This window comes from Euphorbia lathyris, chromosome 4 (assembly GCF_963576675.1).
Source record: "Euphorbia lathyris chromosome 4, ddEupLath1.1, whole genome shotgun sequence".
NCBI classification, from domain to species: domain Eukaryota; kingdom Viridiplantae; phylum Streptophyta; class Magnoliopsida; order Malpighiales; family Euphorbiaceae; genus Euphorbia; species Euphorbia lathyris.
The window spans coordinates 35,543,158-35,683,707 of NC_088913.1; the positions used below are offsets into that span (position 1 = coordinate 35,543,158).

At 38.0% G+C, this 140,550-nt stretch overlaps 4 protein-coding genes, 1 non-coding gene and 1 pseudogene across 6 annotated transcripts; 1 reads left to right on the forward strand and 5 right to left on the reverse strand.

Annotated features, from left to right (window-relative positions):
* Window positions 1–5,873: 5,873 nt before the first annotated feature.
* On the reverse strand, window positions 5,874–21,524 carry LOC136226218 (mitotic spindle checkpoint protein MAD1). The gene is made up of 16 exons (XM_066014568.1): window positions 21,226–21,524; window positions 20,800–20,899; window positions 20,149–20,309; window positions 16,212–16,409; window positions 16,040–16,132; window positions 15,560–15,676; window positions 13,735–13,982; window positions 13,139–13,310; window positions 11,612–11,719; window positions 11,330–11,533; window positions 10,027–10,189; window positions 8,170–8,260; window positions 8,003–8,072; window positions 7,523–7,651; window positions 7,396–7,434; window positions 5,874–6,939 (listed from the first exon to the last, which is right to left on the reverse strand). Exons 1-16 carry the CDS (start codon window positions 21,415–21,417, stop codon window positions 6,850–6,852), a joined length of 2,175 nt encoding a protein of 724 aa, XP_065870640.1. The 5' UTR covers window positions 21,418–21,524; the 3' UTR covers window positions 5,874–6,849.
* Window positions 21,525–21,582: 58 nt separating this feature from the next.
* Window positions 21,583–21,658, forward strand: TRNAV-AAC (transfer RNA valine (anticodon AAC)). Its single transcript has one exon. It is a non-coding gene; the product is annotated as a tRNA-Val (tRNA).
* A 13,889-nt stretch (window positions 21,659–35,547) lies between these two features.
* LOC136225740 (malonyl-CoA:anthocyanidin 5-O-glucoside-6''-O-malonyltransferase-like) lies at window positions 35,548–39,174 on the reverse strand (annotated as a pseudogene).
* Window positions 39,175–44,407: 5,233 nt separating this feature from the next.
* Window positions 44,408–46,588, reverse strand: LOC136227642 (malonyl-CoA:anthocyanidin 5-O-glucoside-6''-O-malonyltransferase-like). The gene is made up of 2 exons (XM_066016356.1): window positions 45,846–46,588; window positions 44,408–45,310 (listed from the first exon to the last, which is right to left on the reverse strand). Exons 1-2 carry the CDS (start codon window positions 46,534–46,536, stop codon window positions 44,589–44,591), a joined length of 1,413 nt encoding a protein of 470 aa, XP_065872428.1. The 5' UTR covers window positions 46,537–46,588; the 3' UTR covers window positions 44,408–44,588.
* Window positions 46,589–56,562: 9,974 nt separating this feature from the next.
* On the reverse strand, window positions 56,563–59,769 carry LOC136227740 (malonyl-CoA:anthocyanidin 5-O-glucoside-6''-O-malonyltransferase-like). The gene is made up of 2 exons (XM_066016480.1): window positions 58,963–59,769; window positions 56,563–57,406 (listed from the first exon to the last, which is right to left on the reverse strand). Exons 1-2 carry the CDS (start codon window positions 59,657–59,659, stop codon window positions 56,685–56,687), a joined length of 1,419 nt encoding a protein of 472 aa, XP_065872552.1. The 5' UTR covers window positions 59,660–59,769; the 3' UTR covers window positions 56,563–56,684.
* A 22,433-nt stretch (window positions 59,770–82,202) lies between these two features.
* On the reverse strand, window positions 82,203–86,815 carry LOC136227462 (malonyl-CoA:anthocyanidin 5-O-glucoside-6''-O-malonyltransferase-like). Of its 2 annotated transcripts, XM_066016143.1 has the most exons (3): window positions 86,075–86,815; window positions 83,399–83,973; window positions 82,203–82,594 (listed from the first exon to the last, which is right to left on the reverse strand). In XM_066016143.1, the coding sequence occupies exons 1-3, from the start codon at window positions 86,769–86,771 to the stop codon at window positions 82,547–82,549; spliced, it is 1,320 nt and encodes a 439-aa protein (XP_065872215.1). In that variant the 5' UTR covers window positions 86,772–86,815; the 3' UTR covers window positions 82,203–82,546. The 2 variants fall into 2 exon arrangements, with proteins under 2 accessions (XP_065872215.1, XP_065872214.1); XM_066016142.1 differs by lacking the exon at window positions 82,203–82,594 and having other exon boundaries at window positions 83,134–83,973.
* Between the last annotated feature and the right edge of the window lie 53,735 nt (window positions 86,816–140,550).

Genomic DNA, 140,550 nt, shown 5'->3' on the forward strand with positions numbered 1-140,550 from the left:
CATCCTCCCCCACTTTAGAGGATCAACATCCTTGTTAATTAAGTTTGCCTCCTCTAAAGGGAGCTTCACTTCCTCGTCAAACATCACTAAGGTTCCGCCAAGTTGTCCGCACTCTTCTTTCCTAGATGATCTATGTTTGCACTTGAATTCTGCTTGAATTTTCCCGTTGTTCACTTGTCTTTGAAAATGGATCACTTCACCCATCATGTCGTTGTTCTCATTCCATTGTTCTTACACTCTACCACATGAACGTCTTCAACCGAAGATCTTTTCTCGCGTTGCAAATGCCGACACATTCCCTTAAAATAGTAAAAGTAATCTTCCAAAGTTTTCGAACTTTTGAAAAATACTTTTCTATTATCAAGGGTCTTCATCCCAGTACTCTTTCTTTCTTGAGGACCTTTATCCGAGTCTTCTTCCTTTATCCAGGGTCTTTCATCTCATTCTTCTTCTATCTTTCATCTTCATTTAACCCACCCTTCAATATATTGTAATATACCATAAAAGGGTCCATACGGGTCCAATCCTCCTTAGTGTATGCTCCCCCACTTAAGGATCAACATCCCCATTGATCGTTGCTTGGGAGATCAAGGATTTGGTAAGTCGGCGAAGACCATGACGTCAACTGACCAAACAAGTCTTCTCAAACTTTGCACCTCACAAAAAGAACCAAAGGAAATACCACAGCATTCGCATTTTTTTTTTGTGAATGTTGGTATTCAAAGTACATTGTAATGCAACCATACCAACATTCACAACCGAAATCAACATCAAGAAAATAATATGGCAATAATTAATCATAATTCAAGGGTAAGCCCACTTACACGATCAATCAAGTATTTAAATAATTTATTTTACTAAAATTAGGCAAAACTCGCTACACATGTTGTTTGATGGATATCTTGTTGTTGTCGTTCGCAAACTTCGTTTTTTGCTTGTTTCCTGCTTCTGTCAAATTCCAATTTCTGCATTGGGTCGCTTCTCCTTCTCCCTCAAACTGAGTTTGAAGTTGAAGTTTAACCGCAACATTTGAAATCTCGAGGGTTTTCCATCGATTACTTTGAATCTTCCTCCTTCAACTTGATCATGCTCTTGTTTCGCCGATCTTTGCCTTCGTGGGTTCTGATAGGATCTCCTTATTGTTGTATGTTTTAGCTCACTAGTAGAATGCCTCCTAATGGGATGGAAATGCCCACGGTTTGCCAAAACCTTTGCTCCCTGACTTGTTAACCATCATTCCCATTTGCTTACGCCACCATTTCGATTTATCTTGGTTTTGCTTGGTCAGACTTTAAGCTCCTTAGAGTTTGCCGCCAAGTTTGAATGTTTTTACATGATTCATTCCTCTTAGTGGGATCCTCACTCTTTTACTACCGAAACTCCTCAATTTTCTCAAGCTTCTTGGAGTACCTACACAAAAAGTACATCATTCCGGTACATGAGTTGTTTTGGGCGTCCCCTCTATAGAACTCATTACAAGCAAGGCTTATCAATTATTTCGGGTGTCCCCTAAATACATTCATAGCAATCAGAACTTTTCATCTCTACTCGAGGAGGTCTTCAAAGGTATCTACGACCCTGGGTTACCGCAACCCAACTCTTATTATTTTCACAATGGCCACTACCAATAATTTCATAAAATAGCCTTCGCCAATAATTTTCTCGAGTGATCGGGGCCTTTTCTTTTTAAACGCATCGGTCATCCTCATGAATCGGACCCTAGGGTCACCCAAATATCAAAACACTACTCATTGGCCCACGGCCTCGGAGTTTTCATTATCATCTCGTGACCAACTCTAGGTCAAATGAGTCTTCCGCAGTATTTATCACACGACCTTCTTTATTCAGATACATCTTCCGTAATTTTCCACCCAAGGCCAATCGTGGCCACTAAATTTCTCAATCAGATGTTTCCCACCCGATATTCGCAATTACTTCTGATGTCTACCTTTGCCATAATAGACTAGGCCAACATGCCTAAGAGTCCCCATAATCTTTCCGAACAATGGTCTGTTTCCATCCGATGGACAAAGTCCATATAGTCCAAGGGTAACTCGATAATAAGTTCTCCTCGACTCCTAAGAAAGCACATGCAATTTTCTATTGAATCTTGATAGGATGGAATTTGGATTATACTTTGGTAGTCCTACATCGCCATCAGAATTCAATAGTCCATTCATGTGATCCTTCACCCAAGCCTCGATTTTTCGCCTTAATTTTCTCGGAAGAGACCAAGCAATGTCTAACTGAATTAGAAAGATTCAAGCACAAATTACGCCTCAATAATTTGGCTATGACAACCATCAATTTGATAGATCATCTCTATGCTACTTCACATGAGCGTCAAATTCCGAATGTCACCTACGAATTCTCCTTCTTTAAAGGGATTGAATCACGTAGAATTCCATTGCCTACAACCGTAGGGGAGTATACATTCACTTTCTAGCATTTGTATACATTACCAATCTTCGTTCCTTTTTGCTATTTCCCCACTCCCACACACTGGGTAAAAGTATCGCAACAATGGCCCTAGTAAACCACGAGCATTAATCGAACCGAAAGGCATCACCAAATATTTTTGGGAAAATCATCGTAAATTTCCATCAGTCAATTCCTTGCGGAAATTTAAGATCTTTAGTATCTCTAGCCCACATCTCGAAGGGCTTGCTTAGTTAAAGCAATGTTCGCTCACACCATGACGAACCCGATTAGCTAAAGAAACATTGGCTCACACCACGAAGAACTCGCGTAGTTAAAGCACTGTTGGTTTACACTACGAAGAACTCGCTTAGTCAAAGTTGGCACGCTCACACCACGAAGAGCTTATTTAGTTAAAGCTTACTCGTCCACCTCATAAAGGTCTTGCTTAGTTAAGAGACTACCACATACTTCACAAGGCCTTTGCTTGGTTTAGGCTTTGATACCAAGTGCCACGGGGCCAGGTCTGAGCCAGGCCAAAACCCTACGGGCGCCTCGACCAACTAACTCTTACAAAAGGGGTCTATCCCTTTTTACCGTCCCGTCAATATGTCTGTCGGTATTTCATCCCAGAGGGTCTCCCAGTGGTTAAGCCTCACCCTAGAATGGGCATGCACTATGGCCTCTCGTTGGCCCCATAGTGTCCATAGAGTTCCTCTCTATGGAGACATCCGCGTCCCTTCACGAAAGAGGAATGCCCGACTCTCATATCCCTAGTGGAAGAGGGTGGATAGCTTAAGCCAGTTTTGACTATTGGCCCAGGGGGTGGCGGAGATCCAACGCCAGAATAGTCCCTGTTCCCTATAGTGTTGCTTATACCAACTCGGCCTCAACCGTATGTTGATATGTCCCATTCGCCACTCAATGCTGAAGCCTTCTCATAGCTTTGCCAATGCTTGGGGTTGAGTTTGCTTATAGTCATACCCCCCCCCCCCCCCTTTACACACTTCACATCACATCATATGGGATCACGAGCTAGAATTTCAGCCAAGTCATGGGTTGCAAATCATTTTTTTCTTTAAGCTATCACTGATCGACTATAGTCAATTGCTGATCGACAACTGGTCTTTTACTTCCGAAACTCTATCATTTTATAAATGGTTAAAACTGCCCCTTTGACAAGATAGTAGCTAACATGCTACAGGTGTCGCCAATCGATTTGTTTTCGAATTGAACAGTTTTCTAGCCTAAAATCATATAAAAAAAAAGGCAGAAAACTGCCATACACATAGTCATAAACTTGTATAGAAGCGAGAAAAGAAAGAAAAGAGAGAAGAAAAAGGATTTTGAGGGTAATTTTGATATCCACAGAGAATCATCGTTCGTCCTCTAGAAGAAAGATCTAGAACTAAGAGGGTTTAAAGTTTTTATTGCTGGAAGACTTGTTATGCATAAATGACTTTCGATTTCAGGGTAATTTTGATATCCACAGAGAATCATCGTTCAACCTCATGGCATGAGTCCATATATGGAGAAACAAGGACCCGATCAACTCGATGCCTAGATCCCCATATATATTCGTCAGCCCCAGCACATCTATCCAGCCATTCGGGGAGAGCTAGGTAGGACATGTCAAACTCGTTCAGCACATTAAGAATGTCGGAGGAAAAGCAAGACGAACTCCATTCTCCATAAATATCTTGTAAAACCCCAAGTACCCTTCAAGAGCCTTGGTTATTACTTGGTGAGAAAATAATATTCGAGAAAGCATTCATGTCACGTACTAACGATGAAACTGGCATCCATATAAATTAAACAAAAGAATATGGTCAAAGCCAAACAACATTTTTCTTGTTCCCTTTTGCCAAACCATGTAAGAGTTCGGAAAATAAGGTGGCATATGATATCGTACATAACGATTCAGAATACATGTCACGTTAGGGGCCCTCAGGTTAGGTGCCACGTGTAGTAATCTAAGCCTTTGGATCTACCAAAGACTTCCATGGAACGTTCCCTAGTAAGGAAAACCGCCATGCGGTTAGAATAAGGATTTCTCCCCAAAGAAGACTTCTCATAAAGCAAGACTTCTAAAGGAAGAAGGGTTCCTAATACAAATAGTGTTCCTAGAAGAAGAATGACTCAGCATAAACCCTATAAATAGACATATAGAATCATACTCAAGGATATGTTAACACTATTATCTCAGAACTAGTCTTTACGCTTCAACCCTTCTAAACATCTACTGACTTAGGCATCAGAGTGGGTTCACCGGACTCCGGCTCCTCTCTGAGCTTCTGTTTTGTTTTACAAGTCAAACCTCAGAAGACTCGGTAGAAGCTTCAAACTCTCAATAGCAAGTTAAGATACACGGTTATCACTAACTAAGATTATTGTTTTTTATAGATTAATTTTTCTCTTAAAGTCTATACTAACTGGACTATAATCGGAAATCCGAATTATACATATATGGCTGAAGTAGAAAAGTATTACAATAAATATGACGATCTTAATGAAACTGGCCAGAAATGATAGTGAAATTAAAAGTTCGTCAAAGGGGCCATTCTATTCCATGGTCTCTCTTTGGCACAATGATGTGTGACTAATGTTCCTTCCTTTCTACACATCATTGGATCAAGATATGAAATATTCATTCATGAGTCATTCAAACAGTACAAAAGAATTATTGAAAGATACACATCTCAATAAATAAAGTCAGATTACATTTAAATAACATTTGTAATATTTAGTTAACAGGTACATATTGGATAAATGAAAAATTTGTGTTGGAAATATTTTCCGGTGTTTGGATGTAACACCGGGAAAAAATTGTAGGTGATTATTATTTTCAAAATTGTAAGAGGAATGGAGTAGGATTTCAAAAGATTAAATTAGTTATCCTTTTCAAAAAAAAAAAATATATATATATATATATATATATACATATAAACAAATAGAAGTGGGGGTAAGAGATTGCCTTTGGTGAAGTGATAAAAATAATAGACCCAATGCAATGTATAAATAAAAGGTCCAATCGTGGTACAAAAAAGTCCTCCCCTATAAATCTAGGGATGATCAGATAGCCATGCACATATACACCACACATTAACAAATGCGGCTCAACCGCTAATAACAACGGGTTCTTAAAAGACAATCCAAAATGGAAGAAAGGGATTGGATCACCCACTAAACATAATGCTTACAAGAAGCCCCAAAAAAGAAAAATTAAGGCTATGATGTTTGTTTCATCTGTAGATAAATTGTAAAAAAAAAAAAACTTATTTTCATACTCATAACTAATTAGATAAATAGAAACGGATCAAATACATTCCTACCTCCATATACTTGTCCAGCAAAAAAGGTGAGATATTGGAAATTTTGAAATGCATATATTTTAAGCGAATTCAATCAGTAAATTACACATTTCTGAAATATAAGGAATAATTAACTTTTCTAGATAAATACAACAAGCTAAAAATATATATATATAAAAAATAATCAAATTTTAATATGTTGAAACCAGATTCACTAAAATTGGATCTGTATGGTCCTTGCCCAAAAAAAAAAAAAAGACAATGAAAGACATACCAATTAAATCACAAGCCATTCAACTTGACTGAAAGTGACACCTGAGAGATGATGACCAATCCACTCAATCAAATCAACTCACATTAAGTAGTCAAATTAAACGATTAAGGTCCGTAGAGTAGAGTAGAGGGATTAAAATCCATCACCATTACGAAGAAATCGGCACTATATAAGGCTCTTTAACCACCTTCTAAGGCTTTCCTTCTTTCTTGCAGATTATCCACCACTTTATACTAGGGCCTTCTCGATTTCCACTATTGCTATTCTCACTTATTGATGCCTCTACACCATTCATCTTTCATTGTCATATGATGTTCAATGCAGTAGATAATAAATTTTTCCAATATGCATACTTTATGGAAATCATCTCAATTTGACAGCTTTTGATTACATGGAAAAGAGGTCTATAACTTCCAATTATATTAGTTAATAGTAGGCACCTTTCTCAATATCTCGAGTGTCTCCCACTTCTATGATCTTTCTTCACCACTTGTTCAAAGGTGCAAGATAATTTGACACAACTGAGATCATTCTAATGACTCGTAAAGCAATAGTACGTCAGGTCACCAGATGTGAATTATCTCAACCACAGAATCCATAGTCTTATGGCATGCTACATAAAAATTATTACTACACAGATTGTAATCAAGAGCACATACATCCAGAGCTACGCCACCATCAAACAAAAATGCCAGTAAATCAACTTTTGTCCGTCATATATAAGGAATATATACAGCATATCAACAGTAAAACTGAATAACTAAAGTAGAAAAATGTACAAAATTTGGAAGCAATTTGCCTGGAAGATCGGGAATTTCTAGAGCGAGTTTTCTTTTTTAATCCATATCAAGAGAGAGTTCTTCTGTTGAAAGATTCCACAGTTAAGTTGGCAGTGAAAGCTGGGATAGAATTCATCTTACGGATAAATATATCGACCTGCAAAATGCAGGCTTAGGATTATTAGTATTTGGCCTGCCACGGGCCACCAATCATGATAGTTCCGGGTCTTGAAAAACATTAAAATAACAAATAACCAGAACTTCTGATGTAAATTTCATCAAAATAAATTATTGGCTATCAGCATCACCACACAAGAAATTAAATGGCTTCCAAAACAAAATGATCATCAGAATCTTACATCCTACTCTGATGTCTAGTTGTGAAAGAGGACAAGAAGTTTGACTATTTTCTAACATGATTATGGTAAATTTTAATGGGGACAATTATTGCCTGAAATCTCACTAGATCCGTATATGCTATCCCAAACACCTGAATGAGCAAAAATTTCAAGGAAGAAGCGTCTGGACATGTAACTTAGAGGAATAAATGTTGTATCCTTATAGATACGGATCCACATGCAAACACAGATCTGTAGAGCAAATTGCCACATACCTGACGAGATATCTCAGCCTGAGAAGTATAAGCATTTGCCTGTTGCAATAAGAAAATAACTTTTAGATATCCATTGTATGACAACTACTAATGAAGAATTGATATGACCATATTTCACTTATCTCACCAAAATGTTTGTATTTCCTGATTCATATTCAAATTCAAGCTTCTCATCATCACTTTGGGCATATATTGATTGAAGGGTAAAACGAGTGACTGGGATTCCATTAGAACGCTGGTGTTCATCCATTATAATCTACCAAATTAATGATAAAAACAAAAGAATTAAGAACTTTTCTGTGCTCCATCTTAAGAAAAATATAAATAATAAATAAACACCTTGCCCTGAGAACAGGCTGGATGACATTCAAACATAAAATATTTAAGTGCATTAGCATGTATTGAAACACTGAGGTGAAAAATTAATAGCTTGGTTCGTGAACAAAGTAGAAAAGATGAAAACAGTGTTAATAGTTAGCTTAAAACCACAAAAAAAGAACGGCATTTGTCACCTCCTTGACCACAGTTTAATAGATCAATGAAATCTCACACAGCTAATAGGTACCAAACCCTACAAAATGCCGGAAGAAAAATATATATATAATACCTTGTAACCAAACAGTTCGCAACATGCCCTCCTAAATACTGAAATTCTATCAGCAAAAACTGTCTTGTATCTGTTCGTTGGATAAACTCAAAGGGCTTAGTCGTAAAAAAAAAATTCATCACAGGAGAGATATCCAACTTTTGAAATATATTCTCAACACCAGTCACCTTTCTTCACGTTTTTCAAGAGTTGCGATTTGTTCTTTTAACTGTGTCAACTTCCCAGATATATAGACGTCTACAAGCTTTCCAGCATCACCTGTTCAATCAAGTCAATCACATAAACGGTGAACCAATTAAAACATGAAAGCATTGTGAAATTTTTAGTGATTAACTAGATTAGTGTTCACCACAAATTTTATTTTCATTTTAGAAAAGTCACTCGGAATGTAGAAACAAAATGGTGAACTGTTTGGGAAACATCCTACAGCCCATTGCACATGTTAGAGTTGGAGTTATTGTTTATCTAGTATTCTAGAGCACTGATTAGTTACCACCTGTAAAATCCTTCTTTAGAGATCTCCAAGTAATAAAACAAAAAGAATAATTTTGATCAACTAATCTTGAGATCGTATCCTAGATTTCTTTCTTAATGAGCTCTAGCCAGGTCTAGTAGCATAGGTAAGCAACGCCAAAAGACATCTAGGCAGGGATTACTTCCTGATTTCAAGTACAAGTCCTGTAACTAGATCCAAAGCTGCGGACTTCACAAATTGGTAACAAATCAAGGAATTAAGGGGGAACTTAGAATGGGGCCAGCCACCTATCGCATCAAGATTTTCAAATCTTGCTGCAGAAAACAGTTTGGACCTTGAAATGTGGAGGAAACAAACTGGAAAGGTTGACAAGCTCCGACAAACAGGCACCTGTCTCGAGCCTCTCAGAACCACCAAAAGGATCAACTCCAGTAGATGCTTCTTGGGAACTACCTCGACTATAATTCAGCATTATATGCATGAGAACACAAACTTTCATGATGGGGAGGGCAATGTTACAAAACCAGTAGTAACTAAGGTCTACCAACAATTCATACATGGTAAGAAGAGGAAGTTAGTTTAGATTTAATTACTTTATGATTCTTATTTATCTTGTTGCTAGAGCTTGCTTTAGATAGGAATTTTAGTTAGCAATTTATTTTGCAGTTATTGTTATCTAGTACACTAGTGTTTTGATCAGTTATCAACTGTACAATCCTTTAATAGTGATAAAGTGGAGGTAATATTTTCCAACCGACTAATCTATTAGATCGTAAATATCTCCTTAATAAGCTCTAATAAGGTCTAGCAAGAGAGGTAAGCAAGGCACAAAGCCATCTAGAGGGAGATTACCTCTTGATTTTCAGCTACAAGGTCCTATGACTAGATGTAAAGCACAGGCACTTGACAAAATCCTATCCAGGGAATCAGCAGATGGCAATGAGGGGAGATATAAAGCTGACTCAAACACAGCATAATTCACCTATTTCATCTACTTCGCCAATGATACATGACTTGTTGCCAAAAAAATAAAAACCAATACCCTAGGCTAAATTAACTTTAAGAGAGCATTAAAAAATGTTGACTCGATCAGATGTCAAAAACAGTCCAATTCCAAACAATCTGCGATGCTGAGGGCATTAAATTCCTACATAATGAAATGCAATCATATATGGTAAGCCAAGGGAAGGGACACAGCAATATGTGATGCTTATCAGAGTAAAAAGCCATAGCTCATAGGTAAAGATAATAAATGAGCAGGTTCAGGCATAAAAAAACAAGTTGCAATTGAAGAAGATTTTGAGATGCCAAAAATATTAGCATTGAATAGATTCTTTTAGTACAGACAAGACAAATGAGAGAACCAATTAAACCAAAGGCATCATAGCACACAGGCCTTTGTAGAACAATTCTTTTCTCCAAACCAAACAGGCAAATTACATATTTTGCAACAACAGTCATAAGAAATTAAAAACATGGAAGAAAGAACCAAATGTGTGAGTGGGAAAAAAGATGACAACATAGTTGTTCAAACGACACTTCCTTGTACCTGATTGACTCTTTAATTCCTCGATGGCTTGTAATTTCTCATTTTTCTTCTGTAACTCAGTACACAAAGCATCAATAGTTTGTTTGGCATCATTATCCACTGTAAGGGTATTTACCATTCTCAAAACTTTTGTACTCGCAGCAGAATAGTCACCATGTCCTAGCTATGAAGGAAACAATAAATAAATTAATCATCTTAAACAAATGATTAATCTGTCTTGTGAAATCTATTAAATCTTAAGAACAAAATACAAAATAGTGAAGTATGCAATAAAAGAAGCCAGAAAAGGCAAAAATGTTGTCAATTAATCTGTTTCAGAATCTTTCATTTAACCTTGATCACATTATTGTAGGAAATTTGCAATTCTGAAAGTACAGAGATAAAGAGAGAGAAGAATTAGAAAGGAAATGTATCATCTACGAAAGAGTTCTTATGTTTCACCTATGAAGCACCGACTCTTCTAGGGGGTCGCCGTGGCGGTGCCGGACCTGCCGGACACAGGGACACGCCGGATTCGCACCCGACATGGCAAAAACATGTCCCCTGCGTTTTTTTTTTTCGGAAATCGGACACGGCTGGACTCTTCTGGTTGATGTAATAAGGTAAGTTTAGGGGTTTCTCTAAAAAAACTAAAAGAAAAGGGATTTAATTGAAACAAAAACATTAATACACAAACCTTTTCGATCTGGTGCAATTCATACCCAAACCTAGTTTCCTTCTTTTCCTTCGATACCCAAACTCTTTCTTTCTCTGTGCGGTTTCGACTGCTGCTAAGTTTCTTTTGTTATTCTGGTGCGGTTCCATCTTTTCTTGTTTTCGTTTCCATTCCGTCTGTTTTTGTTTTCTTTTCGTTGCACCTTGTTTTGGTTTGTGCTGTTTTAGTAATTGTTTTTCATTTTACTGGAATTCTGCTTGGTCTGTGATGTTTTAGTAATTGTGATTTATCATGTTTTTTAAATGTTATTTTATATGTAATATATATGATTAATTATATAGAAAAAATTCCGTGTCCCGCTGCACCCGTGTCATATATTTTTTAAAAATGCCGTTTGCCACACCGCACCCGTGTCCGCACCCAAGTCGGTGCTTCATAGTGTTTCACAAATATGCTAAAAACTCAAAATGTTCTCAACTATGAACAGGATAAGAGCAATTCCCAACTGAATTGGGAAAACAAAAATTTTAAGCCTAAAAACGTCTAAAAAATGACCATTCAGACACACAGACAGTTAGAAAGAACCACTTGTAAGAATGCTAAAAGTCGATGTGCAAGTTATTCTCAGAAAGGATACTGTCGACTTACCTTGGACTCCAGCAGAGAAATCTCAGATCGAAGCCTATCACCCTCCCTTTCAAGTGATTTGATTCTTCTAGCTTCATTAATAAGCTTTTCATTCAGTAACTTCATTTCGTCAAGTTGACGATTATTAACTTCTTTTTGTTCACGCAAATTACTCTCTAATTCTTGAATATAATTTTCCTTCTTTGCAAGAGATGATTCAAGTTCCTATACATGAAAAAAAAAATTACTAAGGCCATGAAGATATTTGAGAAGACTTTTGAAGAAGAGGAGGTTAGGTAAGACCTGAAGAGTTCCACCAGCTGTTTCATCCCCTGCTTGTTCATTCTTTGACCCCCTCAATTCACTAACTATAATTTTCAACCTCTCTCTCTCTTCAGTAGCGGTAGAAAGCTGCAATTAACCATCACGTATATAAAAAACCATTAGCATAAACAAGAAATGAAGAATGAAAAAAGAACAAAGGAAATGATTAAAGATTGTTAGGAGAAAAAAAGAAAAAAAAGAAAGAGGACACATTCATAAAGTCTCATGCAGACACCTGTTTTACAAGGTGCAAATGGATAAGATTTACAAAATTTCAATGAAGACATTGATATTAACTGAAAATATCAACTGAAATAGGAAAACTAACAATGGAAAGAGAGTCGAGAAAAAGAAAATAAATAAATAAAGATGCAGAGAGGAAAGCAACAAGCCAACAAGAAAATCCAAATCAAGGAGAACGATCAGTGGCGAATGCTTGTCAGAAATGGATAAATTGGGTTCAAGCAACATAGGAGGTGGTCATCCAGACACGCTGGCAATTTTCCAACAATTATAGGAGCATTGTTGGCTATGTTCCAGCATATGAATGCTGGACTGCAACAGATTTGGAGGTTCCAAGACAAATACTGGTGGTGTGAAAAGATTCTGACTACTTTCATGTGACAGAAACATCATTTTCATGACCAATGAATGGTAGATCAAGTAGGTTCATATGGGGTGCATTGTGCCTGGAGGAACGCACATGGCTGTAGGAGATCAACCAGCCTTTACCCTGTCCTTCAGAGGAAATTGGGCGAGTTCTTTGTGCCTCAGAAGCACCTTTAACAACTATAATAACAGTCAACAGTGATGTTTTCACATGCACATATTTCATACTGTACAAATCTGCATCCTAGAATAATGACCACGAATTACTTTAAGATTTAACATATCGCTACTGCCTTGGTAACACAACAAACACTTCTACATAAAATAAAATAAAATACAAAATGATTAACTCTATCAGATCATGCAAGTTCACAACTGTATTTAGATGATCTCATTTACCCCAATAAATAATGGACAGCAACCCTAAAACCATATCATTGTGCTTCATAAACTCTTTCTGCAAACCTCCAGTTACTGCTCAACAGACAGCAATTAGCTAAGTTTTACCTCGAATAATAAATAATTATTATCAATTTTTAAACTACAGAAATAAGGGGTGCCAAGGATTCTTCATCCAAAACTACATTGAGATATGTGACACCGAGCATAAATGATTTCTTCCTCTTAGTTAACTGCGAACAAAGATATTTTCGACAACTACTCAAATAGTTAAATCCATTTGGAAAAAACACCAACATCAGAACCACTTCTCAATTTATAACATAAGATTTTCCCACATTGCAACTGAATAAAGCATCTAGAGAGAAGAAAACAAGCAACCAAAAGAGTTCAATTAACAGAGAAACCGCTTAAGTCAAGATAAAAAAAAAAATTAAAACAAAAGTGAAGGAATGTAAAATATTTAGATAGCAAGAAGCTACCCATCCCAACACTTGCCATTAACTCAATCCGATTGACCTCCGATTTCAATCCTTCTGCCTTCTCTTTAAGCAATGCAGCCTCAGTTTCAGCATTTTGTTTACCAAGTTGGGAAGCATCCAGAGCCACCTCCATTTGTTTCAAACGTGCATTTGCCTCGCCTGCTTTCATCATGTTCTCGATCATTTCTCTGCATTTGAGAATAATATCTCAGCGTTTGATAGCAAGAACTTAAATTAAAAATTAAAATAAAGAAATCAACTTGATTAACATCACATCCCAGAAAATGCAACATCATTATAATAAAGCCAGTGATGGAAGAATTGAAATTTCAAGATATTTACTGAATTTCTAATACTGAAATTGTAAACTTCTTCTTTCAATCTCTGAGTGACTTCCCAGAATGGATTCACCTATCTCATACTCAACGCTTCTTATGCTGTACAGAGACATATTTGCTATGCCAGATTTATCAATAACTGGTCTAGCTAATAGCTAGCCTTTCTTGCACCACCAACATATGTTAAAGAAGCAAGTCTCTTTTATTCAGAGTCTTATCATCCTTTCTATCTTCTGAACCCAATAGTACTTCAATATTCAAGCCATATGCATACCTCTGTAATGCTGCAAACTTGATAGGTATATCATCACAACATGACACATCAGGGATTTCTTTAATCATCAGCTTCCAAGAAGACAACTCGTCCTCCAACTTTCCCATATTAATCTCCAGTTCTTGCAACTTGGATAACTCTGACTCTGCCCTTTCTCTGCGGGTCTTCTCTTCCAATAATTTCTCGTTCAGCAACTCAACATTTTCATAGGATGACTTCAATTTTCTAGCTTCCCTAACTTCAGACTCCTGATCAAACAACAGATATACATAATCATATAACTAAAAGAGGAAGGAAGGATTCATGTGACTAACAACAAGAAGCAAATACCAGAAATACAAAGTGAGGCCAACCACATCCCAAATTGCGGATGATTGGCTCATACAAAAATAATGACATTCGATCTACTGACTAGTGGACTACATTCTACATCTCAAACAATATGATAGCCAAATTAATGGGTATCAGCCTATACCTAATTTTGTTATTAGTTTACTACAAACACAGGCTGCGTCCAACATTGTTAGTTTTGTGAGCAAAAGGATTGCCTAAAGTCTGCCTTTGCATCAACAAGATTAGTTTATGATATATATGTATCTTGAATGCATTTCTGTAGACCATCTACAATAAGAATCCTCTTAGCACCAAAACCTGAACCTAATTTCAGATTTCAAACACTTTATTCTTTTCCATATATATTTTAGAAAAAGTTGGCTGCAATATTTTCTGCTCAGTGGGCAATCATGACGGCTTTGACATTGCAGTAAACCACAGAATAACTGTAAAAGGCCATTGTGTTAGATGGTATATGTATAATAGGAGCTTGTGTCCACCATCTAAAAATTTAAAAGCAAAAGAAGATACCAAAAAACTTAGCATCGGTACAAAAGCTTAGCATTTCTAAATATGTATCACAAGTGTGTTTCCAAAAGCAGTGTACATCCAACTTCCAAATGGGTCATGCCGTCTCGCTTTAAAAATTCTAACTGCATAAATTGCAAAATATAACATTTTTTGTCATCTTTTCGTTATTAGGAGTTTTTTTTGTGCTAAACCTCCTTTTATGAAGACATGTCGCTACCAACTAGACCAACCTGCATCAGTTACTTGTCACTTTGATTAAAGTTACCCTTGACATCAATTATTCCTTAACATCACAATTTGCAACTGAACTGAAAAAAAAATGAAGCAAATAAATAATCCTAAAATGCATCTTATAACTTACCACTAACAACAAAGGTTGAGACAATGCTAACCCTTCTTTTACAAACATAGGAAGGAAAATAATTCTTTTTTTCATTATCCAACCAAAACATCTTCATTATCCTAAACCAGAATATATATGCAATGCACCTACCAGAGCCTGAGGTAAAGGTTAAAGTAAAAGGCATCTAGAGACCAAAGGTTGAGACAACGCTACAAGTAAATGAGCATTGTCAGATTTACAGTTCTGAGTAACCTTTCTTTTATAGGATTGAAGAAAACATAGGAAGGAATAGTATAGTTTCTTTTCTAATATCTAACCACAACAACTTCATTATCATCATATTACATCCTAAACCAAATTATATACCTACCAGAGGTACAGGGAAACATAAACAGGCATCTTGAGCTTAGGCAGTTTTCAAATATTATCGGTCATATTAACTCTAGAACCACTACAATAAGTGGTAAGAATAAACAGTAAGGTTTAGAATCTGTGTCCACATATTTAACGTTATGTACCTTTGCAGAAACTGGAAGAGGGAAAGTTAGACCATAAAATGTACAATAAATAAGAATAAAAATAAGAAAAAAAAGGTTTAACAGTGGCCACCAGACATACGTAATTCCTGAGCTCTTCTTGTAGATGTTTAACCAAGATATTGCTCTCAGTAGAAGAACCTTCTTGAATAGTGAAATTTGATAGTTTCCTCTCCAGTTCAATTTTCTGGTGCGCGCACTGAGGATAAAAAATCAGAAGCATTTAATAAATTCTTATCAAGTCTAGCATTCTGTATATTAAAAGGTCAAAAACATAATTAGGCTTATTACAGTAACATATTACAAAATACAAATCCATGTCTTTTGCCATGCAGAAATCGATAGGTGCCTTGGTAATGTCAACTCCAATAAAGAAAAGAAAGAGCTGTAAGTATTATAGTATTATACGAGGGTATGCAACTTACACAGGTTTTAAATATTAACTTATCTAGAAATGCCACTCAGTAAGTGCAGTTGAAAACACAGAAGGGGACAAAGAACCAAGATTTGAAATACAGTGGAGAAATTCGAGAGAACGAGAGAGATAATACAAAAAACGTACCTCATTTAATTGCAATTTTAGACCTTCCAGTTGCTCCTTCAATAGCTCTGATTCTTGCTCAGCATTTTTAGCTCTGCATTCCATTTTTTCAAGCTATGCAGAAGAGATGATTAAGTTAACAAAGTAGAATCTCAAACATAAATAATTGCAAGAATTCCACAAATCAACTTACATCTGCAGTTATCCTGGATAGAGAAAGCTTTGAATCTCTTTGGATATGTGCAAGCTCATTGTTAAGACGTTTTTTCTCTCTTTCAATGGTTTCAGATAGGTAGGCAAGTTTTCCTTCCAATTCACTTGCTTTCTCTTCAGCAGAAACAGCTGAGGATTCAGCTTTTCTGCGGAGATTCTTCTCATTTGTGAGATTTGCCTAAAAATAAATGAAGGAAAGTAAAGTCAAACAGCTCCACATATGAGAGCAGAATGAAAAGAAAGAACCAGGTAAATAGAAAATTAATATAAAACAGTTTATTCATAGTTAGAATATATATTAGTGCAGAAGAACACAAAATTTACTTGCCATTTGTACTACTTGATAATAGTAACAATTAACACCTGAAAATTCAATTTAGTTCAACTCAACTTAAATATCCATTTAATTTTTATCACATGCATTCTTTGGTACGAAATAAGGACATCAATAGCAGCAACAGCGCTGGAGATGCTACTTGTCAAAAATCTATTAAACCCAAAAGTTGAACCTAATCGTTAAGATTTCAAGAATAGTTGTTATTATCTTTGACACACCCCAGCATGTCAATGCCCTTGCGCTTTAAAAGGTTGTAATTGTAAAAGAACAAGTCTGTTCTACCTTGTATTGAAAATTCATTAGTAAATGGCATTGACATGATTTGCTCTAGACTTCTTGATCTAAAAGGCTCTTATATCCTGTCAAAGAACCACTTGAACCAAAAGCTTCGTGGGTTGGCACATGGCGCCGGCATGCACCTGAGCGACACAAGGCCACAGCGCACTTTCAAAAACAATTCTCTGTGTTGCTTATCTGTTCTATTTCCCTCTGTTTCTTTCTCTCCTCTTTTTTTATGTTATGCAATTGTGTCTCTTCAAATTCAAGTGTATCTTCTTATTCATGTTCTGTTTTTTATTTATTTTGGACCCTAGATGTGTCTAATCCGACTGTGAATATTAAACTCTTTAAAAACCCTAAAAAAGCACATATGCCACCATGGCACGCCTCTAATCACCGTATCTAGGAGCACAAAGATGCACCTGGGTTGCGCCACAGTTACAGCGTCTGCCATAGGGGGTGCTGAGGCACCAAGCTTGGCGCCTTGTGTGCCATTAACAACTATGGCATAGTTATTAAAGGCGCAAAGGGATCATGGAGCCTAGGCACAAGGCTTAGGCGCGCGCCTAAGCGACACAAGTTTTACTAAAGAAAAATAATATGTAAAATCATAAATAACAACAATTAACATTTCTAAAATACAACATATAGTCAAATACTAAATACTATCTAATTATCCATAATCTTAATCATAAAATACATGAAATACATTCCAAATTAACTACTAACTCTATCATAATAAAAATTGTAAATTTAAAGACTAAAGTTCAGCCAAATCTTACATTAATTAACTAATAGTCTAATAACTACTTTTCATCAAGAATAAAGTCTCCGTTCGCAATATTTTAAACTCCTAAAAAATGGAGCAGTGTTTTTTGTGTTGTTATTTGCAATATTACTGCCATCCAAATCTTCTTTCCTCTTTTATTTACTTATTTATTTTTATTCTAATTTAATTTCAGCCATAGATCATATAGATAGGAAAGGGGTAAGATTAAAGCATCCTATTTTTTAACTGGGAACCCTCAAAGACAACGTGTAGCTTCAAGATTTGTGCCTAAGCGCTTCAACAGAACTCATCATGTGGCTTCTCAGGCAACATGCCTAGAGCCTAGCGTCTTTTGAGTCGAAGGCACGCCTTTGATAACTATGGTCAATAGATGGATTTGAAAATGATTCCAAAGGAAATCCCGGGGCATGTGTTCAACACCCAGCACCTCCCTCCAAAAATATAAAAGAAAACAGCATTTTCATATTATCACTTTTTATGCATTTCTTATAAAAGTTACTCTTATAATTCATATATTTGAAAAGAATTTTGCATCTTTATATTTAGTACTTTATTGGCTTAAAGCACTATTGGACACTTGACTTATACAAAATGTTGGTCTTTGACACCTGATCTATTATTTGGTAACGTTTGACCCTGACCTAACCAAAATGTTGGTCTTTGCCCTGACCTATTATTTGGTCGCATTTGCCCCCACAACCTATCAAAATAGGTGAAATTTCAACCAATGTGGATGGTAAGTTAACAGTGCTTGTAAAACCTTAACCTATCTAACAGAAACCTGATCCATAAAAATTTAATGGAACTGCTAAAAATTTAATAAAACTGTTAACTTACTACCATCCACATTGGATGATATTTCACCAATTTTAATAGGTCAGGGAGCAAATGTTGCCAAATAATAGGTCGGGGAGCAAAGACCAACATTTTGGATAGAACATGAGGCAAATGTTACCAAATAATAGGTGAAGGGGCAAAGCCCAGCATTTTGGATAGGTCAGGAGGCTAATAGTGCTTTAAGCCTACGTTATTTCAGCACTTACCAAATAAGTTTATCATTTAACAATTACAGTATTAAAATATTTAGCACTTAAAATTCAATATTTCATTTTTCAGCATTTAATTTCCTTTTTTACCTACACCTAAATCCAATGCCATAGGATAACAAAAAAAATGAAGTTCCTCTATCTAACTTATAATAGTCTTTTCCAGGGACTTGACTTTCCTACCAAAGGTTAGACAATAGAACTGTTTATATCAGCCCAACTGCCATGTTATGTTCTAATCTTTCATATCAAGGACAACCAATTAGTCAAAAGGAAGTTCTATCAAAATCCTCATAATGCTTGATTACTAAGAAATTAGGTTAATAGACAAGCCCAATTCTCCAACACAAAGAACTAAAATCCAATAAATATAAAATTCCAGTGCATCAAATTCTATCTTTTGCAAAATAGCTATGGTGGTTGCATAATTTTGGATTTGAAACTGCTAAACTCAACAAGTTGATGGTTCTTCTCAAGGACTCTTCTTTTTCCAAATGTCCAAGTGAAACCTTCATCACTATGAAGCCATTAAAATGAACATGTGAAAGTACTTTTGAAGTAGCAACCTACATTGACAAGGAGAAGAAAGAAAGAAGATGGTGAGAAAACCGACTTAGTTTTTCTAACTTCTATAATTACCTGAATATCAATAGAGGTTCATAGAATTTGGTGGACCCATTACTTCCGACATGTTGGTGAATACGTAATTGTTATGTGTCATATCACATCTTATTGAGTGTTTGGTATGTTATTGTGCATGTATGTGATAATTGTCTTAGTTTGCGGTGATAATGTCATATGTGAGTTAATTTGCTGTTATAACTGGTAGTTATCTCAAAAAAGAAGGCAGTCCTGTGCTAGTTTTCTAGACAAGAGTGTTTAGGCAGTTATTTGTATATCTGGTACTGAAGCAATAAAGAATCTGCAGATGCAGCGTGTATTCTTACCTCAAGCATTTCCAGCAGTTAATTTCAAGAGATGGAAAGGTTCTCTCAAAATGAGCCCTTGCTCTGTTAGTAATCACAGGTTCTAAAGGAACAAAAACTCAACAACAAGAAATCATCCACAGACCCATACCGAGATCCTTGTACTGTATCAGTAATTTAGTAGTATTGTTGTTTTTCCTAAAGAAAAACTATTGTCTTCATGCAATTTAAGCTCATGAATGGTATCAGCATTTTCGTTATGAAACAATGCTAGACAATTGTATGCACTCAATTTGAAAACAACAATTAGGATATATGACTTACTATCATGTATTGTGAAATCTCAAGAAAAAAGTGAGTCTCAATTCAAATATAAGCGAATGATTGATATGGAACCGAAAAAAATTGAATATTCAAGTGTGTACTAGCAATCAGTTCCAGAGATGCCTCACAGTCCATGAATTTGATATCTAAATTAAAACAGGGGTATAAGAGAAGATCAGGTAATCTAACTGGGTAGACAGGTCAAAAAGGTATACCTCAAGTTTACTGCACAATTCTAATTGTTTCTTCAACCTCTCCTGGGAATCATCTATCTCCTTCAAAAGTTGTTTTTGCAACGCCTGTTCACGTCCTTTGGCAGCAGCAAGTTCTTGTTCAATGTGTAGAAATTGATCTCTATATTTCTTTCTCTCAACATCTACAGGTATTATAATAATTGACATCAACAAACCTCAGCGAATCCAAATAGAACAAAAATAAATTTAAAGATAATACTCAAAAGGAGAGATATGCAATCCAGTTGAAAAATAAATAATAATAAACAAATTATCACTCGTATGAATATTCACAAGATTGGAGACATTATGACATATCCAAAAAGCTTAAAGACAATTAATTTGAACTATCTTGGATGGTCACACTACTGGAGAACTGTGCAACATAATTAGAATCATCTCAATAAATGATGTAAAAAGGATTGAGGTGACAGAATTTCAACTCAATCTCCCTTTCCCATCTTTCTCTTCAAGTACCATTGACAAAATCAATTCGGTAAGTTTACATGAAGGACAAATTATGAAACCACATACTGACCTAAAGCCCAACAGCCAAAAGATACATACAGTTATATTAAAAATATGCAGGGTAAGTATATTCTGAATCAACAAAATGTTGTCCGTGTAACCCACCAGCTGTACAGAAGTTCTCATTCAAAGTCTCCAATTTAGATTGATAATCACCAACTTGCTTCTCAGCATTACTCAAGGCATCCAGGAAATCCGCTTTAACCTACAGTGATATTCAATAAGGCTAAGATTTGCTTGTCTCATTACAAAATGTTATAAATAAATAAAAGAAAATGAAAACTTTCATCATCAGTGTTTAAATTTTACAAACAGAACTGACGAGCTCTATAAATAAATACATGTTGGCTACAGAAATAAGTAAGAAAAGAGCTCTACTCAATACAATTTTCTCAATTACAACATCGACCAGTTACTATGGATAGCATTAATATAAAGACAATATAGGGAAAAGAAATCTGAGGGTTAAAGTCGTGAAATACAAATTTATATAATACACACTTCAATAGACAGTTAAAAAAAGAGGTGTACCATTTGGCGGCATTGATAGGTGCAGAGCATGTGCTCTGAAGGTTTCTCAGGTTCCTGTGAAGACTCCGGAGGTTGGACGACAAGAGGAGAGTCTTGGTAGATGACTAGGTGGCGATCGGAACCGACGGGAGGACTCTCGATCGCTTTCCCATCGGCTCTAGGCCTCTTCGGTGGTGGAGTTCTCAGTATCATCCCTTCTATCTCTCGGAATTCTAGGGTTCGATTTCAGAATTCGTATGATGAGCTTAATTTGAAAGGTAAAGGCGCCATTTCTCCTCCTCCCGGTTTTGCAAATTAACTTATTTAAGAACGTGTTTATTTACAATAAATATTTTGTGCAAAGAACAAAAAATATGTGGTTTCGTGGTGTAGTTGGTTATCACGTCAGTCTAACACACTGTGAAGGTCTCCGGTTCGAGTCCGGGCGAAGCCATTATTAATTACGTTTTTTTTTTTACTTTTATCTTAAAACAGAAAATTGAACAATTAATAATTACTTTATAATGTTATTGGACTAAAATACGTAAGATAAATTGCAATTATGATCATTGAATTTTTTTTTTTTGACAACATTATGATCATTGAATTGATCTTAAAGAAAAGAGATTGCAAAAACGTATTAAATTAACAATTATTTTTTTCTTAAAAAAACAATTATTTTATAATCCTATTAGAATAAAATTTATTCCCAACTTAAAAAATAAATTTATTTTATAAATGTAAACGATCTTAAAATTACTGTTAATAACCTTAAAATAGAAAACTTTAAGAATCAAAATTATTTAAAATCATAATTTTATAAAATTATGTTTTCGATTTTCCAAAATCGTCGTATATTTAATTTTTACTATAATTAAAATATTTAGTGCAAATAATAAAGATACAAATGGTTTTATGGTGTAGTTGGTTATCATGTCAGGCTAACACACTGCGGGGGCATTTGGTTTAAACTTCGGAATTGGAATCGGAATCGAAATCGAAATGCTGCGGAATTAGAATCGGGATGCTTATTTATTTCTTTTGTTTGGTTTAATCCGGAATCGAAATTCAATTAGTTTTACCAGTGTTTGGTTTAAATTTTGGAATCGGAATCAATATACATTAGGAAAGGAATGAGTCTTTCCCTTGTCTATACATTAGGGAAGGAATGAGTCTTTCCCTTGTCTATGGAAATCACATTTCCATTCCATAATTAAATTTGGTTAACCATACACTTTAAATATTCACATTTTCATTCTTTAATGTTTTTTAACTCAACCAAACACCTTTAAAAGTTTCCGATTCAAATTCGGACGAAGTCATTTTAAATTTCTTTTTGTTTTTCTTTTATCTAAAAATAATAGAAAATGAAACAACTTATTATTTTATTAAATTAATTATCTTATAAATCCTATTAAAGTAAAATGTAGTTCAAACTTTTAAAAAAAAGTATAATGATGGCTATTCAACTATTCTTACTGTCTCTCTCGATAGAAACCCTCGTGTTGCCGCCGCCGCCTGTGCTACCTTGGCTGCGTCGTCGCCGATCGTTTGCCGCCGGTGAGAGTTGTCCTTCCGTCCTCGGTGAAGGTTAGTCTCCGTTTTTGGGAGAGTTGTGTTGTCTGTGGTTCTTGTTACGGTCTAGTTACGATCTACTCCTAACCTAGACACGGTGTCTTAATCTTGGGTCAGTCGAGGGTGGTGAAGGAGTCGTGGTGTGGCGGGGACGAAGGTGAAGCAGGGCCGACCGTCGCGGCTGTCTTACATTGTGTGAGGTTCTGAGGCGTCGATTTTTCCGTCTCGTTAGCTTTGGCCAAACTAAGTCCGATTCTGTTTGATTTGAGTGCCGCGGTTTTACCAGAGGGGTGCATGGACTCGGTATCTGTGTGTAATGGACAGGGAAATGGAGAGGCTTCGAATTGAAGGAGAGGAAGGGGGCATCTTGATTTGATTGCTCCGCCTGTAGCAGAGGTGGTGGTGGATGCGGGGCTCCGTTTTTTGGGACGGTTTGTTGCGGATAGACTGCTCAACTTCTTGAGCATGAAAAACAGAATGGCAGTTTTGTGGAGACCGGTTAGAGGAGTCGAAATTCAAGAGGTAAGTCCTAATCTCTACTATTTTGAATTTTTTCACCCAATTGATAAGGATATGGTGTTAGCTGGAGGTCCTTGGTCTTTTGACAATTATGTGTTGATTATGAATGTCTGGAATTTTGGTGTCCATGTGGACGATGTGAATTTACTGAACTACTCTATCTGGGTGCAAATTTATGGGTTACCTGTGGGGACTATGTCTGAGATAGTAGGTAAACAGCTAGGCAACTTCCTTGGGTCTTTTGAGGAATATGATATGAATAATAACACTGGTATTCATAGACAATTTATGCGTATCAGAGTCAGTCTAGACAGTGAGCGTCCGTTGAAGAGATTTAAAAAACTAAAGAGCACAAGAAATGTCTGGTCTTTAGCAACATTCAAGTATGAATAGTTAGGGATTTTCTGCTATGTGTGTGGCTGCCTGGGCCATACGGAACGCTTTTGTGAAAAAAAAATTAACCTGCAGGGGGGAAATTCAAAGAGAATGGGGGGAATGGCTTAAGGCCCCAATAAGAAGAGGAGGGGACCAAAGTGGGGCGAAATGGTTAAGAGAGAGCATTGGGGGCAGTATAGTAGGAGGGAACCAAAGGGGGTTGGAGGGGGTAGGGGAGGAGGAATGGGCGTCATGAGGGATATAACTAACACAAGGAGAGGGAGAGGGGACCGACCAGACATGTTGGGGAAGGGGAGAGGGAGGTTCTGATTTGCCCAATTTTAGGGCCATTTTTTAAGGTTCTACTAGAAAACGAGGGAAGTGAGAAGAAGGGAGAGGAAGGGGGAGATAAGGGTGAGGACACTAGATGGAATTAAACGATATTAGAAAGAGAAGAAGGGAAGGTCAGGGGGAGGGGGAGGGGAGGGAGAAGGAAGGAGAGAGTAGACAGGAGGGGGGAATCTCTATTCTTGGAAAGGATAAGGGGATTCTTACAGAAAAGGTTTCGACGAGCCCTAAGGATCAGGGTCGCCGGGGAGAATGAGTTGCTTAAGCTGGAACTGTCGTGGCTTGGAAAACCACCGGGCAGTTCGCTCCTTAAAGGAGCTTGTTTCTTCCCAAAGTCCCAGTATTGTATTTTTAATGGAAACATTGGTGGATGATCAGAGGTTAAGTTTAATAAAACAACAGTTGAAGTTTGAGGGAGCATTCCCTGTGTGTAGAAGAGGTCGTAGTGGTGAATTAGCATTGTTATGGAAGGCAGGAGTTCAGGTGGCGGTCAAAAGTTTTTCTGATCATCATATTGAGGCAATTACTTCTGATTCGACCCAGGGAGATTGGAGATTAGTAGGCTTTTACGGGTTTGCTGACCGTAGTAGACATGGAGAGTCGTGGGAGTTACTGAGGAGACTGGCTAGAGATGCTTCCCTTCCGTGGGTAGTGATAGGAGATTTCAATTGCATTCTCAACACCTCTGAAAAGGATGGGGGAGCTAGCTACCCTTACCTGTTAATGCAGGAGTTTGCCAAAGCAATTGAGGAGTGTGGTTTGTGTGAGCTGGAGCTGAATGGTGATCCGTTTACTTGGGAAAGAGGTAGGGGCACTGAGATGTGGGTGAGAGAAAAGCTTGACATGGGTTTTGCTTCAGTAGATTGGCTGAACAGGTTTGCAAATTACCATCTCAAATCTTGCATGACAGGGTATTCGGATCATCTTCCACTTTCACTTCAACTGAAGAGGGAGAGGAGAAGAGGTAGAGGAAATAGATTCTTCTTCGAGGAATCTTGGCTTAAAGAGCAGGAGTTTTAAATTTTGGTCAGAAGGCACTGGAGAGGGCAGGGAGGTAAACCAGTGCAAGATAAATTGGAGTCGTGTGTACAGAAAATGGCAGTGTAGGGGAAGGGTTTCAATATGTGATTTAAAAGCTAGATCAGAAAATGGAGGACCCAAATGGAAAGATTACATGGTAGCAGTGATAGGGAAGCTATTGCCTCATATTTCCTTGCCAAAAGGAAACTTAATGACATTATGGAAACTGAGGAGATTTACTGGAAACAAAGGGCTAAGGTGTTTTGGTTGACTGAAGGAGACAGAAACACACACTTCTTCCATGCTAATGTCAAAGCAAGAAGACAACAGAACCAGATTGCCTCGCTAATTGATGAGAATGGGGATGTGATCGAAAACCAGGCTGATTTAATGGATCTTCCAGAATGTCTTCTCCGCTTCGAATCTGTCAAGGGTAGATACGGTCCAGGTAATTGACACACTTATTGATTCCCCTACAAATGAGCTACTTATTGCACCTTTTGAACTGGAGGAATTTAAACAGGCCCTTTTTTCTATGAGTCCCAACAAGTCCCCTGGCCCTAATGGGTTTAACCCTAGATTTTATCAAGCCTTTTGGGATACATTGGGAGCAGATGTGGGTGCAGCATGCGCAAAATGGCTTCAAGAGGGTGAATTCCCTATTGGGGTAAATGATACTACAATTGCCCTTATACCCAAGATTGATAATCCTCAAATGCTAAAGGATTTTCGCCCTATCTCTCTATGCAATGTCATCTACAAAATAATTGCAAAGGCATTAGCCAATCGATTGAAAAAGATTCTCCCTCAGATTATTGGTGAAACTCAATCTGCTTTTGTTCCAAGCAGGTCTATAATTGATAATGTGCAGATGGCTTTTGAGAGTATACACTTTATGAAAAGACTGAACAGAGGGAGAAATGATCAGGTTGCCTTAAAAATTGACATCAGCAAGGCCTATGATAGAGTTGATTGGGATTTTCTGAAAGCAGTTATGATTCGGATGGGATTTCATGAGACCTGGATCAGTTGGATGATGTTATGTATCACAACAGTGAAATATAAGGTGGCAGTGAATGGGGACTGCTCTGATCGAGTAATACCAGGAAGAGGCTTGAGACAAGGGGGCCCTCTATCACCCTATCTTTTTATCCTGTGCGTTGAAGTCTTATCTAAATTAATAAGGAAAGCTGAAGTTGAAGGGCTTATCTCTAGTTGTAGGATCTGCAGTAGGGCACCGGCTGTAACACATCTCTTTTTTTACTGATGACAGCTTTTTGTTCTTTGGGGCAACTACAGATGAGGCTAGAAAGGTAATGGAGATCTTATCTGATTATGAAGTGGCTTCAGGGCAAGCAGTAAATTTGAATAAATCAGGGATCTTCTTCAGTTTAAATACGTCAGAGGAAGTGAGAAATGAGATTAAAACGATTTTGGGAGTGTGTACCCCGCTTGATACTGGTCGGTACCTGGGGTTACCTTCCCTTATCGGTCGCTCGAAACGTCGAATTTTCACCTTCCTAGTTGACAGATTGCGGAAGAAGTTTGGTGCATGGGGTCTTAAATTCCTTTCCCAGGTAGGGAAACAAGTACTTCTCAAGTCTGTGGCCCAGGCCTTGCAAATATTCTGTATGAGTACGTTCCTTTTACCCTTATCTATCTGTGATGAACTGCAAAAATTAATGAATTCTTTTTGGTGGGGAATGAAACCTGAAGGGAGAAAAAACATACACTGGTTTGATTGGGGTAAATTATGTAGGCCAAAAGATTCAGGAGGGATGGGCTTTAAAGATTTGCATATGTTTAACCTGGCAATGTTAGGTAAACAGGGATGGAAATTGCTAAAATTCCCAAATACTCTAGTAAGTAGAATGTTCAAAGCTAAATATTTTCCTAGGGATGACTTACTTCTCTCTAAATTAGGCAATAATCCTAGCATGGTTTGGAGAAGTATATGGGAAGGCCTTAGCATATTGAGAAAAGGAATTAGATGGAGAGTGGAAAATGGCAAGTCCATTAGAATCTGGGAGGATGCATGGGTACCAAATTTAGAGGGTTTTTGCATAAATTCCTTTGTGGTCCCTGGTTTGGAGAATTTGACAGTGGCTGATTTACTACTTGAGAATGGGAGAGGGTGGGACATGCAGAGACTATAGGGGTGCTTTAGTGAAACTGAGGTGCAGGCTATTAGCGACATTATTCTGCCATATCATGTAGGGGAGGATATGAGAATCTGGCATTGGTCAAGGGATGGTCAATATAATGTTCATTCAGGCTACTTGACTGGCATGGGTGTTGTTGAAGGTAGTAGAGTTCAGGAAGGTTGGAGGAGGTTATGGAAGTTGATGATTCCACCTAAACTTAAGCAGTTTATTTGGCGCCTTTGCTCGAGATGCTTACCCACTAGAGCTCGTCTGGCCCAAAGAAGAGTCCCTATTACTACCGAATGCCTAGTGTGCGTGGAGCAGGAGGAAACGGATAACCACTTATTTATCAATTGATGTTTTGCAGGTGACATTTGCCGAATTGTAGGGGTTCCTACTCCGAATGTGGACAATGTGAATTTTACGGATTGGCTCTTACAAACATTATGTGGCCCAAATCAGGATATGATTGTTAGATTATGCTGTGCAGTTAAAGCAATTTGGGATCACCGAAACAGAGTCCTTTGGCACATGAGATGGTGGCCGGCAGACACTAGTTGGCGAAGCAGTTTGGAAGCGACCCAGGACTGGAGAGCTTATCATAATAAGGCCGCATCCGCAAGTACCAGGACGAAGGAGTTAAGCAAGTACCAGGACGAAGGAGTTAAGCACTATGCATCAAGGCTCGATAACTGCTGCTGCCAATGGGGCGACATTTCCGCACATTGAGGAGGGGCAGCAGCACCGCAGCGTCCGCAACAGTCTGCAGGAGTCAGCGTCGATCCATAATAATCGACCAAGGACCGCGGAAAGCAACGTTGCGCAAAGGACCATCGGGACCGTTGACAGTAACGGCTTGAGACAGCGTGCGACGGAGCAGAGATGAAGCACACCTAATCCAGGCTTTTGTCAAATGCAATATTGACGGAGCAATTTTTAAAGAACTAAGAAGCAGCGGGATGGGAGCGGTTATCAGAGACGAAAAGGGAGCCTTTTTACTATGTAGCAGTAGTTTCATTCTAGGTATCAAAGAACCTAGGGTCATTGAAGCTCTTGCAATTCGCACAAGTTTGATTTGGCTATCTAATATGGGATATATAGCTGTTGAATTTGAATATGAAGCTAAACTTGTGGTAGATTCTATTCACTCTGGAAAACAGGATATCTCTGAGTTTGGAATGATATTAGAAGACTGTCGAATAGTTCTAAGATCCAATCCATCGTTTAAATTAGTTTTTATTCCTCGCTTAGCGAACAGTGCAGCTCATTTGGTAGCTAGGCTTGCCTGTTCCAATGCTAGCGATTTCTTTTCAACTGTTGTGCCGGAATGGCTTGTGAACACTATTGCTATGGATGCAAGTCCATCATTTATTTGATTATCTTTTCTGGTTCAAAAAATAAAAAAAAAACTATTCTTACTAACTTTAAAAAAAACTACTCTTAATAACATTATGGCAGTTAAATTTTAAAAAATAATATAAAAATTACTCAATTTTGCGTTTATTAACATTATGACACTTTATAAAAACAAACGACATTAAAATAACCTTTGAATACCTAAAAATGAAAAATTCCAAAAATTAAAATTATTTAGAAAGACTAGACAAGGCTTGTTATCACTGGAATAAAATTCATGAATCTGAAATAACCATGTTGGCCGAATTACCCTTTGAGGGGTAACGACACCTTTTGCTCTCTCTCTCAATGTTATACTCTTCTTCAATATGATATAAAGGCTTAATCTAAGCTTAGTCCAACTTAATTTTATATAGTCATTAGAAGAATTAATTAATTATAAAATAAAATAATATCTATTTTATTCTTAGTCCAAATTATATAGATATTAGAAGAATTAATTAATTATAAAATAAGGTTTATGTAACGGAGAGAGTTTGGTTATAGGCAAACTCAACCTTAAGCATTGGCATTGACATTGGCATTGGCTACGATGAGGCATTGGCAGTCAGCGTGAATAGAACATATCAACCTACGTTAGCCGTGGAGTTTGAGTTGGTATAAGAAACATTATAAAGGACAGTGACTACTTCTGGCATCGGATCTCTGCCACCCTCGGGCCAGTTGTCGTACTGATTTAAGCAATCCACCTTAGTCTACTAGGCACTAGGAGGGTCAGACATTCGAACTTCGTGAAGGGATGCGAGTGTCTCTAGGTGGGACCCTATGAACACCTTGGGCTTTAGAGTTATCCCATATTGTGTGTACCGTATATGACGAGGTTTAAACATAAGGACACCCTCCAAGACGGAATACCAACAGACGAATTGACGGGACGCTTAAAAGGGATAGACTCATTCGACATCGGTTAACTGGTCGATGATTCAGGGAGTAGATATGTTTTATTATGGTAGAAAATTCAATTTTCTTTTAAGGAAAATTCTATTTCCATATATATATATATATATATATATATATATATATATATAAAGAGAGAGAGACAGAGAGAGAAGAGATCCGGTGTGACAGATTTATTTTGGTGTGACAAGGCTTATTGTGTGATAATGACCAATTTTGTAATTAACCAGAGGGAGGTGGCAAATTTGTAAATAAAAGAAAAGAGAAAATTGTTTTATTTCTTTTCTTTAAAATGCATTTTTCCGACTTTCCCAACCTCGTTTTTCTTGGATCCATAAAATAGAAAAGTGCCCAGAAAATTCTCAAAAAAACCCATAAAATGTAAAACATTATTCTAAGAAACTTTAATTCTTGGATCAAGGCATGATTTCTTACGGTTTAGTCCCAATAAAAAAAATTCCTTAATTTTATCTATTTTACATGTTTCAACAATTTATTGGGTCAAGAATTAAAGTTTCTTAAAATGATATTTTACATGTTTTGGAGTTTTTTTGATAATTTTCTGGGCACTTTTTGGTCATACCTTTCAGCACTATGTGTTGGAATATTTTGTTAGAACAATATAACAATTATGTTGGAACAATATAACTATTCTGTTGGAAAATTGGTACACTGATTTGAAACAATTGGTACACAGATTTATTCTGTTGGAAGAATATAAGAATTATAATTATTTTCTAAATAATATAACTAATATAAATTTGAAGATATTATATTAAATACTAAAAAACAAAAATGAAATTGAAGACATAGATAATAAAATTGATTTGGAACAATTGGTAAACTGATTTATTATGTTGGAACAATATAAGTATTATGCTGGAATAATATAACTATTTTGTTGGAAAAATTTATACGCTGATTTATTCTATTGGAACAATATAAGTATTATGTTGGAACAAATGGTACACTAATTTGGAACAATTTCGTACACTGTCGGAAAAATGTAAGTAGCACAAAAAATATGTCCAGAAAATTATCAAAAAATTCCAAAACATGTAAAACATCATTTTAAGAAACTTTAATTCTTGGCTCAAAGCGATATTCCTTACGGTTTTGACTCAACAAATTGTTGAACCATGTAAAATAGATAAAATTAAGGAAAATATTTTATTAGGACTAAACCGTAAGAAATCGTACTTCGACCCAAGAATTAAAGTTTCTCAGAATAATGTTTTACATTTTCTTGAATTTTTTGAAAATTTTCTGGGCACTTTGTTTCTCGCCGGAAAACGCCCACCCGGATTCCGTTCACCGAAATTTTTTTTACCTGAGCTTCATGGATCTCAAAATGACCGTCTAATTTAGACGAGTCTAATATTATAAAAAAATTCGAAAACGAGGTTAAAAAGGTCAGGAAAATGTATTTTAAAGAAAAGAAATAAAACAATTTTCTCTATTAATTATCTCTTTCATTTTATTTACAAATTTGTCACCTTGCCTGTTTTAATTATCATCAAAACTACATAGTTTTGTTATGTCACACAATAAGCTCCCTGCCACATCAGAACCCCTTGCTGGATCTCACCTATATATATATATATATATATATATATATATATAATGACCATGTAGTACTTAGTCATTAACCGTTAGATCCAAACTTATTATAGGATGGAGATTCAAAACATCATAAGGTTTAGATTTAATAAGCCTAGATCTGACGATGAATGGTTAAATTCATTTGGTCATAAAGGTCTGGCTCTGTTCTTTATGACTGAAAAAAACTGAACTGAACTGAACTGAATTGTACTGAAACTGAAATAATAATATAATCCTTTAAAAATAGCAATAATTAAAATAAAAATCTGAAAAAAATAATAACGGTTCTAATAATAATGATAATAGTAATAATGAAAAAAAATAATTATAAAAAATAATTATGATTATAATAAGTAGTGATAAATTATTGAACTGAACTGAATTAATTACTGAACTGAACTGATTGATACTGAAATTAAGTAATAAAGAACAGATGTGAATGTTGTTATATATATAATTTTTTTTTTATCTCAAATCAATTTTCAAATTAATCTAATTATAATGAAATTTTCACTTAGATAATTTTGCCCTTTTGTTTGTTTATTTGGGTCAGACTGAACTTGATTTCAATCCAATTAAATTCCCCTATTCACCTAGGCTCACATAACACTGATTTAATTTTCTTAGATTCATTTAATCATTTACATGTATCCTAAGACATTCTAAGAAACCTTTTAGACCATCTGGTCTCTTTTGCGAGCGATCCTGATAGGTATGTCTAGAGATTGTGGATAAATCGAACCTCTGATTCGTCTTACCAGTCATAAATAGGCTTTAGCTGGTTTTTATGATTATCCAACTCAAATAGTAATCTCATGTGTAACTTTCGAGAACCTGATAGTAACCTCTCAACTAATCTTTTGCTCTATGATATCAAGTCTAGCACAATGCACAGTTAAGCCACCCTTATTTGTTGCTCGAACATTCATTGATCTCTAGTGAACTGATAAGTTCGAATGAGAAATTACACATTGTCTCATTCGGATGTGGCCACACGCTTCTCAGTCCCACTAGTCAAGTGGCCAATGATATCTAATCTCCTTTAACATGTGATATGAATCCTTCCAATATTGAACCTAGATACCCATCTAGAATCAATAAAGGAGTTCCCAAAAAATCATATGATCCTGGTCTCAATGCCAAAACTAAATACCCCATAAATAATTATACTTCTTCTCATCAGTTGTCAAAATGACTTGCACTTACTGTAAATCAATTATCTATTATATATGTTCTTAGTAATGTGCAGGATGCTTTAGTATATCCAAAATGGAAGAAAGTTATGAATGAGGAAATTGAGGCTTTACAAAAAAAAAAAAAAGACATGGGAACTTGTAACACTTATTAAAGGAAAAAAGACAGTGGGGGTGCATATGGATATTCACTGCCAAGCTCAACTAAAATGGAAGAATTGATCGGTACAAAGTAAGACTAATTGTGAAATGGTATACACAAAAGTGTGGGATTAACTATGGAGATATGTTTGCCTATGTAGCAAAAATAAATATAATTTTAATTCTCATCTCTATAGCAACAACTTTGGATTGGCCCTTGCGAAAATTTGATGTAAAAATGCATTCCTTAGTGGAACTTTGGAAGAAAAAGTGAATATGGATCCTCCTCCGGGAACAGACTGTACCAACAAAGTGTGTAAATTAAACAAGGCTTTATATGGCTTAAAACAATCACCTCGGGCATGTTTCGAAAGATTTTCAAATTTTATAAAGAAAGTATGATACAAGCAAAGTGATGTTGTCATTAAACAAAAGTTGAATACAATTATTGCTCTTATTCTGTATGTTGACGATATTGTTGTAGTAGGACATAATTCGTATGAGATGGATGCTCTTCAAAAGAAATGGGCAACTGAATTTGAATTTAAAGATCTTGGTCATATGAAATATTTCCTAGGCATTGAAGTGGCAAGGTAAACTCAAGGCATATCTCTTTGTCAATGAAAGTATGTTTTGGATTTGTTAATCAAAACTGGATTACTTGATAATAAACCTATTGAAACTCCTATGAGATGAATCACAAGTTAACAATTCAACAAGACAAGTTCTAACAAATAAAGAGAGATGTCAAAGGTTAGTTAAAAGGTTAATCGACAGTGATTTATTTGGGGATGGGGCGAGAATTTTGCCCCGCTCTCATATGCGTTTCGATTTTGGGGACAAATGTTAGTTGTCCATGTTCCTATCCCTAACTATTTTAGAGATTCTCCACCCTCGTCGATTCAAATCCCCGACTTTCGAAGATTTCCTGCTTTGTTGGGGTTAAATGTGTTGTTGCTCAGTGAACTTATATGGATGTCTCAAAATGGCCACTCAACTTCAATTTATCTTAATTCTTAATAAAATCACTCAAATTTGAGTTTCGTCTCAATTAGGTCATTCCGGCGATTTCGGTAATTAAAATGGATCGGAATGATGACATCAGTGAAACATTAGCATGAATCAACTCAGATATCAGATTGAAAGGAAACATGACATCCATTTATTCACCACCTGATAGCCATGTGTCGATTATTTTTATAGGGAAAAAATTTAGTTTTTTTCCATAAAATAACCGACATGTGGCTGCCACATCTAAGTTAACTCATACTTATGTATCAATCATGGCATCATTCTGATGTATTTTAACCAATGAAATCGTTGGAGTGGTCTAATTGAGACAAAGTTGAGTGATTTTATTGAGACAAATTGAAGTTGACTGGTCATTTGAGACAACCATATAAATTCAGCGACCAATGATGCATTTAACGCTACTTTGTTGTCGCCCCTACAAAGAATAGACCCTAAATTCAACCAGCCAATCAGAGTAGACTCTGAGATCAAGTACAAAACCCCTCCCACTAACCACTACTATTAAAATCTCGAAGGAGACCCAACATTGAATCAGAGGCAATGTGATTTTGAATTGAAGACTTCCATTATCTTATTTATCATGATTAAAGAATATTCTTGAGTTCGAGAAAAACAGAAAAAGGAAACAAAAAACATAGAGATATGTTGAAAACAAGAAAGTAGGGTAAATTTCATCAATGGTATACAACCTTTACCCCATTTCACACTTTGGTGTACAACCTTCATTTTGTCTCAGTAATATGTACGACCTTATAGGTGACCTCCCACTTTGGTGTACAATTGGTAAAAATAACTGGTCAAACCGATCAAAGCTGCCATGTCACATTTTTTCAACTCATTTTTTTAAAAAATGTGGGACCCATCTTATATTAAATTACCATCATACCCTCTTCTTCATCATACTCTCTAAATTTCTCCCTCTAAATCTACAACTCCTCTTTTCTCTTTCTAAAACCTCAGATTTCATAATTCATTTCATCTCAAATTTGAAAGTATTGCTACAAACCAAGAGTTTCAACAGAAAATACATATTTGCAATTATCTTCATAAGCTGTCATATTCATAAAAAAAAATGGAGCCATTTTCAGCATGTTTAGCCGAACTCCTCGTTATTCTCAGATCCCTTGAAAAACTAAATGGATTAGTGAAAATGACGGATATAGTCCAATACTCACGAAAATAATGGATTTATTCCAATAAGATGACTATGAATTATAATTAAATAGAGCTTTAGAGCAGAGTGACTGTCATTAAAATTGAAAGAAAATAAGTGATTATCCTTTCCCTTTCTTTCCTTTTCATTTGCAATTAAGCTTTTATTGGCTTTGATGCAAAATGTTTCTCATTTTTAAATTACAAAGTATCCTAATTGGAAACCAACAACACATGTATCTATGAATCTCGACCTCATCTCCAACTGTGGTGGCTTCACAAAATCTTCCAGCGTTGATGATTATCTTTCCCTGTTAAAAGTTGAAGGTTCGAGAACCATAGGAGAGCTAATTGAGAAATACAGCAGTTTCGACAACCCAATTGATTGCATAATATATGAACCGTTTTTTACCTTGGGCTTTGGATGTGGCTAAAGACTATGGTTTGTTTGCTGCTGCTTTTTTTACTCAACCTTATGCTGTTGATTGTATTTATTATTATATTCTTAATAATTTGCTCAAGTTGCTGGTTGTGGAACCTTCGGCAATGTCGATTCCTGGGTTACCATTGCTTGAATATACGTCCATTAGTGCTTTGGGTGTGTATCTGTCACTTTGAGATGTTTTAGAGAGAGAGAGGGAAAGATAGAGAGAGAAAGAATGTGCAATGACCAATAAAGGGCTAGAGTGGGAGGAGTTAGAGAGAGAAAGGTAACAGTAGAGAGAGAAATTATTTACAGGAAATAAATGAAGGAGAGAGAGAGAGTAGTATTTAGGAAGGAAACCTATAAAGGGTATTTTTGTCATTGCATATTAGGTGGGTCCATCTTTATTAATGAGTTAATTGAAAAATGTTGAGGTGGCTCGTTGACCAAGCGTTGACCGGTCATTTTTACCTGCTATACACCATAGTGAGAGGTCATCCATAATGTTGTACATTTTAGTGTGACAAAATGAAGGTTGTACACCAAAGTGTGAAATGAGGCAAAAGTTGTACATCATTAATGAAATTTACCCCAAGAAAGTATGATGCATATATATAGTTTGTCATCATTTTGAATAAAATCGACAAAAGATAAGGCAAAAAGAAAAAGAAAAGCCAAAAGCATTATCACCATCAGTTGCATCCATTTGTTTGCATTCAAATATCTTTGAGACCATCTAGAAACAAAGAATAAAAAATCTTCATTTCATCCTTTTTCAAAACAACACCAATTTCAACCCCACCATTCCCATCTCTTCTTTCCGCCATAGAAATAGATGTACTCTTATCTATAGACGTTACCTCAACCTTCTTATGCTTTCCCCACCCAAAATCAATACCATAAACTTCAAACCGAGGTGACCTAGCTACCCCAATTCTTTGTATTGTAGCCGGATCCATTTTCATATATGCTTTAAACCTCTCTTTCGCACCATCTAAACCTCCTTTATTCTCTAATCCTTTTATTATCTTTGTTAATTCCTCTACAACAAAGGCTAATCTATCTTGTTTAATGAGAGATTCTACTTGTGTTTGTATAAAATTGGAGGAAACACAATTGCCGAAATAATTCGCAGGAACATGAGGATCTAAACGAGCTCTAACATCTGCTGTGAATCCTAAAACTAACTTTTTGTTTGGTTCTAGTGCTTTGGCTTTGGTAATTGCGATGGATACATATGCATATGATAATACAAAAGTGGATAAATGCTTCGAAATTGCTTGATTTGTAGCTTTTTCATGTAATTGAGATAGAGCTTTTTGCCTGATTTTGTTTATGTGTTCATCGGATAACTTGAATGTTCCTCGCACGAAGCTTCTGTCTGTTGTTGATCTTGGCATGGTAAATAGCTTTAAGCTTTTTGTGTTTGTCTCAATACCTGAACAAATTTATATTTATATATATATATTGTACCAATCAGCAAAACTTATAATATAACACACAAAATTTTTACTATGCCTCAGATTAGAATGGTCTAAGACCATTCAAATGTTGTCACCTCAACATTTGTGTTGTATGGCAGTATTGGAGCGGTTTGAGACCAAAATGGTCTAGAATGAGAACATCTTAATACCATCGTACAATAAAATTTATTGTACCATACAAAACTTTCTACAATGGTCCAACATCGGTACTGATTATTTAAGGAAAAAAAATTAAGATGTACATTAAGCGCACGAATGATTTAGTGTGTCAGACAAATAATTTAATGGTACATATATTTTAGTGTTTGAGGTTTGAAATTTATAGTTTAGGGTTAAGGTTTATCTTTTAGAGTCTAAAATTTTATATAAATAATGAACTAAAACATAAATAATTAGTTAAATTATACATATCAATATTTTATTGATTGATATACCAAATGTCAGCAAAATGTTGGACCAACGCACAAATTGATGTAGTTCGTCGAACGTATACTAAAATCTTTCATATTTAAGTGATAACATATCTAAACAATTGATGGTGTGCCATTTTCTGAGTGCTTGAGGACCATTTGCTCATGACTGAAGTAAAGTTTTTGTATTATAATTTCATTCATCTGAAACCAATAGTATTCATATGGACTATGAATAATTAAATAAATTTGATCGTTTATCGTTAAATTTAACTTTATTAAATTAAAAAAAAGGTTGTGAATCTCAATTTCAAAATTCTAATAAACTTAAATGTAATGATGAATAACCAAATTTAGACGGTGAAAACACTATTGAAAACAAGTTTGTGTATTTATCCTTGGAGTTTTAATTTTGATTTAATTAAGGTCTTTTAATTAAGTAAAAGCTAAATGTTTTGAGAACTCCATTAATAAAAATAAAAGAAAAATAAGAAAATAAATCTCAACTTTCGGTATATATATATATTTTGACACTTGACCATTCCAACCTTGCTATTTTCTAGATAACAGAATTTCTATTTCTAGACTGAAATTAAATTATAATTATATATAACTGGATTGTGATACATAGATGGTAAATATCTCTATATTTTTATAAATCACTTTATCCTTATATTTTTAAAAATAACTATAGAATCTGTAACTTTTTATTTTTGTCTTTAATCCTTTGGTTACGGCCATGGATCCATTTGACTGAACAAATTTAAAATAATAAAATTGCCCTTTACCCCATTGTATAATAAATATGTTATTCATTTTTTCTATTTAAGGTTTTATTTTATTTTTCTTCCCATAAAATTTTAATTATAGTTATTGATTTATTAATTTTTATTTAATGATGTAGAATTTTTAATTTAATGAGGACTTGTTTCACCAAAAAAAATTGAATGAATATTTTAAAAATTATAAAATTAAGAGTTGAGACATATAATTGTAAACATTATTTCTTTTCTCAACTAAAATTTGTGGATAAAATGAAAAAGTAACAATTTTGTCTAATTATTATCAAAATTTATACCAGTGTTTAATATTTGCTTGAAAATAATATATTAAATAGTAATAAAATTTGAGAAAATAAATTAAGAAAATAACTAAAATTAGTGAAAAAAATAAAGTAAGCATAATAATACTATGTAAATTTTATTAAAAATACATTAAGTAAATTTAAAAATTAAAAAGACAATGTTTTAATATAATTAAAGGAAGTTTTGTATTTCATAATGTATTTCATCTTTTATTTTTCATCATTAGTTAAATGAAATAATTTTACCAGCACAAAATATACAAATTTTCATTTTTGTAATTATAAAATTGAGAAATTAATTTTGTAAAATAAAAATAAAAAAAAAATACCTGGAAGCGAAGCAACGGCCATCCAATTGTTCAAGTACAGCATTTCTAATCCTTCAGGGTCTTGGATGAGTGTCCGATCATGGACCGGAGTTAGCTCCGGCGGCAGAGCTGGGTTTCCGTTATCGTTTTTACAAATATGAGCCCAAGCTTTAAGAAACATAATTATACTTTTTCCATCAAAGATCGCATGGTGAGAAGAGATACCAATGCAAAATCCTTGATTCGGAAACACCGTTACCTGAAAAGACATAGTTGAAGCCCGTGTCTCCGATACATTTAACTCCGGTATATAATGATGTGAATCTGGAATTTCACGAATTGAATCGCCGGAGAGACTGTGAAAGTCTGCATCAGACTCTGCAACAGTGAGAGAAACACCATCACCGGGAGAATAAAGGAGGAAAGGCTTATCAGAATGTGAGGGCCAAATGAGGTTTCCGGCGAAAGGGATGAAGTGGAGGAGAGTAAGAGAGAGAGATTGCTTGAGTTTAGGAAGGATATCGGAATAGAAGGAGGAGGAATCGGAATCGGAATCGGTGGTGAGTTGATAGAAGAAGATGCGCTCAACAGGTTGAAGTTTGAATCAGAAAGTATCGAAAAAGGTGAGTGGAAGGGACGACTCGGTGGCAGACTCAGGAGGAGTGATTTTGCAGACTTGGGTTACTCTTACTGCAGGGGAATCAGATAAGGCCATGTGGTGATGAATCTGAGTCCACAAACAAGAAAGACAAAAATCTCAATTGGCGGAGATTTTCAAATCTGAATTATATAGCATAAATTTGTGGAGCCGACGATAGGTTGGTCGAGTGGTAAAGGAGTTTTTGAAATTTAATCAACAAAATGAAATTACAAACTATTGATTCAATAGAAAATCCCAATAACACTTTTTAATAACTTTAACTTAATTTGCATGGGTGTAGGTAGTAGATAATAATGATAAGAGACTTGTGGCATAAATTATTTTGTGGTTTCATTTGTAATAAAGAAATATGTACAGATGGTGATAACGTGTTACCTGAACTTGGTTACGTGTCTAAATTATGATGCTGATTCGACGTCGTGTTTGAGCCTACAAAACTGTATACATGTCAGACGGGATCGAAGTCCGGCAAATCTGCTCCGATGCCGAAGTCAGTTTCTGATTTAAGATCGAATGGAAGAGTATGAACTAGTTTAGAGATAGTAGTTAACGTACCGAACCTTTTGTTTATAGTGCATGGTTAGGTTTTAAGGTTGTCATCTTCTTTGGGAATCCTTACGGAGCTAGGATTCCTGATCTCTTAAGGAGTTCGAGCCGTGGGAAGAATCCTTTGTCTCGTAAGATTCTAGAAGATCCTTTGAGGCGCTGAGGTTATAAGCTTTGTGCGTTGTGATGAGTCGTCGTTCGTTGGGCTTAGGCCACATTGATCGTTTCAGACTTGTTGAAGTGAGGTTGGGGCCATCTTGGACTCGTTTGGGCCATTGTCATTCTTTGGGCTTGAGGCGTAATGAAGATAGCGATGACGTCACTCACGTGATATCATTTAGTCTGATATCAGATGTCCCCCACCACTTAGTCATTAAGACATTCTTTCAGGATTCTGTAATAAATCTTTTGTGAAAAGGTGTATTTTGTTATTTGGCTTAAAGCTCTTATTCTTTTGGAATCATCATGGGTCCTTTTTCTGCTCATGTTGATGTGTCAGTTGGGGGCTGGTTCTAGGATCTTGTGTTTTGGTAGCTCTTTTAATGATAATGCATGTTCCAATGCCAGAGACGCTTCAGTTGTCTTGGAGATCTTTTGGCTTTCCTCTTCAATTGTCTTGGAGATCTTTTGGCTTTCCCTTTTAGGGGTTTATGATGTAGTTTGGATCACCCTAGGAGTAGAATAACTTATAACAAAACCCTCAAATTTACTTTACCACCACTTAAGTAACATCTGAAACCTAGTAGTTTGGTACTTGGGGTATGAATCCTGTGGATTCGATACCTAAAATTGTCCATATTATTATTTGATAATGATGGAGGTACACTTATCCCTTAGTTAGCCTTTAAGCGTCATCTCGAGGTGCATGAGTGGATGTTGATGCCCGAGTCTTGGCTCTTGTGCCTTTTGATCTGGTGGGAGATGATTATGTCATCGTTTTTCCAAAAGAAGTGTTGAAACACATTTCCACAATGATTTTGATTTGACAAAATTATTTAAATTAGATTTAAATCCTTATGATAAAATATTCGAACACATTAAATTTAAATGCTTTGATTTATTTACTACTAATGTGTTTGTTCAATGATGAGTGTTTAATTAATAAGTATTAAAATACATTAAAGACCAAGGCCCAAAAGCCCACAAGAGAATGTCAAAGCCCAAGTCAACAGATCCAAGCTACTTGAACAACATGGCCCAACATGAAGAAGGATCCAGAAGCCTTCCTAACTGCTTCACGCCGAAGCTACTGAGTCGAACAGATAGAAGATAGGTCAGCAGTTGACCTGAACAACTTGGAGACAAAGCTATTCCATTTTGGGAAATATTCAGACACCGCAGAAAGCTGTCAAGAAGACTTTACCATAAGTGGAGAGACAATCTGACGCTTACTGACCAAAAGCATCTGATCCCTGATTCAGACAAAAGGCAACATTCTCATTGGCCGATGACACTGAGCACCAACGAGTGAAAGCGACATCAAGCTGTTTTCCTCCAACGGTTATTTTGAATTTTGAAATAACTGGAGCCTCAAATGTCACTATAAATAGGTCTTTCATTTGCTTCATTCGATGCAGATCTTCACCAAGTCGAAACGTTGAGCAAATTGCTACTTGAAGTGCTATGCCAAAACAAAGAAATCTTACACTCACTCTCATTTTGTGTAAAAGTCTAAATTGTAGAATCATCTAAAGTGTTCTTTGTATTTAGAACAAATCTTTATCATTTCTAAAAGATTAGAAGGAGATACTCAGTTGCTCGGTTATAGCAATCTTCCACAAAAAAAAAATAATCTACAGAAAAAGCACAAAAACAATTAAAAGGCGTCTACTGTCATCCATCAAGATTTGGATGAAGTCATGTATTCGAGAAAGGTATCGAATACCACATCTAAATAGGTATGGAAAATTCTTCGAGTCTCTCTCTAAGGTGAAATATGAAGTAAAAGAGGTTCGATTGCAAATGTTGAGAGATAAGTTCGAAAATATAAAGATGAAGGAAGCAACTATTACTGGTTACTCATCTCGAGCAATCAGGCAATATGGCGAAAGAATGAAAGAGTCTAGAATTATTAAAAAAAATATTGCGATCACTACAACCAAAATTTGACCATGTAGTGTTGGCTATGGTAGAGACTGCCAAATCCAATTCTGATTATATTTTGACATGTAATTAGATCGAGAAAAAATTCACTTACTATGCAAATAGAAAGTCTAAATTAATTATTTTAATATATGAGGGTTCTCTATTTTGTCGAATAGCCCGCTGACTTTAAAAATATCATATTAGTTTTTTGAACTTACTAAACGGATTTATTGTTCATTGGACTTATTTAAAGTAATATATTGTTCCATGAATTTATTAAAATAAATATGCGCTTCAACTTGTCCAAATCATCACTTTACTATGCCACTTAGAATTTAAGAGGTCAATCATATCTAGAGGTGGCAAAATGACACACGACCCGATTACACGACACGAACACGACACGGATTTTTAGTGTTAGTGTTGAGCTAAATAGGTAATAGGTCATTTTTGGGTTGACACGAAACTGACACGCTAATTTTTGGGTTGGGTTAGCGTTGATAAGTGAACCCGAAAACGACACGAAATGACACGGATATTGAAAATTATTGTTATATTCTCTAATATTTTTTTATGTCACTTTATTAATAAAGATAATAAAATTATAATTATTAATTGCAAATATTGATTTGAATTTCCTAAATTGTTATAAACACATTACATGACCCTCTAACATGATATTATCGAACTTTTCGATAATTATTGTTAACATACTAATCTAAAAATGATATAAAATGTTTAAAAACAGTACCATATCTTCTTAAATTGTTATAAACACATTACATGACCCCCTAACATGATATTACCGGATTTTTCAATGGTTAGTGTTAATATAGTAATCTAAAAATGACATAAAGTATTTAAAAATAATCGTACTATATATTCTTATATTTTTAAAAGTTATTATGCATAACAATTATATGTAACCCAAAAACATGACATAAAATCAACATAAACTAAATAGGTTAACACGATTGTGACACGAAATTTGAATTGAATTTGAATTTACTTTTTCTAATACAAACCAAAAAATGACATGACACGAACACGACTTAAACATAATAATTGCCAAGTCTATATGAAACTCATATATCTCCCCAAGTCAAGACACCAACTCAACTTATAAGGCTGTAAATTCCTCATTGACTAGCTGCCAAAATATAATCAGAATTGTTGAAAAAATATTGCAATTACTACAATTAAAATTTGTTCTACTCAACATATTTAGTGTTTAAATCTTAAAAAACTAATAAATCTAAAATTTCAAACTTATACGCAATGAACATTTGGAATAAGAATATAAGTTTGTCAAATGAAAAATCATTGAATATTACTTCAACAATAACCACAAGGCTTACAAGCGAATGGGATAATGTGGGTTACAATCAAAGAAAAGGAAATAAGATCCAATCTTGTCGCCTCATCAACCGCACGATTAACGTCTCTACGAACAAAATGAAAGTTGCAGCTAGGTACCGACTTAGCCAAATCACGACAATATGCTAGGACTAGACCCAAGCTCGAGAAATCATCCTCCCCACCTTGATGTAATGCATTGATAACAGTTTGTAAATTACCCTCGACACATACTATGTGATCTCCTTTATCCTTGATCCAGCTAAGAGGTTCACGATAAGATATGGCTTCCGCCAGATTCGGAGGGAACGATCCTATAACTGATCCATATTTGGCATCCATGAATGACCCCTGGGGATCACGTAAAACTGCCCCGGACTCGATTCTATCTCCACCAGACAGTACAATAGGACCATCAATGTAAACTCCTACATTTCGAATCTGAGCACGTCCCCAGGTCTCTAGAAAAACCATAGCACTCGACGAAACTTCAGATGGAGCCAGCTACCTACGCTCACAGACTCAATGATTACGTCCCTACCAAATGAACCGTAACAATATAGCCCAAGCTCTTGCAGATTCCAAAGAACTATCGACTACCATCTCCTGCCACCAAGGATCGAAATCGATCATATCAGCTCTCTCTAGGACTTCTGCCATCGTCAAATGGTTCCACACGCTAACTATAATCAAAGAGATAAGAAATATATAAGGTCTTGACTCCTCAATCTGTTGGCAGAAGGGACACAAGACATTGAGATCAACTCGACGAACTCAAAGGTTGACATTGGTTATTACATGCTACACGTCGAAGGAAGTTTTTAACTTTTGGAGGACAAGATAACTGCCATAACTTATTCTATGGAGCTCTATAAGTCTTCTTTGAAGGCCTCAGGTGCGACGACACCAAAGCATAATAAGCCAATTTCACACAGTAAGCCCCTTTCCTCTCCTACCGCCAACATAATCTATCTTCAGTCTCACACATGGAGATCAGAATCCGCAAAATATGTTGCCGATACTCCAATGAAAACAAGTCACTGAGTGTATCAGTATCCCAACCACCGTTTGTAATTAACATGTCAACCTTCCACTCTCCATCTGGGACGTCATTACTATATGGCCCACCAATATCCGTATCAAACCACTTATCTCGCCATATACGAGTACTTCGGCCATTTCTAATACGACTTTGAACCCCTGCATTCACCAACTCGCGACTTTTATATTTATTGGACCAGACCGCACTCAGGTTAGAGCCTAACCGTGCCTCCTTGAAATCCAAAAATTCGGGAAATATCAAGCCTTAAATATACCGAGCCTTAAATATCTATATGTCACGAAACACGAGGTATTACACCATTCTTCATCTATTATATATTTGATAAAGGTAAAATTGTCAAAAGGGGGGGGGGGTGATAACAAGTAAAATGGTGGCAGTTAATAGCAATTCACCAAAAAAATCACAGGTATAGGTTGAAAACATGAAAATATAGTGGAGACAATTAGTTTATCACCATTATGAATCAAATTATATGAAAATTGGCAAAAGATAAGATGAAAACAAAAGACAAATGTCAACCGCTGATCAGTTGAATTCATTTGTTTGCATTCAAAGATCTTTAAGACCATATAAAAACAAAGAATCAAAAATCTCCATTTCATCTTTTTTCAAAACAACCCCAATTTCAACCCCTCCATTACCATCTCTTATTTCCGCCATAGAAATAGAAGTATTCCTATCTATAGAAGTTATCTCAACTTTTATAGGCTTTCCAAACCCAAAATCAATACCATAAACCTCAAACCGAGGTGATCCAGCTACACCAATTGCTTCTATAGTAGCTGGATCCATTTTCATAAATGCTTCAAATTTCTCTTTTGCACCATCTAAACCTCCTTTCTTCTCTAACCCCTTTACTAGCTTTGTTAACTCCACTGCACCAAAGGCTAATCCATCTTCTTTAATGAAAACTCCTACTTCTTGTTGTATAAAATTGATGGAAACACAATTGCCGAAGTAATTCGTAGAGATAGGAGGATCTTGACGAGCTCTAACATCCGCTGTAAATCCTAAAATCATATGTTTGTTTGGTTCTAGTGCTTTGGCTTTGATAATTGCGATTGATACATATACATATGAGAGTACAAAAGTAGAGAAATACTTCGAGTTTGCTTGATTTGTAGCTTCTTTATCTATTTGAGAAAGCGTCTTTTGCCTGATTTTTTTGATATCTTCACTAGATAACTTGAACGTTCCTCGCACATAATTTGTGTCTGTTGTTGATCTTGGTATGTCAAATAGCTTCAAGCTTCTTGGGTTGCTATCCATACCTAAACAAGTTATATGATTGATTAATAAATTATTTATCCATCAACAAAACTAAAAATCGCACGTTTGTGCTATATAAGTAATTTCAATTTTTTTTTTTATAAAACAAGTCCGTTTATTTAGCTTTGAAATTTCAGTTTTTGATTTAATTATAGTCTACATATTGTTTGTTGCTACTGTTAGCTGTTAGCCGTTTGCTATTACCGATAGATAATATATATTAGTTAATTTTTCTGTTGTTTCAAATTTTTACCAAACGCTTTTTGTCTTATGTTTAGACTTAAAAGATAAAAAGCAAAATTGAAAACAAACACTTAGTAATTGCAAAATATAAAATTTCTATGCTTTAGAATCTAAACTAGTCTTTATTATTGGGATAGTGACATATGCAATATACAAATCTTCATTTTTGTAAATTAATTAATTAATTGTGGTTGGTTATGTTAAAAAAAAAAATCTTGAAAACTAAAATTGAAAGGTAGCTAGAATACAAGGACTAAAAATGTAAAATTAATTTCAAAAAGAAAAAAGAAATACCTGGAAGCGAAGCAAGGCTCATCCAACTGTCCAAGTACAGGCTTTCTAATCCTTGATGGTCTTGAATGATTGTCCGATCAATAACCGGAGTTAGCTCCGGCGGCAGAGCTGAGCTTCCGTTATCACTTTTACAAATATGAGCCCATGCTTTAATAAACATGATTATACTTTTCCCATCAAAGATTCCATGGTGTGAAGATATTCCAATGCAATATCCTTTCTTCGGAAACAAAGTTATCTGAAACGACATAGTTGCAGCTTCTGTCTCCGTTACATTTAACTCCGGTACATAATTATGTGAATCGGGAATTTCACGAATTGAATCGCCGGCGAGAGTGTGAAAGTCTGCATCAGACTCAGCAACAGTGAGAGAAACACCGTCGCCGGGAGAATAAAGGAGGAAAGGCTTAGCAGAATGTGAGGGCCAAATGAGATTGCCGGCGAAAGGGATGAAGTGGAGGAGAGTAAGAGAGAGAGATTGCTTGAGTCTAGGAAGGATATCGGAAGAGAAGGACTCGGAATCGGAGTCGGAGGTGAGTTGATAGAAGAAGAGGCGTTCAACAGGGTGGAATTTGAGCCAGAAAATATCGAAGAAGGTGAGTGGAAGGGATGACTCAGTGGGCGAGTCGGGAGGAGTGATTTTGCAGAGCTCCGTTACTCTTACGGCGGCAGGGGAATCAGATAAGGCCATGTGAATGTGAGTTCAGGAAGAAGAGAGTCTTTTCTGTAATTATGTATTTATTTATGGTGTATTTTAGGAGGAATTTTATAGCATAGATTTTCTTTGTTTTTGTTTGTTAGTACTTGACAATGTCCGTCATTGATTAGCTAATATTACCATCCATTTCATGTCACACCTTACATCACCTATTTACCGACCTGGATAACCAGTGGCGGAACCAGAACTCCAGATGATTCAGGGCTCAAACATATTAGTAAAAAAGAATTCAAAACGTAAAAAAAAAAAAAATCGAACTTAATCGTGTGGTTGACGGTAAATTTTCAAAGTCCAACCTGTTAGGGCTGTGCAAATTCTGTTTTAGCCTCCAACATGTTAAAACTGTAAAAATATTGTTATTTAGAAACTAGCATTGAACTAATAGAAAATTAAACATGTTTTTTTAATGGTAAAGACGTAATAAAAATGAATATTAAATATGTTTACTTTTTTTTAATGGTAAAGATATATTAAAAATGAATTCAAAAGTGTTATCAAAATAAAAATAAAGAGTCCATTTAAATTAATTAATAATGGTAACATGTTTTTATAATTATTGAAAAATAAAATTAAAATAAATAAGAACTATTTAAAAGAAAATGAGATTGAAGGAAGTTGAATATGAGGCATCTCAAATATAAATAAGCATCTTTAACCATCTTATCTACTTTAAACATTGAAATAATACTACATAGAGTCAATATAATTATTTCCAAAATATTACCAGACACCATTATCAAAAAAAAAAAAATTCTTAATTCTCCGGCTGTATGCCGGAGCTCGAACCCACCCCAACCCCCCTTGGTTCCGCCCCTGCCGATAACCCATTACGGTAATAAATCTATGTGTAAAGCTTTAAATTTTTTACTGTATCACATTCAAAACATTTCAATTAAGTAGTTATAATTATTGAAACATCCAGTACCAGTTAGTTAATTAGCCACTATCAGTTCGTACAAGTCTACGCCCAATGGGTCAAATAAGGAGAAAATAATACTATTATGTTTGGCTTAAATCCAGGCAAAAAGCATCCTGAGGCCCCTGATCTTTCATTGTTTGGTGCATTAAGCCCTCGATCTTTTATTTAGACACATTGAGCCCCTGATCTTTCACCATTTGGTGCATTAAGCCCTTAATCTTTCATTTAGACACATTGAGCCCTTGATCTTTCATATATGGATGTATTAGGTCCTTCCATAAATCAATTAATATATAGGTTTATTAAGGGCATGTTTGGTGTGACAACAAATGATGTTCTAAAAATAACAAATTCTAAAATAAAAAATATATTATACAAATTAATAAAAAATAATTTAAATAAAAAATAAAAAATTTATTGAACATAATAAAACCTTGTTTTTCGATAATTATGTTCTAAAAATAAAAATAATGTTAAAATTGAAGCACATTTTGTGGAAATAAGAATGGTAATTTTATCAATAACAAGTAACTACAAACAACTGTTCATGAAAAAAACTTTTCGTGAAAAGCTCCAAAATGTTGCAGTGTCCAGAGAAAATGCGAAACGCTGCAGTTATATAAACCTAACCAAACATGCCCTTAATAAACATATATATTAATTGATTTACGGAAGGGCCTAATACACCCATATATGAAAGATCAAGGACTCAGTATGTCTAAATGAAAGATCGAGGGCTTAATGCACCAAATGATGAAAGATTAGGGGCTTAATGTGTCTAAATAAAAGATCGAAAGTTTAATGCACCAAACAATGAAAGATCAGGGGCCTCATGATGCTTTTTGCCTTAAATCTATCTAATTCGGTCTATTTGTAGGTTGAGCTTATAATTTATAAAAACCTGATGATACAATTGCCCAATCTATAAATATCAATGTTTTAAAATCAGATCGGATCGGTTGGTTCAACCAGTCCAACTGCAAACCGACTATACATTTGATTTGATTTTATATTTATTTTTTAATATTTTTTTATAAGAATACGAGTTCGAATCCGCAAACTCTTATCTTTGAATTTACAGGTGTATCAATTGAGCTATGCTCATTTGGTAATTATATATGTTTTCAGTTAATATTATTAACCTGTTAAAAACCGAATATCAACCGGTAAACTGATATCAAACCGTTGAATTGGCTTGACCCAGTCCACTATTTGAGGTGAGTACGGGAGACATACCAAATTTATATACATATCATAAATAACTGGTCTATCAATAACATCCATAATAAGTTGTTAATTCGTCAAAAAGAAAAATGGGAAAAGTACAAAAATAAACCTTGTAGTTATATCTGTTTTCGATCGGCACTCTTGTGGTTTAAAAGTTTACAAAATGGCATCTTGATGTTCATTCCGTTAGCAAACACATATCAAATTGACTAACGGTGTTAAAAGTCAAAAGAAAAGAGTTAATTTGGTTTTTATATTTATTTATTTTATAAATTAACCCTCATTATTATCTAATTATCACAAACAAACCCCAAAATAAAAAATAAAAATCAAATAAGTTTGATCGGTTGTGCTCATAAATGATTTAAGTCATAGTAGGTTGCTTCAAATATTTTGTCTGTTTAGTGTTGAAGGAAATTCAATTGATCATATTTGATTTAGAAAGAGATGGAAATTCAATTGATTTTAGAGAGAGAAATTAATAAAGAAGAGAGATAGAAGAGAGAGAAAGAAAAAGAAAAATAAGAAATTAGAGAGATGGAGAAGATGGTGTATTTGATTTTTATTTTTTATTTAAGGGTTTGTTTGCGATAATAAGATAATAATGGGGTTAAATTATAAAATAAATAAATATAAGGACCAAATTAACTCTTTTCCCTTTGACTTTTAACATCGTTAGTCAATTTGGTATATGTTTGCTAACGGAATAAACCTCAAGGTACCATTTTGTAAACTTTTAAACCACAGGTTTCTGATCGAAAACAGATGTAACTACGAGGTTTATTTTTGTACTTTTCCTAAGAAACTACCTAAAAGTAGCGGCTCCTATATTCTTTTCATTAGATTTTGTTTTCTTTTTTATGGTTTTATTTGATTTTTGGTATATATATCAACCCCTCTTTTTTGTAAAATCATTAAAAAATAACACTACTTTCTATTTAGTTAACTTAGAATCTGTGTCCCAAAAGTGCTTTCGAAGTGTCCAAGAAATGTCTCCATTAAAAAAGAAAAGAAAAAAAGGGGACACTTATTATGGAGTGTCAGGTGCGTGTCCCCGACTGTCCCATAGTATCGAAGTGTCCGACGCACATATGTGAAACTCTTAGAAATGTCGGTGCTTCCTAGGCTTTTATGAATAGGGTTTGTCTTGCGTTTTACGAGTAGGTTTTCTAATGTGCTATTTTGTCTCTTACTGCTGTCATCTCTAATTCCCATAGATCTTTCGGATAGGTTAGCTGCTCAAGCAACCCTGATGGATGAGAATGAGTTTGCTCCAATCTTACAAACCAAGGATATTCCTAAACAATCATGTCCTCCCTACTAGAGACTCGTAAGAAAAAAAATCATGAATCGAACCATTAAGGTTCAAGTAATGAAGAATGTAATGGTTGATTTGTACGTCTAAAGGAATGTATATCAATGAGCTAGGGTCAAATCTTTATCAATTCGATTTCTTTCACCCTTTAGAGAGAGAAAGATTAATCAAAGGGGGACCTTAGACCTCTGAACAACACCTACTTAACACCAGGAGAGACTATACCTTTCAAGGTGAAAGATGGAAACTTGTGTGTGTTAGCATACAACTAGAAATTCGTGCGGTGACACACGAGCTTGGTTGCATCTTTATCTATGGTGGACTAGTACAACCCTTGGAGTCTTGCCCTGTGACCCGTTATCTTAGCTCCCTAGTGCGAGCCACACACCCTCTATGTATTTCTTCTAAGCATAGCCATCCCTCTTTGGGGGATATGCACTTGAGCCAAGGGTGGCTTGCTGATTTTATATAAAGGGTGTCCTCGTATATAGTAAAGAGCCAATATCTGCAAATGACTATTGTGGTTGTCTCCTTATCTGGCGGTAATTTCCCGCTACTTAGATAGCTTCTGTGGTGCATTTTCAAAACGTATTGCTAGAAACGTTTTGGTTAGGGAAGGTGAAGATATTAGTATTCGACAGGCTCTCAACTGGATCAAACTCAAGGGTTTGGGTGGTGTGGAGGTGGAGTCAGATGCGATGTTAGTGGTGGAATATATTCATCAAGCATACTTTCGTTCTTCTTATGATTCAATTATAGAAGACTGTAAAAGTCTTATTTCTAGTATCAATGACATTTCTGTCAGATTTATAGGCCGTTCTGCGAATTGGTGGCTCATGCTTTAGCTAGGTCTTCTCATTCCTTATCAGAACTTGTGGAGTGGGGTATTACCCCTATAGATTTTATTTTACATTCCTTGTATGTTGATTCTGTTTAATGGAGCTTATTTTTCTTCAAGAAAAGTATATGTTTTTTTTTGTAGAAGAAGAAAAGTATATGTTTAATTAAATAGGATTTGATTAAAGGTATTTACATTAAAGGCCCATATAATTTAAAGTAAATTAAATGGATATTAATTTACATGAATTAAATTAATACATAGTTTATGTATATAATTTTAATTAAGATTATGTTATGATTTTGTTATTTAAATTAATAACATAATTGGATTATCTTTATTAATTAATTAATTAACAAAATTTAAAATTAAAAGATAATGGGATATGGGAGAGTGTTTTTAGAAAAAATAACTCCCACTCCTTATCCCATTGAGTACGAGGATTTGAATGTGGTTAGCAACCACTGTGTTGAAACACGATTTCCACAGTGATTTTTGACTATGACAAAAATATTCAATAGGAAATTAAAATCCCAAAAATAGTCTAAGTATAAAAATAAATGTTGATTTATTTGAACTAATGTTTGTTGTTAAGTGTTTTTTATTGAAAAGAAAAAGAGAAAGAAATTCAATAAAGGCCTTAAGAATTAATAAAGACCCAAAGCCTTATTCCGACCCAGAAGCTAGAAGGATCCAGAAGCTGCTCCATAAACTAATCAACCGGAAGACAAGAATCACACAGTTGACTTATTTTCATGACATTGAACTACTATATTGGGAAAGAAGTACAGGCAACAGACTGCTTGTCCCCCTAAACAATTTGGACTCTTTACCAAAATTGTCCAAACAGCCAGTCTGCCTCTGGGAGAAATTAGAAGTGCGTTATCTAAAGAGACGGAAGGAAAAGCAACTACAACAGTAAAGCTTTTGTACCAGAAGACAGAAGCTGAAAGCGACAGAAGGGAGCTTTCCCTCCAACGGTCTTTTTGAAATTCGAAAAGACCCTCCTCCAGGCTTCACTATAAAAGCCCCAACAAAAGCTATAGTTGCAACTTGATCATTCACGCTGAAATCAAGAGAATTATTCTTCAAGTGCAAAAAGCAAAAAGCTCATACACATTCATTGTTGTAATTCGTGTAATAGCTGCTAGATTATAGAACTTCATTTTGTGTTCTAAGTTAGAACAAAAACATCAATAGTTAAAAGATTGGAAGCTCTTTTGTTCACCTCTGTTATAGGCGAATAGGTTGAGAGATAGATAGATAGGTGAGTGTAGTGTGCAAAGGACGGTACTTTAAAGTGCATGTGTGTATATTGTAAAGGTTTGTACTCTACCGATTGAAAAATTTATTTAGTGGCTTAAAACCTAGAAGAAAGTATTCTAGGGACTAGATGTAGGCAGGAGGCCGTACCAGTATAAATCGTTGAGTAACTTTTCTCTAACCTTTTACTTTACTTACTTCTGACATTTGCTTGTTTTTATATTAAATCACCTAAGTAATGCTTCCGACTATTGTGCACCAATAGAACGCATAACCTTAAGTCCAAACAGAAGCTCTTCTGTGTGAGTCGTCTTCTATTTAATAAGATCAGAAGCAGAATCAAGCTTTGTTAAGCTATTTAAATCAGTAAACGAAGATTGCCTCTGATTCTGAACTTGCCTCAATTTTGTGCTATTGAATTAATTGTGAGAATTTTTTATTAACGGTTAAATTTACCCAATAGTTCCATTCACCTCCCCTTCGGAACTAATTCTATCTCACAGCAGACCAACACACTGTTCCTATTTTCGCTTGTGACAATGTAGAGGAAGTTCGCCTATCAACTCCTCAATCTCGTTCAAATGGACATTCTTGCTCTCAATCCTTGGTGAAAGGTATTAATTTTCCCTAACCTTAATTAAAATTTTACATAGTAGATCCTTGAGATTGGTATTTGTGTGTTTTAGATGTTTTGAAACTTGTAAAAGCATGCTAAAAATCCACCAGTGGTATCAGAGGCGACCATATGCTAGTTTTGATTAGGTTACACTACGTTAAACATGTTTTAGGATTGAAAACCAGCGGTTTGCAACTGAAATCATTTTATTGTAACACTACAAAAAAGTAGCATTTCCCAGCACTTAAATAGCAACACTTTATTTAAATGTAGCTATAAAGTACTCTATTTTAATTTGAGACTTGTTTTGGACTAAATGTTTATCAAGTCCAACCCATATAAAGAGAATTGTTTTCCATTCGTTTGAGTGAGATAAAACATAGATGTGTACTTTATTAGTGATATATTTTCCTTTATGAGTAATATTTTGAGATAAATTATCTTCTTTGCTACATTTATATATAGAGTTTTTTTAATATACTTATAAATTAAGTATTTGAGAGAGCTTCCAAAAAAAATGATAGACAGATCCAATATCTACATTCATTTCCCTTAGTTTATAAGACTAATTATTCAAGTTAGTGCATTCAGATGAAGGTTTTACTCGAATGTCAAAATATATTTTTGACATTGTTGAAAAACACTACAAAATTCCAGCAGACAATTAATGACTATATCCAATAGAAAAAAATAATCTACAGAAAAAGCACAAAAATAATTAAAAGACGTCTACTCTCATCCATCAAGATTTGGATGAAGTCATGTATTCGAGAAAGGTGTCGAATACCACATCTAAACAGGTATGAAAAATTCTTCAAGTCTCTCTCTAAGGTGAAATAAAAAGTGAAAGAGGTTTGATTGCAAATGTTGAGAGATGAGTTCGAAAATATAAAGATGAAGGAAACAACTATTACAGATTACTCATCCCGAGCAATCAGGCAATACGACGAAAGAATGAAAGAGTCTAGAATTATTAAAAAAATATTGCGACTGGTACAACAAAAATTTGACCATGTAGTGTTGGCTATGGTAGAGACTGCCAAATCCAATTTTGATTATATGTTTGACAGATAATGAGATCCTGAAAAGATTCTCTCAAGATGATGTAAATAGAAAGTCTAAATTAATTATTTTAATATAAGAGGATTCTCTAATTTGTCAAATAGCCCGCTGACTTTGAAAATATCACATTAGTTTTTTGAACTTACTAAACTTGATTTATTGATCATTGGACTTATTTAAAGTAATATATCGTTCCTTGAATTTATTAAAATTAATATGCGCTTCAACTTGTCCAAATCATCACTTCAATGTGCTACTTAGAATTTAGGAAGTCAATCATATCATTTTAAACAAGTTGACGAGGTTAAAGAGACATCCCAAAATTCAGAGGTTAATACGATTAATTGACCCAATTAAAAGGGCATGGTAGTAAGCCAGCCTAAAGATATAGAGTGGTACGAAACTAAAGATGATAAAAGTACATGTGATCTGATTGTACGAAACAAAATCAACACGTAATTTTAGTGTTTGGTTTTAGCTTAATAGGTAATGTGTCATTTTTTGATTGACGCGGAACTGACAAACAAATTTTTTAAGTTGGGTTAAGGTTGATATGCTATCCAAAAAACGACATGAAATGACAAGGATATTTAAAATTATTGTTATATCTTCTCGTGTTTTTATATGGCGCTTTATTAATAAAGATAATAAAATTGTAATTATTGCTTGCAAATATGATTCGAACTTGTTAAATTGTTATAAACACATCACATGACCCCCTAACATGATATTAACAGACTTTTCGATAGTTAGAGTTAATAGTAATCTAAAAATGATATAAAATATTTAAAAATAGTCGTGCTCTATATTCTTATATTTTTATAAGTTATTATTAATATATATGCATAACAATTATATGTAACCTGAAAACATGATATAGAATTGACACTAACCTAAATAGGTTAACACGATTGTGACACGAAAGTTTTTGAGTTGGATTTGAAATTACTTTTTCTAATACGAACCAAAAAATGACATGGCACGAACACGACTTAAACATAATAATTGCCAAGTCTATACAAAACTCATATATCTCCTCAAGTCAAGACACCAACTCAACTTATAAGGCTGTAAATTCCTGATTGACTAGTTGCCAAAATATAATCAGAATTGTTGAAAGACTCTTACAATTACTATAATTAAAATTTATTCTTCTTGACATATTTAGTGTTTAAATCTTAAGAAACTAATAAATCTAAAATTTCAAACTTATACACAATGAACATTTGGATTAAGAATAGTTTTTTGAATGAAAAATGATTGAACATTACTTCAACAATAGCCAATAGGCTTACATGAGAAGGGGATAATGTGGTTACAATCAAAGAAGAGGCAATAAGACCCAATCTTGTCGCCTCATCAGCTGCACGATTAGCGTCTCTACGAACAAAATGAAAGTTGCAGTTAGGTACCAACTTAACCAAATCACGACAATATGCTAAGACTAGACCTAAGCTCGAGAAATCATCATCCTCCTCTTGATGTAATGCGTTGATAACCGTTTGTGAATTACTCTCGACACATACTATGTGATCTCCTTTATCGTTGATCCAGCTAAAAGGTTCACGACAGGATATGGCTTCCACTAGAGTCGGAGGGAACAAGCCTATAACCAATCCATATCTAGCAGCCACGAACGACCCCTAGGGATCACATAAAACTGCCCCGAACCCGATTCTATCTCCACAAGGCAGTACAATAGGACCATCAACGTAAACTCCAGCATTTCAAATCTGAACACGTCCCCAGGCCTCTAGAAAAACCGTAGCACTCAACGACACTTTGGATGGAACCAGGTGCCTACACTCCCAGACCCAATGATTACGTCCGTACCAAATGAACCATAACAATGTAGCCCAAGCTCTTGCAGATTCTGAAGAACTACCGACTACCATCTCCTGCCACCAAGGATCGAAATCGGTCACATAAGCCCTCTCCTGGACTTCTGCCATCGTCGAATGGTTCCACACGCTAACTATAATCAGATAGGTAAAAAATATATAAGGTCTCGACTCCTCAACCTGCTGGCAGAAGGGACACAGGACATTGGCATCAACTTGACGAACTCAAAGGTTGACATTGGTTGGAAGAATATATATTACATGCTGCATGTCAAAGGAAGTTTTTAACTTTCAGAGGACAAGCTAACTACCATAACTTATTCTAGGGAGCTCTACAAGTCTCCTTTGTAGGCTTCGGGTGCAACAACACCAAAGCATAATAAGCCGATTTCACACTGTAAGCTCCCTCCCACCGCCAACACAATCTATCTTCAGTCTCACACATGGCGATTGGAATCCGCAAAATATATTGCTAATACTCTAGTGAAAAAAAGTCACTGAGTATATCAATATCCCAACCACCGTTTATAATTAACATGTCAACCTTCCACTCTCCATTTGGGATGTCATTACTATATGGCCCACCAATATCCGTATCTAACCACTTATCTCACTATATATGAGTACTTCGGCAATTTCTAATACGACTTTGTACCACTTTATTCACCAACTTGCGACTTTTATATTGACTAGACCAGACCACACTCGGGTTAGAGCCTAACCGTGCCTCCTTGAAATCCAAATTCGGGAAATACTAAGGCTTAAATATACCGAGCCGTAAATATCTATATGTAATGAAACACGAGGTGTTGCACCATTCTTCAACTATTATATATTTGACAAAGATAAAATTGTAAAAAATAGGGCGGTATATAGCAATTCACAAAAAATCATAGATATAGGTTGAAAACATGAAAGTATAGTGGAGACACTCAGTTTATCACCATTATGAATCAAATTATGTTGAAATACAAAAAAAGATAAGATGAAAACAAAAAACAAATGTTAGTCGTTGATCAGTTGAATTCATTTGTTTGCATTCAAAGATCTTTAAGACCATATAAAAACAAAGAATAAAAAATCTCCATTTCATCTTTTTTCAAAACAACCCCAATTTCAACCCCTCCATTACCATCTCTTGTTTCCGCCATAGAAATAGAAGTATTCCTATCTATAGAAGTTATCTCAACTTTTATAGGCTTTCCAAACCCAAAATCAATACCATAAACCTCAAACCGAGGTGATCCAGCTACACCAATTCCTTCCGTAGTAGCTGGATCCATTTTCATAGATTCTTCAAATTTCTCTTTCGCACCATCTAAACCTCCTTTCTTCTCCAACCCCTTTACTAGCTTTGTTAACTCCTCTGCAACAAAGGCTAATCCATCTTCTTTAATGAAAATTCCTACTTTGTGTTGTGTAAAATTGATGGAAACACAATTGCCAAAGTAATTTGTAGAGATAGGAGGATCTTGGCGAGCTCTAACATCCGCTGTAAATCCTAAAATCATATGTTTGTTTGGTTCTAGTGCTTTGGCTTTGGTAATTGTGATTGATACATATGCATATGAGAGTACAAAAGTAGAGAAATACTTCGAGTTTGCTTGATTTGTAGCTTCTTTATCTAGTTGAGAAAACGTCTTTTGCCTGATTTTTTTGATGTCTTCACCGGATAACTTGAACGTTCCTCGCACATAATTTGTGTCTGATGTTGATCTTGGCATGTTAAATAGCTTCAAGCTTCTTGGGTTGCTATCCATATCTAAACAAGTTATATAATTGACTAATAAATTATTTATCCATCAACAAAACTCAAAAATCGCATGTTTGTGCTATATAAGTAATTTCAATTTTTTTTTATAAAACAAGTCCGTGTATTTAGCTTTGAAATTTCAGTTTTTGATTTAATTATAGCCTCCATATTATTTAATGATTCAATTAAAAAAACTTATGTCCTTAAAAAAACTTAGTTTGGTTGTCTTTCTTTTAAGTAGTTCTTTTTTTATGAGTTAATCTATATCGTATTTGTTTAGTATTAAAATATAGTTGTTTACAATTTGTTTATCTTTCCTTCACCTTATTAATTAATTCTAGCAGTTTTGATCACATGGATTTTAATGATCATGTAGTATTTGGTCATCTATCATTAGATATAAGTTTATTAGAATCCTAAGATAGAGATTCAAAACATCATAAGTCGTGAATTTAATAAGCCTGAAGAATAGAAATTCTTAGTATACTGTATTATTACATGTTTATTAATAAAATGAAATGTTAAACGGTTACTGCTTTGGACTTTATGGTACAGTACAAAATGTTGGAAATAAAATGAAAAATATTATGAGAAAATAAGGACAAGCAAAATAATCAATAAAAACAATACCGATAATTTAACGTGGATCATCTTTATGGACTACTTCCACGATCAAGCTCTAGATTAAATTTTTCCACTATAAAATAGTAGGCGTACAAAGAGAGTGTTGTCTAGAAACTTTCTAGAGTTACAATGAGATAAAATCAAAATAGTAACACTCAAATGTTTTCCGTAATTATCTTACTATTTTGTCTATATTCAAAATAATTAGATTACCATCTTAAAACTTAGAGCAAATTCATAACGCAGAACCTTTTGTGTAATTTACATCTCCCTCAAATTAATGCCAAGAACCAATCAGAACAATAAATGTTCTAGTCCCCAATTAATGAATTTAATTTATTTTTATTTTTTAAATAAATATTTATGAACTTTATAATTAGTCCCTCATTAATTGACATTAACCAAGCAAAATATATATATTAATTTTGTATTTAAGGAATTATATACACAGGAATATTGTTAAAAAACAGAAAAATATTTTCAAAAAAAGAAAAGAAACAGAAAAATAAAATATTTGAGTTTGAATTAGTCGTATATAACTTGTATGTTCATGAGAATTTAGGGTGTTAAAAAGTAGTTATTTTTATGCTTTTAGGAGTCGAAAATATAAAAATTTTACGCTTTATAATCGAACTAGTCTTGTTTTTTGTGGTCTGTTTTCTTTCTTGTATAGTTCTTCTATGGATAGGAAGTTTTATTTATTGTATTTTTACTTTTTAAATTTAGTGGAATGATATATAACATTTTTATATATATAAAAAAATGTCCGAACTAGCCTTTATTATTGGGATGGTGACATGACAAATTTTCATTTTTGTAAATTAATTAATTAATTGTGGTTGGTTATGTTAGAAAAGAATCTTCAAAACTAAAACTGAAAGGTAGCTAAAATACAAGGACTAAAAATGTAAAATTATTTTCAAAAAAGAAAAAAGAAATACCTGGAAGCGAAGCCAGACTCATCCAACTGTTCAAGTACAGGCTTTCTAATCCTTGATGGTCTTGAATGACTGCCCGATCAATAACCGGAGTTAGCTCCGGCGGCAGAGATGAGCTTCCGTTTTTACAAATATGAGCCCATGCTTTAATAAACATAATTATACTTTTTCCATCAAAGATTCCATGGTGTGAAGATATTCCAATGCAATATCCTTTCTTCGGAAACAAAGTTATCTGAAACGACATAGTTGCAGCTTCTGTCTCCGTTACATTTAACTCCGGTACATAATTATGTGAATCGGGAATTTCACGAATTGAATCGCCGGCGAGAGTGTGAAAGTCTGCATCAGACTCAGCAACAGTGAGAGAAACACCGTCGCCGGGAGAATAAAGAAGGAAAGGCTTATCAGAATGTGAGGGCCAAATGAGATTTCCGGCGAAAGGGATGAAGTGGAGGAGAGTAAGAGAGAGAGATTGCTTGAGTCTAGGAAGGATATCGGAAGAGAAGGAATCGGAATCGGAATCGGAGTCGGAGTCGGAGGTGAGTTGATAGAAGAAGATGCGTTCAACAGGGTGGAATTTGAGCCAGAAAATATCGAAGAAAGTGAGGGGAAGGGATGAGTCGGTGGGTGAGTCGGGAGGTGTGATTTTGCAGAGCTCCGTTACTCTTACGGCGGCATGGGAATCAGATGAGGCCATGTGATGAATCTGAGTCCACAAAGAAGACAAGTTTCTCTTCTGTATTACGAGGAATTTTATAGCATAAATTTTCTTTGTTTTTTTGTTTGTTAGTTCTTCACAATGTCCGTCATTGATTAGCTAATAGTATTAGATTAGATTCCATCCATTTCATGTCACACCTCACATCATGTTTAATGAAATCTTTAGGGTAATGGTGCATGATATCAGCCGCGAATACATGATTACTCGGTTGGAGGCCGATTTTACACGTGCGTTCGGAATTTTTTTTTTTTTTTTTGCTAAATCGAACTTGCTTAATTTTTTTTGTATATATGCGTGTTATAATTTAAATGGTCAATAACCAATTTTAAGTATTAATGTATAATTTCTAAAAATTAAGCTAGATTTCGTTTAATAGTTCTAACATGTAAAAAAAATTGGATTTAGGGAGGGCTGAACATGTAAAAAAATTGATTTAAGAAGGCCTAAGAGGCAAAAAAAAAAAAAAAATTAGAAATTTGGATTTATGGAGACCTAACAGGCAAAAAAAAAAAAAAAAAAAAATTAGAAATTTGGATTTAGAGAGACCTAACATGAGTATCTAATAAGTCCAAAATATTGCAATTTTGAATTTTGGACAAGCCTAACACGTAATGAGATATATTTAATTTTAATTTTTTTAATGGAAAAGACATAATAAAAATGAGTTCAAGAATGTTATGAAAATAAATAAATTAATTAATAATATAACATAGTGTTATAATTATTGAAAAATAAAATTTGCAAATGTTTTTAACCATCTCATCTACCTTTGAACAATGAAATATTACTACACAAAGTCTATATACACTAATATTTGGGGGGACCGAAACTATTCGTCACCATGGTAGTTCCGGTGGCCGGAGGGGCCCGGGCCCCCCCGGACCCACCATGTCTCCGCCCCTGCCTGATATATATATATATATTCTTTCTATCAATCATGTTTACATTTTTTAGGGGTGTAAACCAGCTTTGATATTTCACAAACTATTCGAACTCGGTTCGGTGAAAGTTCGATCAAACCTTAACTCAGTAGGACTCGACTCGAGTTTGGGATCAGCTCAAACACTAACGAGCTGAGTCCGAACTTTATCAGGTTCGGCTCGAAAACTCGCGAGCATACTCGATTATTTTTAATTACTATATATATTTTAATATATATTCATTAGTTATTATTAGGTTTCATTCCAATTCACAAATCAAATAAGATTTAACCCATTAAAAAAAATGACACGAAAAAGTTTAGACATTTGACTTTTTAGTTAGACAATTAGGTTTTGATAAGGAACAAAGTATATTACAAACTTTAATATATATTTTATTGTTTGAAATTTTTCTTCGAGTTTGTGTTTTCTGACTATAAGTACAATTTACTATTCTATAATCTCGATAATAACATAATTGTTTTTTTATAAATATTTTAAACTCACATGAAATATGTTATAAGATTTTTTTTTTGTTTTCTATGCTAATTATTCTATGCATTTATGATGAATTTGGTTAAAACTCGTTAAAAGCTCGATAAAAGCTCGGTTCGATAAAAGTTTGGTTCGAGAGGGCTCGGCTCGAGATATTAACGAACCAATACGGAGCCTATCTATCTAGGATTCGGCTCGGCTTAGCTCGTTTACACCCCTAATCATGTCTATATAGTGGTATTCAGAATAATTTCCATTGGTCGGAAGTATTACTCCCGGAGTGTTGTACCCATTCCCGTAATAAATCTATTTGTAAAGCTTTAAATTTGTTTACAGTATCACATTAAAAAAAAATTCAATTAATTATTGAAACATGCAGTACCAGTTAGGTCATGTTCTTTATTGCTTAATTTCAGTAACAATCAGTTCAGTTTAGTTCAGTAGCAATCGGTTCAGTTCAGCATTCAGTTTCAGTATTCAGTAATTTATCATTATTTATATATAATTTATTATTATTATTATTATTATTATTTATTATAATTATAATGATTTATATATAATTTATTATTATTCATTATAATTATAATGATTTATATATAATTTATTATTATTATTTATTATAATTATAATTATTTATAAATAATTTATAATTGGGATAAGGTACCAAAATAGGTCTATGGTTTTTGGAGAAATATCAGGCTTCACGTACAAAATAACACAAATATATGCTTAACGTTTAAAAAAGGTACCAATTTAGGTCTCGATAACGGAACGAGACACGTCATTGATATTGCTCCGTTAAGTTCTGTCAATTGTACGTTGAGGGAGAAATCAGAACTTAACGGAGTAATATCAATGGCGTGTCCAATCCGTTATCAATGCCTAAATTGGTACCATTTTTTAAACGTGGTACCATTTTTTAGGCATATATTGGTGTTATTTTGTACGTGGAGCCTAAATTGATACTTTTCCAAAAACCATAGGTCTATTTTGGTACCTTATCCCTTTATGTAAATTTGTATTTTTAGTTAAAATTAGACTCATTTTTATCTAATTTCATAGGCTTTAATCGAAACGAGCTTTTATTTGATATTCAATTTCGTTTTATCTTTAATAATATATTTATTTATTATTGTTATTATTAGGCATTATATCCATTTGGACCCCCAAACTAAAACTTTAAAGTCAATTAGGATCCTAAACTATCAAAATCATCAATTAGGTTCCTGAACTAAGTAAAATTTATCAATTGAATCCTCATCCTATCCTAAAATCAGAAACTGTAACTATTTGATATAAACTGTAATAATATTTGTGTTGGTTCATAATGGGTTTAGGAAATAGAGACTGAAACTGTTCAATCGAATGATTTTCGATAAGACCCCAATTGATGATTTTGGTTTAGAATGAGGACTCAATTGATGATTTTTTATTAGTTCAGGGACATGTTTGATGATTTTAATAGTTTAGGATTGTTATTGATTTTGAAGCTTTAGTTTAAGGAGTCAAATGTGTATTATGTCTTATTATTATTATTAGAACCATTATTATTATAATAAGCTTATTAATGTTTTATATTATCATTTAAATTATTTTAAAGTCGATTATAATAATGGGTTAGTTAAATAGAATTTAGTTAAATTCAATTCAGTATTTAATAATATTGAGTTGAGTTGAGTTGAATTTATTCGGAACAGGAGAGAGCCTTAATACTAGATTAGTCACTATCAGCTCGTACAAGTCTACGTCCAATGGGCCATAGGAAATAAGCCAGTCTATTTGTAGATTCAGCTTATGATTTATAAAAATCCAATTATAAAGTATGCGTGAAAATTGATGAGTTTTTTTCAGTTTAAAACAATTTTAACTCGGTTAATTGCATTAATCCGAAATTGAAAATCCAATTTTCAAAATGTTTTGATAAATTTCAAAAAAATATATACCTTATTTAGTAAACAGTTTTTGATCTAAAATTAGAGGTTTAAACAACATTAGAGATTTTGATTAATCAAATCTCTAATAGTGATGTTTGGTGAAAAGAGGTTTAAAGAGATTATTTTTTTTTTTTTTGGTAGAAAAGGAAAAGAAAAACGAATAACAACAAACTACCCAAACATCTATTCTTTAACCCAAAATAAAGGTTTTACCATGTCATTATTTGTCATTTTACCCAAACAGCTATGGACAATCATCTAAGTTTTACGAAACAGGTTTATACAATCAACTAGTCAAATCAGCTAACTAAAAAGGTAATCAACTAACAACTATTTGCCAAAAAGGACCATAAAATCTAATTTTATAAAACTAATATAATCTTTAACGATCCAATTAATTAATCTATGCCATTGTTTGGTATCCCCTGCCTTATTACCTCCATCTCGCACTGGTGCCTTGGGCGTTTGGAGTCATCGGTCCTTTAATCCTGACTTTCTTGTCCCCTTAAAACCTCATCTGGTTTCGACTGCTTTGATGGGGGAGGTCTCTGGTTAAGGACTCGTTCTAATTCCTTACTGACGTGCTTGTACTCGTCCATTGGATGCCCATGTTTCCTTTGTAACTTGTAATATTTTTCTTTCAAAGCAACCTCCCTTGCCTCCCGATGAGTGTCTCTACTCTGCTGGGTGTGCTTGAGTTTTTGACTCATACTCTTGACTTCTCGAGGTGGTGCCTCGGTATAGTGGTCACTTTTGGTTATATGTATAATCTTTGACTCCCAGTTTCCATGCTTCATGTCCTCATGCCCAAATGGTCTCCAACTGTGCCGTTGTCGTCGGGTCGGAACCCCTATTTTCACTTTTGTGCTCGCTGACATTTTTTTTTGTTGTCGACTTGCTATTTCTTTTCCTTAAGTTGCGATTAGTTCGAGTTTTCTCCTTATCACTTTCCACATAGTCTCCGGGGCATTTACTATCATCGTACCTGATAAAGCTTTGAGCTATAACCATTAATTCTGTAAAGTTACGAGGAGGGTCAGGTCTTTATGGAAGAAGAAATCTTCTGGAATTGAGTCAAATAGTCGAGCAAAGGCTCGATACTCCTTTGACGAATATCGTGCATATCAGTGCTGATTCTTTTAGATTTCACCGCGAAGACAACCCCGAGCTACAAAAGGGTATTTCAAGTGTCTAAAAGTGTTGATCAATCATGTCGTAGTTGCGAGTACCACACGTGTGTTGTTCCTACTAAGGTTATGAGAAATATCTTGCACATGATAGTGTCATCTTATGTGTATAGATACATCATACCCATAAAGGAAGCACATTGTTCCTTAGGGTCCTCTAGCCTAGTGTAGTGGGGCAGTCGAGGTGTCTTCGAATGTGATGTAAATGGAGCGTCTATTACTTTTATGAAAGGAATTTGGGAAGGTATTTGATATCTTATCATACCTTTAAGGATTCTATTATTGATGAAACGTTGGAACATAACTTCCAAAGGACCATTTGGCGTAGGCTTGGTGATCTCATCTGCGGTGTTGCAGTTCTCGGTAGCTCCGCTATTAGGAGTTCCTTTTGAGTTAGGTCTAGTGTTAGCTCTAGTCCGTTTATTATTGACATTGTTAATGGGCCCGCCTAATAGACTATTGTCTCAACTAATCATCGTGGGGGATGGTTCCCTAGTGAGGTATTCCCATATTTGGTGGTTATTTTGCTGCAATTGTAATTGAGCTTCCCTCAGCTCGACATGAGACTCTGGCAACTTTTCTAAGACAGCTGCAATGGTCACAGTAGAATATGCCTAGTGGGACTGACGTGTTTCTTTGTGGTTATGGTCGTTGTTTTTGTTGTCATTAAAGGGCGTAAACCCTCATTCCTTAGCGGGTGAGAAGTCGTAGAGGTTGGGGCCGCTTTCTTGGTAACTACTAGAGCATTGGCGAGAACTTTAGGCTGGCGTTCCCTTCATGTCTAGCGAGGACCTCATGCGAGAGCATTGATTGGGATGGCCGAGTTGAGAGAGTTGGTTCGAAGGTTGTTTAAGTAGCTTTCACACTCGCCAATAGCTCAATCATTCACTTGTTCTTTAGAGGTTGACTTGAATTAAGGTGGGCCCTAGGTACACTTAGATGCCAAAGTCATTAAAATTTTCAATAGATTAATACTAAAATGATGAATATAGAATCTATTCTTAAAAAGAAAGAAAGAAAAATACATTTTTGGGAAAAGTACAAAAATAAACTTTGTGGTTTGGTTGATTTTCAAACATAATATACGTGGTTTAAAAGTTGACAAACAAATACATTGAGATTAATTCTGTTAGCAAAAAGAATCCAAAATACTAACACCATTAAAAATTGATTACGTGGCAAATTTAGTCAAATGGTCATGGGGATATTTTTTTATAAATTAATTATATAATTCAACACTTTCATTAACCAATCATATTTATCCACCTCACATATTAGCCCCTCTCACTTGACTCCTCTTTCTGCCTCTTCCATCTCTCACCTCATCCGCCTCCCTCTCTCTTTTCTTCTTCGTCGATTTGTTCCCAAAATTAAAACTGCAATTCAATCACTACTCTCTTCCTCCACCATAAATTAACACCAACTGTTAGGTTGTACAATAAATTAATTTCTTGTATTTGGGTTACAATCCAACCCAACCCATTAAAAGAAATAATTAATGGGTTGGTTGTTAAAACTAACCCAACCCATTAAATATTGAACTTGAATAAATTTGGTTGCATTGGTTATTAATTCAAATAATTTCAAATATAAATTTATAGCTATTAAACATTGGACTAAATTAACGAGCTTACAAATATTTGTATCAAATAGAACGTAAATGCCATTAATTTTTGAGTTATTTTTTTAAAAAAATTATGTGGTTTCACGTTTTCGTAGATCGGTACATGTGAATTTTTTATTCATTTTATTTCCTCTAGAAATCCACATTTCTAGAATTCTAGAATTTTTTGGAATTTTAGACATATTTGGAATTCTAGATTTTTGGAATGAATTTAGAATTTAGGATTTCTGAAATTTCTGAAATTCTAAAATTCTAGAATTTCTAGAATTCCAAAATTTCCGAAATTCTAGAATTTTTAAAATTTTAATTTTTTGAAATTCTAGAATTTCTAAAATTTCAAGTTTTTTAAAAATCCAGAATTCTACAATTTTTAAAATCCTAAATTTTTTGAAATTCCAGATTTTAGGAATTCTAGAATTTATAGAATTTCAGAATTTCTAAAATTCCAGAATTCCAGAATTTTCGATAGTCTAGAATTTTCAAAATTTTTTAATTTCTGAAATTCCAGAATTTTTGAAATTCTAGAAATCTGAAATTCAGTTACATATCAATTGCATATCAGTTGATTCTAATTTCGAAAATTCCAGAATTTCTGAAACACATATATTTTATTTTTAATTTTCAATTTCAGTTGCATATTAGTTGATTCTAATTTTCAATATTTCATGTTTTCATGTGTTTTTCGTTTACCATTTTCTTGTATTTTTTTTGTTTTTTTGTTTTTTCATTTTTTCATTTTTTCGTTTTTTCGTTTTACCGTTTTTTCTATTTTTCTTGTTTTTTCATTTTTTTTCGTTTTTCGCGACTTTCACATTTTGTTTCACATTTTTCTAAGTCTTTTGTTTTTCTCATTTTTTGTGTTTTTAAAATAAATAAAGTTTCTATTTACACATACTTTAAATTATAATTTGTTATTTAACATTCTTAATTTAATATTTAAATTATAATAATATTTTGTAATAAATTTGTTTTTAAATGAAAAATAAGAGAATAAAAAAATACATACAAATATTTGAATAAAAATTTAACCCAATCCAATCCAATCCAATCCAACCCAACCCAATCAATCAATTTTTTACATAGGTTGGATTTCAATCCAACCCATAAATAAAACCATTAGAATAAAAATATATGGATTGAGTTGGGTTAGATTGGTTATATTTGATAGATTGGTTAATTTTTGTACACCCCTATCCAGTGCAATCAAAACACAAACTTAAACACTAAACTCCATAATTTATGCTTCTAATTAATGATTAACAAGTAAACTTAGTTATTTTTTTAAAGTTAGGTCGGAGCTTATTGATCCATGGGAGACTGTAAAATTTTCCTTCTGCAAATTTGAATTCAAGGAAAGTTGGGCATCATAAAATGGAAGAAAAAAGTGATGAAGCATAGAAGAAGAAGAAGAAGTCATTATCGTGGTCTGTCTTCTTCTTCATCTCCTTCTAGTAAACAAAGCCATGAGAAAGACGTAAAATTCAGAATATAGTGAGGTGTAAGATTTTTATTGGGTAGAAAAAGAAAATCTTAAAATTAAAAATGAAAAGATAAAATTATCTTTGGTAATTTGACCAAAACATGCCACATCTGTTTTTTTGCAATGGTGTTAATATTTTTTACTATCTTTGCTAACAGAATAAACTTTAAGTTTTAAATCACGTAGTTTAAATTTAAAAATAACCCAAATCACATAGTTTATTTTTATAGTTTTCGTTACAATTTTTTTTTATAGGGGTGCCAAAGGACGAGATTACCTTGTTGGGAGTGGTTGGAAGTTGGCGCAGAGAATGTGAGGCTTCTAGATCCACTGTTGGATGACCCCCTTGATAGTCACGTGCCGGTTTAGGATTGGATCTTTAATATATTAGGTCTGAAACACCTATTGTCAATTATGTTTTTTTTTTAACCACGGAATTGTGGTAGCGTGGTAAATGCTCATCCTCCCTTAACCAAAGGTCCAGGGTTCGATCCTTCCCTTTGAGAATGGAAAGAATTTCCGTGGCCAGCAGTCCCACCCATAGAGGTGCAAACCATCTGCGAACGGTGGATACACTTACAATCCTTTCGGTTTGAACTAAACTGGCTATTTGTGTATTAGTTCATTTAATTACTTGGTGTTATTTATTTTTAAATTAATCTAATTACGAGCCTCTGAATTTTGGTTGGAATATTGAGAGTGCAATAATGGAGGTTGCGAACCAAAGCTTTAATGGCAACGATGGTTGTTTTGAGAATAAAGGATGTGAATAGGAGATAGAGAGGGAGGAGAAGCAAGGTGAAAATGAGAGGTAATTAGTAACGGTGACCATAATAATTTGGACAATATCCTCAAAAGGTTATAAAAGTTTAATTTGTCTTAATTGTTTTTATTCCAATAAAGTCACTTTGTACGTTTTTCGATCATTTTTTCGTGAGAGTTCATTATATGACATCTAATTACATGCCTCAACGCCATGTGACATAATAAAAAACATTTAACCACAAATTAACTTAAATAAATAAAGATTCTCAATAAAAATTTAAACCATAAATTAATTTACGTGTTATATCGATTATCAATTAAGATATGTAGTTACAATTTTTTTAATATGTCAAGTGGCGCTGACGTGAGATGCCGCATGAAAAGATGACTAAAAAAAATATTTAAAGTGATTTTATTGAAATAAAAATAAACTTAAATGATTTTATTGAAACAAATTAAAATTTTGTAATCTTTTGAAGATATTGCCAAATTTCTTTTGTGACTACTTATGCTAATTACCCTGAAAATAAGGGGGAATACAAAATAAAATATAAAGAATAAAATTACCATTTGGCTGTTGACTAAAAAGTGACATGTCGGTTTTATTTTGTAGCACTATTACTTTTTATTCATATTTACTAACTAGTAATGAATCACTCATTATATTTTATTGCATCATATTTTTCTATTTGAAAGAGCATGATGCAAAACTTAATTTATCTGATAGATATCAACCGGTTAATACAATTTATTTTACTTCAATTTGTAACTTTTTGATGTTACTCGAAGCAAAAGATATTATTTTATTTATTTATTTTTCTTATAACAAAAGCTTGCAACCGTTGGAGAGTTCACTCTATCTAACAGTAACACATTTAAACTTTAATTTTTTTTATTTACTTTTGTTTTAAAATTTATATATTTTGCTCGGATAACAATATTCAAGATTTTTTATTAATAGATTACACTAATTTTTTTTTTCTAAATCCAACTTATCAATTATAGAAAAGAATTCCAATTCTTTATCCTCTACAAATTCAGTCGTAAATAAGATTCAAAATAAAACGTATGAATATTCATTTTTTCCCAAAATACCAACACTTTCCAAATTCCTTATAATTATCAAAATTCAAATTTCCAACATTCCCTTACTTTTTCGAATTTTGTGAACTACAATCCACAACCAAAATTCGAAAACCAAACGAATTTTCCATATCTATATACTCAAACTTTGGGTCCGAATTATTTTAATCCGAACATGCAAAATTTTGGCTACCATAATGGATTTTCAACCTGTTCAAAGAAATCCAATTTTAAGAGGTTATCTCCTACCGATCAAGAAGTTACAGCATATACGGGTTCTAGTTACCGGAGAATGACATTATGAGGAAAATAGCGGTGGAGAAAAATGTATCATAAAGCATGGAAGATAAAAAAAAAAGCTTGTGAATTCTTGGCTGGCTATTTCAAACTGTAATGTTATTGAAAAGAGCCAATACTAAAAAACAATTTGGAAGCGGATCACTGATTAATTTAATGAAAATCGATCATCTGGTTCACAAAGAAAGTTTAGTTTCATCAAGCAACACTAGTATTGGATACTTCCAACTATTAATGAATTCAATCAAATCTATAATAAATAGTTGGGATAACATCATAGTGGTCAGAGCAACGATCAAGTGAAAGAAAATACTGGATTGGTGTATAAACATAACAAAAAGAAAGACTTCAGTGTTGAGCATGTTCGACTAATGGTGAAAGATGATCTGAAATGGAAGACAACAAACATTATTTATCGACCTTCCAAGAAGAATAGACTTGTTGAAAGTGTGGTGCATACACCTTCTTCATCAAAATGCAGAGACAAATTTTGAATTTGATGACCGTGAAATGCGTCATATCAGACAAAATGCTGCAAAGGTAAAGACAGAGAAAGGAGACTGACAAGGAAAAAAATGATATATTTATGACTAGAGTGGTTGAGTTAAAAGAAGAAAAGATGAATAAATTGGACGCTTTTAAATCACAATATGATAATAAAGAAATTATGATGTACTTAATTATTATCAAGTATTGACTACGGATACCAACCATATGAATGAAGAGAAACTCGAGAATCATCGATTTTTATACGCTGCAATCAAAGAAAGGTATAAAAAGCAGCAATTTTCATTTTAATGTAATTTTTATTTTTTTATCAATTTTATTTTAATTGAATTTATTAAATTCCTAATAATGTAAAACATAATTTTCTTTTCAGCATGCGTATCACATTCTAATGTGTGTGTATATATATATATATATATATATATATATATATATATTATAAAACAGTAACGATAAAGCTGAAGTATTACTTCCTTATTTTTTTATTGATAACAAATATAATATAATATGTAATATATTAATTTTAATTATATTATTACATTTATCTATACAAAAATTATTTTATTCATATTATATCTAAGAGTTCTACAGAATTTAGATTAATTCCTAAATTCTCTCTTAAGATCTCTATAATTCCCTTCATATTTGAAAATAATAATAATAATATCAAATTAACAAAACTAGATAATAACAAAGTAGCAAAAGATAATTAAATTATATATAGATAATAATATAATATTATGTATTATTAACTAATCTTCTATATATATTTTAAAACAATGGAGTTGGAGTATCACTTTCTCATTTTTTATTAATAAAAAATATAATATAATTGATAAGGGTCAAAACCTCTATCTTTTAATACGATTTTTGAGATATTTTTTTATGCTAATTCTAAATAAGTAATGTCAATTTTATATATTTTTTTCACTTTTATCAATTATTAATTTCTTGTTTTTATTTTTAGTATTTTGTCACTTTTATGCTTTATTTGCGTCATTTTAATAAAATAATAACAAATTAAGTGTTCACCTAAAAGATAAGTTTATTATTTACCTTATTTTGATTTTTTCTTTATTGATTTTTTTTTATCAATCTACTATTACAGTAGATTTCATAGTTTCTTTTTTTATTTGAGGTTTTGTTTGTTCTTTTTTGTATTTTTCTCTATATGGCTGGTCTTTGTCTGCCTCCCTATACAAGTGGTTGTGATTTATCTCCCTATATGATTGTTGTTATAGAAAAACAAAAGAGTTTTGTCTACCATCATATAGATCTACCCCATTGAAAGATTATAAAGTCATTATTGGAGAAAAAGACTCTGAAGTCAATCCTAGATAAAGTTTGTTTCCCGTCTTTTTTCTAAAACACAGTTTCAAGCATTGTCTACCATTGATCTATCACTAATAACTACCCTTCCTTTGCCGATACATATTCCGTTCCTAGGATTCGTCTTTGATTCGGTCGGGAGCACTCCGATACTAAAATCAGTATCATATAGAAAAGTATAAAAATATAAAAAGTACTTATGGAAGTGATAGTTAGCTTACCTAAAAAGATATCTCTCGGAGGGTATATATACAACTTTCTGCAACATTCTTGACTGACTTAATTAAGCCTTTGTGTCATTACGCTTATTAATGGCTATTTATTTTCTATCAAGTGTCATTTATTCTTTGTTAGAAGGAATAACCGTTCCTCTTAAGTTTCTTGATAACTGCTCAAGTGATATACGATAAGGAAGATTTGTACCATATGATGAATCCTTCTCATGAATTTATATGCATAGCTTTTTGGTGTATCATCTAACATGATATGGTACTTGGAGACGTAGCATATGTTTGGATCTGCCTGCTTCACTTGTAGACTCTTTACACTTTCTATCTTCCATCTACTTTTTTATTTTTTAGTGGATAATGATATCATGTATAATTTCTGATGTTATCGATTACGATTGATAATATTGAAAATACAGATTCAATCTTTTATGATATAGTTTTGGATTGTAATTTTTTAATTACTTAAATCGAAACAATTATATTTTTTCTAAAAAAAACACATAAGTTGATAAAAATTTAAAATATTATTATTACTATTGCAATTTTTCATTTTGAATTATGGGATAGTGGATGGGATAGAGATGGGCATGAATTAATAATAATAATAAGGGAAATGCTTTGATTGGTGAGATGGATCCGTGTTGTGTTTTTTCTTCATTATTAAGAGATGGAAGCTTCTTTGAATTGAGTGAAAATAAACAAAAGTGGGACAAAGAGATGCAATTAATCACATTAGGACAGACAATATTTATATTTTGGTCTATGCATATGCTTTTTACTGTATGATTCAACATGCCGACACCAAATTAATAATATTATCAAAAATATCTCATTCAATATGAGTTTGGTGTTTAGTCCTTGTACTTTTTCTTATTTCATTTTAATCCATAAAATGTATAACTAATTCCACCATACTCTATGGAGTACTAGTAGTAGATGATATCGTATGGTTGCGTCTATTTCTAACGTACGGATTTCCAAAACTCATTGTCGCCCGAATGCTTTCTTGCAAAATAAGGGAAGTGTCGGTTGCTCTATGTTGACACTCTGATGCCAAAATCAGTACATCTCTTGATTATAGATAAAGCAACAGAGACTAGAGTTTAGAGCATAACGGGATGATTCTTTTAATTTTCTATTTTTATTCTCCTTATAATCCCTAATAATTTGAGTATTTTCTTTTATCTTTGAGATCCGAAACGCCATTTGTCATCAAATTGAATTCCTGAAAAACATGGGAGGTGTTGGCGACCCGTTAAGCACTCCAATGTTTAAGTTAAGATCATTCTTAGAATAGTGAAAAACTGATGAAGGCTAGAATTTTGAACATACCTTAAAAATCCCCTTAAATCCTCTATTTATAGGCGGGTTAAATGCATTATTGGCCACTGAATTATATGATTATCTCAAAATGGACACTTGGCTTTAATTTGTCTCAATTAAATCACCCAACTTTGAGTTTTATCTTAATTAGGCACTTTAAAGATTTCAGTGATTAAAATAGATCAGAATGATGCCATAGGTAACATATCAGCATAAATCAACTTAGATCTCTATCTGAAACGACACATGGAATCTATATATGTGCCACCTGACAACCACATGTCGGTTAATTTTATGAAAAAAAGAGCATCATTTTTTTTCATAAAAATAACAGACACATGGCTATCATGTGTCGTTTCGGTTAGAAATCTAAGTTGACTCATACTGCCGTGTCAGCCATGACATCATTCTGATGCATTTTAACCACTGAAATTGTCGGAGTGACCTAATTGAGATAAAACTCAAAGTTAAGTGACCATTTTGAAACAACCATGCAAGTTCAGTGACCAACAGTGCATTTAACCCATTTGTAGGTTGTTGAGGTTTCTATTAGGGTTTTAGGGTGTCACCTTCCTATTGGACATCACTATGTCCCCAGTAAGAACCCTCCACGTATGTCACATTTTCTTTATTACGTTCACACTAACATTTTCCAGATACTTAATATGTGAGTCATGCCTTTTAGCGATCAATACTGAATTTTATCCCAATACCGAGCTTTCAATCATTAAGGATTTGGAACTATCCCATATTGGCTTACAAATGTTTGACGTCTGGATCCAAAACATCTTGATGGCCGCTAGTTATCCTATAACGAAACCCTCTATAGGATTTCTTAGGACATTTGACCATTACTTTCCTAAAATAGTATAATAAGTATTATCAGCATGTTATTAGAAACCCCCATGAAGAAGGGTAAAAACTCCTTTTATGGCTCTGTTGACTCTTCAATTTCCGCACATGAGCTACCCTTGTTATGATTTGACAAGGGTACCTTTAAGAGAAATGGATGTACGACCTGTGCAGGGTGCATATAAAAGTGACTGAATAGTCCTTTCATTTAACCGTTTTAATGGCCTTTTCACTATAAATGGAAGTGACCATCTTCCGTTTCTTCTTTCACATTTTCTTGATTCCTCTATTTCTTCTACGATTCTACTTTCTTCTTCTATTTTTGTTAGCAAATAGATTTCCCCTTTTTCGCAAATTCCTTTAACACATCCTCTTTATATTAGAACTTTTTTCCTCCCTTTTCGTTTGAGCGTGCTTATGAATCAAAATGAAGAGACACATGCTTCTGAGTTTTTATAGTTACCAGCATCTACGAACTCTCCATGGGTCCAAATTCAATTTTAGGCTCTCTCTAGGGAAGACACCAATGTTCTTCTTGAAAAGGTGGAATCTAAGAAGAAACGGGTAGTTACACATTCCACTCCTAGAATCGACGTCATGGCTTTCTTGATTTCTCAAGATCATATCAACAAATTGCGTGTTGATTATCATTAGTTTGAGAATATTCATTATGTAATTCTAAATTTTGGGTCAAGAGTGTCTAATCCTCACAATGGTACTTTTCCATCTACATTGACCAAATAGAGAGCGAGTTTAAATATTCCATCTACAATGATAATTCTCTTTTTTTTTTATCAACTGACTTATCTCACAGGTGATAACAGGCATAAATAATCTCCAAACTTAAATAATCATCATGGCAATGATGGATTATGGAGAGTTATGCTTTGATGTTGTTATCAAGCATGATCTAATTACTCGGGGTGTACCTCGGGCAATGATTGGGTGTCATATGAAGTAATTGGAGGATAATTGAATGATAGATTAAATATTCATCACTCTCGATGGAGAGAGATATTTCACATGCCACTTGTGGGAGAATAGTTTTGAATCCTTGCAAGGTGATATGTTAAAGGTCGAAATAGTGATTTCTTGTAATCTATCTAGTTTGAGCAATTCAACCTGTACAAGTACACAAAGTTTTTTTGTATATATGACTTACATTTCGCATATTCATGATTCGTTTGGATAATCCATGTCCTGTTTTATTATGGGGCGAGGACGAGGACTAATATGTGCCCCGTTAGCAGGGACGAGGCGGGGATGGGAAAGGGTATCCCCGCCTCGCGGGGATCCCCGAACCCGTCCCCTATTGTGCCCCGTGGGGATTCTGATAGGGGTCAAAAACCCCTATCTTTGGGTACGGTTTTAGGATGGTTTTTAGCGTTATTTTGTGAATAAGCGAGCAATTCTCGCATTTATATGCTTTTGTGTGAGTTAGTTAGAAATTGTATATGTTCTATTTACTTTTCATTGTTTAGGCTCGTTTTCTCGTTATTTTAGGCAAATATGGCCAAATTGGCATGTACGTTAAATTTCCATTACCTTTTATAGCTAATTGATCCGCCAAAAGTCGCACCAAACGGAGTGTTTACTCAAAATGAGCGATTGGCGGGTCAATTTAGCCTCGGAACTAATGTTATTTGGAGTTTACGTGCATGTGCAGGTTAAAATAGGAACGAATTCGGGTGAAAGTTTCGTTTCGGGACATCCGCCAGTCGTGCAAGGCGTTCTGGGAATTCCCGCTCGTCGAAATGGCCTTTTTGGGGCCAGATCGGCGAGCTGGCACTGCCAGCCCATCAAGCAGGCCCTTAAGGGGCCAGCTCGGCCGAGCTGGCCCTCAGGGGCTGCTCGACCGAGCTGGCCATTCCAACTCGCGTCGAGCTGGCCTCTATAGGACAGCTCGCCGAGCTGGCTATACCAGCTCGTAAGCTCGGTGAGCTGCCCTACCGGAATCAGTCAAAAGACTGATTCTCGGTCCCACGATTCCACGATCGACCCCACATCTTCCCACCTGCAAAAGGATACGAATTAGGTCAGAAAGAGGGCCCGAACCGCGTCTATAAATAGGATTTCGCAATTGTAAAATAGATATCTTTCATTTATTGTAATTTACCTTAGCCTTCACCCTTGAAGAATCCTCTCCACCTCCTCCGTCTCCTTCAACCTCCATTGAAGCACCTTCGAAGCTCCATTCACCGAGGATTATTCAAGGTCCGTCCTTAAGTCCTAGGAAGCCGGCTGCATGGTAGACAGGTTCCCTGAAAGGGATTTTCTTATCTCCTTTCATCTAATTATGTTTTTATCCCTTGATACAGTCTATGAATCCTAGGCTAATTGTATCCCTGTGACAATGTTCTTCATCTTTAATAATATTTTAGCTCTTGTTTTGTTTAATGATTTATTTGTTTAATCTTTGTCTTATGCTTTATTTAATTGGTTTAACTCATTCAAAAGCCCCAAAATCTAGTTGGCACATATTGTGAGCTGAATCTGACCTAGTCAGAGCCTAGGAGATTGACGACCTCTTAGTTGATTAAGCCCAAATTGCTGAGCCTTAGACCTAGTTTCGGCCTTACAAGGGAATCACGCACTAGGGACTTCAGGAGGGTAAGTAGGGTTAATCGCCTTGAATACAAGTGACTTAGATTAGGTTTTTAATCAATTGACCTAATAACCTATCTTCATTATTATCATTCATACCATGTTCCTTCAGGTAATTGCATTAGTGAAAGATCACATAGAAGTAGTTTAACTTAATTAGGAGTAGAATAACTTAATTAGAATTAGAATAACTTAGCTAGGAGTAGAGTAATTCAACTAGGAGTAGATTAACTTAAACAAAACCAACTCAAAACCCACACAGCCTAGATAACACCTGAGACCAAGTAGCTCGATACTTGCAGGAATAAATCCTGTGGATTCGATACCTGGACTTGTCCAGATTTTATTACTTGATAACGACGGGGTACACTTATCCCTTAGTGATCCTTCTACGGGAGGCGCACCAAGTTTTTAGCGCCGTTGTCGGCCTGCAATATTGAACCAAAGGTCGATTTGTTAGTTTATGCATTCGTTTGTGAATATCCTTTGTCTATATCGTTTATACTTGTTTATATATATATATATATATCTATACTTGTTTGTATATTATCGTTTACTTGTTCATATGTTGAATAAATTAGGTTATACATTTTTTCTGTATATATGCCATACGAATGTGGCATGTTGCCGTGTAAAAATTTGTATTACTTGTTTCGCCAAAAACAAATTAAAATATTCATGTAGAACTATGTAATATTGTATTAAGACTGTATGATAAACTTGTATACTAGATAGTTATACTTTCCTTCTTTAAGGGAAACGTTTTTTATTATATTTATCTTTCCTTTGCAGCATATGCATACTCGATCAGCGAAAATACCGTGTGTCCCTCTTAACCTTGAACTTGAACGTACTCTTCGCAGGAGCAAGCAAAATAGGACTATCAAGCCAGAAGAAATCACTGAGCCTATCAAGATGGCTGAGACCAACCCTCCCAACAATAACAGGAACAATGAGAACGCTGAAACAGGAGTTGACACTCACTCGATGAGCGAAATTTTAGCACCACACCGACACCAGCACCTGTCTGGGATCGCTGCCCCAAACATTTCAACTAACACCTATGAAATCAAGTCGGGCATAATTCACTTGATTCAACAAACGAGACTGTTTGGAGGAGAAGCATATGAGAGCCCGAATGATCATCTGGATCGCTTTTTGATATGCGCAGACACAGTGAGAACAAATGGGGTTCCCCAAGATACTGCCAGACTGAAGCTATTTCCGTTTTCACTAACTGGGCAAACTCTGGAATGGCTGAGAACACTAGAGCCCGGGTCAATCACCACATGGGCAGGATTGGAGAAGGAGTTCTTGTCCTACTACTTTCCTCCCTCGAAGACAGTGATGTTGAGGGGTGAAATCACTTCCTTGCACCAACCCGAGCACGAAGCGCTCCGCACATCTTGGACCCGATTCAGAAAAATGCTGCGCATGTGCCCTCATCATGACATACCTAAACATCAGTTGGTGAGCGTCTTCTATCACGGCTTGACGCCCACTAACCGAGCTACTGTGGACTCCACCGCGGGTGGAGATTTGTTTAGGAAGACTACAACAGAAGCATATGACATGATCAATGAGCTGGCAAGGAAGAGTGTGCAATGGCAAGAGGAGAAGCTCGCAAGACCCTCAGGGCAGCGGGTATTTGCTGTGGAAGATCAGGAACAGAGCCTAGTTATTGCGGAGCTGAGTAGGAAAATGGATGTCCTGTTGGCTAGGTTCAGCCAACCTCCCACCTGTGTGCATTGTGGCGGCGACCACCACAGAAAGGATTGTCAAGCAGGTAGCCCTTTCGCTAGAGATGGGGTAGAGATGGTCAATTACGTTGGGGGACAACCGAGGTATAACCAGAACTATAATAACTACAACCCCAACAACAACTACAACTCCTACAATAACAACAACAACTACAGGAGGCCTCAGCACCCGAACTTATCCTACGAGAACTCAAATCAGAATGTGCTTAGACCTCCCAACGACTTTGTTCAAGAGCACAGAGAGCAGGGGCTTGGCATGCCCCCATATCAGCAGTAGAAGCAAGGGCCTATGCCACCTTCCATGGAATCTGACGAAGTGGTGACTCTCCTAAAAGAGATTTCGGCTATGCTTGCTAATAATGAAGCCTTCTGCAAGGATCTGAGCAATCAGGTAGCAAAGATCAACATGGACAGACAGGAAAGGCCGCATGGTTCTCTCCTAAGCACAACGGAGAAGAATCCAAAGATCATGAGAAATGATTGAGTAAGGGGGAAAAATCAGATTTTCCCCGGTTTAAATTCAAAGTTGAACAATCATTTAAGTTTTCAGTTTTTCTTTCTTTTTTTATGAATTTTGTTGATTGTTTTTATCTTTTCCATTTTTGTTCTTTTAGATTGTCAAAAACCCCTATCTTTGGGTACGGTTTTAGGACGTTTTTTAGCGTTATTTTGTGAATAAGAAAGCAATTCTCGCATTTATATGCTTTTGTGTGAGTTAGTTAGAAATTGTATATGTTCTATTTACTTTTCGTTGTTTAGGTTCATTTTCTCGTTATTTTAGGAAAATATGGCCAAATTGGCATGTACCTTAAATTTCCATTACCTTTTATAGCTAATTGATCTGCCAAAAGTCGCACCAAACGGAGTGTTTACTCAAAATGAGCGATTGGCGGGTCAATTTAGCCTCGGAACTAATGTTATTTGGAGTTTACGTGCATGTGCAGGTTAAAATAGGAACGAGTTCGGGTGAAAGTTGCATTTCGGGACATCCAGCAGTCGCGCAAGGCGTTCTGGGCATTCTCGCTCGTCAAAATGGCCTTTTTGGGGCCAAATTGGCGAGTTGACACTGCCAGCTCGCGTCGAGGGCCAGCTCACCGAGCTGGCGGGCGAGCTGGAGGCCAGCTCGATGAGCTGCCCTGCGGGACTGATTCCCGGTCCCACGATGCCACGATCGACCCCACGTCTTCCCACCTACAAAAGGATACAAATTAGGACAGAAAGAGGGCCCGAACCGCGTCTATAAATAGGATTTTGCAATTGTAAAATAGATATCTTTCATTTATTGTAATTTACCTTAGCCTTCACCATTGAAGAATCCTTTCCACCTCCTCCGTCTCCTTCAACCTATTGAAGCACCTTCGTCACCGAGGATTATTCAAGGTCCGTCCTTAAGTCCTAGGAAGCCGGCTGCAGGGTAGACAGGTTCCCTGAAAGGGATTTTCTTATCTCCTTTCATCTAATTATGTTTTTATCCCTTGATACAGTCTATGAATCCTAGGCTAATTGTATCCTCGTGACAATGTTTTTCATCTTTAATAATATTTTAGCTCTTGTTTTGTTCAATGATTTATTTGTTTAATCTTTGTTTTACGCTTTATTTAATTGGTTTAACTCATTCAAAATCCCCAAAATCTAGTTGGCACATATTGTGAGCTGAATCTGACCTAGTCAGAGCCTAGGAGATTGACGACCTCTTAGTTGATTAAGTCCAAATTGCTGAGCCTTAGACCTAGTTTCGGCCTTACAATGGAATCACGCACTAGGCACTTCAGGAGGGTAAGTAGGGTTAATCGCCTTAAATACAAGTGACTTAGATTAGGTTTTTAATCAATTGACCTAATAACCTATCTTCATTATTATCGTTCATATCATGTTCCTTCAGGTAATTGCATTAGTGAAAGATCACCTAGGAGTAGTTTAACTTAATTAGGAGTAGAATAACTTAATTAGAATAACTTAGCTAGGAGTAGAGTAATTCAACTAGGAGTAGATTAACTTAAACAAAACCAACTCAAAACCCACACAGCCTAGATAACACCTGAGACCAAGTAGCTCGATAATTGCAGGAATAAATCATATGGATTCGATGCTTGGACTTGTCCAGATTTTATTATTTGATAACGACGGGGTACACTTATCCCTTAGTGAGCCTTCTACGAGAGGCGCATCAGATTCCCGACGGATTACCCATTTAATCCTCGTAACATACTATTAAGTATAAAAAATAAAAAATAAGCATAGAAAAACTTGAACCTATGATTAATTCGATCTAAATGTTTTACCTCTATTTCAGTCTATATCTATTTGTTTACCATATTCTCTTTTTTTCTTTCTTTTTTTCTCTATTCTTTTCATTTATTTTTTTTCATATATTATTTTAAACTTTAAATGGGTAAAGAGGATACCTGCGGGCGAGAACGGGGATGAATTTAGTCCCCGTTTGTTTCGCAGGGCGGGTATGGAGATTCCCGTTTAGTCGGGGAACGGGGATGGAAACTCCAATCCTGCCCCATTTACATCCCTAGATATAACTGATGAAGGATCGAATTATACTGCAACTGTGCACTGAAAGGTAAAGGTCAAATATCAACTTGACTTCTTATGGCCTTAGGGGAGTGAGGCACTTCTTTCTTAAATCGGTGCACTCACTCGGTTATATGTTTGATTGGATTAACTTGATACAAATTAATAGATAAAAATTAAAGGGTCAATTCACTATCCAATTGAATTGAATTGCAATGAATGTATACAGTTAACTGCGATAAGAACCTGGTACATCACACACTAAGAATTAAATGCAAAAGGTAAAATAGAAATTTGGAAATGGGTTCCAAATGGCACATTATGAATGGACCAGAATTGTGAGAATATTGGATTTTAATGTTTATCTTAATTTAGATAATAAATTATAGAGGAAAGTAAAAAAAATGTAGTTTTGGTCATTTTTAAATACAATCTCGTGTTTCAAAACTTGTCAAATAAAGGTATTGATGTTCATTCTGTTAGCAAAAACAGTCTACACTGATAAACGGTGTTAAAAAAATCTAACGTGGCAATCAAAGTCAAATGATAATGATGTATTTTTATTTTTCTTTCTTCTTAAATTATGGCTCTCTTCAAATTCTCTCTCTCCTCAAGCTCGTTTCAGATTGAGAGTTTGGTGGATAAATTGACAAAGCTAGTTCGATTTTTAGAAACCATGGATAGATATCAAACTATAAACTAAAATATAATCTATACTATTCATTTTAATTTATTTTTCAATCATATACTAAAATATAACATATACTATTTATTTATATAAAATGAAAAATAAAAGTACCTCCCAATAATATGAAAGAAAGATTTAAGGAGAATTGGTTGAAGAACTTGGTTTCTATTTTTTAGCATGACGGCCTTGGTGGAGATCTGGATTTATGGAGATGATTCAAAATCCTGATTACTTAAGTCATTAGGAGTTCGTGGATTACCAGATTGAGTGAGATATAGGGATGTCAACAGATAGAGTACTGGCAGGTATGTCAATCCCAACCCTTTATCCTTTTATTTTTTAATTATCCGTACCCGTTTCATTACTCTAACGGGTATACTTTTTTACATCCCATACCCATCCCATTTAATTCTCGGATACCCGCGGGTACCCTTACCCGTTAAGAATCAATAAATAAAACAAAAAATATTATAAATTTAACAAATCATCTATCTAAAAATTGAACAAATTAAACCTTAATTAATAAGAATAAATTAGCTTAGTGGTATAACTCGATAGTTGAAAAATAAAAGGTTGGTCCAAACCTCACGTTTTACATCTAAAAAAAATGATATTTATTAATATAAAAAAATTATCACGGGTAACGGGTACCCTAGGGGTATTCCCATACCCGTCCCATTACCCTAACGGGTAATGGTTTTGATCTCATACCCTTTTATACAGGGTACGGATAGTCCTATTAGGATCAGATAGTGCCGGGTATCCGTATGTACAGTATGTGTTGCCATCCCTAGTGAGACATGAGCATTTTTCTACTCACTGTACACAAGATGACAACAAAACGTGTTTGATGGATAAAGGAATTTTTCAACAGCTATAAATTATTTGAACCCACATTTATTATTTTACAAGTGAAGGAGGATGTGTCATAAAAATTAGAGCAAAAAATGAGAAGTGGAAGATTGATATTCTAGCGGATTGTCAGCAACTACAACCATAAAATGTGTCGCATGAACAAAAAAAAAAAAAAAAAACTCTTTTACAACCCCTTTCCTTCATTGTTTCTCCTCTTCTCCTTTCTCCCACGCCTTCATTTCCTTTATTCTTCAAGATTCTTCTCAATTTTCTCAAATTTCAGTCAGCTACTCAAATTTATGTTCAAGATTCTAGTTACTTTCACTGGTCCAGGGCACCCCCTCGAGTAAAAGCTTCTACGGCTGATTGACCAAAATGAGGATCCCAAATTGCATGAGCAATGGGTCTTACATGTAAAGGGTCATGTACCCATGCTTCAAAATTTCCTTGCCAAGCTACATGAAAGAGATTTCCGGAAGTCCACAAAAAAGTTATTGCTAATTGCCCAAAATGAGAAGCAAAAATATTCTGATAAAGACGTTCCTCCGTAATAGATTCTAAAATTCTTTCCATAGTTTCAAAGTCTTACAAGTTCTTAACTTAGTTCTTCAAGTGCTAAATGTGTTCATAATTACAATTCTTGCATAAAATTATCAAGTTTCTACTGTAATTTCCAGCTTTTTGTTATTTTGTTTCTTGTACACTAACATTTTTAAAATCAATAAAAAATAGAAAATTTTCAATTCCACAAGTTGAAATAAGTTTATTTTGCTTAAGCTAGTAACAGAGTTAAAGAACCCAAGAAAAATTGTTCAATTATTGAACATGGCTTAAAAGTTAGAAAACCATTAAAGGCATATATCATTTGAAGATTTATTTTTCCTATCACGCTCATAAATCAAAATCAGAGTTGGTATTAACATATTCTAAAAATGTAGCTATTAACAATTTTGACACGCTCTGTAGGACCAATTCATGATGATACCTCAAAATAAAATCGGAAAGAAGTTGTTGTCTCCAATACTAGAAAACTAGAAACTTGAGAATTCAAAAGGTTTAGTTGATGAAATGACAGAATACAAAGACCAATCATCAGTGAATACGTTTGGTTGCATTCACAGATGTTTAAGTCCATTTAGAAACAAAGAATCAAAAATCGCCATCTCATCCTTTTTCAAAACCACACCAAGTTCAACTCCACCATTCTCATCTCTTATTTCCGCCATAGAAATAGAAGTACTCCTATCTATAGATGTTACCTCAACTTTGATAGGCTTTTCCCATCCAAAATCAATGCCATAAACCCCAAACCGAGGCGACCCAGCTATACCAATTGCTTCCGTTGTAGCTGGATCCATTTTCATAAATGCTTCAAACGTCTTTCTTGTCTCATCTAAACCTCCTTTATTATTCTCTAACCCTTTTATCAGCATTGTTAATTCCTTTGCAACAAAACTTAATCCATCTTCCTTGATGAGAAATTCTGCTTTTGTTTGAACAATATTAGAACAAACACAGTTGCCGAAGTAATTAGCAGGGATAGGAGGATCTAAACGGTCTCTAACATCAGCTGTAAATGCTAAAATCATTTTTTTGTTACTTTCTAATCCTTTAGCTTTGATGATTATGCTTGATACATATGCATATGAAAGCACAAAAGTAGAGAAATGCTTCAAGTTGGCTTGATTTGTATCTTCTAGTTGAGAAAGTGTCTTTTGCCTAAGTTTCTTTATGTGTTCACCAGATAACCTGAATGTTCCTCTCACGAAATTTGTGTCTGCCATTGGTCTTGGCATGGTGAATAGCTTCAAGCTTTTTGGGTTTGTATTCATACCTGAACAAATTATATGATTGTACTCATTAGCAAAACTCATAACTACACAATATCAATTAACTAATTGATGTTTTTTTAAATAACTAAGTAATGTTACTTCTGCATATTTATGTGGAATTTACAAGTTATCTATCAATAAGGAGCTAAATTTGACGATGTAAGGAATCAAACTTCTAACTTAACAAACAGAGATTCAACTCCTTACTAATGTGATCAATCCTCACTAGCATTCTTTCAAATTTTAATCTTTCTTTTTTCTTCGATTCAAGTATCGTCGGACACCCTTTAGATGAATCCTCTACCATATCTAGTTTAAGTGACTTGAATCCCTTAACTAGTTAACCAATCTTAATTGGTTATAATTGAATATATCTTATATAGTGATTCAATTGGGAAAAAAAAACTCATATATCCTTAATAAAATATTTTTTATTGATAGTTTATCTGATTTTTCGATTCGAGAATTATCGGATACCCTTTAGGTGGATCCTCTCAGGGGCGGAACTAGGGGGGTTGGGGTGGGCTCGAGCTCCGGCAGGCCGTCAGAGAATTGAGAATTTTTTTTTTTTTTTTTTAGTAATGGTGTCTGATAATATTTTGAAGAGTATTATATTGACTCTATCTATGTAGTATTATTTCAATGTTTAAAGGTAGATGAGATGGTTAATGATGTTTATTTCTATTTGAGAGGTTTTATGTTCAACTCCCACTAATCTCATTTTCTTTTAAAAAGTTTTTATTTATTTTAATTTAATTTTTTAATAATTGAGTTCAGTCACATTTTCAGAGAGCAGAACCGAGTTGCGGATCGCTTGGCTGCGGCAGGCCATGAGGGGATGTTAGGTGTTACTACCCTTTCTGATCCCCATATCTTTCTCTCTTCTCTTCTTTTAGAGGATAGGATTGGGGTTAGTTTCCCTAGGCTAATCCCAGGATAGTTGTTTTTTGTTTGTTTTTTCCTTTTCTGTTTCTACCAAAAAAAAATAAAATAAAAACATGCTACCATTATGAATTAATTTAGTGAGCTGCTATTTACCGCAATATTTTTTCCACCTACCGCACTTTTTTGACAATTTTGCCCTTCTCATAATTTAAACTCAAAAAATCAAAACTCTTAAATCCTCTCTAGCTTTTTGGATTTTCAAAAAACCCGACCTAAAACGACATGCCGCCAAAGGCATGAGCGGGTAAAGGCTTTATGAATGCTCCCGTAAGGTTTTTTTTAAAAAAATTACTCCGAAATCACGGGTTCCGCCTCCGAAACGGAGGCGGAATCCGTATGAATTTAGCCTAAATGGACGGGACGTGCCGTTTCCACCACGGGTGGAATGGACGAACTGCCCGTTCCACCCGTGGTGGAAATGGCACGCGCCGTTCGTTCCACCGTACGGTGGAACGAACGGCGCTCCCGTTCCACCGTACGGTGGAACGAACGGCATGCTCGTTCCACCGTACGATGGAACGGGAGCGCCGTTCGTTCCACCGTACGGTGGAACGGTGCGCGCTGCCCGTTTAGGCCAAATCCATTTTAAAAAAAAATTCAAAAAGAGAGAAAAAAAAGTTTTGGTTTTTGAGAAAAAATTATGAAAAGGGCATAAATGTCAAAAAGAGTGCGGTAGGTGGAAAAAATATTGCGGTAAATAGCATTACCCTTAATTTAAATGGACTCTTTATTTTTATTGCGATGACACTTTTGAATTCATTTTTGATATGTCTTTACCATTAAAAAATAAACATGTTTAATTTTCTGTTAGTTCAACGCTAGTTTCTTAAAGATGATAACATTTTTTACAGTTTTAACGCGTTGGAGACTAAAAATTCTTTTACCCAACCCTAACAATATACACTTTGAAAATTTACCGTCAACCACACAGTTAAAATTAGCCCCCCAAATAAAAATTATTAAATTTTACGTGAAATAATATTTTTAACGTTATAAAAATTTATTATTAAATATTTAAATCCCAGTTTAGTTTGGGTTCTGGTTCCGCCACTGATTAAAGCTCGAGATCTAGCTTAAGCGACTTGAAACACTTAACAACTCCAATCAAACTTAATTGGTTGCTTAAGAAAATTAATTTCAAAAAGAAAAAAGAAATACCTGGAAGCGAAGCAAAGCTCATCCAACTGTTCAAGTACAGGCTTTCTAATCCTTGATGGTCTTGAATGAGTGTCCGATCAATAACCGGAGTTAGCTCCGGCGGCAGAGCTGAGCTTCCGTTATCATTTTTACAAATATAAGCCCATGCTTTAATAAACATAATTATACTTTTTCCATCAAAGATTCCATGGTGAGAAGATATTCCAATGCAATATCCTTTCTTCGGAAACAAAGTTATCTGAAACGACATAGTTGCAGCTTCTGTCTCCGTTACATTTAACTCCGGTACATAATTATGTGAATCGGGAATTTCACGAATTGAATCGCCGGCGAGAGTGTGAAAGTCTGCATCAGACTCAGCAACAGTGAGAGAAACACCGTCACCGGGAGAATAAAGAAGGAAAGGATTATCAGAATGTGAGGGCCAAATGAGATTTCCGGCGAAAGGGATGAAGTGGAGGAGAGTAAGAGAGAGAGATTGCTTGAGTCTAGGAAGGATAACGGAAGAGAAAGAATTAGAATCGGAATCAGAATCGGAGGTGAGTTGATAGAAGAAGAGGCGTTCAACAGGGTGGAATTTGAGCCAGAAAATATCGAAGAAGGTGAGTGGAAGGGATGACTCGGTGGAAGAGTCGGCAGGAGCGATTTTGCAGAGCTCCGTTACTCTTACGGCGGCAGGGGAATCAGATAAGGCCATGTGATTTTGAGAAAAATCTAAATTGGCGGAGGGAGGTTCTGAAATGCTACCGTTTTGGTTGGTAACTTTATAGTAGCATAAAATATCGTTATTCTTTTGTTTGATTTAGATTTCTGTCATTGCTGACATCATCATGTTTACTACTATTAGGTTACGTTTCTAGAAAGGAAATTGAATCCCTAGATTCTTTGTCTTTTCCAAATAAACTAAGAATTTGTTTTTTTTTTAAGTAAAAGCGGGTTGTCAAAAGTGAATATGGTTTTCAACTAGGTTGGTGGCGCAGCACAGGATAGAGTAAATAAAAACCCGAACTAAATATATTAAAAAGAAAAAGGAAAAAGAGTATAAAATAGAGATGAAGAAAAACATGCGATAAGTATAACTATAGGGCACGAAGACACGGATATAATTGTGAGCTCTCTTAACTTTGAAACACTTTGAGTTTCTGATCACCTACAAACATTCGTCTACTGCTAACATCCGATTCGATGTATGCTTCAACGTCCAGTGAGATTGGCAAATCATTGAAATTAAAAAAAAAAAACTGAAACGAAATAAATTGAATTAAAATTAATAAAAAAAATGCATAAAAATGACTTTGTATAAAGAAAATAATAATTATAAAAAAATTTATATTGAAATAAAATGATAAAAAATATAAAGTAAATGGGTCAAAAGTGAAATTAGTTTAGGAGAAAAATGTAAAAATAAATAACTATAGTGACAAAAAATGAAATTTTTCAAGGGGTAAAAATAAAATGAAGTACATCATCAAACTAAAAACTAAACTTAAAATAGCTAAAAGTAAAACTTTAGGATGATACAAGATGTACAATCTAACACAGAAAGAGAATAGTAAAATAAAAACTATGGGAGTGGGTAATCATGTTGAGAATTCTAGAGCCCTTCAAACATATGCAAAATCATTTTAACATAGAAACTCACTCAAAAGCTAGCATTTAATTAAAGCAAGTTTATGATATATACTGTTCTTCAGGCTAGAAATCGGGATGTTGTTTCCGTTTCTAAGATAAAAAAAGGCCTGAAATGTGAACTCTCTCTATATTCACACTTGTACCAAAATGATCAATCCACTACTAATTCATTCAATAGTCGAAAGCTTATCCTTCCTTCTAACTGCAGACAATGGCTCACTTAATTAGCTTTAGGAGGAGAATGTTCTTTTTTTTGGGCTAATTACTAATTTAGTCATTTGAAGGGTCCATTAACATATTTGACACACTTTCCTTTCATCTTATCAAATTAGACACTTTTATCTACTTTGGACAAGAATACCCTTATTAATTCACATTCTTTCTCAGACTCTCAAACGTCTTCTTCGTCATCCCAAAACCAAAATACAAAAAAGTCAAAGAGAGTCGTAGCCAAAACCAAAAGTAGAGATGAAATGTTTATATGTATGTCCTTTGAATTTGTTGATCTCAGGAATATGTATGATGAGTTCGGTTTCGTTAGCGATTTTAAGATTAGCAGAGATCAGATGAAAGCATTTATTGAAGTATTCTAAATTTTGAAAATGAAACACAAAACAGATGAAACTTTCCAATAGAAATGGTATGCTTTTAGATTATACGCTTGCTTTTTTCGCTAGTCTTGCCTCTTTCTTTATCTGCAACGGTATCGTTTCAATTTTCTCCATTTTTATCGCATCTGCGACCCGGTTGAGGATCGCATTTCGGCTGACCCAATAACCAGGAATTCTCGCTTCCTAGAGACAGGATTAGAAAAGCTCATAGGAGAAGGAGATCCAGGACCTAGCGAACCGAATCAAGATGGGGACGGGAAGGCGGTGACCAAGGTAGCTTCTTGGCACGAGGGGAGGTGCTTTGACACCATTTTTCCACGATTCCTACATTGAGCTCTCTTTGCCTTACTTATTATGAATCGATATAAAAGATAATATGCCTGCTAGAAGAGGAATAGGCTATAGGTCAGCCAGGGTAATGCTGTAGAATAAGGACCCCTTCTAAAAAGCTCTTTGCCCACCCTTCACTCTATTCACGGTTAGCCGGGAATGAGACTGGGAGTTCGATTTCTTTTATGACTTTTGGCTTGGACCTTATACTAAACAGAATCTCTTGCACGCGCGTATAATAGAAAGAAATGAAAATAAAAGAAAAGAGGAATAGCCGAGTGTACAGGCGGGTCGAAGAGCGAGCTTCAAAGGCGGAGAGAGGAGCTGCAGAGATCCCCTGCCTCGGCCGGTCAAGCTGCTCGTATGTTTTTACTCTTATTGGTCGAAAGGGTATAGTTCGAGTTACAGACTCTGTGACCTATTCCCTTTCCTCTACTCGGGTAGAAAGACTTTCACAGAAGAAGGGGTAAGAAATGGTTTAGCAGGAGCTGAATAAGTCTCGTAAGTTGCCCTTGTAAAGGCTTCACCGGTCAGCCATTCACCAGCTCTTCTTTAGTTGCTGTATCGGAAAGTCCTCTTAATGAAACTGGAAAAGCTTTCTCAGTAGCGGAAGTAACTGAGAAATAGTAATAGTAGATAAATCCACTCCAGCTGAGCTATAAAGATCAGTCTCCTGCCTCAGGATTGGAATAAGAAACTCCATCTTCTTCGGCTGTTCCAGGAGCGAAAGCAGCTCGACTGATAAGGAGAGGAGTTGCAGAAAGGGGTGCTTTAGCTGTTGAGGGGAAGAAGGGAATTGAGGTAAGGAAGAAGGGAATTGAGGTAAGGCTGGCATAAGAGAATGGATTTACTGAGCTACTGAGCTAATGGCCTAGAAGTAAGTTGAGTTAAGACAGCTCGTAGCAGTATCGGAATACGATAGAATCCCTTCTTTACTTACGTATAGGCGAGTAATCACTGAACGATAAGAAGAAAGCCTAAAGCTGGTAGGAGGTAAGAAATAGAGTATTAAATACTACATTTCTTTTACATGCCCAAAACTAGAGATTTAAGGCTATAAGCAGGCCCACATCTTGTATATGAAATATTTATTGAATTACAAGATTCGAAAGCAGAAGGGGGAGGTAAGACGGGTAGCCAACGACAGATCCTATGATCTATGGTTTCCACTTTACCTAGCTCCAAGCAAGCAAGTACGTACACCTCTTTATCTTTCTCTTCTTACAGGTAAGCAAGTACGAACCACCTCTTTCTCTTTATTGGCTTACAGGTAAGCAAGTACGTACACTTCTTTTTCTTCTTACAGGGAGGCAAGGGTACTCGTTTTCACTCTTTCCTGACACAAGCTTTTAGTCTTTACGCAAGATTAGTAATTCTTGAACACTGACTTGACTTATTTCTCTTTCTTTCTTGACCACAAGATTAGCAATTCTTGAACACAAGCTTCTTAGTCTTTCTTGCACACAAGCTTTTGAGTTTCACACAAGCTTTAAGTCCTTTTTTCTTCATTGCTTCAGTGTAAAAGCCAAGGCTTCCTCTTTCTTTCTTACCTGACCTCCAAGCGAGGAGAGATTGACTTAAGAATGAATACCGAGTTCACTCGGCTAAGTACAACTGTACAAACTTACAGAAGCTGAAACATCTTTTGATGAAGCTTACCGATAGTTTCTTTCTAATAAGTAACTGCTCTTTCAAAGAAAGATAGAATTTGCACTCCTTCTATGGTATTGTTAGTTAGTGTTCCGCGAGTGAATGAATCACCAGTGGAAAAGTCAAAGGAGCAGTTCCTTTAAGGTTTACCGATTCGAAACCTATCTTAGCTGCGGCTTTCCCTTGGGAAGACCAGTGAAGGCTCCTATTCAAGTTAAGTTTTACGAAATGTAGTAATAAAGGTGATTTCGAGTTGCTTTCTTCTGACTTTCGGATGTACCAAAACAAGCAAAAAAGACGGGAAAACGTAAAAAGTATGATTTCAATGATCTTCGCGTAGAAGGGAAATTCACTTTCAACGAAAAAGACCGGGAAAAGTCATTCTCTTCTTTTTCTTACTAAACGTGAACTCAACCTTCTACTTTCATGTCTTAAGTAGTTCATGTGTTAAGCAAGTCAAATATGCTTTAAAGATAGCAAGCTTGCGAAGAAAAGAAAGATTCTTTACCCTACACTTCCTGCTTAGATCTTCATTAGACAGAATTAAGTGAAGTAATAATATCATAGGAAAACAAACAGACTTTCAGTTTACGTCGGAACGAAGTAACTCGACCAACGGGAGAGGAACGAAGTAAGGAATGAACCCTCTGTAAGTCAACCTTACCGTACCTTGAGCCCTTTTTCCCTTTCCCCTTGCCTTCTTCTCCCTTTTCCCTTTCCCCTTGCCTTTATTTCTAGGGTAACTAGTAATGGGGATGGGATTTCTACCCACGAGTTGAGGTTCAAGTCTAGGCTAATGAGTAGGAAAGTGAGGTTACGAGGAAAGGGGGAAGAAGGGTAAGCAAAGTCTAAACAAGGAAGCTAAAAGGCGTAAAAGCATAGCTCCAAAGGAATGGGTACATTGGTTACCCAGAATATACCACTTATCATTCGGCAACCAAACAAAGACCTTTGAAGTGGCGCCCACCACCTCTAATTACGTCCTATACTCATGAGTCCAACAAAGTGCATCAAGTTGATTTTGACATAAAAAAAAGCAAGCAAAACAAAGGGAGAGACCAACCAAATGCAATAAAGTATAGTGCTCTGAACCAACCCTAGGCAAGCTTCCTCAAATATAGCCAAGGTAGGTAGGTAAGGAATAACAACAAGCCTTTCAGGCTGACTGAGGAATCCCATCATTTTATTGAAAGGAAGAGCTATGGGTGAAGGATAGCTCGACAACAGCCCAGAGTGCTCCTTGTTCAACAGTCCAATTTCCAAGGTCATGGGGGCGGAAAGTTTCAATCACCATTCATTTGTCAAGAAATCTCGGACTAAGGGGGTGCTTAAAAAAAAGCACATGCCACTGGAGCAGCTGAATATTCCGCTTAATCAAAAAAGGAGACCTTTGGCTCTAGAGTTCATAGTTCAGTCCGCTCAACAAGCTGACCCAGCCTGAAGGAAGGGGTTTTAATCCTGTCGACTAAAGTCCATTCTTTAGCACACACCTCCGCGCAGAACTTGGCATTGAACACTGGTTCACCTCGGTAGGTCATCCCCAACCACCCAACCAAGAAAGTCAGGCTGAGGTAACCAAGTGCACCATACTGAACTGAAAAGGCTCAAGACTAGATTAGATAAGGCAAAGGGGCTATGGGTAGATGAGCTGCCTAGTATATGTGGGTCTACCGGACTACGAGTCGAACATCCACTGGGGAGACCCCTATCCTTTAGGACCGAAGCAGTGGTACCGGTGGAGATAGAATGCCAAGCTACAGAGTTGAAAGTTTCAACGATAAAGAAAATGCCGAAGAACTAAGAATCAACCTTCACTTGGTGGATGAGTTATAAGAGAAGAGGCGCGGGATCAGGCTAAAATGGAATGGATTTTCCTTTCCTACTACCTACTCTCTTTTGTTTTGTGCTCTTGAACTATTGATTTCCTTGTGCCCTTAGTTGAAGTATAGGTCGTTGATTCAATCTATCTTTCTGGGATTTTTCCTTCTGTTGAGTGGTATAGAAGGGATTTATCTAGTGTAGGTAGCGACAAGAGGCTACATCAATAGCTGAAACTTGTTTTCGGGTAGGGTAGGCTTGGAGTCAGAAGTTAAGCTGTGGCATTTCAGTCCTCTTTCCTTTCCTTTCTCATTTCAGTCCTCGTTCTCGTGCATTCGCATTCCTCGTTCTCGTATAGTTTCGTTGCCAGAACCAGATGGCCTTATCAGACTGTAAGATCTTCTCCTTTTACAAAGCAAGAGATGCTTGCACTCAAACTAATTACAAGAAATGCTTGCCTTGCACTCAAACTAATTAGCCAGCCAGCTGCCCTAACCTTTTCTGTCTTCAAACTTGCTAATCAAGTAATAGAGCCCTAGCTGCCTTCTACCTAGCGCTTAACCTTTTAATCAAGTAAATCTAAATCCCTAGTAAGAAAGTAAATTCCTAGCTGCCTTGCCTTCTACTCACTCGCTGTCCCTTTCTTTCATGATCTGATCTACCTACCCACTCGCTTCCTTCTTTGCTGTGTTTGTAACTATAAAGAAAGAGAAGCTGGGCCCAGGTCTTGATCTTTTTTACATGATTCTATATACGATATTAGAAAGTATGATTCTCAATACGCTATTAAGGTAATAGGCTTGGCTATAGCAATAGGAGGAATAGGAAGAGGGGTATCGGTGTAAAGAAAAGAGTCTTACAGAGGATAAAGAATAGGAATAGGATACTAATAGGGCAGGCAATAGGAAAGGCAATAGGAAAGCCAAGTAGAGAAGGTAGGTATGGTAGGAAAGAGAAGTTGCAGCTGATCGTAGACCAATACCAATAAAGAAGTCTATCTATTTTCTTATTTGAAAGAGAAGTCTCAGCTTACAACCGATTAGCCACTATTCTATCCTAACCGCTCCAAGAGAGGAAAGCAGGGAATAGAGTGATATCCGACTTTCAGTTCAGTCTCCCCACATGGGAACCCCAATAGAAAGTGAACCTTCGGTCAATCGAACCACGGCTAACCATGTCGTGAACAGAGTTCCGAGTCGCTAAAAGAGAGTAGCTCCCCTTTTGACTTGAACTACTCTAAAAGAAGTAGGGCAAGTGTACGCCTTGATAACCTCAATAAGATTACAATTACAAGAACTTGTAAGATGTTTTCCTACCTCTCGAGGAGTCTAGCGTGCCCATGATTCTGCTACAACTACGAAGAATTCAAGCTTCTATTCTTCAACTCTTTCCACTGCTGGTACTTTCAAGGCAAGGTCTATTCTTTCATTTCTTCTACCTCTGCCTCTACTCTAGGTTAGATCTTCCTTTAGTAGTCTCGCTCGACCATCTACGAACCTTGGATTGACTATCCCATAACTTCACTCCGATCCTAGCTAAGAAAAGTGTGAACTCGTAAACTCCGATCCTAGCTAAGAAAAGTGCTAAGAGCTTGTCCCTCCGTTCCTTGGGTTCACTCCTCCTGTTTAGTCCAACCTTGGCCTTAACTAAACTCCTTTGCAGCAGCTTTCGATGAGAAGGTAGATCTTATTTTGCTATATCCTGCAGACATGATCAATAGTTACGATATCCCACGAGCAGTACAGAGAAGGAAGATAGACAACTAACTTGTCCTATCCGAGGTAGTTGAATTTGAATAAAGCCTTCTATTTTCACTGAAGTGAACTTTAACGGTGAAGAATTGAGGATTGCAAGGCTCACGATCTCTGAGAAGATGCTGAGCGGAATCCAATGAGCGAGAAAACATTCGATATAGCATATAATAATAAGTCGTACCAGTCGGCACAGGAATATGAATATTGCTTTAGTTCATCCCGGAGAAGTCCTATCTCGAGTGACTGGTAATTGGGGTCTAGAAGCATTGGTGATTGATTTTTCTTCTCAAAGCTTGAATCCGCTCTTTCCATTCCATACGTCTGTGTTAGCAAGTGCTCCGGCTAAGGGTAAACTGGTTGAGTACAAATTGCTCTTGCTATTCTTGCTCTTTCTCCTTCTATTCATGCTTTTCCCGGGCATTGCTGTCTCACTTCACGCTAGAAAAGCACCTTCCTTCGGCTCCTCCAGCGCATAGTAACTTACGCTCAAAAATAGCACGCTCTATCCCCAGCACGAGGGTAACGGACTCTATAACCTGCTATAGGTTTACTATAAGGTTCTCCTACAGCGCTGACTGACTCTCTCGCGCTTGCTCTAGCTGGTTTACCCCAATCCGTACCTTATTCTTACTATAGCTCGAGGGTTTTCGGGATAGATGACTGAAAATCCTACTTAAAGATCGCAACTATAGTCAGAGTTAGAGTTCCCATCCGTCGAGGCCTCATTTTACCTTCCAATTACGGTGGATCCGTCGGATTTCAATCTCCATTAAATTAGGCAACATTCACTGAGGTAAATCCTCCACTTTCCTCCTTCCTTTGCTAACGCTCCTTCCTTTGCTAATGCTCCCCCCTTTGACCAAAAACACAAAAGACGGTGCATGGGGGAGAGAAAGATGTTGCTATCATACCAGACAAACTAGCCTATCTCTCGGCAGGATGGTCTGCCCAAACTGTCATTTCATTCGAGGCGGGATCGGAGGACGAAGTCTCGAGCATCGGTACTCGCAGCCTTTAGGTAATCGTCAGATTTCCAAAGCCGACAGGCCTTCACGCCCCGACCCTCAGATGCGGGTTCACTGAGCAAAGGAGTCGGCAGATGTTACATTTTTTTAGACTCCACCTTACGCGAAAGTACTAAAGGGAAAGGAGTAAATGTTCATAATGGAATCTCTCCCCCCAAAAATATATACTGAGCTTTCGAAGTGGAGAAACTTCTCAGCGTGCGTTAGAATGATTTTGTCTCAGTGGAAGAGGGCACAGAGTTTACATGAATGAAAGACTGGATAGGCCCAAGCAAAGAGCAGGCTTCACGAATGGGGGGCGGAAGCAAAGGCTAAGGGCGAAGGTACCTTAGCAGACACTAAAGAAGATAAGGCAATTAATTTTGTAATTTCTTCTCCGAAACCAATTTCATTCAAGTCCGCGGGTAGAAGAGATTGAAATGATCTCAAAAGTAGCTCTCACCTCGACCCTTCTTCTAAATGAAGTTTTCCAACAATGTAAAGTACACCTAAGGGATATAACTCAAATTGCGGCTTCTTCGCACAAGAGTTGTTGTATGAAAAAATGGAGTATTCCGGTCTCCATCCTTAATCCATTGCTCCCTAGATCTCTGAAACCATAGGAGTTCCTCTTGGTGAAGGACAATTTCAAGCTCTTTACGCAATTTCATATCTAAATGAAGCAAACGGTGATAAAAGTTATTAGCAAGGCTACGCTGAACCCATTCAATCCTGGCCGACCTAAGCTAAGAACTGTTCAAGTAGAAAGACCGAGCAGCTAGTTGCCTCATACAGCGCTTACAGGGTACAGGCTGACTATCTCCTTACTCTATCCCGGCTTCTTTTGATGCTTACTATGAATTCCTTGTCGGCTTACTAATTAGTAAAAAAAAAAGGCGGTGGTCGACTCATTTTCTTAGTCATACAGGGCAGTTTTAAGGTAGGCTTATCCTTATTCTAGCACGAGTAGACTGAAGGAATTACTTACTCAATGGATTACTTGCTGGCTTTCTCATTGACTTATTACTGACTGGATACAAGCAAAGGATAGTTGCTGAGACTGACTTACCGGATTCAAAGACTTTGACTTCTTTATTCCTATTACCCTCGGCTTTCTCCTGTCTTTGCCCTTCCTTCTTTCGCCTTGCTTTCTTAGAACGAGCGTAAAAGCTTATATCTCTCCCTCAAATTAGGCTCCAAAGCAGCTATTTGGCCTAGGCTGGTTACGAGGTTACAGTTTAGGGTCCCAGAAAAGGGAGGTACAAAGGTAAGGAAGGAAAGGAATAGCTGATGGTCTAAGAAGAGAAGAAAAAGGGTTACGAAAGAAAGAAGAATAAGCAATTAATTGATTTAGCAAGAAGATGGGTGACTGTAAGAAGATGGGGTTACGGAAAGAAAAGAAGATGGGTGACTGTAAGAAGATGGGGTTACGCAAAGAAAAGAAGAATAAGAAATTCTGGTTTGACTGTAAGCAAAGAAGAATAAGCAAGAAGAGGGGGTAAGAAGAATAAGCAAGAAGTAGCTGGCTCGATAGGGGCAGGAAAGCTATCGCTGGCTCGATAGGGGCAGGAAAGCAGGAAGGTAAGAGCTCCAATGGAGGTAAGGTAAGTCTAGTCTTACGGGAAAGGGATGTCTAGTCTCAATGGAGGTAAGGAAGAAGCTGGCCAAGCCAGTGCTATAGAAAGAAGCTGTTACAGCAAAGAAGCCAGTGCTATATCGTAGTCAAGCAGAAATAGCGTAATAAGAGAGATGAGGCAAGAAAGCTTTCTTCAGACTAAGTTACCGGAAAAGAAAGAAATGACTTCTCGGAGGTAAGGTAAGTCTAGTCTTAGGGTAAAGGTAAGTCTAGTCTTAGGGGAAAGGTCAGTCTAGCCTCTAGCTCAAGGGAAGTCTAGTCTTAGGGGAAAGGGAAGTCTAGCCTCTAGCTCAAGGGAAGTCTAGTCTGACGCTCAAGGGAAGAAGTCTAAACCGGAACTAACCTCTTACTGAGGTGAGGCGTAGTAACCAGAGGTGGGGACTATAGGGCAAACACTAAGGTAACGCTCCGGAACCTAGCCAGTGCTATAGCGTAGTAAAGAATCAATAGCGTAGAGTAATATGAGTCAATCAAGCTTGATCGATACTGACAAGCTTTGATCGAGCGAAGACTAAGTCAATCTCACAACAGACAGTACACGCTAAAGACAACAGACAGTACACACTAAAGACAACATACAGTACACGCTAAAGACAACAGACAGTACACGCTAAAGCTAAAGAAGTTTCCTATTCGTTACCAGAACGAAATGCCTAAGGTAACGCCAGGCTTACACTAAGGTAACGCTCCGGAACCTAGCCAGTGCTATTTGGATTACTGATAGTAGTCAATATGAAATATTGTTTCTGTCTCAATCGAGCTTAGACTAAGCTTACTGAACACGAACTAGACAGATAGAGTCTACGCAGCTACCTTGTCTTACCTTGCCTAAAGAAGTTCACTTACTTGCTTGCAACATTCGTTACTTCTCCACTTTATTCGTTACTTCTCTAGCTTCGCAGGACTAGCTTTACTTTCTTCCTGACTTCGAACGTAAACAGACTGTGGGGCTGCCTTTTCCTTCTCTGCTGCCTTTTCCTTCTCCCGAGACCCAAGGCTCCTATTTGCGCCCATCAATTACGCTATTTCCCCCTAACTTTAGAATAGAAACTCTCTTTCTTCGAACGCATCTGAGACCTGTAAAACACTCATTTCTCCTATGTGGCCTCGCAATTACGGGTAAAAGCAGCTAGCTATTTGACCTTAAATTCAAGACATTAGCAAACTCCTTTCATCGTTACGTTACACCCTTTTCTCCCGATCGAATCTCGCTTAGGAAGCCTTTTGCCTGGCTTGCTGCTTTGCTTTCCTTACCTATAGCCCTAAACTTACCTTTCCGTAATCCAATATTGGCGCCCAGTTTTAGGCCTTATTTAGCTTAGTAACCCTTTACCGGCTTTCTTCCTACCACCTTTCTTAGCCCAGCTTTCTTCTATTTACCCTTGTTTCTTTCTTCTTCTAGTAACTTCTCAGCCTATTATACGTTTGAATCTGCTGTTGAACCCGCAGCTTAGCTTATTTACCCGTACTTTCTGCTTTCTTAGAACGAGCGTAAAAGCACCTATTTTCCCCTTCGCTTCGCTTCTCTTTATCCCTTGCTGAGCAATCTAGGCGAATCACTTCCAAATCTAGTTCTAAATCTATCATTTTAGATGAAAAAAGTTGCTAAAAGCCGAGTTTTTTCGATGAAAATCTATGATTTTAGAAAAGATGCTATCTTATGATATTTGCAATCTCGCTAGCGAGGAAAGAGTAGACGCTAAACGTAAACTCAGAAAGAAATGTCTTTCTTCTCGGAAGAAAGGGAAGTCTAGTCTTGCTGGAAACCGGAACCCATAGCCATAACGTATGAACGGAAGCAATTGGTGTAGCGTATGACCCCATAGCGTATGAACCTCTCAATTCGGTAAGGGAAGTCTAGTCTGTACCTGAAGGTAAGGTACTGTTACGGCTAAGCCAGTACTATATCGTATAGTAATAAAAGATGAGGCAATCTTGCTTTCTCGACAAGCTTACTTCGGACTAAGTAAAGAGAGTACAGGCGAAAGAAGTCCCCTATTGCAGAACGAAATGCCTAAGGTAACGCCCATAGCGTAGTAAGCAGAGGGGCCCTATAGGATAGCTACGGAACCAGAGGGCTTAGAACAGTAGTAAATTCTACTTACAGCAGTAAGAAATTAGAGTTAGAACGATACCCAAAGCTGCTATAGAAGGATCGGAAAAGCTGCTATTTGCCCCTTCGCTTCTCTTTATCCCGTTAGAACGAGCTAAAGCTATTTCTAGCATTACGTTAGAAGGAAAAGAACCTATAGAACAAGCGTAAAAGCAGCTATTTGTACCGTTAGAACTCGCTCCAAAGCTCCTATTTGATCAAGTCCAAAGCTCCTATTTGATCAAGACAGTCCCGTAAACAGAGAAATTCTTCTCCTTCATTTGATCTTCAAAGATCAATTCTTTACCAGTCTCATAGTCCAGTCCTTTCCTTTCTTTTCTGTAGTTCGTAAATACTCATTTTCAGAATGAAAAACGAGAAAAAACTCTGCTTTCTTCTTTGCTTACTTTTTTGCTTACAAAATAAGTAATAGCTCCTTCTTTTCACTCCTTCTATGGTTACGGGGCTAGTTAGATAGTGTTCCGTGAGGTAAACCTCTATTTTCTGAGGCTTGCTTTAAACTTTCCTTTGGGAAAGACTCATATTCCTGTTTAACAAAATTACCTAATAAAGGTACTTTCGAGTTACTTGATTCAGAAACTCCGCTTTCTTCTGCAGCAACTGACTTGCATCCTTCGGATGTCCTAAAACAAGCAAAAAACACGGGAAAACGTAATTTTGAAGATTGAAAATATCTTTATCGAGTTTCATTTCTTTTACGGCCGGTAAAACGAAAACTGATTGAAGATCGAGTTCACGCTTTTGAGCTTGCTTCGGATTCTAGGCTGTTCTAGGCTGTAAAGAATAGTAGTAGTAGCTAAAGAATAGTTCTTTACTAGGCTAGCTAAATAATAGTAGTAGCAGTAGCTTAGCAAATAGTAGTTTTACGTAAAGTAAGAATGAATATTCGTTCACTTCTTGCTAATAGCATAGCTATTCTATTTGACTTGCTTAAGAAATGAACTACTTTACTTCAAGGTACTGCTTAACACATGCAAGTTGAAGCTTGAGTAGTCTACGAAGTAGAAGTTCACGAAGTTTGAGTAAGAGAATAGGAAGTAGACTTGCTTTCTTTCGTAGACTTGCTTTTCTGATAGCGAGAACTAAGACCGTGCATACGAAAAGTCTGTCTCATTAGAGAAGTGAAGTAAGGGGTGGCCACACCCTCTCCTTTCAGTCAAGCTAGGGAAGAAGTAAGCTTTGAGATATGCTTTTCGCTAAGGTAAGGCTCATATGAAAGTCAAGTTTTACGAAATGTAGTAATAAAGTCAAGCCAAAAGCTGATATCGAGCAGTTTTCGCTAAAGAGTTCCCTTCTTTCAAGCATGCAGATTCTTTACCAGAACTTAAAGTGTTCAATAAGTAATCTCTCCTTCTTTACGTAAAAGCAGCTATTTGACCTTCTTCTCTGTCAGACAGAGTACCCCACATATTACATTCTTCAAACAAGTAAAGTAAAGAGGTTAGTTAAAAGCGAGTTTGTTCTGAACCTAAAAGCTATGAAGACCGAAGGGCGAATCGAGTTAGCATCCCGCCATTCATGCCATGCCTTGTCAGCTAGGCTAGTTAGCTAATTCTTTCCAAGACAATCGAGTTCGCAATCAAAGAGTTAGAATTAACTGCTTCGGCCCTCGCCCTCGGCCCCTATACCAGCGAACTACGTACTTTCCGCTGCGTCCCAGGTATGTAACTCGCTCTAGACGAATGTGGGCTTACTTTCAAAGAGTGGTTGGGACTTAGCCTTCGACTGTTGCCAACTCGTTGGCCAAGAAAATGTTCCAAGTGGTTCCATCAAAAATATCCGGTCACCCTTTTCGGTACCAGCGAGCCCCCATGAAACAATAGCTATTACTGCAGAAAACAAAGGTTGTTTCGGGCTTTAGGAAAGGATAAGGGGCAAGCACTGAAATAGCTAGAATCTGCTCAATGGTTTGGCGAAACCCGCTTTTACAAGAAGGAAGGGACCCGAATCTACTCGGAAAAGTTTCTAGGACCAGTTCTTGGCGTGAAAAAGTAGTAACGCACGTCTGGAAACCTATAACCACCCCAATATATCAGCTGCCAGATAAGCTTAAAAAAAAGCATGGTAGAGAACCGGAAACACTTTAGAATGGGTAAAAAGATGGTGAGATCCTCGCCCGAAAACGAGATCGGATTATCCAACCAGCTCAACGGGGATAATAAAAGCCTTCACCTTCCAGGAAAAGGAAAGCCTTACCTATTCCTATTTGAACGACAACCGGTTCCTTTTGCTGCTCTGTTTACTTATTGGCTTCGGTGTTTGGTGGGCCGCTCGAAATAGAGAAACATAATATTAATTGTTTAACCCCTTGTTTTGTTGACATGTTAAAAACTATGATTACAGAAAAGAACGAGATTTTGCAGGATTTACTCGTTACGGACCAGGTGCGGGAAGAGTTTGTTCAAGAACCAATTGCAAAATGAAATACATAATATTATGAGGAAAGAAGCCTTTGAATTTCCTAAACCGCCCGAGATATCTGACCTAATTGAACCACAAACCACGGGATACCAAAGGGGGAGAAAAAAGCTTTCTGTACTCATAAGTGCTATTATTCTAATTTTAATGCTTAACGAATCCGTTGTTCCGATGCCAGTAGTGACGTAGTATAACTAATAATGCGGAATTCTGTTGAATAAGCGAATGTTGCATTGCATATTGCATCACTAAGAGCATTAAGTAGATAGAGGTCCAGGTCAAATTCTCAGCGGTGTGAACAAGAGGTGCAATATAGGGAGTAGACCGAGAAATGAGAACAGAGGAATAAAAGGTCATATGATTGCAACTCTCAATATCATAAGAGAAGAAGTACGCCTGGTTCACAAGTAGCCTTGCGTAATTACTACCATCCTAATGGACATACATATGAAATATGATGTTAAGAGGTTTTGTAACGGATTGGTGGATCTAGTTACTAAACACTTTATGTCTTGGATCACACTGCTTCTCTCACAGTGAGACGTGCTATGTGGTCCCGGGTTCGCTTACCACTGGAACTGTGGTTAGGTGATGGCAAACCTCTTCATCCTTACCATCGAGTTGGTTGCATTCCAACGAAAAGGAGTGCAAACCATCAGACCTTCGTGCCTGATGAGTTCTTTGAAGAAATCGGGATTAAAGACATATTGGAATGGACTCTGTTACGCGGTTGGATGAAGATGTGGCTACGTTTAGTTCACTGATATGCTGCCCTTGCTCTCGGAGGTCGCCCTCGAAGCTTTACTCACCGACGCACCTCTTGTAACTACTAAATGGAAGGCTGACCAGAAAGATTCAAATCTGGTACGGTTCGGCCGACTTTGGAGGTCTTATGATATGTGCAGAACCCTTTGCAAGTTGGTATTCATTCTTCCTGAATTGAAACCTATTTACCCATCGGGTGGACAGGGCTCCACACAATTCTTAGTGTCTGTTTTAGGTCTTGAACAGCCTAGAGCAGGCAGTGGTCTTCTTTTTTGGAAACAAGTCACTACACCACACAAGACCATTCGTGATAGAAGCTTTAATAGGATAGGAGTGCACAGGTTCGCAACAAGACTCTTCTCTGACTAGAGGAGCTTCGCCTAAGACTCTGGGAGGTGGTCCCGAGCGTTGCGTATATTGCTATATAGCGTCAGCCTTGTTTTCACTCTGTCTTTAGCTCCCTCAGCATCTACTATGTGTTTTCCGGGTAAATCGTTGGAAGGAGAGTTGCTTCTTCGTTTGACCCGAAGGAAAGCTTTGAAGGGATCCGTTGGAAGGGCCTCACTTGGTTGGGCTTCGATAGGTGGAAATGGGATCGCCCGTAACCCAATAAAGTACATTCCATAGTCCGTTTTAGGTTACCCATTCAGTGACTTTGGCACTGGATGTTCCCACAAAAAAATGGGTACTCTCGGGTCGGGTGAAATAATAGACGTCTGTTGCCATTCCAGCCTTCCTTCTCTTTTCAGGGCCTATCTGAAAGAGAATCCAGTACTTCTTGATCGTGAATATCTGAATAGGACGAAGCGCCCCTTAGATATCTTTGCTTCGGAACAAAACAAGCAGTAACATATTGTTCCATGTCCAAAATATGGAAGAAAGAGGTGTTTCCATGACTCTACCACCCAGTCAATTCTGTTCCACTTAATCCCTATTTCATGGCCACATATCTTTCAGGCTAAGGAATGGGAAACCTTTCTGCTATTACATGAATCCAATTTTCATTTCATCCGGGAAAAGCCATCTTTTTCTCAACAATGCCTTTGTCATTTGATCCAATAGCGTTCCGTTAGATAGGAACAGATTTGATAAATACTGATAACTCTCGGATAGAGTATTAGAGCGGAAAAATCCATTAGATAATGAACTGTTGGTTCTAAGCCATCTCTGGCGATGAATCAACAATTCGAAGTGCTTTTCTTGCGTATTCTTGATAAACCAGCGTTTATATATAGATGTAGGAGGATCTGTTTGAGAAGTAAGAAGCCCCTTTGACATCTCTTCATCTGCAAAGAATTCTCGATGTGAAAACACAAAGACAAAGGGCTGATCTTTGAATAGGAAAAAGAGTGGATCCGCAGGGTCCCAAATGAATTGGCTTATTCGAAAAAAGCCTTGTTCTTTGGAAGATCTATCTCGTATCTGGTACTGCATGGTTCCACTCAGCAAGAACCCCGAATCATTCTCTTGAAGCTCATCCTCTTCATCATAAATGATCCGCTTGCCCCGAAATGACCTGGCCCAATAGGGAAATCCCAATTCATTGGGCCTTTCGATACAATCAAATAGAAAACCCCAAGGGCGCCATATTCTAGGAGCCCAAACTATGTGATTGAATAAATCGTCCTCTATCTGTTGCGGGTCGAGGACTTCTTCTCCTTCCCCTTCTTCAAACTCCGATTCGTATTTTTCATAGAGAAATCTCTGATCAAGGATAGAATAAGATCCATTTTGTATCATATCTAAGGGACTCCTTGGTTCGGGCCGAAGAAGCAATGTCACTCGATCATTATCAAACTGACTGCAATCTTTTTCTGTCCGTGAGGATCCCACCAGAGCGCCTTCTACTTCTAATAGACCATGAACTAGATCCGAATCATTCTCAACAAGTCCATAATAAGTGATCCCATTTTTTTCATCGGGTCCGGGTAGAGACCAAAGGTCTTGAGCAGCCGATCCGGCAGAACAACTCAAAAGATAAAGAAGTATCGTTAATTTCTTCATGCTCATTCCAAGTTCGAAGTACCATTTGTACAAATAAGAATCCCCTTCGTTACATGATTTCTTCTTCATATAGATAGATATAGGATCTATGGGGCAATTACTTAGAAATAAATTTTGTGCAACAGCCCTTCCTATCTGATAGAAAAGGATCCCATGATCCTGAACCGATCTTACTTGGGATCGCAAATCCCAAGTTTGTCTATGAAGAGCAGATCTAATTATATTAGTGTCTAGAATTGATTTCTTCTGTGTAATACTAATTGATAAGGCCTCATTGGTAAGTGCTACAAGATCTCGTACATTGGAACCCATGGTTATGGACCCGAATCCATTAGTATGGAATATTTACTTTTACAAGTGAAATCCCTCGGTCGGCTGCTCTGCTGCTTGAATCCATCCCTTTATAGAGGAATCACAAAGCTTATCGAATCCGCTAATAGTTTAAAAGGGGAGGAGGCCATTTAAGGGTTTCCTTTCCGGAGTGGAGGAATCCTCTTAAACGGGGAATGCTACTATTGAGACGGCTGCCGACGAGATGAAGTCAACTCGGGAGGTGGATAGAAGGATAAGAATCGGTCGACCAATAGCGAAGGAGTTGGGATCCCACTGTAGACACCGAGTCGGAGGACCTGTGACGAAAACCTGAAACAAGGCGGTCGAAGCGATTGATTCCGGAAGTTTTGAAAAATATATAAAGAATAATAAGCTGCGGAAAATTAACGGCACGGCGCGGGCACACAACGGAATCCCGCACGCGGACGACGATGGTCGAATGCCCGCTTGACGGCTCGAGACGACGCTGCGCGAGTGGCACGCTCTCGACGCCCGAGCAATGCCTGGGACCGCTGGCGGTGCGCACCCTCGTGGGCCGTTGCGCACACGTGCCTGGCAGCGCGAGGCGCGCGTTCGGCGGCCGCGACGTGCGAGCGTCTAGCTGCGCGGAACGCGCGCTCGGCGGCCACGGAGCGCACGCGTCCGACGGCGCGGGGCACGCCCCGAGGGTCGCCGGGCGGGCACCCAACCACGTCGGGCGGACGCTCGACGAGGGTTGGGCGGCCGTCCAACCCCAATGGGCGACGCCCAATTTTTTTGGGCGTCGCCCATTGTTCCGGGATCCGTTTCCCTATATAAGGGAACGGATCCCAAGGTGAGAGGGAGGATTTTTTGGGAGAGCTTTCTCACACTAGATATTTTTCTAGAGAGAGGAAGTGGATTTTTTGGGAAAAAAACATTTTTTTTTCCTAAAATTGAAAATCTCTAAATTTCCTAAGTTCAATTTTTACTAAATTTTTCATAAAAAACGGGAGCTCGCGGTTCGTGGAATCAATCGGCTTCGACGGTCAGATACCGAATTAAAGGTATTATCCGAGGACTAGACTCTTTATTTTATTTAATTTATTCTCTCCTTCTATTTATTTTTTTATTCTATAGTTTTTATTCCTTTAGTTATTTATTTATTTTGTCACGTTTTATTTAATTAACCTATTTATTTAATTTTCGTTTCGTGTTAAATAAAATTCGGTTTTGTTTTAAAATAAAAACCTCGTTTTGGATATCCTAATACGAACCGTGATCCGATAAAAAGGTAGTTCGGGTATCGAAAATGTTGTAATTATAAGTTTTTAATTTAAAAGAGGTTTCCAAATAACATTTTAAAATAAAAACATCGTTTTAGGAACTTCCGTGTTCGACTATGATCCATCTTTGGTAGTTCGGAAGTCCAAAACGATTGAATTAGATTTAATTTAAAGCTTTTGAATAAATCTGGAAAATATTGGAGTGCTGCTGTAATTTGTCAATTCTGTCACTAAATGCTGTTTACCGACGGATTTTCCGTCGGTAAATCTGCCAAAATGTAAAAAATGCCATTTCAGTCCCTTTTTCTTAACTTTTAGACTTTTAATCCTTAATATATATATATATATAATTATGTGATATATTCTTTTCAAATTGTTTTAAGACTTTAACATATATAATTATTTTAGGAGATTGGTATTCCATTTTTATTCTAATTTTTTTTTGTATATGTACATATTACTTTCTTTTTTATTATTATTCATTTAAATTACATTAAATTCTATTTTAAATGTTATTTACTTGGGCATTTTGGGAAATAATTAGTAGATATTGGGAGATGAACATATAGTCTTTTTAACATTAGGATTATACTAGTTATGTATATATATATAGTTTTGGGGTATATTTGGGTTATCTTAATTATTGTTAAATAAAATTATTTTGAGTGATAAATGCTATTTTCCTATTTATGAATTTCATTCACTACTTTCTTATGTTTAAAGTATAAATATATTATTTTCATTATTCTTTCTTATATATGTATTAGATAGTATATTTTCTTTTACTCTTATTTTATGTCTTTTGGGCTAAAATGTGTAAATATATATCTATATTATTTTCTTTATTTCTTTTGGTCATTTATAAGTCCATGTTTCAAATGGGCTTCACTTGGAAAAATTAATTTTTGGGCCTAAATGTGTTTATTGATGTAATTATAATAGTTAGAGAGTCCATTAAATAAGTGGGGAAAATAAGTCACAAAAAGAGAGTTTTCAATTAAATTATTTAAGCTAATGAGCTTTCTTAGATCTCTAATGTAGATAAATAGAGTCATTTTGGTTGATATTTCAAATCGTCTTCAAAACACCACGTTTTAAAACCTTAGTCCGTTCCAACGACGGATTAAGCGAACATTGTAATCAAAATCGTTTTCTTTGTTAATAATGGAGGTTTTGAATCGCTTTCTTAATGAATTTGTACAAAATAAAATTGACTTGTATGTTTAACCACGTTTTCTTATTAAAAGGCTTTTACTTTAACGTTTTCAATTACTCGAGTCGTTCCAACGGCGATTCGGGTAAGCTTCATCAAACGAGGTTTTAAAACGCACCTAAATCGTTCCAACGGCGATTAAGGTGCGAACCATGTAATAAACATCGTTTTGGGGAAATAAGTTAATGTAGAATAGATACACAACATAACATTTAAATACGGTTGTAAATAAATCACTTCTTTCTTCCCCCTCTCTGTGTATGTATAAACATAAATGGGTGATTCTTTACTGATGTGGCTTTTCAATATCATATGCTCAAAACGGTTTCCAAAAAGAGAAAGAAAAGGGTTTCAAATGAATTTTAAACTTAAAGAAGTATACGATTAGTCCGTTATCGCCTAACATGCTGAGTAGGAGGCCGGTGGTTCATAACCGGGCGATGTCGGGGTGCCTAGTAGCCTTTCTCCGGAAAGGAGCTAGCCTTCTCGGCTCGTACCTAAGTTTCCCGAACCCACACCGGTCTCCCGCAAGGGATCGGTGTTCATTTTCCCATTCGTGGGTGGCGACTCTTCCATATCTCCGAGCTCCGGTCCTGCCGAGCAGCTTGATTCCACGATTGGTTGCTTTCGGCGCCAATCACCGCTTACGTCGCCATGAGGTTGTCCACTCCCCGGTCCGCCCGGGAGATTAGGCCGTGGCACCTCGTCTAACAAGTGGCGACTCTGCTGGGGAAGCGAGAAATTTGATTCCGGAAGGCATGCACTAAGCCCTTAACGGGGACGGATCGTGTTACTTCTTTTCGTATGCATTCACGAGCATTATTGCAAACCCTTTGGGTAATTTCCGCGAAACCTCTAGCGAGAGTCCATTCGTCGCTCGAAAGAGGATAGCGTAAGTTCCCCCTTACAGTAAGGCGCCAGAGGGTCCCCATCCATTCGTTAGGGGCGAATCTGTGCGGTCCTGTGAGGTCCCGCGGTCAGCCGTGTCAGCATATAGTAGCCTTAGAAGTTTCCATAGGATTACCCGTTACTATTTTTGATGTGATAAATGAATCAGTTCGTGTTTTCAAACCGCCATGATACGTGTCTAATCCTAAATTATGTAAAGAAAATGAGACGATGCGTTAATATATACTCATGAATCGACATACTAATTACCCTAAAACATCGAAACGATTTGAACTAAAGACGACTTAGTCATCTCATATGAATGAACATGTGCGACCCCCCTTGTCCCTCTCGGTGTCCCGACGAAGGCACGTGTTCAGGAAATACGTTATGACGTAAGCACGTATTAGTATTAATCGGTTCGGTGTTAAGGATAGTTACATTTCGATACAAAAGACTATATTAACGGTAGCCATTATTCACATTCTTTAAATAAATTGGGATAAAACGAGATCACGACGAAATGAAAACGAAGAACATTTCTGTTTCGAACGACCTTGTTGTAACGTGAAAAGTTTCGCACAAGTAGCCCGTCCCTTCCGAATAAAAGACGAGCTTTTACATTATGCCTTGTGTCATTCTTAAGAGAAATGGACGTGTCCGTAAAAGGTGACTAAGAAAAGAAAAGCGAAAAATGAACTAAACGACCAAAATCATTCCGAATCTACGATATATGTCAATCCCGAGAGTAGTTAAAGAAAATAAACCAATACCGTTGAATACGTGCCTCGAACGAGTGTATACCCCGTTTAAAATCTCGAAGCCGAATTAAGCCAAACCATATAATTGCGCCATATGGACGAGACTGCGGGTTTTGACTAACGACTCGATCATTTCGACCGTTACCAAAACTGTAAGAAATATGGCCCGATATACGTGTTTGCTTAAATCGTGCCTAAAGAAAGGAAAACGGTGATATCCTCGCTTCGAACAAACACGCGATTCAACGAAACGTTGATTTTCTATAACCACACTGAGATGATATATCTCGTGGATTGGGAGAAACAACGAATTGTTGCTAGCCGAAAGGTTACCGTGCGCTCAAAATAAGACTCGCCGTCTTTCACGTAGCAAAATGAGCAAACGGATCCTCGACGCTAAGAACAAACGCGTTACGCGATGAGTCCGTTCCCTAAAATAAAATCCAAAAGTGATTCCATCACTAAATAAACACGTGGTTACGTCTCTCGATAGATCCAAAAGGTCCCGTTGTAATCTAAGAATCGAGACACGAACCCACGCGAACAAAAGGGAACGAGTCATTGACAATAACGAACGATTGGACTAGAAGAATAACTCGAACCACGTCTAAAAACTGAGATGCGCTCAAAGGGGGTCAAAACCCGAATTAATGCGTCTCACGAAAGGACGAAAGACGAGTTATTCCGAAAGGACAATCCAACTTGGTCGATTTCTTAGTCACTGAACGTTGATACGTCAAAACGAACTGTATTGCATGATGAATGATTTATTTTTCCGCAATAATCGATGGCATCACGCGTCCCCGGGACCGCAATGTGAGCCAAAAACCCAAAATCCTAGGAAAGAGACCTGGACCAACGAGTGTGTGGAGGAATAAGGTTGGAAGAGAGATGTTATGATACATGTAAATAGAACTAACGTTTGTTCTTCTTATCTTATAATCGTAAATAAATAAACGCACACACCACGAATCATGCATGCATACATACTAATGGATACCGTTCGCGCAGATATCATCATTAAGCGGTTGTGGTTTCGCGAGAGTGATCGGCTTGTCAAACAGTTTGATCAGTTGTGAGTAGACAGTCCCGAACCAATAGTTGTGGCTTCTGAATCGTCTTCATCCGAGTATACTCAGTCTTCCGTCAGTATGTCTGCAACCGACAAGAAGGTGGCTGAATTGGAGAATTCTGTGAACAATATCAACGACCAGCTGGCCGCGATCTTGGCCCAGCTAGCTGAGTTAGCACTGAAGGACAACAAGAGTGGTAGTAAGCGTGCTAAGAATGAGGTGAACGATAGCCCTCGCTTTGGAAATGAGGAGGATTATCAGGATTATGTCCGAAAACAGTTAGAGAAGGAGAAAGCTAAGGAAGAGGAGTGGAGGCAACACATCACACAGGAAGTGCAGGACTTGCGCGGAGGAAGCTCCGGAAGTCAGGATTTCTATAACCTGAAGAATTGCTTGACAGCAACAGCTTTGCCTCTGAAATTCCGGCTCCCTGACATGAAAAAGTTCGATGGAACTGGAGATCCCACCGCTCACATGAATCAGTACGTTGCGGTAATGAAGCACACGATCCTGACCGAGGATCAAGTCTTGGGGCTGTTTAACACTTACCTGGAGGGGGCTGCCCTCACATGGTTCCATGCGCTGCCAATGGTGACAAAGAAGGATTGGAAGGAGTTAGCGAAGTCATTCATCGCTCAGTATAGTTTTAACACCATGTTGGAAGTCACTTTGAAAGAGTTAGAGAGCACTAAGCAGCAGACTGGGGAATCCCTTTCAGACTTCGTGAAGAGATGGAGGGCTAAGGCCGCGGTCATGAAACAGAAGCCGCTTGAGCAAGATCAGATCCGGATGGTGATTGGCAATACGTTGCCGTATATTAAGAATGAGTTGAGATATATGCCGTTCACAGATTTCAATCAGATGTATAGTTGTGCCTTGACTGTCGAAGGCGATGGGGAGCCGAAGAAAGCTTATACCAAGTGGACGAAGTCTGGATATAGTGCCGGAGGGCCTAGCGCGAGTACGGAATCTGCGACAGTAAAAGTGGTTGATCTTAATGCTATCGAAAAGAGGCGGTTCGCCAAGTTCGATCAGACCTATGCGAAAGTTTTTGAACATCTGCAGAAGAAGGGGTTGTTGAAAGCCCTTACCCCGTATAACAAAGCTCAACCTACTCCACAGATTCAGGCTAGAGGGTATTGTGAATTCCACAGCAGTTATGGACGTACGATTGAGAATTGCGAGAGGCTGAAACACGAAATCTAAGATTTGATTGAGGAGAAGAAGATAGCTGATCCTTCGTCAGCAAACCCTTCCGTTAGGCGCAATCCATTGCCTAATCATAGGGTGAGCGTGATCGGAGTTGGTTTGACAGAAACTGTGGTGATGGAATCTTTTGAGGAAGATGTAGAGGAGTTGTTGGACTCCGTCGAAAGAAGCAATGTAGGAAATGGTCTGTATGTGTCCTTCTTGTGGGAGGAACAAGAGGATGAACCAATGGAGGAAGGATCAGATGGTGGAGCACCATACGACGAGGATAGTACCGAAGAGACCTGTGAAGGGCGTCTCGGACTATCGTGCCAAATTTGGGTTTGTTCAGTGGAGGAAGGGACCCCGAAGTGCACTTGCGTGAATATATTCATGACATGTTTATTGAATCCTTCGGAGTAGATGAAATTGCTCAGTGGTTCCACCATTCGCTAGTGGGCGAGCCTTTGCAATGGTTCCATTCATTGCCCGACTCTTGCAAGCACGATTGGGATCGGTTGTCGGATTTGTTTCTTGAAAAGTATCAGAGAGCTGAGGATAGAACCGCGGAGCACTTTGCAATGCAGATTGGACCCATCAAGCGTCCATTGCCAAGGGTGAGCAAGTATAACGGCAATAAGGACCCTATGGAGCACCTCCACTTCTACTTATCGGCTATGACAGCTTTGAGTTTTAAAGAAGAAGAGATCACTAGCTTGTTTTGTAATTCACTGATGGGTGAACCGCTGATGTGGTATATGTCGCTGTCGATGTATGTTAAGACCGATTGGGCAGCTATGGCAAAGAGATTTATCAAGGAGTATACAGTATGGATGCTAGCAGAGCAAACTCCTGATTCCCCGTCTTACCAAACACCTGATGCGGTGTTAGCAATGCCTAGGTATGGTGGATATCGGGATCCTGTAGAGCATGCGAGGATATTCCGCGATCATATGTATAACGCTGGATTCCCACAGTGTGAGTTGCATGAACATTTTCCGGAAACCTTGATGGGAGAAGCCTTATTATGGCATCAGGGTCTGTCGGAGGAAGAGATGTGTCATTGGGTACCACTCAGAAATGCCTTTGTGGTGAGATACGAAATGTACATTCCGTGGACGGGATCCCTGGATGATTTGGACAGGATTAGGAAATTCCCCGAGGAACATTTTGTGGATTATGCTAGGAGGTGGAGGCACCGTTATGAGCAGTGTAATGAGACAATGAGCGATAAGGTGCAGCTTATGTGCATACAACGAGGCGCTATTCCGTTGGCCGCAAGGAGGATGAGCCGGGTGTCCCTCCGTGACTATGATGAGTTGATAGGTTGGGCCTTGTATGGATCAGCGGATCCCTTTTTCCTGAATCCGAGTGTTCCTCACGTCATGGATTTGATGGTCGTAGACATTTGGGCCAGTTCCTCGGACGAGGAGGATGCCAATCGGAAGATCCCTATCAACATTTGGGACGAGTCGGATGATGAGCCGGAAATTGCGGTAATGACGAGATCAGGTCGTGTGGCCGAGGGAAAGGCACCAATGGTAGAGACTGAGATTGGAGAAGGTTCGGCTCCTAAGCCCGATGACCAAGTTCTTGAACAGTTGAAGAAGACGCAAGCTAAGTCTACGGTCTGGGAAGTTTTATGCCACTCTAAGTACCATCGTGAGAACCTGATGAAGGAGTTGCAGAATTTGGTGATCTCCACCGACACTGAGCCGGCAGCACTAGTAGGGGCAATAATGGCCCGAAAGAAGACTGAGATCACGTTTACCGACGAGGATCTCCTAGAAGAGGGGAAGGCTCACAACAAGCCATTGTATATCCGAGCGGAAATTAACGGGAAGAAGACTAGCTGTGTGATGGTCGATGATGGATCGGCCATTAATGTTTGTCCGTTGAAACTCTTGTCGAAGTTGGGAGTGGAGAGAGGAGACTTGACAGCTTCTGAAACAGTGATCAGAGCGTACGATGACAGCCGTAGGCATATTGAAGGAGTCTTCAAGGCCAAATTGAAAGTAGGGCCGCATGAAGAAGAGACAGAGTTCACAGTATTGGACATCCCGGTAACTTTTGCTATGTTGTTGGGACGCCCTTGGTTCCACAAGCTGGGAGGTGTGCCCTCCACGCTCCACCAAATGATCAAGTTCCCTTTCGGGGAGGAGATAGTAACAATTAGAGCTGAGAAACTGAGCTCGGTGGCAGCATTGGGAATTGAGCCTCAACTTTTCTCCGGATTCCAAGTCTCTGGGATTTACGAATCGAGCATGACCACCGATGTGGTGAAGATGATGAAAGGAGGTTTCATCCCGGGAATGGGCTTAGGAGCACACCATCAAGGGTTGTCGGAGTTTCCGGATTTTAAGAGTCAGAAAACCCGGAGGGGTTTGGGATATGAGCAGGGGAGTCCATCCAACATGAGTGCAGAAGGAAAAATAGGCTTGAGGAAGCATTTTGTAAGCGAGGGGCATGAAAAGCCATATTCGGGAACCTCCGAGTCGTGGACTAGCACGGAAGGAAAGATTCTGCCAGGGTTTGAAATCTTCAATGATGTCGCCGACTGGGGCAAAGGAAAGGCAAGCTGCTTTGTCGAGGAGATCATGATGCTAGATTCAAATGCCGAGGAGTAGGTCATTACCATTGAAGCGACTACAGGAGCTGAAATTGAGCCTAGTACCTCGAGAGTATATGAGAAGTCCGAAGATATTGAGGATGAAAATTGTATTACTGCTTTGTTTGAGTCCGATGATGTAATCACCCACGCTATCAATGAAATGAATTCTGATTTTGCTTACTTGCTTGATGTTGATCATGATCATTCCATGCATTCTCATTCATATAACATGCCTACATTTGAAATCAATACAATAGAAATGTCAACTTTCAATCTTGGTACGGGTGAAAATCCTGAACTTATACAAATTGCTCAAGAATTAACTATTGAAGAGAGAAAAGAATTTGAGAGAATAATTAAAAAATACGAAATTGTATTCGCGTGGACATACGAAGACATGCCTGGAATCGATCAATCAATCGTAACTCACCGTATTCCAACATATCCCGAGGCGAGGCCCGTAAAGCAGAAGCTCCGACGTATGAGACCCGAATGGACAGATAAGATCAGAGAGGAAGTGAAGAAGCAGTTAGAAGCAGGATTCATCGAAGTGATCGACTATCCCCCTTGGGTCGCAAATGTAGTGCCCATTGCGAAAAAGGATGGCAAAGTGAGGATGTGCGTGGATTACAGAGATCTTAACAAGGCATGCCCCAAGGATGAGTTCACCTTGCCTCATATCGATGTATTGATCGATAGTGCAGCATCAAGCGTCTTACACACAAATGTGGATGGTTTCATGGGCTACATGCAAGTTCAGATGGCCGAAAAGCACAAAGCGAAAACCTCGTTCACAACAGAGTGGGGAACATACTGTTACAGAGTGATGCCATTTGGTTTGAAAAACGCCGGGGCAACCTACCAGCGAATGGCCACAGCCCTGTTCCATGACATGATACACAAGGAGGTAGAAGTCTACGTGGATGACATGATGGTCAAATCAGAGACAAGAGAAGGGCATTTTGCCGCACTCGAGAAGTTTTTGGCCCGAATTGCAGAATTCAAGCTAAGGTTAAACCCGAAGAAGTGCTTTTTCGGCGTTTCGTCGGGGAAAATCTTAGGCTATGTAATCGGAAATAAGGGAATCGAGGTAGATCCTGATAAAGTAAAGGCTATACAATAGATGCCGGCGCCGAGAAATGAGAAGGAAGTGAGAGGGTTTCTGGGGCAGGTTCAGTATATCAGTCGGTTTATAGCGAGACTCACCGCAATCTGCGAGCCAATCTTTAAGTTGCTAAGGAAAGACCAACCCGCTGTTTGGAATGATAAGTGTCAACAAGCGTTGGAGAGCGTCCGGAGCTAATTGTCTAATCCGCCAGTGTTGAGACCGCCTAAACTGGGAAAGCCACTTCTCCTCTATGTAGCAATTGAGGAGCGATCTATCGGAGCAATGTTGGCCTAAGAAGGAGACACCGGGGTGGAGCACGCGGTGTATTATTTGAGTAAGAAGTTCCTAGAGTATGAGCTCAAATACAACATGATCGAAAAGACATGTGTGGCAGTGGTGTGGTTGACGAAGAAACTGCGGCACTATTTCCAATCGTATAAAGTGATCATTATTTCTCGGATGGACCCCGTGAAGTATCTATACCGAACTCCATCCTTGACGGGGAAGTTAGCCAGATGGTTGTTGCTTTTGTCCGAGTTTGACATTGAATATGTGACGAAGAAGGTTATCAAAGGAAGGGCCGTGGCAGAGTTTCTGGCTAACCAACCCCTGAATGCAGAGGCGGAAGAAGTAAGCTATGATTTCCCCGATGAACATTTGAACGCAATCGAAGTCATACCATGGAAAATGTTCTTCGACGGAGCAGTTAATTCGAGTGGAGCCAGAGTAGGAGTACTACTTATCTCACCGGAAGGAGAAAGAATCCCGATGGCGAAGAAGTTATCCTTCCCTCTTACTAATAATATGGCCGAATATGAAGCGTGCATTTATGGTTTGGAGTCATTAGCAGCACTGGGAGCATCATATGTCGAAATTTGGGGTGACTCCAAGTTGATCATCGAACAGGCACAAAGGAACTGGGAAGTGAGGGAAGAAAGGCTACATCCGTATCTAGATCAGCTAGGAGGGTTGGCATTGAGATTCAAAGAATGTCGCTTCTATCACATTCCTCGAGCTCAGAACCAGGTCGCGGATGCCTTGGCCACTTTGGTGTCAGTTTGGGACAACCCCCGGAACCTTGCTTCGAAACCATTAGAATTGAGAAGATCTCACAAACCGTGCTACGAAGATGTAATGCTGTTAGGGGCAGATGAAAAACCGTGGTATTTCGATATCGTGAACTTCATGAAAAATGGAACATATCCGGCAGAGTCAGAACCTAGGGATCAAGCTGTGATTAGAAGGCTAGCTCGTCAGTTCGTCATCCATAACGACTTGCTTTACAAAAGGCACATTGACGGATTACAACTAAGATGCTTGGATGCGGGTGAAGCCCGCGAAGCGATGGAATCAGTACATTCGGGAATTTGTGGAGCCCATATGGGAGGAGCAGTACTCGCTAAGAAAATTATTAGGCAAGGCTTCTATTGGCTCACCATGGAAAGGGATTGTAACGAGTATGCGAAGAAATGTCACGATTGTCAAATCCACGGCGATTGCAGTCATCTTCCGGCCATGGAATTACACGTGCTAGCACCTATTTGGCCATTCGCTGCTTGGGGCATTGACATCATTGGAGAAGTAAGGCCTAATGATTCAAATGGACATAAGTTTATTGCAGTCGCCATCGATTATTTCACCAAGTGGGTAGAAGCAGAGTCATTTAGCAAACTGGGATCCAAGCAGATGAGAAAGTTCATTGAAAAACACTTGATCACCAGGTTTGGAGTGCCTCATCACATGATCACGGATAACGGAGTCCAGTTTCAGGGGGAAGTAAGGAATCTTTTCCGAGAATATGGCATTGAACATCACAGGTCTTCTCCATACCGTCCACAGGCTAATGGGGCAGTAGAAGCAGCTAATAAGAACCTTAAAAGGATCCTCGTAAAGACGGTAGAATCACATCGGAACTGGCATGAGCACCTCCCTCTCGCGTTGTGGGCTTATCGCACGACAGTCAGAACCTCGACTGGGGCAACACCATTCTCTTTGGTGTATGGCACAGAAGCAGTTTTGCCGATTGAGATTGAAAAGCGATCGTTGAAAATTGCAGTGGAAGCAGAAATTCCCGAGGCGGAATGGGTAAAGAGGCGATGCGAGCAGTTGGCTTTAGTTGATGAGAAAAGGATGGAAGCCCTTTACCATGTACAGTTGTATCAAAGAAGGATGGCTCGGGCTTTCAATAAAAAAGTCAAGACCAGTCCTATCAAAGAAGGAGATTTGGTGCTGAAACAGATCCGTGTGACGCACACCGACCCGAGGGGGAAGTTCAGGCCTAACTGGGAAGGACCATTCGTCGTGAAGAAGATACTAAGCAAAGGAGCGGTGAAGTTAACCACAATGGACGGCATGGAATTCTCCGAACCTATCAATCTGGATAGGCTTAAGAAATACTTTTCGTAAAAAAAAAAAAGAGAAAAATAAAGAAAAATTCCCGATAGGTCGAAAACTCGCAAAGGGCGACCTATGCAACAATAAGGGAAATCCCAATGGGTGAAAACCCGAAAGGGCACTCATTTAAAAATTTCGGGATAGTCAAAGGAGAGGAGGAAAATCGCCGGGATCCGAAAACCGAAAGGCGGGTCCTGGTAACAATAATTATAACTTGAGCAATTACAAAAACAATGTATAAGAGACTAAGTATTTCTGTTGTTTGTAAATAAATAAAGGCATGAATATATTTGACGAGAATGAATGGAATCATCATAATCTACTGAATGCATGGTAATATGAATCACGAGTTATACATTTCCTATCCTACTTTTCACAAAAAGCCTACCTACTATCCACCCCACTCCCTATACATCAGCTATACATCAGGGAAACTCTAATAAAAGCTACAAAGCAACAATGAAAGCTACAAAGCAATACATAACGAGCCTAATACGGAGGGAAGTCCCAATAGTTCTCAAAATCTCTCAGGTGAGATGCCCGCTCCGCAGATAGTGTCTCCTCGGCAGCACGTGCTCTCTCATCAGAAACTCACGCTCTCTCGTCAGAAACCCGCGCTCTCTCATCAGCAGCTCGTGCTCTCTCCTCTGCAGCAAGGCGTCTGATCGACTCATCACGCGCCCTCTCCTCGACATCAAGGCGACCCTCAGTCTCCCGTCGCATCACCTCCGACCAGTGGTCGTTCCTCTCTTGATACACACGACCAACTCGGGCATCAGCTTCCCGCATTAGCTCACTCTGTCTCCGCTCATGGGCATGAAGATCACTCTACAAGAAAAAAAAACAAACAAAAAACAGATAAGAGGCAGCATAGGCAAAAACATAAATCATACATACATGCATACATTTCACTACACTAAAGTACAATAATGATACATACCAGGTGGTCGGTGCAGCGCAAGCTGAGGCGATCTCGTAGGAAGCCGGATAGATCCACGTAGTCTGTACAGGTCTCCCTAGTGGTCAGTGAAGCGTCCGAAGGATCAAACGGGACCCTCGAGGAGAAGATAGGAGGGGCCGCCTCGAATCCCGCATAAGGTGTCCCAGACTCGTCATAGCGGATCGTAGCATAATCCCTCCCGTAGCCTGGTATAGGCACGCCTATGGACGATCTCTCCGGTCGGGCTGCGCTGGAGGACTTACCGACGAAGTAGGGCTGCTCGCGCGCTGGTGTCTGAGTCTGAGTGCCATCAAAAAAATCAGATAAGTGGGCACTTCTCCAAGATCCCTCCTGCAAAAAAAACACACAATAAAACCTCCGAGCATATCATGAATAAAATGAAAAGGGGGCGGAATCACTTACCGGAACCTCCGCCTGACCAAAGACGGCCTCGACCGCCTCTCTCGAAAACACGTCCGCCCCTGGATCTACCTCCATCGCTGCCGCCGGGGCATCCCTCGCGCTCAGTAAAGTAGACAAATAAGGCTCGCGGCCCCCGGCATGAATCCAGACCACTCTATCGACAAAACGACGGGTCAGATCTCGACGAATGGTCGATAAGGGCAGAGTCCGTACCGCGAACATAGAGATGGGGATCTCACCCGGCGTCCAATGGGCGTCTCTAACCCCGGTAATGCCTCGATCCCCGAGATACCACGCCCGCACGCAGGGGCCGGTGAGCACACACTGCTGCTCCTGGATCATCGACACGTATGCATACTCAGGGCCGAAGTCGAGGTCATCCCACCTGAACTGAATCTAAAGCAAAATACACAAAGAGAAAGTCAGAAAGGCTCAAACCAAAATCTGGCACGATGGGGCAAAATCTACCTGACTCAGGGTCAGCGAGTCGATCCGATCCAGAAGCCGCGACACGGTCCGACTCCTCTCAGCGCTCAAGTCGAAGTCCCTCCATCGAGTCATAAATGGCAGCCTCAGCACTCTCGGTCGAGGTCGAGACCGGCTAGGAATGATGTGTCTCTCGTATGCCCACACCTGCGGTAAAAACAAGGACTAGGAGTGTGAAAAATGCGAAAAAGATAAGACGGATAAGTCAAGAAGGCGTCACGTACCAGTAGGGCAAAGGTATAACCACCGAAGTCCTTGCGCTTCCGGCAAGTCAGATCCAAGAACTTGTAAAGAAAGGCTAAGCCTGCCCCTGCCCAATCATAAGAAGCCGCTGCATCCAGATCGCTAAGTGCCTGAATGAGACCTGCGTGTACCTTCCCGCCCTTCGTGCGGAAAATCGTCTCACTCAGAGCATATACTAAGAAACTACGAACCGCCAGGTCGGTAGCGTTAGTCTCGCAGAAATCACGTCTACTCAAGAGGCTCGCGGTAGAGACAAACTTCGCCGGAGTAGACTTGGCGCATAGACGAACTCCCGGTCCAATCAAGGTAGCAAGCCTAGCAGGGTCGACCCGGGGTCGCATCATACCAAAGTGGAAAGGGACGGGAGTGTTGCTCCCTCGCAATCCTGTCAACAGCGAAAAATCTCGAGGCGAGATGGTCATCTCCCCAAAGGAAAGGTGGAAGGTGTGGGTCGAGTCAACCCACCGCTCGCATAAGGCCCGTAGGCCAAAAGGATCGCATACCCCGTTGGTGCGGGGCAGCGCTGCAATAAAGGGCTCGAAGCCCAACTCCTGCACACGGGCTCTCGCCGCAGCACCTAGCCTATCATACCATGAGAGAACCTCGGCGGTGGTCCCCGAAATCTCAATGAACTAAAAAGAACAAGATAAGAAAATTTAAATACAGCTCCTAAAGCAGGAAATTGAAAAGAACGCGTTAAGACTAGGTATTCTTCCATTTTCTAACCTAGAGACATCCGGTCAGTTAGGACCAATTTTCTGCAAAAATCTCTCATGTAGGGTCCTTCACGTAAGGTTGAGTCAATTCTTTGATCCACTCTCGTCTGCGGCGACGAGGAGCATAGATTAGGTTCTACTATTCACGTGCATTAGCTAAGTTTTTACTATTCACGTTTTTACTATTCACGTGCACTATTCACGTGCATTAGCTAAGTTTTTACTATTCACGTGCATTAGCTAAGTTTTTACTATTCACGTGCACTATTCACGTTTTTTTACTATTCACATCGTTTTTACTGTTAACATGCATAAATTCGTAGGGTACTATTCACATGCATATAGCGCGCATTCTTACAAAAACAAACAGGTGTTACATGTAAATAAAGGAATTCACGTTTTCTAGTTAAAGTCCTCTAAAGCAGCCTAAGAGTTAGCATGCAAATCATGTTCGTATAGGAATGTTAAAGCCTAGAGTTCAAATCAAATAAAAGTGAGAAACCACTTACCTCGTTGCAGCGTGTCCTGCTCAAGTGTGTTGTAGGGTCGTGGAAGGTATCCACTCTATCCAGGTTTATGTAAACCTCGTCCATGCCTCTGGTGCCATCCCATTCGTCTAAATCCATCCCGAGAATAATCCAAATTGAAGTCTAGTGAGAGAAAGAGGAGAGAGAAGGTGTGGGGTTGAAATGAAACCCCACCACCTTATATAGGAAAAGGGAATGGCATTCCCGTAAATAGTGAAAAAAGTACGATTTGACATAAAGGTAAAAAGTAAATAATTAATTACCAGGTGCACAGACATCCGATTTGCAGTCCGTTTCAGCCTGCATTTCTCTCAGACAGTGACTAACATTGTCAAAACATCAATTCCAGACAACAGCTAATTTTTACAGAATAGTGACACCAGTCGAAATACAGACGACAGTCAATAGAAAAACAACCAGTAGTCTATTTCATTTCGGACTCAGACGTGTGCCCATCGAATCGTCGAGATGATAGCTCTAGTGAGAAAGTACAGACAACCGTGTGGTAAGAAAATCCAGAAACAGAACCCGCTTTTTTAGCCATTTGACTCTCGGTCGCAGACCGGAGTTGCTTTTGAGCCATCTGACTCACGGTCGCAGACCGGAGTTGCTTTTGAGCCATCTGACTCACGGTCGCAGACCGGAGTTGCTTTTGAGCCATCTGACTCACGGTCGCGGACCGGAGTTGCTTTTGAGCCATCTGACTCACGGTCGCAGATCGAAGTTGCTTTTGAGCCATCTGACTCATGGTCGCAGACCGGAGTTGCTTTTGAGCCATATTTACCTAAGATCGTAGACTAGGGTAGCGGTTTAGCCATTATCCCCACAGTCGTAAATCAGGGTAGCTGTTTAGCCATTATCCCCGTAATCTTGAAATAGGGTAGCTTTTCAGCCATTATCCCCGTGATCTTGAAATAGGGTAGCTGTTTAGCCATTATCCCCGCGATCTTGAAATAGGGTAACGGTTTAGCCATTATCCCCACAGTCGTAAATCAGGGTAGCTGTTTAGCCATTATCCCCGTAATCTTGAAATAGGGTAGCTGTTTAGCCATTATCCTCGCGGTCATAAACTAGGGTAGCTATTTAGCCATTATCCCCGCGATCGCGGACTAGGGTGCAGCCCGAAGCAGAGTCTGATGCAGTCAGAGAGCAACGCCAGAGCGCGCAGCGCAAAGGTCAGGTATGTTTCCTCCTACTCGTTACGTGTCTTTTACTTTTATATGTTTTACATGGCATGTGTTACGTTAGCAAAAACGTTTTCGAACCACACACATCACTGTCAAAATAGAAAAGTAGGGGCAACTGTAGACACCGAGTCGGAGGACCTGTGACGAAAACCTATAACAAGGCGGTCGAAGCGATTGATTCCGGAAGTTTTGAAAAATATATAAAGAATAATAAGCTGAGGAAAATTAACGGCACGGCGCGGGCACACAACGGAATCCCACACGCGGACGACGATGGTCGAACGCCCGCTTGACGGTTCGAGATGTGCGCGCGACGTCCGTCGGACGCACCACGAGTGGCACGCTCTCGACGCCCGAGCAATGCCTGGGACCGCTGGCGGTGCGCGCCCTCGTGGGCCGTTGCGCACACGTGCCTGGCAGCGCGAGGCGCGCGTTCGGCGGCCGCGACGTGCGAGCGTCTAGCTGCGCGGAACGCGCGCTCGGCGGCCACGGAGCGCACGCGTCCGACGGCGCGGGGCACGCCCCGAGGGTCGCCGGGCGGGCACCCAACCACGTCGGGCGAACGCCCAACGCGTCGGGCGGACGCCCGACGAGGGTTGGGCGCGGGCGCCCAACCTCGCGTTGGGCGCTCGCCCAACGAAAGTTGGGCGATCGCCCAACTCATGTTGGGCGGCCGCCCAACAAGGTTGGGCGGTAGCCCAACACTAGGTTGGGCGGCCGCCCAACCCCAATGGGTGACGCCCAATTTTTTTGGGCGTCGCCCATTGTTCCGGGATCCGTTTCCTTATATAAGGGCACGGATCCCAAGGTGAGAGGGAGGATTTTTTGGGAGAGCTTTCTCACACTAGATATTTTTCTAGAGAGAGGAAGTGGATTTTTTGGGAAAAAAACATTTTTTTTCCTAAAATTGAAAATCTCTAAATTTCCTAAGTTCAATTTTTACTAAATTTTTCATAAAAAACGGGAGCTCGCGGTTCGTGGAATCAATCGGCTTCGACGGTCAGATACCGAGGACTAGACTCTTTATTTTATTTAATTTATTCTCTCCTTCTATTTATTTTTTTTTATTCTATAGTTTTTATTCCTGTAGTTATTTATTTATTTTGTCACGTTTTATTTAATTAACCTATTTATTTAATTTTCGTTTCGTGTTAAATAAAATTCGGTTTTGTTTTAAAATAAAAACCTCGTTTTGGATATCCCAATACGAACCGTGATCCGATAAAAAGGTAGTTCGGGTATCGAAAATGTTGTAATTATAAGTTTTTAATTTAAAAGAGGTTTCCAAATAACATTTTAAAATAAAAACATCGTTTTAGGAACTTCCGTGTTCGACTATGATCCATCTTTGGTAGTTCGGAAGTCCAAAACGATTGAATTAGATTTAATTTAAAGCTTTTGAATAAATCTGGAAAATATTGGAGTGCTGCTGTAATTTATCAATTCTGTCACTAAATGCTGTTTACCGACGGATTTTCCGTCGGTAAATCTGCCAAAATGTAAAAAAATGCCATTTCAGTCCATTTTTCTTAACTTTTAGACTTTTAATCCTTAGTATATATATATATATATATATATATATATATATAATTATGTAATATATTCTTTTCAAATTGTTTTAAGACTTTAACATATATAATTATTTTAGGAGATTGGTATTCCATTTTTATTCTATTTTTTTTGTATATGTACATATTACTTTCTTTTTTATTATTATTCATTTAAATTACATTAAATTCTATTTTAAATGTTATTTACTTGGGCATTTTGGGAAATAATTAGTAGATATTGGGAGATGAACATATAGTCTTTTTAACATTAGGATTATACTAGTTATGTATATATATATAGTTTTGGGGTATATTTGGGTTATCTTAATTATTGTTAAATAAAATTATTTTGAGTGATAAAGGCTATTTTCTTATTTATGAATTTCATTCACTACTTTCTTATGTTTAAAGTATAAATATATTATTTTCATTATTCTTTCTTATATATGTATTAGATAGTATATTTTCTTTTACTCTTATTTTATGTCTTTTGGGCTAAAATGTGTAAATATATATCTATATTATTTTCTTTATTTCTTTTGGTCATTTATAAGTCCATGTTTCAAATGGGTTTCACTTGGAAAAATTAATTTTTGGGCCTAAATGTGTTTATTGATGTAATTATAATAGTTAGAGAGTCCATTAAATAAGTGGGGAAAATAAGTCACAAAAAGAGAGTTTTCAATTAAATTATTTAAGCTAATGAGCTTTCTTAGATCTCTAATGTAGATAAATAGAGTCATTTTGGTTGATATTTCAAATCGTCTTCAAAACACCACGTTTTAAAACCTTAGTCCGTTCCAACGACGGATTAAGCGAACATTGTAATCAAAATCGTTTTCTTTGTTAATAATAGAGGTTTTCAATCGCTTTCTTAATGAATTTGTACAAAATAAAATTGACTTGTATGTTTAACCACGTTTTCTTATTAAAAGGCTTTTACTTTAACGTTTTCAATTACTCGAGTCGTTCCAACGGCGATTCGGGTAAGCTTCATCAAACGGGGTTTTAAAACGCACCTAAATCGTTCCAACGGCGATTAAGGTGCGAACCATGTAATAAACATCGTTTTGGGGAAATAAGTTAATGTAGAATAGATACACAACATAACATTTAAATACGGTTGTAAATAAATCACTTCTTTCTTCCCCCTCTCTGTGTATGTATAAACATAAATGGGTGATTCTTTACTGATGTGGCTTTTCAATATCATATGCTCAAAACGGTTTCCAAAAAGAGAAAGAAAAGGGTTTCAAATGAATTTTAAACTTAAAGAAGTATACGATTAGTCCGTTATCGCCTAACATGCTGAGTAAGAGGCCGGTGGTTCATAACCGGGCGATGTCGGGGTGCCTAGTAGCCTTTCTCCGGAAAGGAGCTAGCCTTCTCGGCTCGTACCTAAGTTTCCCGAACCCACACCGGTCTCCCGCAAGGGATCGGTGTTCATTTTCCCATTCGTGGGTGGCGACTCTTCCATATCTCCGAGCTCCGGTCCTGCCGAGCAGCTTGATTCCATGATTGGTTGCTTTCGGCGCCAATCACCGCTTACGTCACCATGAGGTTGTCCACCCCCCGGTCCGCCCGGGAGATTAGGCCGCGGCACCTCGTCTAACACCCACCCGGAAGGGAACAAGGCAAGGGCGGAAGCTTGCTCTACTACTGCTGGCCAAGAAAGATCTTCTTTCGTGAACTAATAGCTCTACGTCTCGAGGTAGGAATCCTATCGAATGCAACTACTTTAAGAACCCAGTTGATAAGCAGGGATAGAAGCCAGCCCTAAGTAGCTACTTCTTTTATGCCTCCCGAGCAGAGGAATGAAATATCCACCCTTCTTTCCTTGCTTTGGTGCTAGCGTATATAAAGTAAGTAGTAGACCCCGGCTCCTTTTAGCTTTCTGTGGTATGGCTCTTATAACTCTTAGTAGCTGTTATCTCCCTTTCCTTCTTCCTTATCCTTAAGGAATTGGATATAGAACCGTTAGGAGTAGGAGCATTCGTTAACAGAGATGGAAACAGAGATGGATTGGCTTCGGTATCCCTTCTTACTATGGGATGCTTGAAACTTTTTTCAATAAGCTCTTGACGATTCGCATTGGGCAGAAGATGATCCAAAAAGCGAAGGCTCACCCAGCTGAAGGAAGGAGATTTTACAGCTTACACAGCTTATCTTATTATTAGAGAAAGGGGGGAGATAGGCGACAAGTAGCTTGCTTCCAAGCCGGCCCGGCCGCGAGGAAGAAAGCGAGATTTTCCGGTGCTGACTTGGATCTCGGGTGACGGAATAAGGCGGCCAGAAGCGACGAGCAGTCGCGGTCGAAGCTTGGCTCTAGCCGATAGGCTAGCAGTAAGCTTCGCTACAGCGAAGCGCTTACCAAGCGCGAAGGAAAGGGCCTTCGCCACTTGAGCCGTATGCGGGGGAACTCGCACGTGCGGTTCTTAGGGGGGGGAGAGCTAGTAGGAGCTATCCTATCCCAATAGCGTATATTTGGAGCTCAATATGAAATCCTATTTTCTTGTAAGACCCGTTCGGATAAGGGAAAACTCCAGAGATTGCTTTGAAGTAAGCTCCTTGCGGTCTTGCGTTGTGTCGGCATTAGTTCGAAAGAACTTTCATATACGGAACGCGGGCGACCCGTGGAAATACATCGGTTTCTTACTCGTGCAAAGGAACTTTTTCTTGGCAACTTGGACAACTTATAACGATGTTTGTCCCGCATATCACTAGGCAGATCGGGATCTTTACAAAATTATAAAGCTTTTGTCTCAATTCATATTTAGCCGCGAGCAATCTACGTTTGTAATCTCGTATATTTCGCTTCTCCGACATCTTACTGAGTTTCCCCCTCATCTTTAAGCCGCTCCACGGTGGTAAAGTCTCATCTTGTGTTGGCCGAAGTTACAATAATCACATTGAACTGTTCTGGAATATACCGAACCGAGGGTTTAGGATCACAGGTCGAAAGTTGATCTTGATCGGACTACTTACCCTTTCTCGGGTTGGTCGAAAGTCGATCTTGATCGGACTACTTTCCCTTTCTCGGGATTGATTCTATGATAATATAGTAGTAAATGCTAAGAAAGATATCCTTTAAATAGCGAACCGTAGACCTCGGTGGAAGTCAATTCAACCTTCCCGCTTACTAGGAGAGGCAACCGACCATTACCATTACATATTAGCAAGCCCGATTCAAGTACTTTACCCGGATTCATCAAAGGGATTTAGGACATCCCACTGCCACCCGCATTCTGGGATTGCTGAAAGTCTGGTTCTAACGTAGGATTTTTTCAACAGGCAATTGTTAAATTAAATTCTTTGAATGCTGTCCTTCCACCATCTTTAACTACCTCGAAAGAAGCCTTAAGTGGGGGTATAGTTATCTTATAGGTGCAGGGAGGAAATAAGTAAAGATAATTAGATGACTTTCTCAATTCAGTGAGAGAGAAAGCCTCTTTAATTGATAAAGGGGGAAAGCCCTTCTATTCTAGTAAAATTCCTTCTTTTGGCCATCCAAATGGCGTAGAAGTTCCCTTTCTTGGTATGCTTAAGACAAGCAAGTAGGCAGATTAGCAGTCCCTGTCTCCTTAAGAAAGAAGGCAACCCATTTCATTTCTTTTTTCAATCTCCTAGACTAACGCTAGCCAGCTGATCCAATTGCAGCAGTTCCAAGCCGAAGTCCTAAAGGCATCTCGTGCTAGTGCAACTTCTACCCATAAGGAGTACTGCCCCCCGGCGCTAAGATATCCATTTTTTTCCTTTGCCGTATCAAAAGCAAAATCTTTCATCTTACGGTATAAAACTTGAAAAGAGAGCAGGTGCGAAAGCCACTATACTTCTAAGTTCTAAGTATAGGTGTTCAGAAAGAAGCCGAGAATGAAAGAGATTATGATTCAAGTTCTACCAAGTAAGTGGCCTCTTATTCATCAGTAGGAGTGGCAGGCGCAAAGTAAATGCTTTTTGCTCACCCGGCGAAGATAGCTGCAATCGAGCATAGATTTCAACTCAAGAGTGAACGAGATCTATCCCACCTCTAACTCCAATGGAAACTCCTAGTCTTAAGCTTGACCTATCTAGCTTCAATCGAGATAGCACTTCACTAGCAGCCACAAAGGGTTCTCGTGGGCACTTACCTTTAGACGCTGCTTCAAGCCAAAAGTAGAGACTATCTATGGGGGGAGCAGCACCTTCCTCTAGAAGTCGAGTAAGGAACCGTCCTTCCGGGAACAACAAGAGCAAGCCTTCTTAAGAAAAGACTCCTCACCCGAAAAGGACTTCGCTTGCCTAAGGGCTAAATAAGAGAAATAGCGGTCAGTCTACAAAGGGAAAGGGAATAAGAATCTCTTGAGCCAAGAAACCAAAGCCTTGGCGCTGCTTTTAGGGAAGGTGGGACAAAGGTATAGTTCCAGCGCTACGCCCCTTGAACCAATTAATGATCCAACGGCGGAGCCTGTGAGAGGGGCGCTTGACCTCTCCACGCCACAGCGACTTTCGCGAGGCAACGTTTTTCAGATATGACCGATCGGTCCTCAGCCAGCTTTACGCGCCGCGTAGCCAGCTACGAAGGATATACTAATGACAGAACCAGTGATGGATGGCTTTGTTATTCTCAGCCACTAGACTCGGATGATGATCTTGGCAGTATCAGTGAAGGGAGTTCTGTGACACTCGATGGTATAGTAGAAGAAATCCGGCATGTCAACATTGCCTCAAGCGAGACTGCTAATGCTCTGGAAAGTCTCGAAGGCATCATTAGATCAAGGTATACCGGGCGAGGCCCCGGAGCGGAACATATGGCTCAGTTCCTGGAAGACCACACTACTCAGTGTTGTGAAAATATGAGCATGTCAGAGTGCTTCCTGTTGACTCTGACTGGGTCAGCTTATCACTGGTATCACTGTTTGCCTTACAGAACAACTCGGGATTGGGAACTCACCCGACTGGCATTCTTAGCATGTTTCGGGGTCGGAAGAGATTACAACCCCGACGACGACAGTAGTGATGATAATGTTCCAACGCTGTCTCTAAGATCTCAGAACGGCAATGACCAAGAGTATCAGATTGCTATGATGACCATTGATGATGTGACTGAAGATGATGAGTCCGACAGACGTTGCGATTATTTTGTTAGATTGGGCCAGTTCTCCTCGGGATATGATGCCGATGACGAACATGGAAGCTCGGAAGATGTGACCAGCTCTGACACATTCTTTGAAGGGAATGCTGAGGTGAAAATTGATGTCAAAAACCCAGAGTTCTTTGTTGGAGAGATTGATCTACGGGCTGATGTTGAAAAGGAGAGTAACCCGGAGTGGTGTCAGGATCGTCCGAAGTTTGATGGGATTGGTTCAGGAATCGACCATATGGCTTGGTTTAGTGAAGAAGGTTGGAAGACGGGATTACTTGGAGTCAGTATCCCGAGTCACTTTGCCTCCACTCTAACAGGAGAAGCACTCAGTTGGTATCACAACTTACCTCCCAAGACTGCCCGAGTCTGGGCATATACTCACTCAGCTTTTCTAGCATCGTTTGGCAATCAAGCCAAGGTTGATGATCCCGCAGCAGGATCAGGTTCAGAATATCAAGTAGCTGGTATTTATGACGACTATATGCCAGCCGGAGTAGCCAATGCTCTATTGAAGATGAATTTCATGCCAGGTTTAGGGCTGGGGAAGAATCAGCAAGGCCGTCCTTCTTTTGATATTGAAGCAGGCTAATCTCACAAACACGGGCTCGAGTATGATCACTCAAAGCCCCGGAAGTTGAAGAAGAATGGGAAAAGGAGGACCCTTATTGATACTTTTGTCAAAGCTAGGCCGACGCCGTATGATGGTCATGCAGAACCTGTGACTGTGAACGGGATAATGCTTCCCGGTTTTGAGATTATGGGTGATGTTGTGGATTTCTCCAAGAGTGAGAGTAGCCCGCTCATGTTGAAGTTCCGTCAGCTTCAGGATGATTTTCTGGCCAAAGTTGAGAAGAGTCAGAATCAGGACGGTGGACCTTCTAGCCCAACACATAGGATTGTTATGAAGGGATGTTTGACCGAAGTTGTCAATGATCCGAGGCTTTCGAAAAGCCCAGTTGAGGGTGACATGCCTTCCGGTAAGGAAGAGGTTGAGAAGATGATGGCCGATGTTGCCAATAAGCTAGCTAGCCTAGTGATGAAAGAAGAGTCTGGGAAGCCTTCTGCGGATGAGGCTGATGAAGCTCTCCGGGGTTTGGCTACTTTTATGAAAGCGCAGTTTGATTATCTCCAGATGGATATTCTTGGCACCGGAGATTCTGAAGCACTGGATGCTGATCTGGGACAACTGTTCACCGAAGATGAAGCCATGGTGGATGAACCTCCAATCATGGAGGATTTTGATACTAACGTTTATTCAGTTTTCAATGCCAGTAATGTAATGATTAACAAACTCAATGCAATGAAGTCTCCTTTTGCTTACTTGTGCGATGTTTCTGATAGTGGTATTATGCATTTGTTAGATCCTCCAAGTAGTGTCTTTAGCATTCATAACATTGCATTGCATGAAGTCAATTTAAATACAGCTGATGAACCAAAAATGGTTTCGATATCTAGTGAACTTACTTCTGAGGAAAGAAGTGAAATCATAAAAAAAAAACACTTAAGAAACATGTGAGCGCCTTCGCTTGGTCTTACAACGGCATGCCTGGGGTTGAACGGCAGATAGCAGAGCATCGGATTCCTACAGATCCGAGTATGAAAGCAGTTAAGCAGAAGATGAGACGTCTGAGACCTGAATGGGCCAGTTTAGTGAAAGAAGAAATTGCCAAGCAGTTGAAAGCAAAGTCCGATCGTAGAAGTAGAATAGCAGGAAAGGAAGTAGGAAAGTAGCTTCTGAGATAAATGTAATAATTTAAGCTCTTAGCCGGCCACGAGATCCTAAGTCAAATACCTCAGCCGGTGCTGCTTAGCCGTTATAGCTCTCTGAGTCCCAGAGAGAGGGCTTTTCCTTGCTCTGAGGAATGCCCGCTTTAACCAGAATCATCTCCTTAGCTTTTAGAGTCGGGATCTTTGGCTTATGCCATGTGCTCCAAACTTTCACTCTACTTCGTAAACTAAACCTTCGACTTTCATGTGTTAAGCATAACCTTTTTCAGTAGGATGATGTAAGCTTCAACGCGCTTAGGCCACCACCTTATACCCGTTCTTGTCTTTCTTTGTGAGAGAAAGAAGAATGTGAGAGAAAGAAGAATAGAGGAGAAGTGGGACTGTGAAAGCTGCAGAAAATTTCTTGCGTATGTGTTATAGCTTATAGCTCTAAGCACTTACAGAGTTAGGGAGCAAAGAGAAAGCAGTGAGAACGTCATGACCAGCAGTACGTAGTCGCTTTAGCAAAGCTTAATCCTTCTTTCTTACTATATGTAAGAACTTTGACACAACTCTTTTTTTCTTAACTCCCTTGCTTTTCTCATTTCTTTCGAAGTTTACATTTTTGGTAACTTTTTTTCGAAAGACATTCAACCAGAAGCTTTTTCTTCTTACAGTAAATAATTACTTTTTCTTTACCTACCTACTCTAATTTCCTTGGCTCCAACCAACCTCTTCCTGTTGGGGTATCGTCGGTCAGTTTCTGCCCCTGATAAGCCTGATTGTGTAAAAGTCCCAGTAATTTATTTTAGTAGCAGTCCCGGGGGCTTACGAGCCAGTGGAAATTGGGCTTTCGTTGATTTCTTTCTTTGAATAAGTCCCTCTTTCCCTTGTACCCGCCTTCGTATCTGTTGTGATATCTATAATCAGCTTTCGTAGGAGTGCCCTTTACTTAAAAGAGTCTACGTGCTTGTCCTACTATTCCCACTCCTATTCCTTCAAGTAAGTCCATCCAGTCCTTCGGCAATCCACCATCAGGTTAATTTTTAGTTGGCAAAGGCAAGGCAGGCTAGTTAGAGTTCGCTTAATCTGCACTTCATTCATTAGGTTAAGCTTACATGCAGTGGAAGCTCTAAGCACAGAAATCGAATAGGCTGTTCGGGAGAAGACAGAAGCAACTGACATAGTCCCTGTCCGAAGTGCCACTCCGACGGTAGACAACGCCCCTCTTTCTAAAGGAAAATCTCCACGACTGTCTTATGTTTATGTTGAAGAAGAAGGTTAGCTTCATAGCTTAAACCTATCAAAGCAAAGGCGGAACAACTGGAAAGGTCATCACTCCACCTCTTTGAATGTCATTCTCGACTCTATCCCTGACTGGGTCTTTGATTTCAGGCAGGGGGGTATCTTATTGGTTAATGCAGCCCTGCTTAGCCGGCAATGGGCTTGCTTATGGGTCCAATTCTCCCTATTGATCACTAAGATATGAATCTGGATCTCGAACAGTAGAAGGGGAAGGCCAAGTCTTACCAAGTTAGAAAGAGGAAGAACAGAAGGAGCAGAGTCGTAGTACAGGGGGAAAGAGGTCCCAGAGAATTGTTTACCATGATAGGTATAGAGGATGTAGTTCGACTAAAGTCAAAGATCACAGAGGTACGAAGCCTAATGACAGAACAACCAAGCGCCTAATGGCACAGTGGAAGATTTATAAAACAAGGAGGGTGGATAGGCTATATTTAAATAAGGAAAAGGTGTAGCATCCATAAGGAAAGAAATTAGGTTGTACAGGGAAAGGGCCAATGGAGGAGTCCCCGAAGAAGGTTAATTAGAAGCATCCCAAGCCGAAGATGAATCAACTGAAGCAGAAACTGATTAAGTGGATACAACAAGAGACGCAGAAGCTCTCCAGGTGAATCAACAGACTCTCACAGTTGCAAAGTAAACAACTGCTTTTCCCAGTCAAGAAACACGTTTTGTACCAGAAACAGGTCCGTGGGCTTTTCGAAAGCCGCTTTTGCAGAAGTGTTTTAGCGTGCTTCCGGTGGTTGGGACTGTGCCAAAGAGACGATCGGCAGTGATTGATTAAGGGTCAAGCCCCGGGTGAGCGTACTAGGGCTAGGGTACTTCCACATCATAATACAAAGAATAATAGAGGAGCTCATCGTCGGCCTCTCTTCCAACTATGTCTCTCTTATCCCTAGAAGAGGTCTTGCTCCACTAGAAGGTTCGGGTCTTTCTGTTCCCTTGTCAAACGAGGGGAGAACTATGGAGGAGTTTCTGTAAGACAGTATCCGAATTCTCCGATTCAATAGAGTCAGCAACTTCTTTATTTGTGAAAACAGCCCAAGGTTAATTATTTCGCATAAAATCAGGTAAAGTTCTAATTCTTCATCTTGATTCTTTAGTAATAAGATCAGCTAAGCCACATTTATTTTGTCACCCCAGGAGAAACTATTCCTGGTCAAACTTACTGGCTTGGGGTATAGGCGGAAAGCTGGATTGCAGTTGTAAAGCTTTTCTTCCTCACTTATACTACCCACTTCGAGCATCAGAGATTGGAAGCTCTTCATATACTCTATAACTGAACCCCTTTGCCTAAAAGGCCTTAATCAGTCTATTGCTAGCCATTGGACATTACACGGCAAATAAAAAGCATAACCATCGTAGGCATCAGCCAGATTAATTATATAATCCTCATAACGAGCATTCTGTATGTCCTTCCATACTGTTGTTAAGCAACCGCTAAAGGCACAATACTTTTCCATAGACGCATCCCCCATGTAGTGCGCTCTAAGTTAATTTTATACATCGACATCGTTCATATTCAAGGAGGAAAGAAAACTTGGGTGGAGTAAATCTTCTTGTACTAAAGAATCCCCTTGACCTTTTAGAAAGTTCAACCAATCACTGTTGACTTTAAAGGCCTGACCCTGCAGCTTGTTCATTACAGAACATAGTTTCTCATAATTTCCCCCAGCTTCTTTTCTTCACCTATATCAATTCAATATTGAAATTATTAAGGTTACTAGAACTTAACAGGCGGTAACGATTTTTTATCTCCCCAGTTGGGCAACTTTAATAACTCCCTGATAGATCAGGTTGCATTTCCTTGCTATTGGTCTTTGATCCGGCTTAGCTGTACAGCTTAGGTACCTGCCTGCCTTACTAGACAAGATATATCGAAAACCGTGACAATTAGGAGGAATGCATGCTACTATTATTCTATTCACATTCACTGGCGAGTAGCTCTCTATCAACATACTGAAATTCGTATTAGGCCTACAAAAGCAAGAACTTCGGCAAAGCCACAAAAAGAGAAAGTGGGCTCTCCACAACCCCAGGCGGCCCTACTAAATAGGCGGATGCCCTCTTCGTTTCCTACTATTCATTGATCACTCGTGCGCAGGCAGGCCTTATTACTATACAAGCTCCGCGCTCTTCCTAGCAGCCCTATCACTCACTCAAGCACCCGCTTTCGCTACATTTGCTTTCAATGTTCCTTGTTACTCATTTGAAGGCATAGCTACATTTTAGACAGAGAATTATGCTCATGTTCTATCTATTAAGGCTCGGGCTCGGGTACGCAAAGCCACCACTCGGTTGAGCGCACGGCGACGACTGCTACTTTATTGTAAAAGCTCCTAAGGTTTCATACAATTGCAGAGTATGGCATATAAAGTCCGGGTAGCTCTCTATCCACAGATTCATTTCCTTTAGGCCTAACGGCTGGTGTCGTGTCGCTTCCACCACTGCTAAAAGCCGATCGGTAACGGGCAGGCATATACTATTATTCATTATTCTCACGTAACTATGACTATTTTTTAGTTTCCCCTAAACCAAGTCTTTCACTTCGTTGTACTTTGTGAAAGCAAGAGACTTCGTTCGCATGGCTCACTCGTTCCCAATACGTAACTGGGTTCCTTTCAAATTACGTATTATAATAATATAAATAATAATTTCATCCTTCAATCTCTCAATTCGGAAAGGACGGTGTGTTATAGAGTAGCTTTCCGGCCCCAGGAATGAATGAGGCCACCCCTCTATTTATGGCTTTCTTTATCTATTATGCTTTCTTTATCTATTATGCAGAAAGATCGTCGCGTATGAGATCATCGTTACGAAGCTCCTTGAATGGATTGGATGGCTTGAACCGACCATGTTTTCTTGTCCTGATATGAATGCTCTTGACGTAGGGGGTATCAATAGTCTATGAATCGGGCAAGGAATGTGCGGGAAAGAACCCGAAATGGGAGACCTTACTTCAATCTTTCTCTAAGCGGCCATTTGTGGCATAAAAGATGAAGAGCTATTCCTTTTTTCTGGGATTGAATGCACGAGAAGGTGGAGGTTGCATCAAAAAGTTAGCGGACTAGTATAAAGTTAGAAGACGACCCTCCCTTTTGCTATTAAGGAGGCATAAGAGCAGGGGGATCTCGTAACTATTCTCAATAGCTGTCAAAAGAGGTGGCCCACTAGGAGTGAGGGTTTAGGCTTTGACTTAGGGCCAATCTTTCGAAATCAATGCTGCAGTGGGAGAGACCGCACTTTTTAGTCTACGTTGATCACCTACCAGCAGGAAAACTATCCCAAGGAAGGCTTCCCACTAGTGCTTTGCCTTGCAACGGTCAAGAAACTGCCTGAAAGGGGCTCCGCTCCGGATGACCTTGAGGGTCAAAGGCCCCGGTAAGGGGCTGCACCTTTCTCGCTCGAAGGATCTATAAAAAGAATGCCTCACTACGAATTCCTATCCCATTAATAAAGTACAGATAAGACGCGTAGCGGTAATTCCAAGTCTTACTTTTAAAGCATACGCATTGGCTTTACAGCCAATCCTTTGGCTCTGGACTTTCCGCTTGCTTTGATAGATCTCTCAAAAGAGGCTTTACCTAAGCCACTATGTCCTTTGTTTAATACCCCTATTCCTGACTTGAACAGAAGCTTCAGCTACTTTCATAAGTGAAGAAGCAGCTACCATAACATCTTTTCGTGCAATACTGACGCAACTAGCAACCCGATCCTATAGGCACCCACTATTTAATTTACTAATAGCAACCAGGCCGGCCTATATTTAAACGAGAATGTCGGGTCGCTTAGCGAGGAGAGGATAGGGTGCTCTCGGATTTTCTAAGAAACACAGGGCAGGGCCTTCGAGTCATTTTGCATGTCGGAAAAAAGACAAACCATGGGCTCGGGGCATCGGTCGTCTAGGTTCCTAATCCGTATATCACCCGGGAACTCACTGTTGAAATTCCGGCAACTTGTTCACTTCGTTCTATTATATAATGGATTTGCCCTCATCAAGAACTCTCGCCAAATCACAAGCCTTCCTATTACGCCGGAATGCACTACCACCGTGGTCATTCATTCCTATGCCGGGGCGGGGGGCATGGCATTTTCACTTCGATTGGGAAAAACGTATTACGCAAGTACCAGTAATCTGAAAACCCCCTAGTTCTCCACCTAGGACTGACGGGCAAGCTAGCCCTTTTTTCTCTACCTACCGTACGCGCTATCAAAGGCACCCGGCTGGGCATCTCTCATCTTCTTGATCCTCAGAAAGAAAATTGAGTGATTTCCACTCTCTCGTTATCACTATCACTCGACTCTTTTATTCCCTCAACCACTTTCAATAAATGAAATAAAGAGCAACTCCGCCTAGAGAGTTAGCATCTTTGGTTGGTCCTACGCTCCTCTCCCACTTACTTCACTACTCCGTACCCCATTTTATTTCCCGTGGAGCTGGCGTTGTAAGAGTCGTACCAACTCACTTGAGCTACTGAAAACTGGAGCTTTTAGTCGAGAAAGCGGCTAGTGCCCTTCCTTCATCTAGGACTCCCGGCCCTACAAAATACTAAATAGGGGGGGTATTTCCTTGTTATTGATCTCTTTTTTTTCTATCTCTATATCGAACTAGGAAAGTTCTTCCCTTGCGCGCGCTTTGGTTCTGAAAAAACAGCCAACTCTGTTGAGGAGTGGATTCGCACTGAAGCGCTGTCATCGACTGATCGCATTGATTTGCATGTTCTAAAATGGCCTTCGCGGTCCGTATGAGTTATTCTCTCGTAAGTGAATTGAGGAAATCCTTTTTCATGGTAAGGGATCCTAGCTAAGACAGTCAGTTCAGTAGTTGCCTCTACTGGGATGGGAAAGAAACTTTTATACGTTTTTAAAGCAAGAAGAGAAGGTGCGAAGGGGCTTTCATGGGCTGATTATGAGGCTTGTACTTCTCTCCCGTTAGGCATTGGTTGGGGTATAATCACTTTTTGATTGAGGCAGTAAAAAAAGATATAGATTCTTAAACCAGAAGTACGGTACGATCCGACACGAGCTTGCCCTTCTGACAAGCGATACTTGATACAAATCAAGATCAGATAAAAACCAAGCCATCTTCCAAATGGTGGAATGGGTAACTCCTACCTATGAAGTCTCTAGTTCATTGAAGGCGCATCAGCCCTCCAACTGGCGTAGCTCAAAGCTGAGGTCTAAGCCTAATTTTAATGGTGGCATGTACCGAGGTTCTATCTTAAGCAAATCCGGAGAGAAGAGATTTGTAAAGTCAACCAGGGTTACGTAATTCGCCCGTAAGGTAAGGAAGCGGTATGGATCCGTTTAAGCTTTGCCTGAAAGCCTCACCCTGCCTGTAATCCCTCAGCATCCGATCAGATCAAATGGCAGCGAAGGAGAGACTTAAGAAAGCTTACTAGCTAGGCTGTTAGTTAGGTCCAACCCTGGCAAAGTGATTACTTACCCCGCTTACACTTACCCCGCTTACATAGAATAAAGTTCTCCGACTTTGAACACTTTTCTTTGAGTGACTGATGTAAAGGCTTTCTAACTTACTAGCCCAGAGTAGTATATTAGATAGGGGCATCAATCTATCTTTAAGCTATAGCCTAGCCTGTTGAAACTAAGACTGAGACTGGGAATGCTACTATAAAGTTTTACCTTGCACTAGTTCGTTTGTAGAGGGAATTGAGCGCGATGTAGGAGCACTCGTACTATACTTATTATCCACAGGTAAAGGAGCACGGGGCACTCGCCTGGCTCCAAATACTCAGACCTAACCGGCCATCGCTTCCACTAGAATCATGAGGGTGGATGCCCATTCTGTCACTTATGATTTTTGGGTAGATGCCTATTATTTTTTTTTTTAAAAAGGGGAGGCCCTAAACTCAGTTACCTTTCTTCTTCACAGCTTAACCACACTAAATCAGTGTAAGCCGAAAAGCAATAAAGAAGGCTAGCTTCTCCATTCCACATGACTGCCATAAGAGGTATGAAATATCTTCTTAATTAAAGCAAGCAATCCAAGTTCCAGCAGGTTATCAAACTATCTTTCTACAGAGAGCAGAGCTAGACCGGTGTGTGCGAGATGGTGTAAGCCGGCAATGCGGGGTCGTTTAGATCAGAGAGAAGGGGGTTAGTTCCCATCTGATTCATTTCATCCGGCTGTCATCTATTACAGAGACTCTCAAGGACTCGCCTTGGATAGCATCTTAGATGGCTGGCTCGACCAGAGCGAACGACGGTCAGGGCTTGACTTCACTCCTTTCCTCTTTTACTTTTTGATCGAATGTCTGTTAAAAAAGTTATCACTTTTTGCCCACTGGGGTCTCACGTGTGGCAGCTGTTGGAAGAAACTCCGAATCCTCTATCGAAGTGAGTCCTGCTCCAAGGTCTTTCCTCTATGGAGTCTTCCCCTGCCTAAAATAAAGAGTAGGGTCACAATAAAAAAAAAAGCGTATATCAAATATAAAGTACGAGACTGTCTGGAGGACGAGCTCCTAGGACTCGAGCAAGAGCAAGAAAAGATCAAGCAGAGGGCCTTCCCTTCCTTCTAGTGTGCGTATCTATAAGTAGTTTCCAGGTTTCCTAGACCCCCGGATATCCCGATTGTGTTACTGCTTCTGTTCCCCAAACAAGAAGAATTTCTTTCACTAAATGGGTTTCATTTGTAGCAGTCCAATAAGGGTTCTATGCCCTCGGTAACTATCAAGAGCACGACCCGCGGCCCCTCTTCTTACTTAATAGTTGTGTCGCATAAAGTGTCGTTCCCCTCTGAGCCAAGATGAGCTACCAGGGCGTGCATTTCTTACTAAATAAAGGACATTGCCTGCCCCCTTTCTCCCTATCGGTCTTTGCGGGCTTTCCTTTCTTTGAGGAAGGCATTGGGTGATCTCCTGCCTCTGGATTGCCTACCAAATGCAACTGGGGACATAGGAACGACCAGGCCTTTCCTGATAGTAGTGTGCCTCTATATTAGTAAGTTGTTTCCCGCTTTCCAGAAGAAGTCGCTATTGTTCCTAAAAGAAAGAGTAGGGTCCTGCTCTGTTCCCTACTAATTGCGTAGTAAGAAAAGCTGCTGCCCTTCCCCCTCGTAGGGTTGCTCTTTTCCCTCGGTGAGTAGCTTCCCGTCCTTGCTTGTCTGGTACTTTAATAATGGGTCTTTCACTCTCTCTTTCGTTTAGTGTGAAATCCTGATCCCAGCTGACTCCAGAATCAAAACCTTCCTTCGAGCCTGTTCTTGTTCTAGGGGCATGGCTCTCCCACATCTTTTTCAAAAAACTTATTTTGTAGAGGAAGTCAGTCGTGAATCTCGGTCTAACTTCGTTACCTTAGCCCGGTCAACAGCCTAGTTTCCTAGACCTCATTCTATCCCGATATTGAGGCAAGCCCGGTACCCCTTATTGTGTTACTGATTCTGTTCCCCAAGAACAATCAAACTGTTCGTAGCTCTAATTGCGTGGGCTGTTAGGACTATGGGGACGATAGAGAGTCCTCTAGCCCGGTCCCGTCCTTGCGTCCTTGTATTCCGATTGTTCTTACCGAGCTAGCTAATATAAAGTCTTTCCTTTTCTAGTAGCTAGGTATCTAGATCGAGTATCATACCATTTTCCAAAGAAAGATAGTATGCTAAAATGGTATGCTAATATGGTATGCTCTTCTAGGGATAGAGCACTCTGTAAGAAGGTAGTCTGCCCTCCATACTAAGCTAAGGGCTTTTCTATTAGCTATAGTAGCTAGATGGGAATGTAGCCTAGCTGCTAAGAGAAGGGGCGGTATTAAAAATGATGGATGATTTATTAAACGGAGTAGAGAAGAATAAGTTACTAGTGTAAAGAAAGAGTAGGAATGGGATTGAGTTAGAAAAGAAAGAAGGAAGCGGGGAAAGGTAAAGAGTTCCGATTGGATTGGTTAGAAGTGTATTGTATCGAACATGGTATCATCAATTCACCACCTATGGTAAAAAGAGATGTTCTAAGTCTCCTCTTTCTGTCAAGCAGTGCGAGTGAAGCGCTTCTCGGGCGCGAACGAAAACTCTCGTCCCAACCCAGGAATAAGGAGACCTTTTGGTCGCGGTAATCATATTATTCCGTCCACACCTAGCTACAAGAGCTTCTATTCGTAAGCTAACGGTCGGCTAAGAGGACTTAAGGGCAAGCAGATCAGGAAGCCCCCTTTCATCAATTGATAAACAGCAGATCTTGCGACACAACTGATTATGCGAAAAAGAATAATCGGAGAAGCGCTTACCCTAGAAAGAACCGGCTTCTGTCCGGAGGAAGAAATCCTACGATTCATGTGATGGTATTGAGACTCCTTTTAGGAGCCTTAGGCAAGCACGAGATGAAGAAGCTTCAAGTGCAGATAGTTCAATGCCAGTTTGGGCTAAAATTGGTTAGGGAAAGAACATCATTCATTGTTATGCTAACCATTCCTTCACTTCAGACAGAAATTAGGCGTGCTTTTGTTCCAAAAACACATAAGCCAATAGGGGGTAATCAAATAGATAAGGGAAGAGTGGGAGTTGGATAGCCGATAGAAGATTTGCTTAAGCCTTTGGTGGTATTATCCTTTCAGCTTTCTTCGCTTCTACCTTTTCCCCGACAGCTTCTAAAGCATCTACTTTCCCGGAACCAGCCGTGTAAGAAATAAAAGCTATTGACTTGACCCTTTCTTCTTTTTGGCCTAGCCGGAGATGCGGACTTTCTCGCTACAACCGAGGGTACTAAGTCATCAGAAGAATGACAAAAAACCAACAGCTGCAGAACCCGAAACACCCGTTTCTAAATCAATTAGGCAGATGTCAGAGATTCTGTTACGGATGATGGAGTTGGTGAAACTTAGACTGATGATTCTCTTACAGTTGCATCTCCTGATGAGGATATATAGACAATTCTTTCGAATAAGACGCCTAGACCCTAGGGTGGCAGACGACTCATCAATCAGGAGTAAGGACATCGAAAGGTTTAGAGTGTAGAGGAATAGAAAGAATAAGCGAAGTAGTTCTCCGCCGAGAGTTTAAGCTAAGATTGATGAAACAGGTCTTGCGGCTAGCAAAAGAGATTCTTCCTCTGCTAGGATAGGTACTAACCTTACTGTTCCTGTCTACTCTTCGGCTAATCTATCTGTCTATTAACTTCCTCTTAACTAGATAACTAGAATAACTTATAAGCAACTGCCCTTTAGGATAATAGCTTAAAGTCTCTGTTCATCTGCGGTCACAAAATCAGGCTGCTCTAACTGCTATTAGTTAGTTCCATGGGTAACTGTCGTTATCGAGGGGGCCAGTCTGTTCTGTCTACCAGTCAGTAGCTAACCGAGACCCCGCTCTTCTTTCATAAGCAAATCTACTTGGTGCTTTTGTATGTAGAGAATGCTTTTAGCTCTTTTCACGACTCTGCTCCCCGCTGCTCTTGTAGGTCTTGGTGGTAGGGCAGTAGGAGTCAAGGCAATAGGATCCGTCGACTGAAATGGCCTAAGTTGGAAGGGCAGACTCCAGGCCGAAAGGCGATTACTAGTAGATCCTGGGGGAACCCCCTTTCTAAAGCTAACGAAAGGAACTATGACCATGGGAATGATTGTTGAATAAAGAAAGTACCACTAAGGAGGTGTCCCTCTTGCCTAATAGTCACTCTGTTCACGGTTAGCTGGGAATGAATGTGAACCAATTGTTGACAGAGATGATTTGATTAGCTTGATAAGGTAGGCTTTCGGATAGTCAATATGATTTAGTGATGGTGTCC

Coding starts and splice junctions, on each gene's coding strand:
- LOC136226218 (XM_066014568.1), bottom strand. CDS start 21,417: ATGATACTGAGAACTCCACCACCGAAGAGGCCTAGAGCCGATGGGAAA. Junction 8,261..10,026: donor GGAATTAAAGAGTCAATCAG/GTACAAGGAAGT, acceptor TTGATTGAACAG/GTGATGCTGGAAAGCTTGTA. Junction 8,073..8,169: donor CTTGAAAAACGTGAAGAAAG/GTGACTGGTGTT, acceptor TCCAACGAACAG/ATACAAGACAGTTTTTGCTG.
- LOC136227642 (XM_066016356.1), bottom strand. CDS start 46,536: ATGGCCTTATCTGATTCCCCTGCCGCCGTAAGAGTAACGGAGCTCTGC. Junction 45,311..45,845: donor GAGCCTTGCTTCGCTTCCAG/GTATTTCTTTTT, acceptor TAACTTGTTTAG/GTATGGATAGCAACCCAAGA.
- LOC136227740 (XM_066016480.1), bottom strand. CDS start 59,659: ATGGCCTCATCTGATTCCCATGCCGCCGTAAGAGTAACGGAGCTCTGC. Junction 57,407..58,962: donor GAGTCTGGCTTCGCTTCCAG/GTATTTCTTTTT, acceptor TAACTTGTTTAG/ATATGGATAGCAACCCAAGA.
- LOC136227462 (XM_066016142.1), bottom strand. CDS start 86,771: ATGGCCTTATCTGATTCCCCTGCCGCCGTAAGAGTAACGGAGCTCTGC. Junction 83,974..86,074: donor GAGCTTTGCTTCGCTTCCAG/GTATTTCTTTTT, acceptor TAATTTGTTCAG/GTATGAATACAAACCCAAAA.